Genomic DNA, 117,966 nt, shown 5'->3' on the forward strand with positions numbered 1-117,966 from the left:
TTTAAAAGTCTCTCTTTGAAAGTTCATAGTTATTCCGTAAGCATTTCATAGTAAATGATCATTAGAACACCCTAAATTTAGAAGAACTACATATTGTGATATTTTACCCAAAGTTTAGTTCAATTCACTGTTATTTGTATAGCTCCAAATCACAACTGTTTCCTCAAGCTGCTTTATATTGTAGGATAAAGATAAAACACAGAGAAAACCCCAACAATCAAACAAACCACTTTGAGCAAACACTTGGTAACAGTGGGACAAAGGAACATCCTCTTAACAGAAAGAAAAGGGGATTTAATGGGGATGAGGAGAGGGATACAGGATGAAAGACAGACTGGAAAGAGTCAATTATTAAAATTAATTACTAATGGTTAAAAGCAGAGGAGCAGCCAGGTCCCCTGATTTAGCCCTAACTGTATGCTTTATCTAAAATGTAATGTTTTTAGCACAATCTCAAAAGAAAAGGTTGATTGTCTCCCGAATCCAAACTGGGAGCTGGTTCCACAGAAAGCTGAAGGCTCTGCCTCCTGATTTTTTTATGAAATGTGAAGCGAGAGCAGAAGTCGAACCGCTACATGTTATGTGCAGTTTTTAGATAAAGAGAGGGCAGTATGTTTCTTTTTGCAGATGGACAGAAGCAGCATGTTGATTTATGACATCTTCAGACAGCTGCTACTTAGATGCAGTGTGAGTGATAAAACAGTTTAGGACATCAGTGTGAAATCTTGAGACTCTGCTGGACACTTTCCTCCTCGACCTCCTGTCTCTATTTTGTCCCCTCACCCCTCAAATACAAACACGTTCACTTTTTAAAACATACTCTCTCAAACTTGTTTGACTCCATGTTGATTAGATTAGAATCTTGCTGTATTGCTTTATTCTCTCTCTCTCTGCCTTCAGACGGTGGACATAATTCAGACCCTTGAGACATAAACTCTGTGTGCTGCCAGTTGCATGCAGCTGTGTCCGTATACTGTTTAAAATATAATTTGCAAGATGAAAAGATGGCCTAGAGGTAATGCTCACCTATAGACACTCCCTCTTCCCTGCACTCTTTCAGTGACTCTCTGAGCAGCTCTGTTACTGCATGCATGTCTTGTTTCTTCATATATACACATGAGCTGCTCATGTTGTCTCTCACCCTCTTTGAGCCTGGCTGTGTCAACACATACACAGTAGAAGGGCAGGGTTTGATTTTTAATGTACTGCCACAAACTTTGTTCCCATATGAACCTGTATCCTGAACAAGAACAAGAAGATGCAAAAATGAAGCTAAGTGTTAATCTCCATCCTGTCACTGTTACCTGTTGCAGGGACAGTTCTTCTCTGGTGCCTCTCATAGTATCAGCCTGCATTTTAACAGGTATGAAAACTGATTATATTTGGAGTCATTTCTATGGTAAGGAAATCATTGTGAGGTGAGCTGCATCTGCCGACCACTGATGAATTTCTTACAAAAGCCACTGACATCGGTGCTTCCAACTTTAGACCCAGCAGATTTGTAATGCAGGTGCTGGTGCTGGAATTTTTAGCACCAACTGAGAAAGGTAGTGTAATTTCCTTCTTTTTTGTCCACATCAGATCAGTTCAAAGGTCATCTGCAAGATATCTCAGATTCATGAAATCAATAGTAAACACTATAAACCTACAGCTTTTAATACAGTGGTATTAAACGCTGTAGGTTTGGCCTACAGGCTTGAAAATGTGCAATAAAAACTCCATTACAACTAACCAGCAAGTCAGCAATGATGTCCACGATGGAGGCAAAATTTTAATGACTGAGAGAAAAGTTCATGACCCCAAATCAGAGGAACTACAACGAGATGGAAACCAGCTGGTAAGTCTCAAGACGATAAACAAGCCAGCAGTTCAAAAACATGTGTACCAGTGGGTTTTGGAATAATAGCTCAATAAACTGATGACGAACAGCTTAAGAACCAGCACATCCTCATACAACGTCAAACACAGACATGTATGAATGGAACTGGTGTAAATGTTCAGGGTTAAGGGTGAAGAGGTGAAATACCTTTAGCAGGCCACACCAATGGCCTGAACTTAATCTGAATTCCACCTGCTGAAGAGCAGCCTAAAGGCAGAGACCCCACAGCAAGCAGGAGCTGTGTGTGGCTGGAGTTAAGCCTGTGAGATCATCAGTGGGGACGATACAGAGACGGTGACGTTTGTGTTTCGAAGAGTTCAAGCAGTGCACGCCTGCAAAGGATGATTTTTGTTATTTTTTTTTACTTTTAATGTTTTTTTCTACTGTACTGATACAAACATACTCATATTAAAACTGAAACTTGGCCCATTTTAAATCTGAATTTCCTTAAAAGTCTTAATAGCAAGAAGAAAAGTCTGTATAGTCTGGGCTGTATGTAAGAGCAGCTCTTTTAGAAATTACTGGAAATATGACTGCCTTTACCCCACCGCTGTTATAATAAATGCATGTAAACATAAAAAGTAAAGATTAATGGATATTTTTTAAACAAAGTAATACTTTTGAAGTCTGATTCCTACACGAATGTCTTCTGCTTGGTAAAAATCAGTCAACACAACACTTGGGTTTTCATCAATCCCGCTGCTGGTCTCATTAGCAAAGTAAAACAGAGCAGTTCTCACACCTCTCCATTTGGACCGATCATTTCTCAAGGAGACAGACACACACATTCAAAGAATGCGCAAAACAAATGTTGACTGTTTACACTCAACCTGTTGTTGTTTATGCACTTTCTTTCAGGTCCGCTTGTTATTTTTAGGGCTGTAAATCAGACAACAGCAACACCAATCACAGCTTCTAACTGCAGCAAGACTGCTAATTCTATTAACCATTAGAATATAAGCTTCCACTGACCACATTCATCTGCAGTTACCTTTGATTATAACACAATAATTATTCTAATTAAGATTCAAGAACTTATCTCTTTCACCTTCCCCCAATGTGAGAGGCCAGTTCATTAATAATTAGCCCTTTAAATTATTTTATCTTATATTTTCTGTGCCCAGCTAGAGTTGAAATGTTCAGCTATGAATAAGTCAGAGAAGAGATACTGGACCATCTTTAAGCAGCAGCTTCTTACCCATGACTGTGGCATCCATTAGTCCCCCCACCTCCTATTGCACAAACACCTACAAATAGCATTTGGGACTGACTTCATATATGTGCAAATGCAAAGTATTGAAATTTTTGCATTTATGTAAATCATGAAATTAAGTCACTGATCTCTGTACTTGCTGTCATAAAAATAAAACAATATTTGAATGTTTTCCTGTTGTTTGTATAAAGCTTTTATTGCTATTTTTATATTTTTGTTATTACTCTTTTTTTTTTTAAATTGAAGAAGATACTTTCATCCTTTCCCATCGGTTGATAGTCACCAAATTAAATTGTGTTGTATCTTTCTATAATGACAAATATCAAACATCTGTTACAAGCCTGTTACAGTGTGGATATTAAAAAAAAAAGTGTTGTGATTCAGGAATAAACTCATTTTTTGTTAATGGACTTGTCTCTGGACTCTGGCCTTCCAAAAGTTCCTAGAGCCAGAAAAAAGACAATTGGAGAGCGTGCTTTTTCTTTTCGTGCCCCATTTCTGTGGAACACCCTCCCTCAAGATATTCGGCAGGCATGCTCTGTGGAGGTTTTTAAAACTAAGTTGAAGACACATTTGTTCACCCTATCCTACATGTCTTAATTCTATAGCTTTTAGTTTTTAAATTTTTATTGTTTTTAACTTGTATTGTGTCTTTTACCTGTATTGCTATGTATCGCTTTTATTTTATCTCTTTAGTTGTACAGCACTTTGTTTGAAAGCGCTTTATAAATAAAGTTATTACTATTATTAATGTGAAAACTGTCAGAAAAACTTGTAGTCATTAAACACACGTAACCCCACTTTTGCATTAAATCACAGAGAGGTACTGCCCCCTACTGATTAGAAAGTATTAAGTTCTTTTTTTGCAGGGGGTGGGGAGGCTGGTTAGCAGAAAAAAATATTAATTATGAGAAACTTCTGAATTACAATACTATTGACAATACCCAAGGTGGCCCTTGGGGAGGTAGGGCGTATTCAAATTACGACACAGTTATGGGGGAAAACAATCATCACTAAAAACTCCTCAAAGACCTTCTCACAGCATAACCCACTCTCTGTTTCAGTAAACATATTATTTAAAGTGTCCCACTGAATCCTGATTAAGTGACAGAGGCTTTGAAGATAAAGCCCTTGAATGCAGTTCAAACATCAGTATACACCAGTTTTACTGCAGGTTTTATCACTGCTGCAGAACATTCAATTCAATTTAGTTTTATTTATATAAGGCCAAATCACAACAACAGGTAAAGACACCACAATAAACCAAAACAGAGATAACATATATGTTTATCTCAAGAAAAAAAAATTAGAAATGTTGAGATCAATAAATTATTGTGCATATCTTAAATGTGTTAGCATTAATGACACAAACAATTTTGTGTTTCTTTCTGTTGGTAATTTAAAAAAAAAAAAAAAACAAACCCAAGAAGCAGCTTTTACTCTGTAAACAAACATTTATTCTTTACAAGACAAGGCCAGTAATTTTTATCCTGTGCTTCCCAACACTGAATGAGCGGGTAACAAATGTTTTCATTGCTGGTGAGTAAATTTACTGTACGTTTCTTTCTCAAAACAGTTTTTTAATCTAAAATATCTGAACAATATGACAATGTCTTATGCAAGACAAAAAGTTATTCAGTTTGCCGTCATACTGTACAGAGAAATACATCAAATAATGACACGTAAGAAGCTCGGACCAGTGTATTTGTTATTTCTGCTTAAGTGAATAGTGATTCCCTGACATTAACATGCAGACAGCGCCATCTGCTGGACAGCGTTAATCTTAATCAAATGGTTAACCAGATAAAAGAGAATTGCAAATTAGTAAAATGACAAAAACAGGTAAAGACACATGTGATGAAAGAAAAACAAAGCAGTACACCATTAAGGCTGCAGTCTTCATGTTGAGGACGTAGGTATGATTATTGGACAAGCAGGGGGGGAAAAAAATATGGATTTTTCAATAATATTTGGCTGACAGGCAAAAATGACAATGATATTTGTCTCTCCTTCTGGGAGAAAAGAAAAGATATTTGGGTTGTGTCATGAAGGAAATCCAATTTAGAAATCTACAATTTGTGGGAAAAGGAAGCAACTAAATGTAGCTTTACAATTTATTTTTCTTTTCTGAACTTTTTTTTAGCTTCTGCAGGAGAGCATGGCAGTAAAACTTTGAGAACTGCTGCCATACAATACAACCCCTTTGAATATTAACTAAAAGGTTATTAAACAGACACAACTGCATATATGGGCTTTATTATTCACATTACACTTTTATGGGGAAAATATGATAAAGCTGTCTGCGCCTTCTCAGAGTTGCAGTGTCTTTTTAAGGATAACTAGTCTTTTTTTTGTGTTTTCACAATATTTCCATTTATTTATGACCAGTGGTGACCAAAATGAATTGGCAAACAATTGAAGAACTTATTAATTTGAGCGACAGACTTTAAACAAATATGAGTTCGGTTCATTGAGGAGCTGTGCTGCAGACCAGCACCGCCCTTATGGCCTCATGCAGTTTCTTTACAGATTCCATCACCAGTCGAAAACTTTCATGGAAGTTGCCGTTACCTTCCCTCACCCAGGCTTCCTGGAGCTCACCGACCCATGTCAGGATCTCGTCCAGCTGTTTCTGCACCTCCCTCTGCTCCTCTAGCTCAGCTAGCAGGGCCTGTCTGGCACAAACTTCTGCTTCATAGGCTCTCTGGAGGTCCACCAGGGAGGACTCCAGCTTCAGTACCTCCTAGACCATGCAAGATCACATTCAAAGCAAGGGGGAGAAAAATCAGTTTTAATCATGCTTTGAACAATCATGATGAATTCGATGTTAAAATGAAGTTAGAACATGTTTAATGCCATTAAAAAGTTGCTCGTATTCTTGAAATTTCACAGATATTCATAACTCGGTGTCCACTTAGTAAACCTTCCTGATTTTCCTTCCTCTTCTTTTTTCCCACAAAAGTCTGGGTTTTAGTTTTACTGCAGTTAAGTTGATTTTTAACACTTACTGCAATTAAACACAGTTAGGTCCATAGGTTTTTGATCTACACACTTTTATAATTTTGCCCTTGTACATTTCCACTATCAAATGCAGAACTGCAAAACGGATAGGACAGAACTTCAGAGTTTCTAAATTCTTCAGTGGCCACGTCAATCACCTGATCTCAACCCAAGAGAGCAAACTTTTCAATAATTGAAATTATTGGGAAATTAAAGAGAATACGGCATTTAGAAGTTATGCTGTCAATTGCTGAAACCAACTACCCAGATCTTCTCCGATTTTAGCTAGTGTTTGAAACCTGCTATAAATAAACATGCGTTGCCTAGGTCAACACCCAGATGTTTAACTTGAGGTTTTCCGACTTAAATAGAGATTAATGGAATGAAAATGTGCCAGGATTAGGGTTTTAACATTATCTTAGACATACAGAGCCCTAAAAAACGATCAACTCCATTGGCCTCCCCACCCACCTGGATGTCTTGGGGGTTGTTTTTGTGCGACTGGTCCTCGGGTAGCAGGACGTTTGGCGGCACGGAGAAACAGTGGCTAACCAGCAGCCCATCCATCCGCTTCGACAGCTGTTTGAACCGCTCTTCGAGGAACTGCTGCAGCTTTCGGCTGCACTCTCTAGCCCGGGACCGGAGCAGTTCCTCAGTCCCGTCCGGTTCCCCTTTACTCAACTGCCGCACGCAAACCTTCTCCACAACGGGCAAAATTTCGTACAAACAGTCCAGAAAAGCACTGTGAACACGGATCATGCAGGTCTGCGGGGTGAAGCCGAAAAACTGCGTCTCATACAGTTTTAGCTGAGCCGGAGAGAGACTGTCCGCCTCTGAGACGTCCTCTCCGTGGACATCCATTGCCTCTGCTTCCCGGGTTTCCCGCGCCATGTTCAATCGCTAAGCGTCCTTCTTCTTCCTGGTCATAGTTGAGATGTTTTTGGGCAGGAAATGTAGAAATGGATCTTTACCGCCACCAATCGATAGAAGGTGTTAATGACAAATAGGAAATTCTTAATCTCAATCTAGGGGTCTTTTTTATTCACACTTTTGGAAATACCACATAAAATACAAACAGTTCACTCACAGCCAAAGTATATGTTTTTACTGTAGTATCAATAAACGTAGCCTGTAGACAGTTTCATTTTTGTGTTGTTTTTTTATCATCTTAAAAAAAAATAGAGTATAATGTCTAAAAAAAATTAAATAATAAATAAAATAATTTCTTTTTAGTTAAAATTTATTTAACTTATTTTCAACTTTAGTTTTAGTTAATAACTCCGCTTGTTCAAACTTAAAAAACAAACAAAAAGTTGAAAAGATTTTCTGTTTATTGTTGATTAAACAATGCGCATGACCAAAGCGTGTGACGTGGCCCTCTGACACGCCCACCTTGTTCGAGCGAAAGGGGCATGCGCGCGCATTCACTTCCTTCGCGGCTCGTGCTTCTCTCTTCTCTGTGTGTGTTGATAGCGGCTTTTGCTTCCACACGTGCAATCATTCCTATGTGAATCTCTTTCTGTTTGGAGCCGCTTTTAAACTTTTCCTGCGCCGTCACAACAGGTAAATCAGCCGTCGGTGTTAGGCGTTTGATTTTCCCCGCAGCTGCGCAGCCGCTCGCGCGGGGGCAGAGGTTACCGCTGGAAGTTTAGCCGGGTTTAGCATGGTGGTATTAGCTAGCAGCTGCGCCTACTTTTTGTTGTGGTGTTGCTAACGTTAGCCAGCTAGCACCCGCAGCTAGAAGGGACAGGGTAATGTAAAATGTAACGTGAACCTAAAAAGATGTGACGCTTCTTTCTCCTGTTGTCTTCCCTCCAGGTGTAAAGCCATAGAAACGGACTACCATGGGGGCATATCTGTCTCAGCCTAGCACCACCAAGACCTCTTCAGATGGCGGCAACAGCAACATGAGCTACGGTTTCTCTGCCATGCAGGGCTGGCGGGTCTCCATGGAGGTGAGGCGGAAAATGAATAAGCGCATCAGAGACAGTGGTGTTGCTGCTGTGTTTGCCAAATGAAACGAAGTGAAAAACATTTTACTGGGTTATAAATGAGAAATGCAAGACATTTTTGTTTTGTTTGCTTGCTTGCGCAGAGCTCAAAACCTCTAAAATCAGTTGCTGAACATCAGCTGCGTTTGTGGTGGAAATTCACAGCATTTAATGACGGTGGTGTTTAGAAAGTATCATACTTGGTTCTCACTTCAGATCAAAAATGTAGACGGCATTCAGCTAATTTTGACACCTTCAAATCAAACAAAAAAAGAATGTAATCAGTGGGGTGGTTTAATTTTTTTTTTCTTCAGGGACACCCTCACTGCATTGTTTTCATTTTCAGCCATTTGACTTTTGCTTACATCCAGAGTAATCTAGCATTTCAGGGCCAGGAACTGGTGATCTAGTTTAGTTTTAAAACTTTTAGACTGTGTTTTAATCTAAATGGGAAAGGCACACACGTACAAACTTGCTTTCCTACTGGGTCATCCAAATTAAGCTTATACATATTTTAGCTCCACTCTCCACTTTGATTGCCCAAGAGTCCCATCTCTGCTTTTTGTGGATTATGTGGTTCTGTTAGCTTCATCAGGTGGTCGTCTCTAGGAATGGGAAATAGCTCCATTGAGTCTGAGGCCATGGTTCATAGGCAAAAATGTGTGGAGTGCTTACTCTGAGTCAGGGACAATTGCTGCCCCAGGTGGAGGAGTTTAGGTATCTCAGGATTTTGTTCACAAGTAAGAGGACAGGGGACCAGATCATCAGCAGACGGATTGGAACAGAGGCTGCAGTGATGAAACCTGAGTGTAAAAGTGAAACTGTTGATTTACTGTTTAATCGGTGTCCCCTCATGACCATTCCCTGGATAGATTGATAGATAGTATCTTATCTACCTTTTAATGATTACATTCTAGTCGGGACTTCCTATGGTGCTGTTAACATATTTGCTTTGCAACAACTCTCAGTTTCTGTAACCGCTCCACCTCATTATCAGCACGTGCAAATAAATCTTTAATTGCTTCATGGAATTTGCAGGTGAAAATGCTCATCTCAAGTGGCAGGGGGGGTTGTTTTGTTTTGGGTTTGTTTTTTTTTTTTGTTTTTTTAAAGAAAAGATAAACATTGTTGCTTAACAAATATAAAATACATTGGTCTCACCTAAATTTCATGTTCACTGTGATTTTGATTTTTATCCCCATCTTTCTTTGTCACAGGATGCTCACAACAGTATCCCAGACTTTGATGAGGATACTGCCATGTTTGCTGTGTATGATGGACACGGAGGTAACGCACTGATTTGAGTTTGTTTGTTTGTTTGCACATCAGAGTACTATGTGCACACACTTCAGTTCATTTATATTATTTATTTTCCCTTTTAGGTGAAGAGGTAGCGCTGTACTGTTCAAAGTACCTTCCTGACATCATCAAGGAGCAGAAAGCCTACAAAGATGGCAAACTTCAAAAGGTGAGATGCGTCAAGAAACGTTTGCAGGACTTAAATGAGTTTGAAGAAAAAGGCCTATGACCACATGCTGCTTGGAAGTGGTATACTTAAAGCCATATTAGAAACGGTGTATTATGAGGGCATGGTTGCCTCTTCTCTGCTCTTACAGTATCAACATGTTTGCGTGTTGTTTTCCAGGCACTGGAGGATGCCTTCTTGGCCATCGACGGCAGGATAACCACAGAGGAAGTCATCAAAGAGCTTGTCCAGATCGCTGGACGGCCCACCGAGGAGCCACCCGCTGAAAAGGTGGCAGAGGAGGACGATTGTGAGTACACCACTGCTTGTGACATTTCATGTGGATTCTAGTGTCAGTGAACACATAATAAATGCTCATCTTTGTTGAATGATAATGCAGAATTGTTAGTATATGACATAAATTACAATATAATAAACCATTACCATAGATATAATCTGTCTGAGCCTGAAGTTACACAACAGAAAAATTTATGTCTACACTCACATTTCGCGGTGTGCTCCTGCTGAGTGTATAAGGGCTTACAGCTGTCCCACAGTCACAGTTTCATACTGTAATATTTAATCTTTGACATTTGTTTTGCGCTTCTCCCATTCCCGGTGAATTCCACTATCACTCACTTCTCTATTCCAGCCCACTTGTGCAATCAATATTCAGCAATCATATACATCATAGGCATAGTCGGGGTCTTGGAGTACTGCACGGGAGCACATCTTGAGTGGGTGAAAACCCATCTCCTCCTTTGCAGGGCTGAAACTTTTAATTAATGGTATGTTCACAACAAACGCGAAGTGAAGTTTTAACTCTCACTACTTAAAACGTTTGTCTAGTTACACTTTAGACTTTGTTTATAATCACACTGAGCAAATATGTTACATTTGATGTGAACACATCATAACATATTTATCACATCTTCATAAGTAGTACATTGCTTTGCTTCAAGTGCTCACTTGAAAGTTGAGACTTGTGTGTTTCGTGTCATCAGCAGTAACTTTCCACGTCAACGCCTTAAATCGCTTAATGTCATTATCTCTGGTCACTACTGTTCACATCCTGTATGGATCCCTCTTTAGACAAAAGCACTTGAAAAAGGACAATCTGGAAATTTAGGGAAAAAAGTTTAAATAAAACCAAAGGAATGCAACATGTGCTTTGCTGCAAACCAAGATTATTCTGTGTTTTAAAAATAGGTTAATTATTTTTTGGACAGTGATTTATGGTCCCCTCTAAAAAGCACAAGTTTGAAAGACATTTGGTGCTTTAAGTTCCCCGAGTGCAAAGAAAGTTGTTTTTTGTTTGCTTATTTTGTCATTTGTCACAAAATGCTCTCCGGTTCCTGCCATGTTGTGCTTTTTTGAATTCTCACTCATGCCTACAGCTGTGCAGACAGATCACATCATTTAAGTCTTTGAGGATTTAGTGCTTATAGACCTTGAGGTGGTCATTACGATTGGGCCCATATGAAAGATGAAGGTCATGTGCAAGTGTACTTGTGCCTGGATTTGCGTTTATGCAATTATAATTTTATTGTCACTTCAACAACTTAATGTTTTAGCCGTAAACCTTTGACACAACAGCATTCATCTTGTTTTGTTTGCCCTTCTGTATTTATTCAAAGTGCGTTGACTGTAACTACTCAAACAATCACCAGCAATAAAAATCAAACCAAATTTGTGGGAATACAGCAAGTAAATTACATGCTTAGAGTGCGTGCACTATTTGTAGCTTGAATCTCTGACATCAAATGATAATACAAGTAATTCTGGGTTTTCTTTTCCTTCTCTCAGTGGACACAGAGGAGGCAGCTTTGCTCCACGAGGAGGCCACGATGACTATAGAGGAGCTGCTGGTACGATACGGCCAGAACCGCAATGCTATCAAACATGCGGCTGCCATGAGGTACATCATTAAAGTTGTTATGATTTATGCATGAAGTTTTCACCTGAAGAAAGTAGAAATTAAAAAAAAAAAAAATAGAAATGTTACTGCAAGAGGTCATGTCATGCAAGTTAATCGATACTGGTGTCAGATATCTCACAATTGTTCTCTTCTTGCCACCTTTTCAGTGGGTCAGAAATTCACTATATCCAACAGTCTGGATGGTTCAGCTACTTGTTTCATGTTGGTCGGCACAGTTAGAAGCTGCAAGAATGAATTTTGTTTTGTTTTAAATCTTAGTGTTTCAGCTAAGAAGGGCTCCAGTTCGCAGCCTGAATCCTCAGGAGATAAGGGGGAAGGTTCGGAGGAGCAGAAGAAAGAGGGGCTAAATGGAGAAGTGGAGGTGGAGGAAAGCAATGAGGAAACAAAGGAAGGCGAAGGAGCAGCGTGTGGGTCTAAGCTACGAGCCTGTCGGCGAAGAGGAGGTGGCGAAGGCAGTGGCTCAGGTACAGAGATGTTCAGTCAGTCTATTGCAGAAATTCTAGAGCTGCAGATCCAATTTTAACATGTTAATTACATATGAGTGTCTGTGTTTTCACTCAGTGTTAAGCACACATGGATTTTGCAGTAGTATCAGCCATATAAGTATATTGGACAACTTAATTGTGTTGGGTTTTTTTAAATTGTTTTTTTTCTTTTTTGTTAGCCCATCTAGCCTTATGACCATTGAGCTTATGTCATAGCGACATGTCCATCCTTTCATCTACAAATACACAAATATCACTAATTTGAGCAACTTTTTCAGAGTGTTCTTTTCTTGCTGCTTTTAGCCTTTTCTGATCTCTTCTTTCACACCCTGAGACACAGAGCCACAGTGTACCATCACCTCAGTATCCTCCATTTTTGTTTGTGTTACATACAAATTACATCACGGGACTTTCGGGCCACCTTGCTGGAACCATCCCACACACATTTAGGTGGTACTCATTGTATTCCAAAATGACAGAAACAGAGTAAAGTAGAATATCAAGCTGAGTAGATGCTGGTGGAAAACAGGCATTGGACTGTAGCTGGTGGTGGTCCTCCTTCACCAGAAATCTGCTGAGGTCATTGTAATCAGAACGTGCCGCAGACAGAGAACAGGTTCATGTGCTGCTATCCCAAGCTCACCAAAGCTGGAGAGTGAACAAGGATGTCGGTTCCCAGCTGCAGTCTAGTCTGCTCAAAAGTAGATTTATCAGTCAGCGCTCTCTCACGGTTGTGTATTTATTTTCACTCTCTTATCCGTTTTTCTTTTCTCGTTCCTACAGCTGACAGCGGAGCTGATTCAGGAAGCTCCAATGGTGAGGAAAAGGCCGGTAAAGCAGAAGGAGATGCAGGCCCTTCCTGCTCCTCTTCATCCTCAAAGGCTTCAGGAGATTCGAAGTCCAGGTTTTTTGATGATAGCGAGTCTGAAGGAGAGGAGGAGGAGGCTAGTGAGGAAGAGGTGAGACTAAGGGAGTAGAATATTGGAATTTTTTTGGGCTGTGAAACTTAACTCTGAAACGCCAGTGTAATCACTGTTTTAACTCAGGATGTCAGTGAAGATGAAGATGGTGACAGCAGTGAGCTGGAAGAAGAGGAGGATACAGAAGAAGGAGAAGAAGACTCTGAGGATGAAGAGGAGGAGGAAATGTGTCTACCTGGAATGGATGGCAAAGAAGAGGTGTGTTGTAAAGACTTAAGTTTTATTTTTGCTGTTTGATGTATTTTTTTATATTATTGGTTTTATTAAACCAAAAATGAGGTTTGTTTTCAACAAATGGTCAAGTGGGCGTTACTTTATCATAGTTATTTGTACATCTTGTTAAGTGGAAGAAATTTTGATGACTGCCTCAAGCCTTGGTTATACTCTGTTGCAGACACGGACAGCTAGAGACCCGGCAGCTTATCAGTCATTCTTGTTATACTTGTTTGAAGTCTGCCGCCTGGGGCACGTGGATAGTTGGTGCATTGTAATGTTAATTCTCTTTGAATGTTCACAGAAAACAGACAGAAAGCTGAACATCCATGTCTGATGGCAAAAATTTACGTATCACATGCCTGAGTGGACGTGACACAGACCATTTGATTTGAATCAAATCAAATAGTCTCATTCATATGAAAGACGATGGTTCGGTTACATCGTTATAAGCCCTCGTAGTTTTGGCAGCATGTCACAGCTCATGTGTTTGTGTGTTTACAGCCCGGCTCAGACAGCGGAACCACGGCCGTCGTGGCTCTGATCCGAGGGAAGCAGCTGATTGTGGCCAATGCTGGAGACTCTCGCTGCGTGGTGTCTGAACGCGGTAGGTCCAAACTATCTGATTCAAGCACTGAGTTATAAAACAGTTGTCAAAGCTGAGGGTTTCTGGCATGGTAGTCACTCTCCCCACTGGTAATGTGCAGCATACAGTATGTTTATATTGTGTGTTATGTAAGAAATTTCTCCAGTGCCACGATAAAGATTGAAAACCTCTTAGCTGAATCAGTTGTTGTGGTACCTCCTCCAGCAGCAGGAACCTTGACCTTGCTTCTCTTATTTATTCTCTGATGTTTTACTGAACAGTTTGTTGATGGATCAGACTTGCAGTAAAGGTGGATTTCTGCACAGTCTTTATCTAATTTGTGAGCACTCTGTTTCTGTGTGACTGCAGGCAAAGCTGTTGACATGTCCTACGACCACAAGCCAGAGGACGAGGTGGAGTTAGCTCGCATCAAAAACGCTGGAGGGAAGGTGACGATGGATGGGCGTGTCAATGGTGGACTGAACCTTTCCAGAGCCATTGGTAGGTGACTCTGTGAAACCTTCAGATTATTAATATTCGGGTTCTTGGAATCACTCCTATTCATTTTCTTTTGAATATTGTAGCAGTTCTTCATTGATGTCCGGTGTTTGCATGTTCTCAACTGCAGTGACCAAACTTAGTCTGAACTCTGACTCTCAGGTGACCACTTCTATAAGAGGAACAAGTCTCTGCCACCAGAGGAGCAGATGATTTCTGCAATGCCCGATGTTAAAGTTCTGACACTTAACGAGGACCACGACTTTATGGTTATTGCCTGCGACGGCATCTGGTGAGTGTAAATGGTTATTTGCCCCATTAACTAATTTCAGGGGTGTTAGTAAAATGATGTCCAAAACTGGAGCTAGTCAAATAATTTTGTAACTTGAGACAAAAAAACCCCACACCAAAGTTACCATGTTTTGATTCAGCTGTTAAATCCCGTTTGTGCTTCTGTGTGTTGGAATGTGCAGGAATGTGTTGAGCAGTCAGGAGGTGGTGGACTTCATCAGCGAGAGGATCAAACCAGACCAGAATGGCAAAACCAGAGCACTTTCCTCGATTGTGGAAGAGGTGAGCATGAAGGAAAAACTCAGATTTTATATTGAAGTACAGTGTAGTCATCAGGGATTAAACAATGCTCTACTCAGCAGCAGGGCAAAAATACTTGCTGGTTAAACTAAATGGATAAGCGATAAATATACAGTTTTTGTAAACAATTAGATCTAAGAGTAGAGCATTAGACCTAATCACATAGCATTTGCTCTTAGAACTATTAGTTCTTCTGCCACACAGAGATAAGATTGTGGAAATGTAATCCATGCAGTAGCTTAAAAACACTTGTGCAGTTCTCAGAAGCCAACATTGTGTACAGTCATGTGAAACAGTTTTCACGGGACTCGGTTCTTCACAGTTCCACAAAGTACATCCTGTGATTCAGGAAGTGTTACAAACACCTTCAGCAGCAGTAACTTGAAAGTAATTATTTTCTGAACAATTTCATCAGTCTCTCACATCATTTTAGAGCAATTTACGCTCACTCCTCTTTAAAATGCTGCTTCAGTTCATAGAGGTTTGTTCATGCACAGCTCTTTTAAGGTCCTGCCACAACATTTTAAACAGATTGGGCTCCTTTTTCGATTTGCTGCTGTGCCTTGGGTTCATTGTCCTGTCCTCACATCTGGCTCTAGAATACTTTGGTATGCAGGAAAGTTCATGGTTTTCTCAATGACTAGAAGGTGTTCAGGTCCTGTGGCTCCAAAACAAGCCCAAATCCTCACCCCTCCACCACCGTGCTTAATAGTTAATGTGAGGTGTTTGTGCTGATATTTTCACCAAATGTGGTGCTGTGCATCCCCTCCAAACATCTCTACTTATCTTGTCTGTCCAATTGATATTGTTCCAGAAATCTTGAGGTTTGTTCAGACGCACCTTTCCAAACCTAAGCCATGCTACCATAGAGAGAAGACGCTTTGTCCTGGCAGCCCAACCAAACCTGTTCCATTTCCAATTGTGCTGTCATGAACTTTAATATTTAACATGCTAAGTGAGGCCTGTAGTGTCTGAGATGTAGCTATTGGGGTTTTTATCCCTCAGCTGTAAAAGGCTGATGGGGTATTGCTGTCACCCCAGTTTGTGAATGGCTGAGGGGTAGCATTGGCCATCGCCAGTATTTCAGACTCTGTCATCATGTGACAAAGTACTGCGTATCGCCTGCCTGCTACCAACACACCATCATGCCAGCTTAATAAATTTTTTCCCACCCATCCATGTCGCGTCAGGGTTCTGTCTCGTCAGTGACAGGGAGTTGGAAATAAGTATGGCCTACGATATTCCTGTGAAAGAGCGCGCCTTTCAGGAACAAACCTATAACCACTCACCCTTGTCATTATCATCCTCATGCATGCAGGGGTTAAACTGATCTATAATGTGTCATTTGTACAATGTTCAATCTCTTCCTTTTAATTGACAATTTATTCTTAGACTAGTATTTTTCTTCACATTTAAGTGACAAGTAAATTAGTTACAAGGAAAATCACAAGTAATCACTGTTGTCTGTCTTATTGCCTTAATTGCCTCAAAAACATTGTCCAAGGTCTCAGTCTTCAATTTCAAGTTTCACATGTCCTCCTGACAGCTGTTGGACCACTGTTTGGCCCCCGACACATCTGGAGATGGGACAGGATGTGATAACATGACTTGCGTCATAGTCACCTTCCGGGCACACCCGTCTTCCACAGATTCAGACGACACAAAGAAGAGGAAGCATGCAGAGGAGGGAGAAGGGACTGAGCAGGAGGAGAATGGAAATGACAGCAAAAAGGCAAAAAGTGACTAAAGAGGAGACGAGAGAAACTGTCCCAGACGGAGCAGCTGGTCCCACGCTACCCCAGACACAACACAGAGACACATTCTGTTCAAAATTAAATCCTGACCTCACAAATGTCATTTCACCCTGAAGCAGACATTAGAAAAGCTCTGCCGAACTGAGACCATGAGAAGTTCGTTTTTTTTTTTTCTGTGCTCTGTTCTTGGTGGAGTTTCAATTAAGACACACCCTGCAGTAGTTTCTTTTGATTGATTCAACTGGAAAGAGGTTCTTAAGTTCTTAAATTCACAAAAGGCACACACAAAATACCACATCATTTTCCAACCAGTAGGATGCTGCAGGGGGGAACCAGTCTAAAGAGTCAGATGTGTAGATCCCTGCAGACAAATGCGGCAGTTTTGTTTTTTAAATCACTTTTCACGTAGCAGTTTGTTTTGGTAAAATTTTGATCAGTTTGTGAAGTTATGAGTCTAATTCATGTTCACATGTGTGTGACACATGCACTTCCATTGAGGCTTTGCAGTGTAAAACATTTGTGTTGCTGTTTTAGACTCAGATGTTGCCAACCATGAATTCTTGTTTCACATCCTCTTCAGACTAACTGAACCCAGAGTGCTGGAATGGATGCTGGTTGCTACGCTGTAACTGTATAAGAATGAATTGAACGAGAGGACTCCCAAAGTGAAGCTTCAGGATGCAGTGAGAATGGACGTGCTGGTTTAGCTCTGTCAGTTTGTGTAGCTCTGCCCATCAGGATGAGGACCACACAGACTCTTGTCCAGTTGCTCTAATTTGCCATTTATATTTTTCTCCCTTTAGCACTCTTTCACAAGTAAGGATAAAGATATATATTTTTTAATTTCAGTCTTGCTGCTGATGCAACAGCCCAACACCTCACCTTATCTTGCCTTTCTTCATTCCTGGTTTTGTGTTTTGGTTCATTTCAATTCTGTTTCCAGCCAGGGTTTTTGAGCTAGTGTGCTTTCCATCAGTAAGATTTGATAGCAGGGGAACCGAGGCCTTTAATGTCCATCCAGAGAGAAGTGGCGATTAGAGCCCGGGACCTATCTTCACCTCAGCTACTCGCACGCCGCCTGTCTCATTCCCACTATAACTAATTTTTAAGGATATCTTTAGGATGTGTTTTAAGTAAAAAGTATTTCCACTCAGCTGTTTGTTTTTCATTTATGATAATCAGTCCTCTGGCAGTTTTTCTAACAATTAAAAAAAATAAAAAAGTCCTTTTGTGAGCACACTCTGAAATCTCCTTGACGCTGGACTGGGGGAAGGATGCACAAGGTTTTTTTCCTGAGTGGAAATACAAATTGAGGTTAAGAAAACGGTGTAGACTTTTTTTTGTTTTTCCAGTCTCATTTAAGACATTGTGTGACTGTAAAGTTGTTTCCAGTGTCCTATCTCGTCACCATGCCCTTTTTTCTGTACATAGTTTTTTTTCAATACTTGTAATTGAAGAAAAGGAAAATGCTTTTTCTTTGTAATTGTGAGTCGGTGTGACATTTTGGTGCATACTCTTTTGACACCAGTATGTAAGTACATACAAATACATTTTTTTAAATAATCAACCGTATTTGTGTGTGTGCGCCTGTTATTTATTGTTAAAACCAAATTCATGTTTGTTTGTTTGGGTTTTTTTTTTTTTTTTTTTTAACATTTAAGGTGGTCAAGCTGAGGTCACTGGAAATATTTATGTTTTTTTTGGTTTTCATTAATTTCAGGTAGCCCTTTTTAGATTATCAACCCATAGTGCCATGCAGCCATCCTGCACTAAAGTATTTACTGCATGCAATGTAAAATAATTGGACCCATTGCTTCAGCCCCTGCAATCAGCATTTTAGTAAGTTCTTAAATTCACAAAAGGCACACACTAAATACCCAAATGATTTAATTCTTAAATTATCCATATAGAAGCTGAACTGAGAAAAATCTTTTTTTGCTACCAGTTAGAAATATCCAGTTGTGGAGGTACCAGTCTTAAAGGTAATTCTCAGAAGGTCCTGCAGATGGCAGCAGACAATAGACTTTTGATTTGATACATTATATTTCTCTGAACAGGGAGAGGTACCAGGACACTAATAGGAACACCTTTTTATTATTGGGTTGGCCACTCTTTTGCCTTTAATTCTTTATCACACAGAACTAACAAGGTGCTAGAAACATTCCTCAGATCTATATTGTCCTTATGGTCCATATTGATTTAACAGCATCATACACACATCACCTGTCCGTCGTGTGAATTTCCTGTTCCACCACATCCTAGAGGTGCTCTATTGTGATGTTTAAGAAACCAGTTTTTAGATGACTGGCGCTTTGTGACATCAGTAGTCATGAGAAGATGGGAACACTGTGGACATCAGGGGAAGTTAAAATGATGCTCAGTTGGTATTAAGGAGCTCGGAGTATGCCAAGAAAATATCCCACACGCTGTTAGACCACCAGCAGCCTGAACTGTTGATTAAGGCACGATGCATGTTGTTTACACCAAATCCTGACCCTCCATGTGAATGTCACAGCAGAAATTGAGACTCATCAGACCAGGCAACATTTTTTTCAACCTTATTGTCCATTTTTGTGAAGCTGTTTGAATTGTAGCCTCAGTTGTCAGGAATAGCACCTAGTGTGGGCTATTGTAGACCATCTGCTTCAAGGGTCGACGTGTTGTTACAAGTGGCTATTTGAGTTACTGTTGCCCTCCTATCAGCTCGAAGAGGTCTGACCATTCTCTGACCTCTGACATCAACAATACTTTTTCACCCAGAGAACTGCTGCTCACTGGATTTTTCTTCTCTTTTTTTCTAGACCATTCTCTGTAAACCGTAGAGATAGTTGAGTGGAAAACTCCCTGTTGGGCACCAAACACCAAGCAACGTTAAAAGTCGCTCAGTTTCTCTTTCTTCCCCATTCGGATGTTCGATTTGAACTTTAGCAGGTCGTTTACCACATCTGAACTGTGTTTCTTCCATGTGATAAAGTTAAAAGACAATGTAGTGTATATAAATCTATGTTCCATGAAGGGCAAAAAGGCAGGGGGGTTTCATGCCCTGCTGATGTTCCTGGACTTTAACCAGGTGGAACAACTAATCATGTAGATGACATCACATTCTCTGTATTGAATGAAAAACCCTTCATACAGTTTGTCCTTCGTCCATAGTACACAGTCCCAGGCCTTCTATGGAAGACAAAATGTGTTATACTTTAAACCCCCCACAGGAACAGCAAAGCAAAGGAGGACAGACTTGACTCCTCGCTAGCCTCGGGGCTTCTCTGTTCCTGCCTTGTCATTGGTCGAAGCCCTTCAGTTCTGGTGGCTGTGCAGCTCCCCGAGGATCATAGTTGCTGCAGGAACAATAGAAAGCAAGAGAGGAAACACACACTGTCCTTGGAATCTAAAAATGTTTTTGCAGACACAAATACACGTGTTTTCTCCGGGTCTTTACCAGGCAGGATGTTTTTTGTTCTGGTAGTCCAGATTAGCACTGTGTGTGGATACAGATAGTGCGTGCAAAGTTTATTAGTTTGTATGTGTGTGTGTGTGTGTGGGAAGGGGGTATCATTATTGGACTAAAGGACAGAAATACAGACCGAAACACACAAGATTTTGTGTCTCTATCAGTGTGAATGTGACTTTTGTTGTTGCTTCTGAAAACCAGTCCCATAATTTCCAGGATTTTCTGCACAAGATTTTATGTTTTGGCAGTTTCTCAAATACTCAGGCCACTGTCCAAAGCTGCTGCTAGTTTTTTCTTCCCCGCTTTAGGTGTAAAAAAGTTTCTTTAAAGGCTACAGCCATGGAGCTCAATGGTGGCCTTGTCCAGCTGTGTGCGTGCTGGGGGAGCTGTTTCTGTCTGTAGACTCTTAAACTTGACTGATGACTGTGGAAGAGAACCACAGGAGACCTGCAATTGTACATATAGAACCGTGTGTGCGTGTGTGTGTGTGTCTGTGTGTGTGTAGTCTAGCCAACAGGTCCTATATAGAAAGCTAGACCACAATAGCAGGTTGTAGCCAGACACTGTAGGCATTCATCTAGACTTGCACAGTCGTTTTCGATCTCATGCTCTAAAACTGCATTGGCCTTGTTGCCCTCACGCTGTAGAGTTTAGCTGTTTCCCAGCAAACACACACACACAGACACACACATTCCAGTGGTCACAGTAGTGCAATTAAAATATGGGCAGCGACCAAAAACGGTTAACTGCAAGGTCTTTTTAAAGGCAGACACTTCTAATCTGCATTCGTGTCCCTGTGCATTGATGCTACACATGATAGAGGATGATTAAAACTACATAATAACAGCCCCATAAGGACCCTTATTGATGGGTGTTTTAGCAGAGCCTGTGTAGCTCAGATCTTGATTGTCCGTTTGTCAATCATGCCACAAACCCTGGTATGTCTACCAGAAGATTGTGGCATGTGTACAGTGTGGGTGCATTGGTGTCTGCGCTTGTAAACTTTCATTCCAGTTTCACCACTGGCTAGCTGTGAACAGGAAGCCAAGTGCATAAGTCTTCCATGCCACGTATAGCCTCTCATGCCGTAAAACCCATGTGGCCCAGATACGGGATCCTCCACAAGCTGGTAGATGGTAAATTTCAATTTAATTTATATATCACCAAATCACAACAACTGTCACCTAAAAGCACTTTATATTGCAAGGTAAAGACCCCACAATAATGCAGAGACAACCCCACCAAGCAACAGTGGGGGGGAAAACTTCTGCAGAACCAAGCTCAGTGAGGGGCAGTCATCTGCTGAGACCGGTTAGGGGTAAGGAGTTCAATCTGTGAACTCTTCAGTTTTTACTTTGACGTCACTCTTTTGTCAGCACCTCTTTTCTGTGAAAAAGTTATTTGAAAAACCTGAACCAACAAAGCCACAGATTTCCCCAGGAAGACGGGAAACAGAGCTAAATGAGAGGGTGTTACATTCACGTACATTTTTTTTGTTTGTGTAAATTATGTAATAAATAAAGGGCACACAAAAAGTCCACAAATTGACCTCTGAAGACGTATGTCCACCACAAATCACAGGACTGTCCTATCAGCATGAGCGTAGCTGATAACGCACACACACACATATGTCACAGTCAGCTGTTCTTTTGCAGGAAGTACCAGCATGTCAGTTCCAGATACATCCTCTGTGAGTGTTTGTGTGTTTTCAGGCTGAGCACATTGAACAAACTGATAGTAAAAAAAACTCCTCACATCCTTTTTTTCCTTTTCTTTTCCTCTTGTCCCTTTCACCTCCCTTTTTTCCATTTTCTCCTCTACCCACTCCTACTTCCTGTCACCTCTTCACTCCACTTCCTCTTTTTTCCCTTCCTCCCTGTCTTCTGATCTTTCCTCTTCTCTGTGATAACTTTGTCTCATGTCCAGTTCGCTCCCTTCCTGTTCTCGTGTTCAGTTTTCACAGATTTCAACAGATTTGTAGATTTGTAGCACACCACGGGTTAATTTGTAGGTTTCATTAACCTCTAACTTATATTCCATATTCTGTATTCCCAAGGCCTTACCACAGTGGATAGCAACAGATGCCCTTACTGAAACAACCCCACAGGTGTTTGTGTAAAGCTAATTTAAATATACGAAAGATAAGAAAGATCTTTGTACTGCAACCCTCAAATAAAATCACCAACACAATGATTTCACTCTCAGTAATTTCCTTTAAGATACTTTATGTTAGATATTAAATGTTTTAAACTGTTTATCTGTAGATGATTTAAATATTAAAACCAAAAAATTAGAAGCAAAACATGATCAAGTGACACTCAAATGAAATAAAGTGATAAAGTGAAAACGTAACACATCATGTCATGATCTAAAGAAACTCGAAGGTCAGATGAGAAACAAAATCAATTATATCTACCAGTCTTACAAAGCCATTTCTGAGGCTTTGGGGCTCCACAGTGAAAGCCATTGTCCAAAAAAAGAAAAAACTTCCCAGGAGTGCCCAACCCACCAAAATTAATCCAAGAATGGATCATCATCTAAAGACCTGTAGGCCTCACTTGCCTCATTTAAGGTCAGAGTTCATGATTCAACAATAAGAAAGAGACTGGGCAAAAATAGCATCCATGAGAGAGTTCAAAGGAGAAAAACCACCGCTGACCACAAAGAAAACAATGACTTGTCTCACATTAGCCTGAAGACATTTTGATGATCAAAAAAATGTGAAAATAATTCTGTGGCTCTTTTTGAAAGGTTTGGATCCTCTTACATCTGACATATAACTAACACAGCATTTCCTAAAAAGAAAACATCATACCAACAGTTAAAGAATGGTCGCGGTAGTGTGACGGTCTGCGGCTGCTTCGCTGCTTCAAGACAACTCGGTGTAACTGATGGAACCATAAATTTTGCTCTCTACCAGAAAATCCTGAAGGAGAATGTCCAGCCATCAGTTTGTTCCCTGAAGCCCGAGTACTTGGGTTATTCAGTAGGACAATGATCCAAAACACAGTCCATTGCTGAATGGCTTTAAAACAACAACAATAACACAAAGGTTTTGGAGTGGCCTAGTCAAAGTCTGGACTTAAACCAGATTGAGATGCTTTGGCATGACCTCAAACATGTTGTTATAAGAAAAACCTCCAATGTGGCTGATTTAAAACAATTCTGAAAAGAACATTGGGCCGATATTTCTCCACAGCGATGTGAAAACCTCACTGCCATCACAAACACTTGACTGCAGTTCTTGCTACCAAAGGTGTCACAGCCAGTTTAAGAGATAATTACTTTTTCACACAGGGTCAGGTAGGTTTCGCTCATTTTTTTAAACTTAAATAAATGAACTTATTTCAAAATTGTGCATTTTGTATTTACGCAAGTTAGTTTTTGTCTAATCTGATGATCTAAAAGGTGTATGTGCAAAAAAAAACCTTTTCACAGCACTGTGCATACATGCTAGCAAATGAGTGTAAGATACAAAGACATGCTAAATATAAATAGAAAGCCCACTATATCAGGGAAGCACATACCACACAGATGATTGTTTGTCTACATAGACACACAAAGAAAAGTGCGCATGCAGGAACTACTACACATATATCAGGACATCAGTATGTACAGTAGGCAAACACTCACACACCAGAGCGGTGAGGTCAGAGATAAGAGAATGGGGAAACAAGCTGCTGTCTGATCAGCGGACATACTGCTGCCCTTACATCACCACACATTTCTATTCACTCTTTCCCAGCCACAGATTCTCCTCCTTTAACTCCATTTTTAAAAATCAGCATACCCGCCTGTTTTCCTCAAAGATATTTTTCCTTCTCTGGTTTCTTTCCTCCCGTATCTCCCATTTCTTACTCAAACTGTTTATCATCAAACAGAAAAGTAAAACTGATAATTCCTGTAAATAGATAACTGTAAGGATGATCTCACAGTAGTCAAAGTAAATCAGATATAATAGAAGCAGAACATTTTGTTCTTCTAACCTTGTCATGAGCTTGTCATTTTAATGGCTCTTTAAGCAGGCATGAAGGGCGAAGCTGTGATGAATAAGCAGCCTTTGGCTTTACAGATATTCATTTGGTGTCAATGTCAAGTTTGACTTTTATCTAAATCTTCTGAGCACTGCCAGATTCGGAACCCCCAACCTCATCATGGTTAAAAATTTGGTAGGACAACTATGAATCTCACAAAAACAGCGTTACTGTATTAGCACGGCAAGGTTACAGGAAAAAGAAGACAATGCAAAGGGATCAGTATAATGTAGCTGAGACACTTCTGAATTTAAAGGTTGAATCCAAAGATGCAAAAGCAGTGAGGTGATAACCTCTAAGCCTCAAATCTCTAACCTTTCTGTGTGGAGGTCTTCTCCGGGTACTCCAGCTTCTTCCCACCTTCCAGAAACTTGTGTGTCTTTCACCCTAGGACAGCTGGGATAGGCTCCAGCCCCACCTTGATCCTGAATTGGATACATGGTTAAGAAAAAGGATGGATGGATTTAGTAACGGGGTGCTGATGGGGAAAAAAAAGAGAAAAACATACAAAGATGGAAAAAGTCAAAGCTGCACCTTCAGTAAATAATACTCTAATAACTGGTAGTTTGGTGATAACTCAAAGACAGCCAAGGCCACCATATGTGTATACATGTTTGTATATGTGATATCACACGTGTGCAAGTCAAACGTTTAGTCTAACAAGACCTAATTTCTTCTATAAATCTGAAGCCCCCCATGAGCGAGCGTCCGCAGTGAGGACATTTAATGCCATTACGGAGAGTGTTTAATGGCCAAGAGGTCTCATTATAGTGTGGAGCAGATAAAACTTCCTGTCATCTGCGTGTTTACCAGTGAAAGAGAATTTGTTCAGCTGTCATAGACATTACAGCAAAGAAAGGCCGTTCTTCAAGTAAAACATGTTTGTGACACAGATTAAAAATAAACGCTGACATCTTAAAGGAAGAATAGATACATCTGAAGGAGGTTTGAAGATCTCGTGACTGGAGCAATCTTGATTTTCCCCACAGCTGTTTTATCTTGTGACTGGGTTGATAGCCATCTCATTGCTGCATCAGAGGCTCTGCAGTCTATATGCAGCACAACTGGATCATATGAACAATTGTCTGAGCTCATGACTGCTTAATGATGAATGCTATGCAGTTCTAGCTCAGAGAGGGCCTTTTTTTATGTTATGAGGCTATAACTTTCTAAAATAAAAGGGAGGTTTGGTTATTGATCTGTGTCTAAAACACTAGGCTCATGTGCAAGTTTTTAGCAAAAGGTTTACAACCTTAAAGCCTCTGCTGCTAACTAAACATCCCTGAGAAATCAAATTCGTAAAGGGTGTTAAAGACACGTCGATGAGTTTCTGAAACAAACAACAAACAAACCGGAAGTCCTCCACCTTCCTCCCACAGTCCAAAGACATGCATCTGACTTTAACTGGTGATTATACATTGAACATACATGTAAATGTGAGCATTAATGGTTATCTGTATCTGTGTTATCCCTATGATAGACTGGCAAACCATCGAGGGTGTACCCTGGCTCTCGGCCCCTAACAGCTGGGATCAGCTCCAGCACTGTGGCAACCCTGAATTAGGTAGGTGTAAGAAGATCGATGGAAGGATACTTCATTTAAGCTGTGTTGTTAAAGGTTGTGTTTAAAGTTTTGGCTGCCGGGATGCAAACATTTCCCAACTCTTGGGATAAATAAAGTATATCTTAGCTTATCTTCAACTATCAGGCTCCTCAGTGTGAAAACAACTCCCAGTTTTGGGTTGATCCATTCCTTAAATGTGCTGCTGCAGGCCCACGGTGCAGAGGGAGTTCCCATGAAGAACTGAGCACCTCTCCTCCACTTCAGTCTCATGTATTTACTTGCTACTATTGCTTATTTTTTTTAAACTGTATCTTCTCTCCCCTGTAGTTTATCCCTTTTCTTCTCTTTTCTCTCTGTCTCTTTACATCTTTGCTCTGATGCTGGTGGAGCTGACCGTCTCAAATCTACATTTGCTGATCAGAGCAACAGGCTCAGTGTTTACAGTCTGTTGCCTCTCCACGCTCTGCTTTTTCTTTCTGCTTATCTGCTTATCTGCCCTCAACAAACCCTGTCCACTCTGAATCCGGCATTTCTTCCTAATGAAAGGGAGGTTGTTCTCTCCACTGTCACCAAGTGCTTACTCAAGGAATTGTTGAAAGGTTGTACGATTCATGATTCGTTTGGGGATTCACCCAAAACCTTAAGAAATAGTTCAGTTTTGTGGGGGAGGAAAAGCATGGGACATTTTTTTCCTTGATAAACTAAATACTTGTTATTACAGGACATTAATAATAATAATAATAAGTCTTCTGTTGCTTTATGTATACTATTATATTGACAGGTAGGTTTTCAAAGTGGCAACCTGCTGCCAATAAATCAGAGCAGTGTGCTCCATATACGTTAAGTCCCAAAGGTCTTAAATTGTTGACAGAAGAGCTTAAAATAGGTATCATATTCAGGGTTTTGTATTAAAGCAATCTAAATTGAAATAAATAAAAGGTTTGCTATTTATAGAGTTGAGGCTTCTGTCATAATCCAGATTCAGCATAATATGTCCAGAAAAACACAAACTGTGCAAAATCATCCTCCCTTTGCTTTAAGGATCAGTCTCTCATGACTCAGTGTATTCGATGAATTCTACTCCCTTCAGTTACTGCCTCAACACCGCACACCCAGTCTCTACCCTGCTGACTGTTCTGGGTTAAACAAACAGACATGCAAGTCCTGCAAGGCGCACTTCACACATGCACTTGTGCTTCTTTCCAAAAAAAACACACACTCATCCAAGCTCATGTGCAACTTTCACTTGCCCGTGATTTTAATGTGAAGATAAAGATTAAAGCGTTTAATTAAAGCGGCAGCACGGAAAGGTAATAAAGTCCAACTGTTCCAGACCTTTGAGGAACATTTGTCCTCGATCACAAAGATTCATTTGAAGCAGCGTCTCTGAACTCTGCACAGCTGAAACTGGGCCTCCCTCTCTCCTCATTGTGTGTCAGCTCACACAGTTGAGAAAAGGACAAAAGTTCTGGCCATGAGCCTGTTGGTCACAGTGTGTGTGTGTGTGTGTGTGTGTGTGTGTGTGTGTGTGTGTGTGTGCCAGCTGGTTACATCTGGTTTCAGAGGCTACACGGGGAGGCTGATTACTCCCACCTCTCAGTATCAGTAACTAATCCCCATTTCCCAGAACAGTGTTTATGTGTGTCTGTATGTGAAAGAGAGAGACTCACAAAATGTGTTCATTTTAAAATGTTAAGATACTGTAAATCCTGAGAACTGTGACAGAGCATGAAATCCGATTACAAACTGTCAAGGTGGCAGAGGCTATATTCACCTGTCTCATTCACCTGTCGGTTTCATCAGTGTGATCAATCATTACCTCCCACTGACCGACTCAGAATCATATTTAACAAAGCTCTGTAAATATTTATTCATACTATGAATATTTTTACAACCCCACAAAGTACATAAGGGTGGGTTGAAATCTTGCATTTTAGCCTTTTATTCTTTAGCTTAAAGCCACAATCGGCATATTTTTTTAGTATAACTTGAGCACCAATATCATAGCATATATTTGCCACAGTTCACTGTGTTTACTGTACAGTTATAATCCAAGCACAATTAATGACACAAGGCACACTTTTATTGAGGCTAATGAGAAACTTGAAAATGAACAAAGTCCCAAGAAGTTTAGTGACTGCAGGAACACAAAGAGCTAGCATACAAACTAGCACAGAGGACGGAAACACAGAGCTATGTGTGCGTATGTACAGTATAATATCTCTGTGTTAGTATTGTTCCTACATCTCCATAATAATGTTGGTCCACGATCAGCACTGCAGTTAACCAATGACATTTTCTGAGCTTTCAGTCAGCATTAGCCAAAAAAGTAGCTAATGCCTTTAGCAAGCTAACATGAGCAACCTAAATTTGGCTAACAGCAAATTTTACTTAAAAATACATTTATTATATTGTATAAATTAATAAAGACAAGACTTAAAATGCTAACCATTTGTTCCAGAAGAGACTCTTAAGTAAACAAAGAAATTTTTCCTGCAAAGCTATGAGCATGAAGTCTCAAAAGCGGGAAAAGACAGGAAGTAAAAGTAGAATTAGAAAAATGTATAAACAAAGTTCAAAATAAAACTGGAAAATATTTAAAATATTCTTCCTGCTAAAAAGGAGCACTGTAATGTTTTTATTCTGTTTGTTTATTTTATTTTGTTATTCATATTATCATCTGTGTGGATATTCTGCTGCAGCAGACAGGAGGTAAAGGCCAGGTTAGTGAAAATAGGCGAAGCGGAAGAATAGAAAAAGAAAAGGAACAGAAAGAAAGAAAGAGAAGAAGAGGATGAAGCAAACAGACATGCTGAGTCTCCAACTGCTGCATCTGCAACAAAGCACGACTCTGTTACAAACTGTCAACGTGTACAGGACTAGAGAGTCTTGAATCCTGACCTTAGTCACCGTGTTATAATTTACTAAAGTGCGTGTAAAAATTTGCATGCTTCAGCTCTTAGCACTGACCTTCACCTTTAAAAGTGAGTGGTCAATGGACCTTTTTCACTTATTGCCAATTTATAGCTGGAAAGCCATTCATGTAATTAATAGTTTTAATGATGCTTCCACTTCATTCCAGCTTCCTGCTATTGCAGACTTGCTGTCATGGCTCATTGGGACACTTAATTGAGAAGTGAAGTCGTTAATATTATTAGTCACACCTGGATTTTTCCAACCATAAAAACCATGTGTAGGTGTAGCTGTGTATCACGGTTTCTTTCACTTCTTTTCTTCCACTACAGCTGAAGCCCAACAAACACAAAGCTGTCTTCTAATGTTTCTCAAACTGGGATCCTACACTTTCCTGTACTAAGAAACTGCATCAAACCTGTCAATTTAACAATGTTAAAGAGTGTTACATTAAAAAAACACCCATTAGCATTAAATCTCAGTCTTATAATACAGCTCTGCCACAGAGCCTAGTACATCTAATTACATCTAACAGGCTCGGGATCAACTGACATTTTGTTATTTGCTCCACGATAATCCAGAAATTATGAGCCATTTCCCACTTTGTTCTTGAAGGTCTTATCTACTCCATGAAATGAGCAGTTGGAAAAACCTGTCAGTATGTCCCGTTTACTGATAACATGGAAACACACCACCGATGGAAAGCATCAGCAGACTTTGCCCAGATGTTAGGCATTCTTATAATTATTAGGAATTTCTGACTCTTGCTGAGGCACTGATTTGTGAGCAATTTAAGACTGATCTGCTCTCCTCTAAATGAGATTTGTCAAAGCTCCTACTTCCAGACTTCTTCTCACGGCTCCAGTTTCACTCAATTAATGAATGAAGTGAAACAGAATAGCATCCTTGTATAAACTGTTGCATTTTGCAAATAAACTTCAGCTGAGCGAATCAAACACACGACAGGTTTTCAGAGGTGTGACAGAAAAAAGGTCATTAAATAAGGCTTTGCTCATGAGTCTATGTAAGAAAAATAGATTATTTTCTACTTAGTTTCATTGCATTTTTAGCTCAAAATTCAAGTCTATTAACTCAACATTATAGCTCGACATCTGCTTTCAGATCAGCATGTCTCCCTCAGGACTGTGTGGATATACTGTATTTAATTGAGGTCATCTGTGGCATGACAAATGAAAAATTACACCTTTATTGTTCTTAGTGGTGCATGAAGTCCACTGACCCCTGTGGAGCTTCTCAGGTGAAGTAAATTCAGCAAAAACATCTTGTACAGTTTGCTATTATATGCTTAAAGTTAATGTGTATAACATGCAAAATACTGAGGCTAGTATTTTTACTTTCATTGACGTAGTGAACCCTGACATTGTTAGAAAAAGTATGTTCTTTAAAACTGAAAAATAAGTGTAATGCTGGGCTGATTCACGCTGTTTGAGTGTCTGATTCAGAGTTTAAAGCTTCCTTGTGAATCAGCTGTGGTGTCAGCTGCAGCTGCTGCAGACTGAAACGCACCCTGCAGACTTCATTACCGAGAGCTTTTATCTTTTCCAGTAAACACACTCGAGCAGCGACTAATTAGATGAGATATATTAAGTCAGAACAAGCGATGATATGAAACCACATGCCTTTGATAACAAGAGGTTTATCTTGACAAACGAGAAGTATGCAAATACCACGTTTTATGCATACGCCAAAGAGAGACTTGGGTAATACTTGTAAGGTCCTTGTAATAGGTGTTACTTAATTGGTGGTAAAAATGGTAAAAGTCCTTATAACATGCTTATTAATAATTAGTATGTGCCAGTATAATGATTATTAATAAAACATTTATAGTTTTATTGCAAGGCATTTACATTCATATAACAGATTACTTAAGGACTTTGGATTATAAGGACTTTGAGTATTTTTGTATTTTAGAATGGTTTATTGAGTATTAAAACACCAATTGTACCATTTAGTTAAATCTTTCTTAAAGAGGACCTGTTGGGCTGCCAGTATAGCTTAGTTAGTTGAGCATGTGACCCATATAGTGAAAGAGTTTTCCAGGCACCCACATTTGAGTCCACCCCTGCCATTTCCTGTGTGTCTATCTGCTCTCATATCCTGTCAAAAATCAAGGCTAAACTGCTGCAAAAAAGTTTGTTTGTTTGTTTGTTTGTTTTTTAATTTAAAGTGGACCTGCTGTGCTCATTTCTTTCTTCACAGTTTGATTCTACACTTACACGACTCAAATTTAAAAAATAATACTCATCAATCCTGTATGGAGCATTAATATAGCCCCTCAAAGTCATCGACTCCCTGAAACGAGCTGTCTCAAACAGAAAGTTTGATGGTCAGGCAGGTGGAGCTGCTACGAGATGATCATATTAGAGATATCCTGTCCCTGATTAACTGATCATCTAGAAGCAAGAGTTAAAAAACACAAAACAAGCATTTTAAAGCTTTAGCTTTTAAGTCATAGTTATTAACAGCACATACCCCAGTCTTTGAAACTTTGTAATATGAGCATTCATTATTGTTGCAGTCTATATACAGAAAATAAGGAAAATCAGTCCCCTGCAATACTTTTTGGTTGCTGCTGTTTATGGGAAAATGTAAAACATGAAAATAATAATTTGTTTTCAAAAAAGCTGGGTGTCAATTGTGTACAGTCCTGTGAAAAAATAAATACAGGATTAATCTGTCCATGTCCTTAAACATTTATCCAGTTTAGGTCTACTGTGTCTGCAGGACTTAAGAGGGTGAGCAGCAGTCAGGGGGTGCTAATCAAATGCATCTGATTAACTGATCATCAGAGCCTCTATAAAAGCTGAACAAACCACAAGACTTTCAGTAGCAATGTATTTTAGACCAATAAGTGGAGATGTTTGGTCATAATGCATAGAACCCCGCTTGGTTAAAACCAAATACCTGACACCAACTGTAAAATAGAGTGGTGGAGGGAGGGGTGATAATTCGGATGTGTTTCACAGACACAGGATCTGGGAACCTTGAAATCATTGGGTCCTCCATGAACTCCTTTGTATGCCAGAGTATTCATTGTGAGGTCATCTGTCTGACAACTAAAGCCTAGCTGAAACTGGAATAGGACAATGAGTCCAAGTATGCCAACAAATCTAAAACAAAATGGCTAAAAAAAAGACTCAAGGTGTTGCAATGACAGTTCAGACTTCAAGCCGATTAAAATGCGGTGGTGGGACTGAGAGCTATGCATAAACAAATCCCAACAAACCTCAATGACCTACAGCCTCAATGACCTGAGCAGGCCAAAGTTCCCCAGCAAGGATGTGAGGGACTGATGAAGTCATGCAGAAAACAATTACTTCAAGCTAAAAGTGTTTCTTCAAGTTTTCACACTACTGGTGACCCCTAAGCCTTTATATCATGGCCTCCATGATATAAAGGCTTAGTGGCGTTTGAAATAACACATTTATTAAATACACAGCATTTCCAGGGCGGTTACAGGGATTTTATGGCAGTTACAGTTGTCAGCTGTTGTTAGCAGTTCACAGATGAGCTGTATTAATGTGAAGAGTTGGAAAGTGGGAGGAAAGTGTGTAAACTGAATGTGTGTCACACTGTTTCTCAACTCAAATGCTATATGGCACCTTCTCCCTCATGGGTTATCCTCGTAAACTATGTGAGCAAGAGGGCAGAGAGAGACCAAGAGAGGAGAGAGTGTATTTGACTGGAAAGTGATATGGAAAGGGAGGGAAAAAAAGAAAAGAGCATATTTGTTTGAGAGCAGGTGAATGGCCAGAGATAAAGTCCATTCAGGCAGCAGTTTCACTCGTTCAGTAAAGATTCCAGGAGTGTGTGTCAGCGTGTTTGAACAGTGGGTCTGTGCGGATCATTGTGAGGGGAAAATCCGCTCATTGTCACAATGTGTAGATTAAGTCATTGCTGTGTATTTTGTGATCTCCTCTGGCCTTTTTGTGTGACATTTGCATGTTCCCTCTGTGCCTGCAAAGGTTTCCTACCACCGTCCATTGTTGATTGGTGCTGGAGACACCTAAATGACAGATGTGTAAATGGGTGAACAGTATCACAAATAGTGCAGAAGACCAACCTTACTATGGCTATGCTTAGTTTTTCACAGTAGTGCATGGAGCTCTATGAAAATTTTCATTTTTACATTTCTGTACGTAGACGTCTTACTAATGTCTGACTAACAGCTGCTGGGTATAAGCCATAGTCATAATCTATTTTTTAGTTCCAGTAATCAGTGTAGATGGATACAACATCTGGTTCTTTTTGAGCTGTTTTCCTGTCTGATGTAGATAACAGAAGACCTTTACTTACAGAAGATATTTTGACTCGCCATGGCAGGAAAAACACAGGTGTAACTAACAATGTCATGAGTCATGGTCATGGTCATGGTCAGCAGGCCAGCATCCACCCTACCAAGAACCTGAAACAAAAACAGCAACGCTAAATGTAAATCAGCCATTCAGCCTCACTCTTGTGCTTTTCTGATTGTGACTTGCACTCTGTGGAAAAAGGTCAAAACCCTTCAGTAAAAATGATAGCCTCTCATGAAGGTAAACTATTGAGTCAGCTAGTTGCAAGATGTTTTCTTATGGATAACACCTGGATTCAGTATAAAAAATAAGTAACACTAATAGTGTTGTCAGCAAGGCAACACTATTAGTGTTACTTAACAAAGACAAGCTGAGCACTCAAAACGAAAGCAGCTGGTTGTTATCAACTTTGTTAGAAATTACATTAAAATAAAAATCATTTACAGCAGCAAAATAAGTTTTAAAGGATCGCTTAATGCAGTCCAGATTATGTCCTGTTTCTTTATTCAGTACAAAAAATGTTATCTTTGAAGATTACCCTGTCATTACTATTGTCTCCATAATACACAATCCCACTGGATGCTGTGTGAAATGCAACTAAAAACAGAATTTACTGATTTGCAAATCTCGTATACCTATATTGTTTCACAAAAGAATATAGAAAGCAAAAACATTTAAACTGCGACATTTATCATTTCATGTAAATTCTTTTGAATTTGATTACATAAACACTTAAAACAAAGAAAGCTCAGACAGGGCAATTAAAGGGTTGTAAAAGTAAGTGGTACTAAAAAAGAGACAAGCCATAGGAACATTTTGCAACTAATGTTATGCTAACTGGCAGTTGATTGGGTTTATATGATTGGGTCTAAAAATGTTGGAGAGGACGAGTATCTCAGAGAAAAAGTGTTCAGTAATCAAAAATCATGGACGCCGTGTACTCCAGACTAAAGAGAAGAGGGACAGTCCAGCTTGTTATCAAGCCTGCATCTCTGGAGATAGTTCAGTGAGTCTGATTAATGTGGCAGGAGGCGTCTCTTATTTCTTAATTTTACATAAAGTTTTCTAATGTATTAAAACTGGATTTTAAAGATCTCTAATTCTCACTCTGTCACTAACTGATCAAGTATTTATTAGTGTTTTTCTATCTACTCCTGCCCATCTGTTTTTCCCCTGAACTTCCTGTTCTGTACTTTCTCTTAACACTCTTTAGCGCATGTGCGTGCCCACACACACACACACACACACACACACACACACACACAGCAGCTGTCAGAACACACATTGATTGGGTTTATAGCTTGTTAGGAAAGTGGAGATCATATTTCAGCTCTGCTCATTAAGAGTCAGCACTGATGTCACTTTGGCTCCTTTTTTGGTTACATAACACACACACACACGCACGCACGCACACAGAGAGGGCTATAAAATTATAAAATGAATTGGAGCCGACCCTGTCAACCCATTGACTATACTGGCAGCTTTGTGAACATGTGACTGTAACGTTTATTAGCATAAATGCACTCTCATGTGTATTGCCAATTTCCATTCTTATTGCTTCTTGTGTGAATGACATCATACTGATAAAACATCTACCTAATACAGTAACATTAATGCAACTGCAGCACGATCTTATTTTGCACCTCATTAAGTTAACCAGCAGTTTTATACTAATTTCACAGTGTACAATTTTAATCATTTTAAGTCTTAAAAACACCAGCTGGACACAGGATGTGGCTATGAATGGCAAACCAAACAAATCCGAAACTTGAGCAATTCGATAAGACTAATGCAACAAAAACACGGAAAGCTTTGGGAACCTCTGAGAACTGGCATCACGAAGACTTTTAAGACCTCATCATGAGGTCAGTAGCTTTATAAAACTAGTGATGTGTCAGCCTTCATTGAATTGTGACATGTGTTTTTAGTCAGTTGTGCATTTTATCATAAGCATAGTTAATGGGGGTGTTGTATTACATTTTGACTACGATTGCAGAATTACATAATCATTTGTTACTGCTCCTACGAGGTTCGGTTGGCACATAAAAAGCATCAAAACAGAACTGACATGAAATAAGGGAATGGCATTATTGCATTTTGGAAAACAGGCTGTAATTTGTGTCAGGAGCTGATCATCCAACAGGACCTGGCACTGCTCGAGTCACAGAGCAGCTGACCTAAGGAGAACAAAGTCGGCCGCCTCTTTATTCACTAACTGTGTTGTCATGTGGAGCAAAGCTATTTGTATCTCAGTAAGAGTTACAATCACTTTCTCCTATACACACACACAGAGTCTCCAAGAGCTGAGACAGACCACTAACCAAATGTCACATGACAGCCTTCAAAATAAAGCTCTTGCATAACCATAAGGGCCTGGAAGCAGAGAGTCTGTTTACAATGATCCAGTCTGAATTTGGATGACTTTCTGTAGGCTTTCTTTGTGTGTGTGTGTATTTGTCTGTATCTGTGTTTGGTCTCTATGCCCTCAGACATTGCTCACATCTTTCATCTCACTGTCCTGATGTTCATCAGCTGAGCGTAGCATCACAAAGCAAGCTGAAACACGACATCAGCAAAAACAACATGAACAAACATGTTAGTAGGCGCTGGTTCTTTCTAACAAAGTAGTTGAGGGTCTGCTTATTTAAAAGTTAACTTAGAAAGTTAACTATAAACCTCCTTTTTGACAAAACACACAAATATAAACCACATGTTGTAAACGAACTATTTCATACTTCAGGGGTGTTAAACTCCCTTCAGTTAATGGGCCGTATGAAGCTCAGTTTGATTCCATTAAAAAATTCCATATCTTAGATTTCCTTTAATGTTAAGAAAGCTTGATATAAAGTTAAAGACACAAAAGATTGACTAAACAAGATGCCACCCATCCAGGCAATCAATTCAGGCAGCAAGTTTACTAGTTAGGCTGTGTATTGAGCATACAGTGACCTGAGTACAATACTCTATGGTAGACATTTGGGAACTTAACGTGACTTCAGGTCAAAAAGAAAAACAATACAGGCGACACGAAGTGGTAGGTCCTGAAATAAAGTTTCTTTGAAGCATCAATTGAAGCAACTACCAATGAGAGCGCAGCAAAGAGTTAAGTGACATATATTTGAGCTACCTAGGCAAGTAGAGCGTGGAAAGATAGCTAGATGACTGAAATTAAAAAGCAAGAGAATCACTCCGTGTGGATGCAGCTTCCATGGTTTTTCACTGGTTGACATTCCACATTGTGTTTGCCTAGGTAACCCTCAATCTATCAGAACTGTTGAATGGTAGAGCTGCATCATCTCCATTCATGCTAACAGACCATTTTTTTTAAAGCAATGGTGGATCATAGAGCCTCGCACTAGTTCAGAAAGTTAGCAACATATGCTAGCAGCGCTATACAGATATAGCAGCACAAAAGTTTGAGATGCATTTTTAAAAGGTAAGAAGTTAAAAAAGAAGCTGTCTGCTAAGCACTTGCAGGCACTATTTTTAAGGTTATATGACCCAGTTAACAAACGTGAATTCTGAACCCTGGCTGACACAACTGACTTAATCAAGGGCTCTGGCATTATTTACCCTGACATACGTCAATCATTGGTGTCCTGCACTCTCATTGGTAGTCCTTTCATTCAACTGCCAGTGGTTATTTCTCCCATAGTCATGCGGAGTCTTCAAATCTCATTCACTTTCTGTGTGGGTGCAGCTTTAACAATGTGTTATTACATTCACACTAAAGACCACAGTGGCTCTAAAAAGGCATATCTTGAACAGGTTTTGGAAGGAAATGTTATTTTACTATTTATGATGCAAAAAAGTTGACATACTCTAGAAATGCTTACTTTCCATGCATGTTCTCACCCAAGTGCCCACTAGGAGAAGCAGTGGATTTTATTGAAAAACCCCAAAATATTAATGACTAATGATTAATCAGTGGCAAAGCTATCCAGTGGGCTTGAGTGAATGCACGCTTGACACCACTGGCCTGTTTTCTTGACTGCTTATTTAACTCAGGGTCATAGAGAGGCTGGGATCTAACCCAGCTGGCACAAGGCGAGGGCAGGAGGGTGCCAGTCCATCATTGGGCTAACACAAAGAGACTGACCATCGCATACTCTCACCTCCACACACATGTAGCCAGTTTGGAATCACCATTTAACCTCAAAAGCATGTATTAGGACTCTGAGAGGAAGCCAAAGAAAGCAATAATAAGTCATGTGCTGTTTTACTTTGTGATTCTTTGTCTGTTTACACTGTTGTCAGTTTTATTTCCTGGCCTTGTTAGTTTGCATGTTCCATCCCGCTAAATATTTATGAAATATTTGTGAAGGATATGTGGTCCTTCACACCTGTTTACAGATAGCCATCAGTCTCCTCAGCGTATATATACCTGAATTTGTTCTTCTTACCTGCCAGAGTGTGTTGTCTCCTTCAAGCTTTCCAGTATTCCTAGGGTTTTTCATGCCTTTTTGGTGCTCGTAGTTATTTTCTGGACTTCAGGTACTTTCTGTGGAGTTTGGACTTTTGTCAAACTCAAAACCGTTCTGCATTCAAGCGATGGTGCTAAAATGCTGTATTCCCTACTGCCCTCATTTCAAACATGCATGCACCTTAAAATGAAACCTCAGTCTTGTTTACAGCCTGTGGGAGTAGAGTTTATATACACACACATTCTCAGTCTGCCACTAAGCACTCAAACACAACATATTTTTATACCAAATATTCTTTATTTCTCAGGGTATAAAACATCTGTACAAATATATCAAACACAAACCAAAGCCCTCGGTTAAACAGAGAATTGCAACAGTGTTTTTATATGCAGAGAAAATGAAAACACTGGCGCTTCACACAGGCTCAGTGGACTGGTTTCCTAAGAGAAGCTTTCAGCTGGTGTCTCATGTGAGTGAGCTCAGGTGTCCTCTAGGGGGTATCAACCTCAGTAAAACAATCGAACCTCAAAAATGAGACCTTCTGTTGGCAATGCTTCTGTTTACACTCACATAACCACGTGGTGCAGTCTTGTGCAATCAGAAATTAGGTCAACATGGGCATTTAGTGCCCAGTTAGGTCTAAATGTGCATGAAGTTGCACATTTAGACCTAAAGTAAACAGAGGATCAGTTCTTGTTGTAGTCTGACTCAAACATTTTCCTATTGGATGACTTTAACTTGCTATCAAATAGCACTATAAAGTTACTTATTGATAAGTGTCCTCAGCAGGGATAATTAGGTCACTCTGGAATCCAGTTCCAGCACCAAATCTACTGCAATAGCTAAACTCAACCACATCTCTGAAAACTCATAGCTCAATAACACCTATAAAACTCCTGACTTTGGACCTGCTCCAAACACAGAACATTTCTGTCTTAGCTTTAGAAGAATACCAGCACACCACATGTCTTCACTGACTGTCTTTAAACACTGTTCACTTCCAGAGGCCGATCTGTTCTACATTGCAAAGCCTTACATCCATCATACAGTGCAGGGTGCATGCTGCTGTTGAACATTTGGGGGAAAGGGGGGGCAGCTAAAAGAAGTAAAACTTAATCTATGCTGTTTTCTAGTGATCACGGTCATAGTCTTACACATTAAAAGTTGTATCACATGACAGCAGTTTGAATTGTAATATTCTATTAATCAGTCAGTCATGAACAGAGTGGCATAATTTGCATGCTTTATGGAGTCACATTTTAATGTATGAGGAGGAGAAAAAAAACATCAAGGAGGATTTACCCTGAAATCCAACTCAGACTTATGTAAGAATATGTTGATTTAATGTATTTCAGTAGTTATACATTTTTTAAAATTTTATATTTACTGAAAGACTGCAGTGAGCAAACATCCTGCTTTCCAGAAATTTTAAACTAGGTAAAAGCTGATAAAGGGAAACACAAGCTATGATAAAGACTCTGCATGACCTTTAGCCTACTTTACTGCACCATCAGCCAAGACTGCTCACAAACAGCAAGACAAGTAACCTATTATGCCTTTTCCCCCGCAAGAAACAATGCGTTTGCTATCAAGCCTAAAACACCGTGAAACAGTGAAACCATTCAGTCTCCACTGTAACATCTTCAATAGAAAGCTACCAAGCAGCTCAAGTAAAACCCATTCTAAAGCTGATCTGTTTAGCTTTTCCTTATTTTCTGTTATACATCAACTGTTACACTCATGGATGGTTGTATTAAACACAGCCAAATTTTAAATAATGACATCAGATATCCCTGTGAGCCCAAAGGCTGAGGCTCTTTTTTTACTCTTGGATCTTTATGATGTCACTGAGAGGTGATGACTTTAATATGGTACTTTCTGAGCACAGAAGCTCCACCCACCTGCCAACCTGTTCAGACCTTCTGTTTTCAAGAGGAATCCAAAAAAGGTTGAAAGGGCCTAAAAACAGTTTGTTTCAGACAGAAGATGACAGAAGGCCTAGTGCAAGACACATAAGGATTATTTTGAACTGTGACTCATGCAAAGCTACTCTAGAGTCCAAGAATAAATATGAAGCTGAAAATGAGCACAAGAGTGTAATTTACTAATTGGCTGAAAATATGCAACTCTGACAGAAAACACTACGTGGATTCCAAACTGTGGATATTTTAATCTAAATAAAACATTTCTTATTTTTCAAAGTCTCATTATTAAAATGAACTGAACTTCCCAGGCACAACATGGCTTCACACCAGTAAAGAATTATTATTTTTATGTCACTAACAATACAAGAAGCAAAATATGTCATTAAATCAAATCTTTTAAACAATTTTAAGACCCTGAGCTTTAAACCATTTGCCCAGGCCATCCTTTTTGGTGCCTCATTGGTGGATATGTATGCTGGCTCTTGTATATATTTTTACTGTACTCTTTACTCTGTGCTGTTTAGAATCTGGTCTGTGATATGTTTTATGAAGGCCGCAAGCTGAAATGCGTCAGTCAAATAATAAATCTGTTTTTCATAATATAATTATCTTTTTTTCTAATAAATTCTGACATTTAACTGGGAAGTGAGATAAAACTTCCAAATTTTGAAATGCAGCTATGACAGTGTTCATGTCTGATCTCTATGAATAATTGTGTTTTATGCTACAAAATGGCATAACAAACATTGCGTCCTTTCCTGTCTGCTGCAGTGACTTTAATACAACGGGCCTTTTTAGACAGAGACACTGAAAAAAATAAAACAGATCCTGCTAGTCTGTGCTCTCGGTTTAGTAACTATGGTGTACGAAGGAAGGTGTGGCAGCTGAGTGTGTGACAGCCACATGTTTTCCATCTTCACTTTTGTTTTTATTGCTGCTTTACCACACATAAAGCTACATCTATTTGAGAAAGGACAGCCTGCAAGCACTATCACAGAAGACAGGAAACACAGGGTTGGCTATAACAGTGAGGGCAGAAAAATGGATGGTTAACATTGCTAGTACAAAATTCTAACTTCACAGTCTTAACTGCATTGAAGAGAAAAGGTGAAGTCACTTTCTTTTTTTTCTTTTTCTTTTTTTGCAAACTTAGAGAAACAAGCACATGCAAAGAGCACTGGGTTGGTTTAATTACATTACGTGCTCATAGTTAAGGTTGTTTAAGTGTCTGCAAAGATAAATCAAAACCACATCAAGCAGAACAAATATCTAACATCAATCGGCTTTTATTTGCCTGCCTTGCAGCTTGTGCCTGTAGATGATTTAGATTCGAATGTCTCCGTTTTAAACTGAATTCTTCATTTCCATGTGAAAAGAGCCACTTGAGTACTGCACTGAGCAACGTTCTCGGTTGTGGAACAATGCGATCATGAATTACAAAATGTCCTCCTGCCCGATTAAGGTCAAGCACCAGTCACCAGCACAGTGCAGAGATTTATATTTAACCACGCCACACTGGTACCACTCTATTTTAACAGATTGTTCAGTCTTTCAGTAATCATGGGGGCTAGATGAAGATGATAAAATACCACAGCTACCAGTGGAAACCCAAAGTGGGTCACTGAGTCCTGGATCCAGGTTGTATCTTCTTGACTAAAGATACAACTTGCTGTTAGAGAGCAGTGGATATTCAGACATGCTTTTTAACATATTATGATTTTTTCTTCATTATCTGGCTCCTTATTCTTTGAAATCTCACTTTTGATCAAAGCGCAGGAAGAAAGACATGATTGGGACCTATCCAAAGCCTAAGCCTCACCAAACCTTTTTCTGTCAGGACACGCTGAAAGCTATGCTTAATTTCATGCCAGATCTAACAGCATAATTGTCCAGATCAGCACTACAATAAAAGGGGAAAACCTGATCCAGGTTATAGACTAAACATGTGTGTCACCAGGAAATACTTAACAGTTTAATAATGTTTTTTTTTTTCATTATGAATAACAATGGCCCCAGTTACAAAAAGCAGCTCTAAAATTAACTGAAGGTTGGACTTGTTCTGACTATAATTATAGCCACCGATCATTGTCTGGGTCAGAAACTCCAAAATGACAACGTTTGGTCTGGTCTGGTCTATTTCAGTCAGCAGTTCTTTCTAATCATGGGCATCTGAAACCAGACTAAATTTAGAAGCAAGTTAAAAAAAAAAAGGACCAGGAATTGGACGCACAGTTTTTAAGCCACCAATAATAACAATTATATTCTGAAGACAGTCCAGTTCCCCTCCAGGGTTCATAACCAGGCTGCATAAATCCATTATAGGTTGGATCTAACTCCAGAGAAAACACAGTTCCAAGTTCCTGTTCAAATCTGTACCAGTCTAATCCTGAACAATATTATCACATCTTCTGCTAGTCCCACAATAGAACTGGTTCATGCCAGTTTAATTCCAGGAGACACAGCACCACCTTCTCCTGCAGGGAGGCTCAGTAGTAAATCTCATCCAGAATCCAGAATGGGGGCTAAAAACAAAATATTTTACATCTGTGACACTTCCCAGCCGCAGTCCAGGAGAGGTCCTGTATCCGTCTCCTTTTAAAGAGAAAACCACCTTTCTGTGCTTGTCAACTAAAACCCAGCTGGATCAGACAAGAATAAAGTCTCCTCTAGGCCACACAACAGTACCTTCTCCACCACGACTTTGACAGACTTTTCATCTTGTCCGGTGTCTGTCTTTGCTTTTTTCTGCGTTTCTTTTTCCCCCTTTGGTGCTTATGGGAGCTGTAGTTCTGCAGGCTGGCCAATATGGCTGTGTCAAACACTTCCTTGAGATTTTTTTGGGTCAGCGAAGAGCACTCTAAGTAGGCTACTGCTCCAATCTCCATCGCACAGTCCTGGGCATCCACTGGGTCCACAGGTCTTTCACGGTACTTCGCCAGATCGATGAGGACCTAAAGAAAATCACAAAAATATGAAATAAATATACTTACTAGTTTAAGCAAATAGCATCACATCATCCCAACACTATTTGTCTTAGAATTGCTTTTTACATTTTAATTGAGCCTTTTAAGGTATATCTGGATCTGACTTTGTGTTATATCTCTTTCCCCCTTGGATACCTATTAGAGTCAAATCTCATCTTTATGGGGGAAAGACATACAGCATAAAAGTAGATCCAGGTGTGGCCCTTGTGGCTGTTTTAAAGTCAAGAGGGTGACTGCATGTTTACATCAGCACCGGCCTGAAGAGATCCTTCTCACAGAGTTAGTTATTGTTTTCCCTTTTCGGTCCTCTTAATCTGTATTGCCTGCTTTTAGTCTTCCTTTTTATAATTTTTTACATTTTGCCTGTTTTGTATGTTTTTCGTCTAACCTCTTGTTTGTCTCTTTTTTTAAATGAATTAGTCTTATCTTTTTGCCTGTCTGCCATGAAATGGACTGACATTTGCACTGATCATTCAAAGTGCTTTAGACTACAACAGATATATATATGTATATATATGTATATATATATATATATATATACATATATATTCCAACCCAGCATCATGGAAAAACGTGTAAGCAAAAACGTGAAATCTACGAGAGTCAAAACATGAAGTGGACATGAAAATGGACACGGTGGACCAGCGTGTTTATTACACGCTTTGATATCAGGTTGCATCTTCATGCTTTCATTAAGGGTAAATTGCATCCATGGTCAATTTTAGAATTGCCAGTTAAACTCACATATCTTTTTACTGTGGGACAAAGCCAGAAAGATTAGAATCTGACAACACTGATGTACAGCAGGAACACATTTGCAGGAACCTGCTTGCTGTAAAGTTACAGTACTGACCTCAGCACACAATCAGTTGAGGAGACAGGAAAGATGCATCTGTACAGGCTTTAGCGTTTTTATGCACTGGGTAAGTGGCACGAAAAGGTTTTATAATCCAAACAGCTACAGCCCCTGAGTATACATCCATGTACTTTTTCCTACAAACACATTATGCAATGCCAAAATTGCATTTGGTCATAATGTCGAAAGTTGCAACATTACCAACTTGTGACATTGCGACAACTCTTCTCTGTGGTCACAAAAAAACATCCAGACAGCACGGAGACTTGGACACTTACGAGGCTCCAGTTTGTGGTGCTGCTGAACGATGCTGTGTTTCTAATATTTACTCTACCCTGACTGATTTAAATGGAGCAGACAAAATGTTAAAACCTCGACAGTGGTATAACTAAAGCTGCCAAAATGACCATAAAGGTGAATAAATATTTCTCTACAAGAGAATCAACACCAGCTGAACGTCATAACCTTCAAAATGTTACAGTTTAATTCTAGATTCACAACCAAGCTGTGCAATAACTATAATAACGCTTCCATTTAGTTTGTGCATGGTGTCATTGTTTACACAATGATAAGAATGATAAGAAAGAGAAACAGGCAATAGAATTACATAAATCATGATTTATGTACAGGATAAAAATCAACACCTTGACATCCTCTCTGAGATCACACTGCGTCCCGACAAGAACCAGTGGCGCAAAGGGGGCGTGTTTCCGAATCTCTGGTACCCACTTCTCAGGAACGTTCTGAAATGAGGCAGGGCTGACGACGCTGAAGCACAGCAGGAACACATCTGCACTGGTGTAACACAGAGGGCGCAGCTTGTCGAACTCATCCTGGAAAGGTTGTGAGAGATCGAGAGTGTTCACACAGAGATACTGTGATTCATCACTGTCTACCTCTGCTTCAAGGCAGTGGTTCTTAAACTAAAGGGCGGGCCCCACTGCAGGTGGAATGATGAGGGCTAGGAGTAACACTATGTTCAATTAATGTGATTTTATTTTAAATATATAGCATTCTTAAGCTATTATGCTAGCCTTTAGTTTATTCAAATTCACCTCAGATCCCTTTTTATTGTTCATGATAGATAATAATTGGTAGAAGAGTGTGAACTTTATTTCTGCTTCTGGGTTGAAGCCTATCAGAAAAAGTGTGAGAAGCACATTTTATCAAAACCTAAAAATTGTCTTTCTGTTTTTCCTTGATCTCCAACTTTATCTTTCCTCTCTCATTCAATGTTCCACTGTTTTTGAGGGCAGCTGATCATTGTAGTGATAATCTACCATATTATCCCAACAGTGCACTTTTCTCTGGAAGTGCTGGTTTAACTTTAGTTTCTTGAGTTTCCAGAAGTAGAATGGGAGGAGCAATCAGCTATCAGGACCCTCTTCTGTTGGATTTATGAAACAAGCCCTGTCTCTAAAATTAGATTAAGCTTCAAGCTTTTATTTTTGACACGGCATGCTATAGCATCCCCCTAGTTATGCTGCTATAAGCTCTCACTGGTGGGAGACTTTCCATGAACAGAGCATTTTCATTCTCCTCTGAGATGCATTTTTTGTTTGTTTGAAACTGTCATACATGAATTCATGAAACAGTGATGTCCTCTAAGTTTCCAGGTTTTTTGTTTGTCTGTGAACACGGTTATTTATCTGTCTAGATTAACCCATTCTTTATGAAATTAGTCATTTCAATTTTTAAAGTAAAAAATTAAAAATAAGTTAAATACAAATGTCTACATTCAGAGGCTGAAGGGAATGGTAGTGAAATGAATCATTTTGCGCTCACAGAAGACCACACTTTGAGTCATACACATTATAGATATTTTGCTTTTCTTTTGTCTAATTTTAATATGTAATTAGTTGAAAATGTGTTATAAATAATCATTAGAAACCACTTGATAAGGTGTATAAAAAGATGATGGTTCGGTTTAAAATACTGCGGCTTCCTCTTCTTTTTAACATCTGTTTTCTCAGTTGCCACAGTGATGTGTTCCCACTGTAGCATCTGCACAGCAGAGACCTGAAATGTACTGTAGTGATTAGTTTAACAGTTAAAGAAAAAAGAAAATCATTTCCATCAACGTGGACAAATAAATGACCTTTTTGTGATTCTTTTGCCATTTGCTATAGAACCACGGTGACCAGGGTGTACAACTGATGATGCTACATGTCATTAATGTTTGTCTTCTCTCTCCCAGAGTTTGTATTTTCTGCTGTTTTTTGTTTGTCTGTTCCTCCTTTCTCCTTACTCTTCTCTTTCCCCTCATTCTTTATCTGGTTGTACCAGAAGGCTACCACTTTCACTGACTACTAATCAGATCTAGGTTCCATTTTTAAATTTTTGTTTTAACCTTGTTTTAACCTACATGGACAGGCCCCTCCCTATATTGCTGATTTGATTCACATATACACCTCTTCTTGTAACCTCCGGGAGACGACGGTGGTCCCCCACAATCGTTTCAGAGCTTGAGGGGACCGATCTTTCCTTGCATCCAGACTGTGGAACGCACTTCCTATATTTCTACAGCGTTTGGACTCTTTGGAGACCTTCAAAAAGCAGCTAAGGACATTTTTATTTCAAAAAGCTTTCAATTAAACCAGGGCTTTTATGATGTATTTATGATTGTATTGAGTTTTTGTTACCTCTCTTGTGAAACACTTTGTGACATATGTCTGTGAAAAGTGCTGCATAAATAAACTTTTACTTACTGATTTACTTTACTGTTTCTCTTCCTGCTAAAAATAAGTTCTTTCTCCCCATTGTCACCAAATCCTTTCTCATAGGGCATCAGCTGATGGTTGCAGTTTCCAGATACTACAAACTGTCTTACATATAAATACAGCTGAAGTGAGCTGAAAAATGGTGATTATAATGTTTTTTACATGTTACATGTCAAGGTTATTACAGCTAACTAAAACGAAACTTAAAAACTAAAACTAGATGTGAAACTAAAATAAAAATAAAAACTAGAACCAAATGAAATGATTTTGTAAACTTAAACTAACAAAAATAAAATAAAAACATAGAGGAAATGTCTATTTTTAGTTTTAATGTTTGAGTATTTGTTACTTTGGATCAAATAATGTATTACAACTTGCCTGATGAATCACTGATAGACTTGTTTTTTTGTTTTTTTTTTGAGACTATTTACAAGACTGTGAGCTGACTGTGAGTTAAAATGTTTTTTTTTTTTTTATTGTTATACCTATAGTAATTTTCCTAAATCTTGCCTCAGATTATTATTATTATGCCCTCAAAAATAATACTTAAAAAACTAACACTGAAACGAATAAAACATAAATTAAAACTAAACATTTTTGAACAATAAAAACTAAACTGAAATAAGAAAATCCACTCTGGAAACTTACTGAAACTAAACTGAATTAAAAACAAAAAGTCAAAAAGAAGTAAAAATAAAAACTTATTAGAAAAATTAAAAAAATAACTATAATAACTCTGGTGCATGATTATGTGATTATACTGCATGTGTGGGTTTGGGTTTTTTTTGTTTGTTTGTTTTTACCATATTTGTTTTATCTCTATCAGCATATACCCTCTGTTTGATGTTTAACCAGTTGTAGCTTATCACAGTGTTCTACATCTTCCACTATCTTCAAACAAACATCTACTCCTTCGCAAATGTAGACAGATTTACATCACTTCCTGTGTGCCAGAGAGTTATTCCAAGGAAAGACCTAGAGATACACAAAACACTGATTTATTTTTAGTCTGGGAGTAATCCTAATCTATGTTCCTGTCACCTATGAAACATCCCTGCAATGTAGAACCTAATGAACTTCATGTTTTAACCTGTTTACATGGTATCCCACTGACTAGGGCTAGGACGTACATTGTCCTGTTTCAATGCAGCCTTTTCAGCACGTCTTACCCCTCTTCCCTCCCATTTCCTTTGTAGCTCAGGCAAAAAAAAGGCATTTGTCTTACTGGATGCTACTCAGACAGGCAAGAAAGAAAGAATAATTTCCTTGGGAGAGGGATTGTGTCCAACATGAATTTAAAAAAGAACAACAGGAAACACTGCTCTGTGAGTGTCTAGTGTTAGTTTGTACAGAGATCACTGACCTGTCCAGCTGTGTCACAGAGTTGTAGTTTAACTGGCTGCCCGTCCACTGATACCACTGCTACATGCACACACAGACACACACACACACACACACACACACACACACACACAAATCATCTTGAGGTTAGTATCACCAATAAGGTTTACTGTTGTAATAAAATGACAAACTTTGACTTTGATGACAACACAACACAAACTGGCAAAAAAGTCAGTATGATAAAAAAAAATTAAAAGAATATGAAAAACTGAATTTTAATATATTAAATAAGTCAAGTAAACACATAAATCAATCCCTTGAAACAGCTTCTAGTAGGCAAAACTGTGACTGTGTGAAATAGGATCATTAAAGCCAAAGACATCATTTCCAACACTTGATGAACTGAAACATAGATCATTGAATTTATTGGATCCTATGAACCATGTCATTAGTTTCTCCTCTTTTTTACCTGAGAAGTTGTCAAACGCAGTCGGGACGTACTCGGTTGGATAGCCGTTGGTGGTGTAGCTGACCACCAGGCTGGTTTTCCCCACAGCCCCGTCCCCGACTAGGACGCACTTCACCCGCTTCTCCGCTGCTCCGGCTCCTACCGACCCTGCCGCGGATCGCCGCGTCCTGCCCGAGCCTCTGTCCCGGCTCCGGACCCTCCGCGGGGGCACAGGCGGAGCAGGGGACACCGGTGCCGGCTTGTAGCAGCCATCGCCCCGCTGGGGCATCTGGCACGGAGAGGAGGGTGACATGGAGCCCGAGGAAACCCGGGCGGGAGGTTCAGTCCTGTTGAGGGCCAGTTTTCACTCCGTCCATTCTTCCGTTAACGTCCGCCACAGTTTGTCAACTGACTTTATGTGGTAGCCGAAGCCCTCTTCCTTTTAGTTACCATGGTTAAATCACCAAAGTTGGACCCGAGGCTCACCCAACACAGCCCCTTTAAGCGTCATGATTTATTAAATTAGTAATGAGAGTACAATTCTAAGAGCGGAGGATGAATTAACGTTGGCCGCTGGTCTGAGTCTATGTCCGTCCAGAAGACAGACCCGCCGCTAACTCCCCTTCAGTGACATCACGGTGCCTCTGTGTGTGTGTGTGTGTGTGTGTGTGTGTGTTTGGATTACAGGTGTTGTGGGGACACAGCGGTTGCACGCACTCACACTGTATGGACTTGCCGCTCTTCGGAGGACAAGCTATATCTTACAAATCTATTAAGGTTAAGATTGATGTTGGAGTTAACTAAGTAAAAAAAGTAGTAGACGATGGTTTCATAGACTGAAATTTGATTTATTTTTTCCCTCTTTTTTCCTGTTGCTTTTGTTTTCTTTGTTTTGAAAATGCTCTGCTGCTTTCATCAAGCATTATAGTGGCGTTTTCCTTGTATGAAATATCAGCATTATTGTCTAACATCTTTATTTTCATTTTTTGAAGTGAAAACCATAGTATGTGGTTTTCTCTTCTTTTTGTCTATTCTGGAGTCCTTACTGCAAATCACATACCACATCTTATCACACCACAGGAAAGAGGAACATAGAGGAACAAAAGATCCCCAGTTCACAGAGACACAAATGCCTTGTGGTTTGCACATATGTGCAAACCACACACACACACACACACACACACACACACACACACACACACACACACACACACACACACACACACACACATATATATATATATATATATATATATATATATATATATATATATATATACACACACACACACACACACACACACACACACACACATGGATATACAGTATATGAGGGGGAAAAAGAGTTTTGCCCAATTGTAATGAGTGGAAAGTCAATATTTGGTGTGACCACCTCTATTCTTCAACACAGTCTGAACTCTCATAGCCAGCTTTCTTGTGATTTCTTTAAGTAGTCTTCAGGAATAGTTCTATAGGCTTCTAGGTTCTTTTTTGGACATTGGCTGCCTTTTGTTCCATTTTCTGTCAAGACGATCAAGTGATGCTGAACTCTCCCTTATTTACACTACAATAAGTCTAAGCTGATGGGGGCTTCCCACGATGTACTGAGCATTTCTTTTTCACTCATCTCTTTTCACTTTCTGTGTGTTGATACACCACTTTGCATTTAATCATTACTTATAATTAATCTCTGGCTTATTTCCACAGTGTGTCTTTTGTCCTGTCCCCTTCCTCTCACCCCCAAACGGTTGCCTCTCCCTGAGCCTGGTTCTGCTGGATGTTTCTTCATCTTAAAAGGGAGTTTTTCCTTCCCACTGTCACCAAGTTCTTGTCTATAGAGGGTCATCTGATTTTTGTTGTTTCCTTCTGTATTATTGTAGGGTCTTTACCTTACAATAGTTATAAAGCACCATGGGATGACTGTTGCAATTTGGCGCTATATAAATAAAATTTAACTGAACTGAATGATCCCACACTTCTTCAGTAATGTTAGGGTCCAGGTTCTGGGGAGACTATTGTGTGTTTTTCTATCCAAATATGCATATTCTGCATTTTTAGTATGTATGGGATTATTACTATGCTAAAAAAAAAAAAAAAAAAAAATTGTAGCTGCTACCAATCAGATGCTTTTCAAAACTGATGGATGCTTTTCTGCGTTCATAATTTCATCAATTTTGACAAGATCCCAACACCAAGGCTGAAATGCAGCTGTAAAACATAACAGTACCTCCACTGTGTTTTACAGTTGGCTGTAGACACTCAACTCTCTTGAACTCCTCCATTGATGATGATTCATCACTCCATCAGACCCGCTGCTACTGATTTTGAGTCCAGTTCTTGTGTAATTATTAATACCTCCGTCTTAACACCCCCCCCCCCCCTTATTTCCCCTTCTTAAGAATGAGAATGAATGAGGCATTAGTGAACAGTGTGTGGATGAAGGGCCAGACACAACATTGATTCATCCCTTGAATTCTGTTGTTTTTATGTTTGCCTGACTCATAGGGCAGTGTTAAGTAGCTTAACAAAAACTTTGAAAGACCTCCAGAAAACCCAGAGAACTGTGTCTTAAGAACATGGATGGGATTTTTTTCCCCCTCTGCCTCTTGCTTTATTAGCCTTACTTATTAGCCTTGCTATTCCAGCCTTATGACAGCTGGAATAGCCTCCTAGCATAGTCCCTCCAATTCCAATTTAAAGCAAAATATAAATATTGAGGGGAGCATCTGGAAAGAAAAATAGAGCTATATCACGTTATAACGTGAAAAGTGAAAACGTGAAAGTTATAATTATGTATATTGTAATAACGTGATATTATATTATTCAAACGTGACTTTTTGTAAAACCTTTTTAGACTACAGGTGGGACATTTGCGCCATCTGGTGGACATAACAAAATACAACTAAAGTTAAATTGCTTATTGAAACATATTAAAACTCTACTTGTAGAATAGCAGTCAAACGTGTTAATTCAAGCCACCAAGCACTATCATATATTTATTTACCAACAGAGTGACAGTTTCGAGGCCCACGGAACTAAAGTCTGGGCTGTGTTTCCTCACGGACGAGTTTCAGAACTGTAGCAGCATGTGTTCTGGTTGTGAGATGTAGAAGACCCTCCGTCAGTAAGGGTTAGAGTCTGTTCGTTAAATATTCTGTAATACCAACATGTCCTCGGCGGAGGTAGTTCTGGGTTTCCTGGAGGATGCGGAGCCGTGGCGGCTTCGGTCTCCTCAGTTCCCGAGTAAAGTCGGAGGGAAGCCGGCGTGGCTCAGCCAGAGAGGCCTGCCCTCTCTTCCCGGACTGGAGTGTGAGATATGCCGTCTGCCTATGGTTTTCCTGCTGCAGGTGAGCCTCCAGGAGCCATGTTACCCTACTTCATAAAAATATTTACTTCACTGTACTGTACTGTACTGAGGTATAGAGAGATGTGCTGACGTTATAATATAAAGACTGAAATAACTTGTAGACTACAGCTTTGGTGTCCTGTATAAAGAGTTAAACAGTAAACATATTAACACAACATTTTTAGCAGCATAAACACAGAGGAAAAAAAGTGGCACACATATCATACATTTGTATTTTATAAGCCTCCTAAAAAGGTACATACTGAAATATATCCTTAATAAATTAGAATCCCCCAAAATATATTTAATTGCATGGTTTAGGTACTAGACCTTCATTAGCCGGCTGGTTATTGATATATATTCTGATATAAGAATCGGAACATTTTACCCAGGTGGTGTACAATGTGTGAGTATTTTTCAACTTTAATTAAGTACTTTTTACAAGCCTGATCTCTCACTCACACACACACACACACACACACACACACACACACACACACACACACACAGAACCTATACCTAAGTGCACACATACTCAAATCTGGGTCAACTCCGATTTAACTTCTGCATCCCACCTCAGCCTTATTCACTATAAATAAATAAATACTATATTTACCTGAATTGTTGCAGGTGTATGCACCAATATCCGGTCAGGACAGAAGTTTTCACCGAACGCTCTTTCTCTTCTGCTGCAAAACTCCAGAGTGCTACACGCGAAACGACAGCCGCTGCATGAAAGGTAGTTCTTCACTGTTTGATGTCTGTCACTTCCCAGGGGTGGTGTTGTGAGATGTTGTCTGATTCTACTCATTTTTCTCAATAGATTTTGCAGTATTTCTTAAAAAGCTGTGTTTTCCTTCATGCCAGTTTTCAGAAACCAGTTACAGAGGAGGAACGAGTTCTACCCCTATGACCCTCCACCAGGTTTGTGAATTTTTGCTGCCTAACTCTTAATGAAGTATTCAAGATTCAATTTCTGAGTATTTGTAGAAGAAGAAGAATATGGTGGTGGTAGCATCATGCTCTGGGGCTGTTTTGTTGTTAGTGGTGCTGGTGGTTCCACAAAGTGGATGAAATAATGAAGGAATGGAATACCAGCTAAACCATTTACACTTTGTCACACTTGGATGTTCCTTCCAGCTACCAAATGTTTCTGGTTGAGGTGCAATTTGCTAAAGAACATTTAACAAAATATAAAGAGTGTGTATGTATATATTTGAACCTTATACTATACTTTTCACCCTGTGTGGAGTATAAAAAAATCCAAGAATTAATACAAACTTATGCAGCAAGTTCTTGTTTTTTACTCTCATTAAAGATGTTTGCTGTACAATCCTTCCACTGTGGAAAAAGAACAATTTAAAGAAATCATTAAAAGCCCAAAATCACCCTGACACTCATGCCCAATGTATGTGAACCTTTGACCACAACTGTATGTCTGTTTGTCAACAAATATAAAATATCATCTTCCCTTTAGAGGATGAACCACCCTGCGATGCAGAGGAGGGCCAGAGTGTGTTGCCCGTTTCGGGAGTTAAACTGTGTTGGGTGTGCGGATGCCCCGGTAACAAAGCTTGCTCTCGGTGCCACACTGTGACCTACTGTGGAAAACACCACCAGACCCTCCACTGGAAACAATCTCACAAGAAGGAGTGTTGCAGCCAAGGTGTGTGTGTGGGATATTTACTTGAGCTGCAAAAATCATAATCACATTTTTTTAGTGTTGAGTTTAATGATTGTGTTCATTAAACTTTCCAAAGAAGAAATCTGGTTCTGAAATTTTAATAAATGAATACATAAAATGAATTTAGAGTAAAAAAAAAATGAAAGGAGTGAATTTGGATTTTTATAAAGAGGCAAAAGTAAAGAAAGGTGATGAGTTCAAAATCATAAAACAGCACAATAAACCTTTTATTAATTGATGGAAGCTAAGGTTGTAATTGAAAATAATATTTGAGTAATTTCACAGCCCTCGGTACATTTAGATTAATTGGTGATTGTAAAATGGGTGTCAGCACGTGTGGTTCTCTGTGTTAGCCCTTTATTGGGCAGCCGATCTGATCCAGAGTGTATCTATATTTAGAAAAGCGATGGATAAAAAGCTAAGTGGTCCATAATCCTTTTCCCTGAGTTAAGAGAATTATGACTGTCATTTCTCATCACTAGAAAGACTAAACTTGTCCGTCTCTGTCTAGAAGGGTCTCCTGTTACACCCTCCCCGCTCCTCTTTCCTGAGACTGAGCTGGTCACTGAGCCAGAGGAGGAGAAAGATGTCAAAGAGGCTGAAGGAGAACAAGAAGAAGAGGACGATGGAGGGATCATTACTCAGAGGAGTGTGGATTGTCCCGCCTTGGCAGAATGTAAGGTTAAAGGTTAAAGTTTTTCTCAGTTTTCAATTGAAAAGTGAACTTTTATGTAGAAAAGTCCAGTCTTAGTGATTTATATATTTATTTCATTATAATTTGACCAGCACCATCCTGACCTTCTGTTCTCTATCAGCCCTGGCAGAGAGCGACCTGGAGGAGATGGCAATGCACGAGACTGAAGACAGTAAAGTGTTCCAGAGGTTTAAGAAGAAGATCGCACCTGAACCTCACCAGGTAGAAAATGGAAGAGCTAAAAAGATCCAGACAGTTGTTTTCTTCTGTCCATATCTCACAGTGTTTGTCATTTCTAGGTGATACGTTACAGTCGAGGGGGCTCTCCCTTGTGGGTCTCCTCTCAGCACATCCCTTCAGATGAGGATATCCCACCATGCACCTGTGGTGCCAAGAGGACGTTTGAGTTCCAGGTAATCGACCTGCTGATCTGTTGAAGACCTGCTCGGGTCTTTAATCTTTCACTAATGGTTGATTTATTCACAAGTTTGTGCTATTGCTATCCTGTGTGTGTGTAGGTGATGCCGCAGCTGTTAAACAGTCTAAGCGTGGACTCGACTGGAGCTAGCATTGACTGGGGGACTGCGGCTGTCTACACGTGCTCTGCCAGCTGTGAACGCAGCGACCAGTACTGCCCCGAGGTCATCTGGAAGCAGGACTTCAGCTCAGATCAACACACGCAGACTGAACGAAGATGATGGGCGTCCCTTGTTTCATGCATAGCGGGAAAAGCACAGGTGGTGCTGATTTCATTAATATGTTTAGGCGACTCCGCTTCAGTGTGTTCGTTCACCCACGTGGCTTGGTGGGACACCTGATGTTGACATATCCAAATGTTTCACCTGAACTTGTCATTCAGTCAAAAAGCTGCGTGGTGCTGCAGGTAAGAGCTGACTACTTATGCTGACTGAGCTAATCACATGGGAGTAATGCTGCCTCTCCCTATTAAATGGACTGGAGATTTAACTAATCATAAACTTTGTGCAAATATAAACATCAGTGTAAAATGCCATCTCCAAATGTATTAAAGACGTGTACAAAAAGACGTGTGTGTTGCATCATTAAAAACAGATTTAGCAAAACAATGTTTAAAGAAACATCTGGATTTTTCCACTAATCACCTCACAGCAGCTCACCAGCGTCCACCCCCACAGTTTAATAACCACAGCAATAAGTCACCAATTGGGACAAATTTTATTAACACAGCAAATTCTGACATTTAGCAGCAAGACTCACCTCAAGTTACTGACCACCAAAAAATCTTATTTTCCCCATCTTTCAGACTCTACATATTCATAGTTCAGGTTAAGTATCTTAGCCAGAACATTTAAGTAATTAAAACGTATTCAGATACAGAAAACTGAATGTTTTAATGAACGGGTCTGATAAAGGGCTGCACAGGAAAAATACATCAAATACTTGATACCAGCTACAGTATGCTATGATGCATGCTCCTTTACTGCTATATAATATGAAACAAGGATGAAGCCACTTCCAAACCTGTTTACACCTGTGGATTTAACCTAAAATTAGTACCATATTATCCTAGTAAGAGCTCTTCCCTCTCAAACTGCTGGCTCATTTGTGGTTCCTAGAATTTCCAAAAGTAAAATGGGAGGCAGGGCCTTCAGTTATCAGACCCCTCTGTGGTACCAGCTCCCAGGTTGGGAATCAGGAAACCCTCTCTACTTTTAAATCTAGGATTAAAACTTCAAGTTTACAATTATGGCTGAATTGAGTGACCCTGAACAACACTACGCAGTTACGCTGCTATAGTCCGAGGCCCCTCCCTGAGCCTGGTTCTGCCAGAGGTTTCTTCCTGTTAAAAGGAAGTTTTCCTTTCCCACCATCACCAAGTGCTTCCTCATAGTAAGTCACGATTGTTGCTTTTGTATTTTTAATATTGTAGGGTGCTTAGCTTGCAATATTAAAGCACTTTGAGGTGACATATAAATAACATTGAATTCAAAACACAGGGGGTTAACCAAACAAAAATGGTGCTTAATCCAACAGAAGACCCAGATCCAACAAAGGAGTCCGTATGTACATGTTTATTAACGCACTGAGAAGTACATTAACAGTTTAAGAAGCATGTAGATGCGACAGGTTCCTGATTGATTTCCATACATACAGTCGATAAAAGTGGCTTAACTGAACATGTGAACCAAACGATCTGCAAATCAAATATTCTGAACTGGTTAAGAACTACATGTTAACACTGGTGTGAAGGATGTGCCCAGCTGAACCTGCATGAGATACACAAGCACATCAAAACGTGACCAGAATTAAAACACATTTAAACGGCTTTTTCCCCCCAGCTGTGTCTGAGCACAGTTCACTGGTAACCAGGACAGAGTCATATTTTCTATGTTTGTAAAACGTACCTAAAAAAAAACTTTTAAATATAGGTTTGATTAGCCAAAAACAAATGATTAAAATTAAAAATAATAAATATGCAGCAACGTGATGCATATTTTACCTGCCATCAATCACTAGATGTAAATTCAGGATTAGGTTGGCAGCCGCTTCTTGTACTCAAAGCTAATAGCGTCTTTCTTGCAGGTCACATTTCAATCCTGGCTAAACTTAAATGCCAGTGATTTTACAAACACGCTGTCCAGTTAGTCAAAGAAACAAAAAGAATATCTGCAGAGCAGCATCCCCTTCAAGGTCGGAATCACTTATTTACAGTAGAAAAAATATTTCTATATGTACATACACATGAAAGTTTGAGCATTAAAACACTTCTTTCAAAAATTACAACATGTTATCTGCTCCAGAGAAAATTTTAGACCGACTCCAAACTATCAAAGAATTAAGCAGGATTGCAACAGGAAACCAAACTGATGAACTACTCAACTTCAGCCGTAAGATTTGGATCAGTTTAGTTCAACTTGAAGTGTTTCAAACTTTAAGAGAATTCACTGTCAATAACTGCTGAACTTACCGGCCTTAAATTTAGAAAGAAATCTACCTTTGCAAAGTAGGCGAATTCGGTTTTGAAGTCTCTCTCTCTCTGATTTGGGGCTTACAGAGCTGATTATGTCAAAATAAAATATGAGCAATTAATAAAAACCAGAAGTAGAAAACTAACTGCAAAAAAACTAAAAATAAAACAAAACAGTCCAGGACTGCCCCTTTTCTAATTAGCAGTTTTTACACTTTCTTACAATCTTATGTACAATCGAAAGAGGACTTAAAATGTGTATGAAATAAACTGACTTTTAAATATAGAAACTTGTGGGATCATAACACAGAAAAGACAATCCTTAAAACCCTGCTTTTAAGACAACTGGAAATACTGTAGGGACAAAAAGTAAAAGTGAGCACATTGTAGCACATCTCTTACAGATGTCCACATGAAGAGGTCAGTGTAAGGCTGATGCTTGATGTGAAGTTTAAAAAAGAAAAAAACAATGTTAGAAACAGGGTTGTGGGGATGATAAAAGAAGAGATGCAGGGTCTACGTTGTCTTCCGAAAGCCTTTGAGGATGGGGTATATGTTTTCAAAAGCTTCGTAGATCTCTCCTCTCACTTTGGCACCTTAAACAAAAACAGGGAGTATAGTAAGTTACAAAAGTTAATTCACAACAATCATTAACAGAGTTTAAAAACTAAACAAACTGCCCCATCATGGACATCCCATCTCGCCTGTCCAAGTGCTTCAAGAAATGCAATTTACTTGATTTCAGTCTTACTTTTTACTCATCTTTAACTAAAACTTTAAAATGTTTGCACCCTCACAGAATAACGTCCTCACTATGCACTGCGGCACTTTAACTGTTGTTTGTTTATTATAGATTTATTGTATTATTTTTATCCTGATCCCCTTTAAAACAATTTCCTGTTACGGAATCAAAAAAAGCATCTATCCATCAATGTTTAGTACTATTATAGTTTTATATAGTTTTATTATAGATTAATTGGATCATGGGTTCAAGGAGGTTATTTAAAGATATTTTGTTAATTTGATTTTCCCCAACTACACAAATCAACTGACTGGAACTCCCTCAAACTTTATCATTTACGACTGGAGAAGCTATTAAATCATATCCTTTCCGTCACTCCGGCAGTCAGTATATCATTCGACTGTGCAGAGATTCTGTGTGAAACATTTTCCCCATCTACAAAATGTCCATCAACTTTAAATGTATTATCAACAATTCTTGGACTCGCGATTTCTTTTGTATGGCTCATATATCATAATAATCTATCTTATTTACGATGAGTGGCAAGGACACGAGGACATTTAGAAAAGAAGGGTCTAAACAATGTGAAAATCAGATTAACACACTTTAACTTCTCCCCGTGTTTAATACACACAAAAAGAAAAATGTTTTGTTTTTTAAGCAGACAGGATGGGATCTTACCTGTGAGTACAACTTTCCCAGACACAAAGATGAGCAGGACAATTCGGGGTTTGATCATTCTGTAAATGAGTCCTGGAAACAGCTCCGGCTCGTAGCTGCAAAACACAAGTCGGTTAATTTTGTTCTTAAAAAGCAAAGAGTACAAAATCATTAACAATCATTTTTAATTTTGCAATTCACATGCTTTCAGTCATTCTAAAACAAACAAAAACTACCTGCTAAACTGCTGATGTGTGAGGACCAATCCCTCCAGCCGAATGGGGAACTTCACATCACAGCTGCCCACCATGTTCTGAATCTTGAAGTCCAGGAACTTGGCGGGAAAACCGAGCTTCTGCACAACACGCGCATATTTTCTGGCTGCTAACCTCGACTGCTCCTCACTAGAAAGATAAATGTCATTGAGAGCCCAGGGGAGCGGTCAAATATTAGTAAAGTAAAGCAGAAAGACTTTTTTCCCCCTTTTTTGTAAAAAAAATTTTTTTTAACTGTAATCTGACCTCTTGGCTCCTGTGCAGACCATCTTTCCAGAGCTGAAGATCAGAGCAGTGGTCCTGGGCTCTCGTATTCTCATGATGACAGCAGCAAAACGCTAATGAACGGAGACAGTGAGGCTGACCATTATTACACACATTACTTTTAAAATACAGTCATTTCTGCTTGAATTTGATCCAAGCTGGGATTTTAATTCTATATAGATATTTGAGTTCAGTAGAGGAGACATGTTTAAATATTTATTTTTTAAAAGTGAGTTAAACAGGGGGCTGAAGAAGGAAAGATGTTGAGACTAGAGCTGTGTGCAACTAGTCGACTACAAGAATAAACAAGAACACAAGTCTGTTAACTAGTTTTTCAGTTTCAAAAGCAGTTTAACTCTCCTCCCACCAGCCATCTCTTACAGCTCTTCTAGAGGTGGTGGCTGACTCAGAAGAGGGCATCCCTGCTTAGACTGCAGCCCCTGAGTCCCACACCCAGATCAAAGGCAGAAAATGAACGCTATGGACAGCTGGATGGATTTACAACACCAGATAACCGTTAGTTGTAATATGTAATGACATCACTTTCTGCAATATCTCTATGTGATGAGAAGTTGTAAACAGGGTGGAAATTAGATAGCTGACAGCTGTGTGTGCAAATCTACACGACCAATCATCTGAAGCATTGTGCAACAAAATGTACCTAACTGTTTCAGCTGGCTCTTAAAAACCCACAGAAATATATATATATATATATATATATATATATATATATATATATATATATATATATATATATATATATATATATATATATGAAGACAGCACACCCTGTGTCTTTTGACCATTTTAGACTAATCAGCTGATGAGTTTCTCTCTCTGGTTTATTATCTAGTACAGTGGATTCCAGAGTGTGGGTCGAAGTAATAACAGAAATTCAGTTTGAAATCACTCAAGTACTTATAGTTACATATTTGTATTAATGAATTTAATTATATAAAAATGAATTAAAAACTGGAAATATGAGGTTTGTTATATTAATCATTACACTGACCTTAATTTACTCCTCTTGTACTGAAGTTTGTGTCACTTTGCATGTGATTGGGTAGCATTAGCAATTTATAGCCAACAGCCTGTGTTGTTTAAGTTTTTGAATACAATTATCAAGGAAATGTCATTGTATTTTGATTAGAGTGGAGATTTAAGATTTGGTGGGCCCTGTCAGAATTCCTGGTTTTCAAGTGGGCAACAGCACTCTTGACTTTAGGATGGCCTTTCTAGTAAATTAATTACCAGGAACATCCAGAGTTTGTAATTTGTAGCCTGCGGCTAGTAAAGTCACATCAGTAAGCTGTAGAGCAATAAAAAGCCAAGAGCCTCACCTTTGGGTTGTACTCTGCATTTCTGGCTCTCAGAGCAATGGTCTTCAAATCCAGTTTGCAGCCTAAGTTTACAGTAGATACTATATTTCTAAAAGTGAAGAGGAGAAAAGAACAAGAGAAAACAACTGAGTGAAGGACATACAAACAATTAAAATTTTAATTCCCTTAAAGTACAATTTGGTTCAATATCCATCCATTCGTTTCCGCTTATCCTTTTCAGGGTCGTGGGAGGCGCTGGAGCCTATCCCAGCTGTCATAGGGCGAGAGGCAGGGTACACCCTGGACAGGTCGCCAGTCTGTCGCAGGGCCAACACACAGGGACAGACAACCATTCGCACTCACATTCATTCGCACATTCACACCTAGTGACAATTTGGATTATCCAATTAACCTATCCCCACAAGCTGCATGTCTTTGGACGGTGGGAGGAAGCCGGAGTACCCGGAGGGAACCCACGCAAACACGGGGAGAACATGCAAACTCCACACAGAAAGACCCCGGCCTGATGTTGGAATTGAACTCAGGACCTTCTTGCTGTGCGGCAACAGTGCTAACCACCGTGCCACCGTGCTGCCTACAATTTGGTTCAATATATGTGCAGGAATTTCTTTCCTTTTAAAGCAGTTATCACCAAAAATGGGGGTGGGTGGGATGAGATGTGAAACATACTGTAGCTGCGGTACTATGCCAGAGGTTTCTGAAGCAGGGGTGGCCGGCGTGATGGGGGTCATGGGGGTTAGCGGGGTGGTAAAGAGGGGGGTGTTTCCTGGCAGTGCAGTTGTGGTCGAGCCTCCCACTGCCTGGGAGTGGAAAAGTTGAGGGGTCTGCCCCGACATCCCTGCGAAGGAAAAAAAAAAGTGGTTATTTATGTGTAACCGGAGATTAACTTCCACCACGGCTAAATAAAACCAAGATTTCTCATAATAAATGTGGAAGATGAAAAAATGACAGCTTGTGGAGTACCTGAGCTGGCCTGTTGTTGTGCCTGTTGCTGCTGTTGCTGAGCCTGCTGTTGCCTCTGCTGTTCCTCCAGTATTGACAAACTGTTGGTGTTCTGCACTGGCTGGGGTGTCAGACCAGAGCCATATGGCATCATGGGGCTGAAAAGCGGCATCCCTGGGGTCATGGCTCCCTGCATGGGGGTAAAGCAAAAAGAAGGGCGTAATGAAGCAGTGTTAGTATTCTTGTTTTTAGGTCTGACTCTTCTCTTTACACAAATAAAACGAAAAATCTAAATGACAGCAGTCTCTCCACTGACTTTAAACCCATGAAGAATATGTCGGTTCTGTTGGAAGTACAGCCATTTCCGACCAGTGAAAGAACAGAAAAGATCACAACTGTGACAGCTCAAGGTGTCTTTTTTTTTCATGAAATAAAGACGTAACTTAAGAAATAAATCATATTTAGTAAGGTTGGATATGCAAAAATTTTCCAAACGACAATCGTCGGCCCGATAAATAACGATATGCAATATATTCACGCAGGTGCAGGCTTTTTGATGGACGGAGCAATGTAATATAATCTGATTTGTGCGTTTAGAATTCATATGTTTTGTTTGGCGGGAATAGTTCACCTTCTTTTCTTGTTTGTTTCAGTATTATTATAGCTACTTTTTGGATTACATTCTTCGCCGTCTCGAAGAATGGAAAGAGACGGCGAGGAAGACCTAAAATAACATGGAGGAGGACTTTCCTTGAAGATTTACGTTCAGTCAAACTGTCATGGGATGAAGCAACAACTGCCGCGATAGACCGAGTTCGATGGCGTTCTCTTGTCGCCCGATGCGCCGATCGGTGCGGGAGGATCTAAGTCTAACTAAGTTTGGATTATTAGCCAGTATCTCTGTTTCCCTTCCCACAATTGTGTGTGGGTTTTTTTTTAAACTTTAAATATGTTTGTTTGTTTTTTCTTCTGAACATAGGCTACTGCCTTACTTTCTTTCTATTATGGAGTTTGAGTAAATGAATCGCTGCATTTGGCCGCACTCTGAGGAGGGTGCCGTTAAAATATTTTTTCCGTTGACTGCTTGTCTTAGCTTTAACCAACATCATTAGCAAACTTACTCATAGGCAAATAAATAAATCATTCTTGTAAAAATGATCGGTGAAAGGCTCAGTCTATCGTCAATAGTCAATATATTCATCCAATCACCCAGCCTTAATATTTAGTAACACATAAGATGATTTAAGGGATGTTGACACAGGGAGGAAATTACTCATCATCCATCACTTTGTTGCTAATGGTTCATCACTGGAAAGCAGGCTCCAGTTGCATAAGTAACATACATTCATCAGCAGTATCCCTCATTCTCATTGGGAGTCACTTCAAACAGTCACCTCAAATTTGAGAAACGTAAAACTTTGTGTCCACCCACTTTGCATCACCAACACCTATTTTACACTGTATCGATTTAAGCCTTTGAATATCCCTGATTTTATATGGTCTTAGGTAGGGATGGGTATCGTTTAGGTTTTATCTGATACCGGTGCCAAACCGGTACTTTTGAAACGGTGCCGGTGCTTAAACGGTGCTCGAACCGGTGCTTAAAGAATGGAGAACACAAAATTGGTCCAAAAACCTCTTATGTTCAGCTGTTTTTTTAGTAAAAAGATAACAATGTTAGCCTTTTCTGCAGCTATAGGGCATATATGGTATCACTCTTGGCTGGAAGCAGTGCTTTAACAATGGAAAAAACAAAAACTTTATCCAAAAACCTCTCATGTTTAACTGTTTCCCACTTTTTATTTGGTCATTTTTGCCTTTTTGGCCAGGGTGAAGGGAGTATCTGCCATCAAACAAGAAGACAGCCGCATGTAGCTATGATGGTGTTTGCTAGTTCACCTTACATACATTAATGTAATAACGTGGTTAGCCTACTCAACGTAAATTATACACGAACAACATTAAGCTACTCACGCAGAGAAGAACGGCTGCTGCTGCATCATCATCCTCATCATTTCTGCTACACTGGCAGGGCTAGGGGCCAGGACTCTACTCTTCAGCTTTTTGGGGGATGTTGCTAACTCTTCGTCCGATAACAGGCACCACACCTGCAGTAGATGCGCTCGGTGTGAGGTCTCGCAGCAAGCTATCAAATACGGCGCATTTTTCGGCTTTTAAAAAAAAACGCTATGCGTCGCCAGGTGTTTCATCGGATTTCAGGTGTTACCTCCTTTCCACAGTATCACCTTAAAGCACTTGTTGCAGGCTGCTGAGTTTGCATCTTTTGCTGTGAAGTACAGCAAGACTTTTGACCGCTTCGCCTTGGGCATTTTTAATCTGTAGCTCTGCTCTAAAAGAACGTACGTACCTGGACCCGCCTACTATCCCCGGAAACGTAAAATGATTGGCTAGAATTCAAAGTGTATCACATCTCAGGAAAAAAAAGCACCGAAATAAAGCACCGAAATGTGCGCTGCTTTTCGGTCTGGTTACTACCGTTTATGTCAGAACCGGTGCCATCATGGCACCGGATACCGGTACCCATCCCTAGTCTTAGGTCATCACAGTTATTCACTTCTTGCAGGGAATGGCTCCAGACCTTTTCCCTTCACCAGTGATTTTCAATCCAGTTCTTGTGTAATTTGTTGTAGCATTTCCCCCTCCAATTTCCCTTTCTTAAGAAAGGCTTCTTGACCATAATTGTTCCACTGAGACCATTTCTGATGAGGCTTCAGTATACAGCAGATGTATGAATGAAGTGAAGCACCAGACACAACACTGGTACATGCCTTGAATTAGGTACCTTTTTAATGCTTTAATGACTCATGCGTCATTTTAAGTGGTTTAACAAACAAAAAGATTCCTATGAAAACAGGGACTGAACTGAAAATGTGGAGAAAAGCACCCATTTTTAAAAACTTTAGAAAGCCTGAAGAACTATTGTTTAAGACCACTTCAAAAAAATAGAAGAAAACTTGGCTCCTTGGATGCATAAATATAAAGAAACAACAGATGGCTAAATCTGTGACTTAATTTCCAAAAAGCCTTAATGATGAAACACAAAGCCCATGTTACCTGAGGGGAAGCCACCAACCCTTGGAAGGCTGGTATGCTGTTGTTCTGGTCCATCCCTTTAGATTCCCACGTTACTTCACTGCCACCCAGTAGAAGGCAGTAAAAGCGTGATAACTAACCCAGCAGGGCTCTTTAAACCTCCAGCCTACAATGTCAAACACCAGACGCAAACACTGCAGACTCTTCTTTTTAACCCCCGGCAGTAGCGTCTTGGCTGAAAAGATGACAAGAAGCACACTTTACTCAGATAAAACTCAAACAAAGTGGTGTAAACAACATGCAAATGAATGAAACCAAAATCGTGCAGCAGCAAGCGGTGGCGCGAACTCATTTAAATAACTTTAACCTTTTCTAACATTACTTTAACACTCTCGTTCATATCTTGCCCAGTACATGAGGTGTCCTTTAACCAGTTAAGCGTGCAAAATGCCGCTAATAAAGTTACCAAACATTCCTCGCACAAAATGAAACGTGTAAGCACACGGGCTAGCTGAAGTTAGCGGCAGTTAGCATTAGCAAATTTAGCAATCATGAATCTGCAAGCTAAACGTTTAAAAACTTCGGATTTATGCTGTAAAAACAACTGCAAATAACTCGGAAATCTGTCAGCATGAACCAGAAAATCATTCTTTAGCTTACAATCAAGGTGTCGCTGTTAAAATCAACACACGAACAGCATAAATTCAGCTCTAGCTCCGTAATTACCCCGGACTTGTTCTTGGGCGCTCACGACCTACTTCCGGAAGCTTCTTCTTCTTCCGTCGTGTCATAGTTCACCGCAGACACAGCAAAGATGGCGTCGCTGAGTGACAAATCAGTTTGGGACGAAGTGGAGGATGGGATCGGCGAAGAAGTGTTAAAAATGTCCACAGAGGAGATAGTTCAGCGCACTCGTCTCCTCGACAGTGAGATAAAGATAATGAAGAGCGAAGTGCTGAGAGTAACTCACGAGCTTCAGGCTATGAAGGATAAAATTAAAGAAAACACGGAGAAGATAAAGGTGAACAAAACGCTGCCCTACCTGGTGTCTAACGTGATCGAGCTGCTGGATGTGGACCCCAACGACCAGGAGGAGGACGGGGCTAACGTGGACCTGGACTCCCAAAGAAAAGGAAAGTGCGCAGTTATCAAAACTTCAACCCGGCAGACCTACTTCCTGCCGGTGATCGGGCTGGTGGACGCCGAGAAGTTAAAACCGGGAGACCTTGTAGGTGTTAACAAAGACTCCTACCTGATCCTGGAGACCTTACCAACCGAGTATGACTCCAGAGTCAAGGCCATGGAGGTGGATGAGCGCCCCACAGAGCAGTACAGCGACATTGGAGGTCTGGATAAGCAGATCCAGGAGCTGGTGGAGGCGATAGTGCTGCCGATGAACCACAAGGAGAAGTTTGAAAACCTGGGCATCCAGCCCCCAAAGGGAGTCCTCATGTATGGACCCCCTGGCACCGGGAAGACCCTACTGGCCAGGGCATGTGCCGCTCAAACCAAAGCCACATTCCTGAAGCTTGCAGGTCCACAGCTGGTGCAGATGTTCATTGGAGATGGTGCCAAGCTGGTGAGAGATGCCTTCGCCCTGGCTAAAGAGAAAGCCCCATCCATCATCTTCATAGATGAGTTGGATGCCATTGGAACCAAGAGGTTTGACAGTGAGAAGGCTGGAGACAGAGAGGTGCAGAGGACCATGCTGGAGCTGCTCAACCAGCTGGATGGATTTCAGCCAAACATGCTGGTCAAGGTAAATTTGCCTGTTTACTCTTGAATACAGCAAAAGTGCACCACAATTCTGCTACCACTTCACTGTTATTTAATGTTCAATACTGATAAAACATTTTAAACTGCATCTGAGTAGATCTGAGGCACCTAAAGTGAATTTGTACAACAATTCATTAAGAAAAACCTTAAAATTTCATCAATATCCAAACCCCCACATTAATACTTTATGATGACTGGAGTTTATTGCAATGATACTGTCTTTATTATTTAGGTGATTGCTGCCACCAACAGAGTGGACATCCTGGATCCTGCCCTGCTCCGTTCAGGTCGTCTGGACAGGAAGATTGAGTTCCCCATGCCAAACGAAGAGGCCAGGGCTCGCATCATGCAAATTCACTCTCGTAAGATGAATGTCAGCCCCGACGTCAACTATGAGGAGCTGGCCCGCTGCACTGACGACTTCAACGGTGCCCAGTGCAAAGCTGTGTGCGTGGAGGCCGGTATGATCGCGCTGCGCCGCGGAGCCACAGAGCTGAACCATGAGGATTACATGGAGGGAATCCTGGAGGTCCAAGCTAAGAAGAAGGCTAACCTTCAGTACTATGCCTGAGGACACTACCTGTGTCTGTGTATTTGTGTGTGAGAGTCTTTGATTACTATTAAAAGCTGTTGAGAAAACACATGTTATGATTTCTGATTATCTTGAGTCAATAAAATAAATAAAATGCCTCGAGTATCTTTTGTTATTTCCTCTAACAATCTTAAAAAACAATGTAAGGGTACCTGGTGCTATTTAGAAGCTGCACATCTGGAATTGCATAGTAGTCATAAATTTATTCTTAACTTAAAGCAGTAAAAGAAAGTTAAGAATAGATGGCAGGGTTCAACATACAGTTGTGGTCAAAACACACACACACTAGTATTTTGTTTAATGTTCTTTAGTATAAATTCTGGGGGAATGGTAGAGTTCATTTATATTGGTTTCCGGTCAATTGACTTGGCTGTTAAGCATAGTCCAGAAATTTTCAAAAGGGTTGAGACTGGAGTTTTGGAAAGGCCATTTCAGAAGCTTAGCATTAGCCTGTTTTATCCTTTCCTGAATCCGTTTTAACACGTTTGGGATCATTGTCCAACTGTCTCCAAGTTTCAACTATTTTGCTGTTAATCTAAGGTGAAGTGGAAGAATTTGGAGGTAGTCCTTCATTATTCCAACAATTTTGTACAGTCAACCCCTGTATTCCCCGGGGTTAGGGACCACAACTCCCTATGAATATCTGAAATCCACAAATACTCAGTACCCCCTCTAAAGATGCAAACTACCTATTTCAATCTTTTCGGGATCTTTGTGTTTGGAATTTGCGCATCTTTTGTTAAGAAAAAAAAAAAATCAATTTTAATGCTCTTTTGCTGTGTTTACATTAATATTAAAATTTGAAAAGTACATTTTTTTATCATAAAAAATGTATTTAGTTAGAAAAATTACATAAAAAATCCATGAAATAATCTGCAAGTATTTTGGAGTTGCTTTCCACAGAAAAATCCATGAATACCGAACCCTGGATCGACGGGGATTGACTGTATACCATAAGTGGAAGAAAATGGATGGATCAATGAATACATGCTGACTTCACATTTTAGATTTTCTTATTTTCTTTTCCTATACACACACTTGTTCTGATCACGACATGAGTCATGCTTTGAATTCGACAACCATATAGACACACACTGAGCGCTCCAACTGTTCTACAGCCACACAACCCTTTTATACATCAACCTACGATGATGATGTCATACATTTCCTTGAAATACTTTAAGTACTTAATGTGACAAGCTCAGTTTTTACAATTTGGCCCTTGTCAAAGTTGACCTAACTCCTTTTACTAGTTTCAAGCACATCAGTTTCAATAGCTGACTGTTGACTGGGTGCCTCATTTATTTTAATATTATACAGTCACATGAGATCACTTGGGTTGTACATAGCCAACAAACTAAAATGATTTTAATCCACTGATGATGTGTATGAATTATTTATGCCTACTATGCTAACCGATGGTTCTAAATGGAAAAAGCGAAACAAAACAAAACCAAACCAAAAAAAACAATTTTATTATTTAACAAGATATTGTATTAAGATACTGTTTTCCTTTGTATTCTTTTGGTCATAAAAGACATGCACAGAGGTCTATCTGAGGTGGAATGTGCAATGAACAAGCAGAGCAGACTTTTAAATTCTTTACATTTATTAAGAATGTAAAAAGAATAGCAGAGAGGATCTCCTTTGAAAACATAATGAAAAATCATAACAGAGGCAGGGTCTAGGTATGGGCGAGTGAAGAACTTACTTCTCAGAATAGGAGTGCTGATCCAGGATCAGCCTGCCAGACCACATAAAAGAGCATGTGAATAGGAGAACTGGAGTATCTGGGAAACAGGGGGAAGGAAACTAGCTCCCCAGTTAGCCACTAAGCTGGCTACTTGAATCAACACTCCTGTTTTGAAAAACCTGACGTAAAGGTGCCAAAGCCATAAAATGAATGTGCACCAAACAGAAAAACTAGAGGCAGATGGAAACAATACATTTCCTCCTCAGTCTTTCCTCAGAGGTATATTCTCCTCATTAATGCCCTCCTTAGTGATGACACAGATCCGAAGAGCATCTCCGGTGTAGACGTCTCTCTCTGCGGCTGAGATGAAGACGTCTTTGACCAGCTGAACTGCCTTATCCTTAGTCAGAGGAACATGCTCGACACCCTCCATGTTCTTGAAACCAATCTGTGGAGAGAGAGAGAAGACCGAGTCCTGTATTTGTCTGTTCTCAGTAAAATTTGTTTAGTTTAGTTTAGCACTTTGTTTAGAAAGGACCCAAGCACAAAAAAAATCTTGAGCGAGCGAGCGAGAGAGAAACGGGTCCACCCTTACCATCCACCAGGTCACCAGCACCCTGTTTAGAGTTAAGTTCAGGTTTGCCTTTATACAGAATTTTTATTTTTTCCATATGGCATACCTCAATGCAGGTCTTATAACAATAACTGGAAGGTCGAGATTCTGAAACGTAATATGTGGCTACGAAGTGGTTTGTCATAACCTGGTGGATGCTGGGAGGCTAAATAAGCTTAAAAATACACACCCAAGATACAAGCACGTGAATATAGTAATGTTAATATGGAAACATCAGGTTAGTACACGCGCGTTTTAAAAAACCTGGTTATCTAGTAGTGGCTGTAGCATGGCGCTGGCTGATCCTCCGGCCTTGTAGGTGTCTCTCTGGTAGGAACCCACTGGGTCAAAGCTGTACACTGCTCCCTTACCTGTATTACAATTACACAATATTACAAACAGAAACAGGCTTTTACATACAGTAACACAGTAAAATCTTAATAGTTTTAAACATAACACAAACTAACACAAGAATAACATTAAAAATAACACCTCAAGCACCCAGCACTACACTACACATGAATTATTTTATGTTTTGTAGACTGTCACCTCTTTGGGATCACTGTCATTTTTTTAAATTTTTTTTGTTTTTTTTTTTTTTTTTGGGGGGGGGGGGGGGGGTTTTGCCCGTTTGTTCTTATTATTTTGTGCATGTTGTCATTATATTATAGTGGTGGATTAGAGAGAATAATAATAAGGTTGTTAAATACGAACACTAAAGTAAGTAAACCTTAAAGTTTTGGTTAAAAAAAGTGTGATCAGACCTCCCTCCTTCTTTGTCTATCCTGCAAGACATTTTCATTTATCAGCTTAACTGAGAGAGTAAAAACTTATGTAACTGTATCCTGTACCTTTTACCCAGTTCATTAGCACAAATTCAGAGTTCAACACATGCTGTTAAAATCCAGTAAGCCTGCCAAACAGTGGACTTCTCCGAAAATGCCTTTAGAATAAAAGTATGTTGTTTTCTCTGTGATCCTTCCTGACATTTTTACCGGACTAAAAATTCTGAGTGTTAGACTATGTGCCAGGTAAGTTCACACACAAGTGGATGAAGGCTCCCAAGTTCTTGTTCTTGTAACCCATCTTTCATGGCTATGTATGCTAAGAGAGGTCTGATATCCAACTGACTTGATAGCTACAATAATTGTTTGTTTTTATATATATATATATATATATATATATATATATATATATATATATATATATATATATGTGACACATTACAGTGGAAATGCTTATCATAGCTTGTCCACTCAAGCTTTAGCTCAATCATTTTACTGTGTTAATAAAAGTTGTTTAATGAAGTCTCTTGGCAACTTTTAGTTTGTTTCCCAAAGTTGTTATACAAACTAATGTAGTCTCACAAACTTTATTCACTTAAATTTGTCTTCTGCACAAAAAAATAATCTATACCCATAGCAAGAAAAAAAGATCTGCAGCCCAAACACAGTTTAAAAAAAATGTAGTCATCATAATACCAGCACCCACCCTCTTCATCCAATCCTCCAATGATGTTGTAAACGTAGTAAGGAAAGAATCTTCTGCTGTACAGGATGGTGGACAACATGGCTGCAATGGCTCCGCTTGTCATTGTCTTGTTGTTCGAGTGTTTGTACATCTGAAAGGAGAGAAAGCATTAGAACAGCTGAGTTTTAGCACGACGTGGGTGTGGATGACAGCCTGTTATATTATCCATCATGCAATGTGAAGTCTTTCTGCACCACTTCACCTTTAGTCTGGCATCAATTATTTTTGTCAGAGTCAGGCAGTCGCCATGGAAACCGCTGCAGCCAAGTACAGTTGTGTCTGTCCTGTAAGAGGAGAACATTCTTATCAATATATTATTTATCTGGTAGCTTTATCCCCAGAAAACAACAGCTCCTTTGTGGGACAAAAAAGAAAAAAATTACACACTATTAAAGGCCTCACAGGGCTCTACCCATAATTCATAACCTGTTGTTTCCCAGTAGCTTCACAGAGAGATGACAGTGCACTTACAGCTTATAGCATTTTGGGGAGTCCCGGCTGTGGATTGAGTAGCCTTCACTCAGCCTGGTGTCTGAGGCTACAATGGCAAAGTCTTCTCCGGCAACAGCCAGTACAGTTCTGAGGAAATACACCACAGAGGTCAGCCTGTTCACCTCACAAGAGCGGAAAAAAGTCTGCTGCACCAGGAAACTGCTAATGGCAGCTACAGGCTACTGATCCGAAACTGAAACTGTAGGTTTAACTCATCTCTAACAAAAGTCTCTGGCTCATAATATAACTTTTTTCCACTAAGGTTAGATAAATATATAGGTATACAGTTATATCGCAGACAGGATCAGAAACGTTTCATTAACTCAACAACTGCTTTGTTGACAATTCCTTTTCGGAGCGGGTTAGCTTGAGTCCAATGTAATAGGATGTAAACGTTAGCAAAGAAGCAAGCTAACTACACAGGAATTGAAAATAAGCTCTCACCCTCCGTTGTAGGCGTATGGAGAGAACTTGTGCTCTACTGGACCAGTATAGTGATAATCTTTCATCTTCCCAGGATCCCCGAAATGCTGAGAAGAAAGCATATTTGAAGGAAAAAGCCGACGGTGCTGAAGCTTCTTTCAGATAAACTCGCTGTATCACTGCAATATGGCAGCCTCTTCTTTTACGGTCGTCACAACCGAGTCTTCAAAGCGCCTCCGTGTAACAGCGCCTCCACAGGCCGCTCGAAGTAATGCACACCACACGTTTAATGCGTTCACTAGCCCAGCGGTCCCCAAACCCCCCGCCTCTGACCGGTACCGGGCCGCGAGAGTTGAGGCTCAGGTGTGAAATGTATAGTTTTCAGGGGTTTTTTTTTATCGGTTTTCAGCGTTATTTTATTATCGTTTTTATCGTTTACTCGGTTTTTCTTGGTCTTTTCACGTGTGTTATGAATAATTTTTTCTTTTTTTCGGTACCGGCACTAGTTTTATTTTGTTGTATTTATCCGCGACACCTTAAAGGCCGGTCCATGAAAATATTGTTGGGCATAAACCGGTCCGTGGCGCAAAAAAGTTTGGGGACCGCTGCACTAGCCGAAAAAATATCTCCGAAATTGAAGAAAGAAAGATAAATTGTAATCGAAAGATTAAATTTGCTCCGTTTTTTTTCCTGAAATAACATACTTTAGAATCCTAAGAATCTCAATTGACTTGAAGCGCAATTTTTTGAGCAATTACACGGTTTTAGTTTATTTTAGGCTTGAAATACTGGGGATACTGGCTTCTTGGAACTTTTGTGCATCACTTGCATATTAATGTAAAGAAACAGGAAGAAATTAATAAGAATCTAAAATCAGTTGGAGATTTGACCCATATTAATATAAATGGTAATGCCATTAGACAGCTTCTAATGTATAAATACTTAGGGGTGCAAATTCATAATGCACTTACCTGGAACATACATGTGAAAAGCATATGTGTCAGAGTTTATCAGCAGCTTCATTTTCACTGGAAACTGAGTTTTTGGGGTCTGCTGCAACACTGTGTCAATTTTTTATAGAACTACTACAAAGTTTGTCTTAAATTTATGGCATCAGCAACTGGTTTGGAAATTTACCACTCAAGATCAAATTTTAATTTGATTAAAACGGCAGGAGAAAATAAAATCACAGCAAGAACACTCCTCAGTCACCAAGATATTTTTGTACAGTCTGCTGTTGAGCAGGCTACCAGGATTTTATCCGACCCCTCACAAGTCCTGTTCTAAGAGTTGATGAACTCTGGCAGAAGGAACCGTGTCCCCAGTGTAAATATAACTGTTGTAAGCATTATTTGTTCAACTGTCAATTAAACTGGTAAATGAGCAGGTCATGAGTGAATGACAGAGAAGTGTCGAGGTTTTTGAAGTTAGTTATTTTTTAATTATCACCTATTCTTAAGTCTGTGTGTGACTTTTTAGTGCAGCAGTTGCCTGATCCAGGATGATTTTCTCTTATGGGAGAGTTTTTAAAAAAAAAAGTTATCCTGTATGGTGCTGTGGCAGGCCACTTTCTCCAACATGGCTCAGTGGCTGAATCAGATTACTTCAGCCTCATCACACTGCTGAACTGCTGTGAGCATGCGTCTCAAATTTATAGTTTCTGCACAAAATACCTAAATTAAAATCCCGCTTAGCAATAAAAGCACACCTGTTGGTACATACTGAAACTTTTATTAGTAATATATGAACTATGGATGTACTTCTCTATAAATAATGGAATGTACTTAATGTAACCTTACAGTATTAACTAAATTGCCATCTGTCTATGCAGTGGTAAAGCCGTTTGGCTCTGATATTTAAGAGATAAAATAATGCAATGCTGAACTGAGACAGTTTTTTTCTGCTCAGCCTGTGAAAAAGATAAATGGAAAGGTAAAGCAGTAGGACACATGACTGACAGGGGCTCCTTTTAACATCATAAAATACGGATAGAAAAAAAGACAAACTGTTCTTTTTTTTTTAAAAAAAAGCTTTTATTTAAAACAAAAAAAACAAAAAACACATTTAACTTCAATAACCAAAGCATTATATTCAACAACAAATATCCCATTAACAACCTGCTTATTGCAGGACAGCAGAAAAACATTTTAAGTTGATTGCAGAAACATCAATTAACCATCGAGGTGATGGACGCTAACTTCAGTGTAATCACAATTCAATGTAATTACGAGTGGTTCCATTTTTCTGAGACTTTGTTTTGTTAATAAAGACTCACTCCCAAAACTTGAAAACTCCTGCAGCTATGAGGTCTGACAGCCAGTGTCTTTTACATAAGCACCATGTCATTATTCACTTGAATAAGATTTTACTGGCCCGCATCTGTGAATCACACATTATCAACATACAAACTGTAATTCAAAAGATATAAAAAACAAAAAAAACAAAAGACAAAGACAAAGACAAAGACAGAATTTTGAGAGAAAAAAAAGATCAGCTGTTTCAGTAGTAAAACGACCAAAAGCACCATTTTTCTTTAACTGAAACAATTTCCCAGCAAACAAGTTATCACTGCAGCAACATGACGAGGCACAAACTGCACGATTTAACAATGAACAGGCGACACTGTTAGTGGTTTGGTCAAAGGATTCAGTGCAGCAAATCTGGATGGATCCGAGTTCCAGTTTAGCTTCTACATTATTTATGTATGTGGAGGTCATTCTCCCGAGCTGCTCTGTTGAGGGTAATCCCTAATGTGACACATACATAGTTAATAAAACCGTAATGCACTGATCTTGTTTATTGGTGGGAATTAATTATGTTTTAAATTATAGGCCTGCAGCAGAAAAGTCTTAGTCTGTATATTAAAGACACACCAAACAGCAACAGCAGGTTAAACATTCAGTTTGGATTTTTTAATATTTGGAAGGAAGCTTCACTACTGTGTTTGCTTTTTTTTCTTTTTAAATGGATCACAAACTGTGCATTTATCTTTTTCTGTCAAAGCTGTTTGGCCAAACACTTATCTGTCATTTTCCAGTTCCACAGCTTCTAATGGCAGTGCACGTGTCTAGAATGTGATAACAGGATTGTTATGATTAATGGAACCGCTGATCATTTCTGAGCTGACTTGTTCTTTTTGGGTGTTTTAGCTCCTCCTTTCTTCTTGGGCGTGGTGAAATTTTTGTCGCAAACTTCACATATCCAAAGACCTGAGGAGACAGAGAGAATTAATCAAAAACATGAAAAAAACTACACTCAGCTCAAGACGTGAACTTCCGTTGCAAACCTAAAAACCTGGGATTAAACCTGAAGGTTACTTGGCTAAACCCCAAATCGTGTTTCGCAGTACAAGCCTCAGGTATTTGTTGGTCTAAAAATCGCCTTTGTATGTCCATCTACTCACCTGTAGGTATGGAATCCATGCCCACGCAGAAGGTGTGATATCCTCGATCGCACATGTCGCAGAACATCATCTCGTCCTCGTGGTGGGGCTGCTGGCACACGGTGCAGGTCTTACACTCCATGCACTGCCAGCGGTACGTCTGGATCATGCTCACCAGCTCCTCGCTCATGTCCAAGCAGGATGGGTGGCCTGAAGTTCATGGCCATGCGCAAAGAAGCAGAAGAGCCGGAGAGACACGCACAAACCCAGATAAATACATGACACATGGAAAAGACAGGCAAAATACCGGCCTAATATTTTACTGACCCTAGCATTTATCCACCGACATACTAAAGCCCATCATCTAAAACAGTAATATTTGTGACATTAGAACATTTTCAGGTATACTAAATAAGATGCTGAATTTTTCTACCAATGAAACAGCCTTCATCCGAATACCTGCTAATTCAATTGACAGATGACTTTGAACCACACAAGCTAAACTCTCTTACATACAGTATCATAAACAGTACAAATACTTTAAATCATGCTTACACACAGGTATATAAAGTTATCCAGCTGTTTAACACTTAACTAAAGGTTTCCTTTGACTAAATATGGAGGTGGCTTAATACATGTTAACTGCTGATGACTAACTAGACAATTTGTAGCAAAATACAAACAGATGTGATTAAACTGCCCTCTGGAGTTGAGTGTGTGAACTTACCGCTGTTTTCACACTCGGAGCAGTGAATGAGAGCCTCTGGCTTGCCTTTCTTGTTGGCCTCTTTACCCTTCTGGCAAATGCCACATATATCACTGGGAATGACCTTAGGCTGCAAGGGCAGAATAATGCTATAAAAATCACACACGAGCATCCTGCAGTCATGGGTGTAATTAGAAACAAAACTTTCAATATTTGGTGTCAAAGCTGCATTTAAGGTTTTGGTGAACATAGATTTTATTATGTTTCTTATTTAACTATAAATGTGATCTTTAAATAAAAGTGAGCCCAAGATGGCCCTAAAATATCATCTGATCAATCAGCTGCAGCACCACACAAAGTTACCCTTTATGATGTTAAAATGTTCAATAAATTTGAAAAACATTTATACACTCTGACTAATGAATGTTTTGACCCTAACATAACTTCTGTCCTCCCCACGAGTGTGCAAACTCTCTCATGATGACTTATGAATGTGGAAATATGAAGTGCCTGGCTCATTCCATAGAAAATCAGTGAGTGACTCCCACCTGGCCCCTGAGAATCACCTGATTTTTAATGTAGGAACTTCTAGTAACTTTAGCATATCTAATGACACCATGCAAACTATAAAAATACTGGTGGCTGGCAGTGCTACCCATCAGCCTCCTAGAAGATTTGAGAATCCTATTTGATCTTGTTTTCGAGTTACCGTGTTCGCAAAGTTGTTTGTCCGTGACCCCAGCCTGCCCACCAGGGTGACAACAATACCCCCAGCCTTTCAGAGTGAGGGGTAAAAACTCCCCAAACTACAGGCTTTGGACATACACAGGAGTGGGTTAAAAGGGTTTTAGCCAGTTGTCAAAATGTAAGCAAATATGGGACCTTTCATATGTTGTAACTTGTTTAGATAAAGTTGACCCCAAAATGCACTTTTTAAAGTTTTTCTCCAGTGTACTATTAGACATCAAATCAAGCATCCAGGGTACTAATGCTTGTTTCTGTTACTTTTTACTCTACATCACAGACAGGCTGAAACTGACATCCCATTATATTATAAGCTTTAGATTTTGACTCCTGTAGTGTTATATTGATTGGGTTGCAGTTCTGGAAGGATCTTAAAGGTCGTTTGAACTCCTGTGGATATCTCCTTTACTGAGGAAGCTAAAAGGACTCAAAATAGATGACAAATGGCGGCAAATTTCAACCCATAACAATGTACTTTCTGAGGGCATGTAACTGACAGTTTTCACAGTATGAGGATAAAGTTCACCTGACCTTATTAGATATGCTTAAGTTATTGTATAAATACAAACAAACAAACAAACATCAAACCAGCCAATTCTGGGGAGTCAGGTCTTTTCCTGAACTGACTGATTTTACATGGAACGACCATCCTGTGAATTTACCGTCTAGTTCAAAAGATGGCAGAGAGTAAAGAAACAGAAAGAGCAGAAGAAAAGTGGCTCGGGGACATTTAAGTTCAGACATCACACAAATGGACAACCATTTAAAACTTATGAATCTTGATGTAACTGTACAGGAAGCTGAAGAAATAAACATCTGAGGATAGAGCCACAGCTCTAAAAACTAAAAGTTGAGTAAAAGTCAACTCAGCAAGTATCTAAAGAGGATGAAATTCTTATAAAGATGAACTGAGCTAATGGAAACATCCCATTAATCACATGTAGCCCTTTATTACTATTATTATATTTATTTATCCTTATAAATTTATAGCATTATGTCCAATTACTTCAAATGCCTGAAGATACAGCGTGACATCCATCATTAAAAATATCCCCTGACAGATTAGATTAGATTAGACTATACAAAAGGCGTGGCTTACTAATGGTGGAAATCAAAAACTAGAAACAGAGCAGAGAAGAAAACTAAGAGCAAAACAGCAGCAGGAGAAGGAAACGAGAAAAAACTAAGAGTAGTCTCCTGAACTGAGCCCCACTGATTATGTGTTTGGTCTGGCTGGATTACTGATGTCACCAGTAACATTTATACTGCTATTTAAAACGGACTCTTTAAACGTATTTATTGGTTGTAGATAAGTCATGCCTGCATTTTGCTTAGGTGGGAAATCTGGGTGGAAACTTACGACACAAAAGGAAACCCCTCTTACCCCTACGCCGTAACTTTAATATTAAGTCATCTGCCTGACAGGTAGTTACATTTCCCAGGAGATCGGGTTACGTCAGGTTACGTAGAAGATTACAGCGTGGAGTTAAGAGGGGTTTCTGGTTACGTCATATGTTACGGTGAAGCATAATTTTTTAACTTTCACACAGCAAAAATGAATAAGAGCAATCATGACACTTAATCTACTTTCGTTTTTTATTCCATTATAACTGCTGGATTCACTGTTAATACAATCTACTGATTGATTGTTATGTTAATGTAATTAATGCCAATACAAGTGAACCAGCACAGCGGTGCCTTACATGTACCTTGATGTGCAGGCACATTTTTAATCCCAATCTCAAAAGAGTTTTTTTTTTTTTAAAGCTCAAGAGTTAATTTTTTTCCTGGTTAAATAACGGTTAATAATAATAATTTACTATCATCCTTATTAACCTGTTGACTCATGACTGATTGGCTTGCAGAAAGTCACCTGCATGCATAAGAAGCCAGAGAAGGGAAGGCGTGGGGCTCGACTCGCACTATTAATTATTAGTTTGGTTTGGATTTATAGGCAGTCTTGTTTTTAATGTTAGTTTTATCATTTTTGTTTATTAAATGAGGAGAAATACTGAATCTAACTATTGTGGGGTTGGTTTGCATTGTTACTCTTTTGTTTGCTTTTGCCGTGGCTCCAGTCTCACTTATTTGTGTTTGTTTGCATCTTTAAAATGCAGCAGTGTAGTGCGTCACATATTTTAGGTTCCTCTGAGCCACGTATTTAAGGACTGAAACAACGTGTAAGCTACCGAAAGGCTCTAGAGCCAAAGCTTCAGTAGGATTTTTCTCTTTTACTCACTACACTTACTTTGTTTATATTACGCTAAATATTAAATGTGCAAAACCTGAACAAAAGTCTGCTGTAGAGCCAGGTATTCAACAATCTAATTCCATCTTTGGTGTTCATAATTAGCTTTTATTTGTGAGTTGCTTATAAAACAGCTTTCAAGTGAAGTCACCATTAAGCACTGCATGTCCAGTAGATGGTAGCCAAACCAGAGCGAAGTAACGTTAATCAGCTAGCAGCCTTTCACATGTGGTGACATTTGAAAAACAGTAACAGTCATTAAAAAAAATCACTCAAACTTTTCATCCACTGGGGAAAAAAATTAATTTTTCATCACTTAACAGGAAGCAGGCATATTTTTACTTAACAAAATGATAGGTCATACTATATATCATATACTTTTATTAGCTGACTACCTGTAGTTGATTCTGGCTACCAACATGCCATGCCACATTTGGAGGCTCTTATGCAGAAAGTTGTGATGATAAAAATGTCAATTAAAGCAAACTTTAAAAAACAAACAAACACTGAAAGTCTTAACAGGTCTTACACTATCAAAAGGACCATGCCCACACCACAAAGCTGAGCTGAACTCAACTGGACATACCCAGGTCCATTTTAACATCTGAATAGTCCTATAAAGTTGGATTGGAAAACTACAGACAAATGGAAAGTGCACAATGAGCTGTGGGGAAGCAAAGTGGTGCATTTGCATCAAGTTCAAAGACTTTTAGTTTAAAATGAGGATATTCCACGATTGTGTGTCATTTTACTTCTAGCTCAGCTCAGCGACAGTGTGAATAAGGTCAGCAAGGCCTCGTCACGCCATGATGACATCACAGGGGCGGGTAATGCCCTTGTCAAAACAGCTGTCTGATACTTATTAACAGTACATCACAGAGTGTATAAACAAAGTATGTTACTTTACCGATACACACTTAAAACAGTAGGGTTAAGTGCCTTCTAGACTTAAGGAGATAAATGTTAAAATTCTTTAGTGTTAACATTAACTACTTTTTAAAAGCAACTACAAACTGTATGTGGTTTATATTTTCTATATTAGATTAACAAAATCATTTTATCATTTTTGACCAAAAAGGAAGAAACTAGCAGCCAAAAACATCCACTTACTTGTCTTGGAAGTATTTTTTCTGACAAGTGAGGACAGACAAGAGGTATACTGAAGACGATCAAAAAGCAAAACTTTGTCTTCACCGAAAAAACATAAAATCATCAAAAAAGTGAAAGTGCGGTGAAAGAAACGTGAACTGTTCCTTTAAAAGTTCTTATTGCTCACAGTCTTGTACAAAGAGGAACAAAAAAGGGGGGGGGGGGGGGGGGGGGGGGAAGCCACGTGGCAATCCTAAAAACAACAACAACAAAAAACCTGAAGATGGGACTCCCATTGTGTGTTTGTGTGTGTGTTTGTGTGTCTGTGTGGACCAGGCTGTCCCAGCTGAAAACTGACAAACTGTAGAAGTTGGAGAAAAAAGTGAAGAAAGCTGGGGAGGGGTGGCGGGATGGATGGAGTAAGGGAGTGGTAGTAGTAGAAAGAGGAGGAGGGGGTAGAAAAGTGCTGCTGCTGTTGTTGGAGAAGAGTTCAGGTGGTTTTGTCCTCTACCTTGTACCCTGCGGTGGCTTTCTGGGACGCAGAGTGACGCTGGCTGCCGTCTTTTCCCGTTGTTGATGTCCTGTCTTTGGCCTTGGACTTGTGGCTCTGTCTCCCCACGCCCTCCTGGCTCTCCACATCAGATGTGTTGCCAGAAGAACTGTCCTATAGATTAAAAGAATTAAACAGGTGGAGGATCAGTGAAGGACAAATGATATAGCACTGCTGTGCGAGAGAGCATATCCATGACGAGGTAACTGTGATGGAGGTTAGTGACTTTGACATGAGACCTAGGATCAGTCGCACAGTTGGGCATTTCATGTTACCAAACTGTAATGTGGATCCATTGCTTCACTTTCCTTGCACTGTTTGTGTTAAAAATCTTAGAAAGGTTTAACTTCTCCCTTCTCAGCCAATCAAATCACTCTGTGAAAATACCCAATAGAGCGAGGTAAAATGAAGAGTGAGTAATCACATGCAAACATGAGTAAGAGGCAACTAGATTGGCTCATTTATGACTAATGAAAGCTTGGGTAGTTTGCCTTGTGATTAATCAAAATATTCATGGACAGCAGTGACACCTACAATAGAAGTCACTCTTTGTTTTAGTTAACTTTTTGGTTAAAGTAGCATCCAATTACTCTACACTTCTGGTTTTCTTTTTGTGAATATCTGGTTAAATAGAAAATCTATACAATAAACTAAACCTCTTTCATCGGATTAATATTACTCACATAACAAATTCATATATATACATGTATATGCACAAAATACTGTCTTACAGATGAGTTCTTGATCTTCTTGTCATCCTTGCCCTCCTCAGCGTCGTCAGAGTCAGGCTCTGAGTCTGGCGCAGGAAGCTCTGGATCCAGTGGAGGTTCGAACAGAGCTGTGTTCAGCGGCAAGTACCGCAGCTCATTGGGAGAGTATCTGTCATACATCAAAATAACAGAAGATCAGGGCAAAACCTTTGATACATTGCACCGAACAGTAATTAGAAGTGAAAGTACTTATTTTAGTGGGTGCCATACTTTTTGTAATAGTCTTGGAACTGTCCTGGTATAAGAGCCACAGGGTAGGGCCCTGTCCTGGTTAGCTCTGGAGCCAGCACCTTAAACCTGCCCTGGGGCACCTGGATGATCTGGGACAACAAAACACAACACATATAAGATATTTTTAAAAAAAACCCTCAACTACAAAAAAGACAGTTTGTTGTGGCATTCATAAGCCTCTAATCAGCTATAACCACATATGCAATTATGTCATTCAATTTTACTTTTTTGACACTTGTGCACCATCTAACAAATTTTGATCTAACCAATGTGAATATATCAGTGTATCACGAGTCATTTTAAACTACATACTGCTATACACGGATTTTGTCTTTATAGAGAAACATCACAGAGAAAGCAGTAATGATGTTTTAGGAGAAAAACCTGCACCACTAGGGCATAAAACTGGAGAATTTCCAGTTGAAGTAAGTGAAACAAAAGCCTCCAAAGAGGAAGCCAAAAAAAGCTTTGCAAGCCGTTTTTGGTTTTGGGAGACAGACATCCACTCTGCTTTCTTTTTTTGATAAATGCCTGAAATTTAAATTAAGTCATCTATTGGGCTATTACTAAAACACTGAAAGAAACAACAAGTTCAGTTTGGATTTACATGTGTCTGGAGGTCAAAGTAAGCTCTCCTCTCTTCCATGCGCTCCCTGTTGAAGTTACTGTTGAACTCGGCAGCTTTTTTTGCTGCCTTCTTTATGTACTCGGGGACTTTGCTGGCCTCCACCTTCTGAGGGTTCTGCTGTTGCATTTGCTATGAAAGAATAAAGAATGTTAGAAATATATTTGGAGATGTATGCAGAAGATTTTCATTACACTTTAGATGAAAACAATGTGGCCCTACTTCTACAGGATCTTTTTTTGTTGCTTGTGAACTTACGGAGTACTCTTTTGCTATTCTCTGTCGCTCCCTCTCCTGCAGTATGACAGAATACTCTGAATGTTTAGTGGGATATTCCTTTATCATCAGATCAATCACCTCATCACTCCTCAGAGCTGTCAAACCTGAAGAACAAGAAAGAAAAGGAAAGATGTTACCTTCTGATATCACAACTGGAACAGCAGTCGAGTCTGAGTTTGAAGGACTGGTTTCTACCCAGAGTGCATTGTGTCTCAGTGATGACATTCTGTTCACGAAGGTAGAGCTTCTCTTTGTGGGACAAGTCTCTCCTCTCCATATCTAAAAAGAAACAGAAAAGCACAAACCAACAACACCAGTTAATAGAGTAACTCTTTACAACAAAAAACAGGTAAACACAAAGAAAATCTCACTTCTTACCAGGATACTTCCTCTTGAACGACGTGACTCCCAGATACTCGCTGACCTGCTCCTGCAGCATATAGTACTCTCCTGTATCGTCTGGTGGCCATTTGTATTCCGTCAGGTTTTCTGCTGGGAAATACGTCGGACTGGAAAGGAAGGTTGGAGGGACAACAGAGTTTGATGATTGGACAAGATTTTGTGAGATTAATCTTTGCTGATATAGACAAGAAAGCCATTGGAAGAACTAAATAGACATCAATACTGACAGTTACAGCTTTTAGGGTTTATCATATGATTTGTTATCATATATTTTGGGGATATATATTAAAATAAAAAGAATGTGACATATGGTAACAACAGATTTTCTGTCCTACTTGGTTGTCAAGAATGCTTGAAAATTATGCCAGTGGATGTTTCTTGCCGAATGCCAAACCAGCTTACCCAAGATCTTGACTTGAGGTATCACAGCTTCGAGAGCTGTCCCCTGAACCCATTCTCCTTCTCTTGGGAGGTTGGCTGCCATCATTGGACACTTCTTCTATGACATCCTCCTACAGAGGAAAAGAAAAATCAGAATTAATTTTTAACATTACATAATGTGACGTTTGAAAACTCCTGAGCATGAAGTATATCCACAAAGCTTTTAAGAGATTTCTGATTTTGTATTGGACACTTTTATGACACAGAAATGAATAGAGCCCAAATTCATTTTTGCTTGGTAAACCTGAACCCTAGGACTCATAATTGCAGGATTCGTCTTCCTGTTGCTACAACAAATTTTAACATGTGATTCTGCAAGTGGGGGGCCCATCTGACCCACTTGGTTTCTGACAGAGTTTCCATTCTATCATCGCTTAAGACCAATTTGCCTTGAGAGACCCCACTAGAGGCTCCCAGGATCACTTGGTTGACACCATGTTAATGTGACAATTCATGGAGGGACTACGACACCTCCTAGATGAGTTGTTTCATATTCTATGACAGGGGTCCCCAATCCCAGTCCACGAGAGCTGGTGTCCCTGCAGGTTTTAGATGTGTCCTTGATCCACCACAGCTGATTTAAATGGATAAATAACCGTCTTGAAGATCTCCAGAGGCCTGGTAATGTACTAATCATGTGATTCAGGTGTGTTGACCCAGGGCGAGATTTAAAACCTGCAGGGACACCGGCCCTCGTGGACTGGGATTGAGGACCCCTGTTCTAAGATAAGACCCAGGATGTGCTGGAAAGATTACTTCTCTCAGCTGGCCTGGTAACAGCTTAGTATCCCACCACGAAAAGATAGAAGAGGGGGCCAGGGAGAGAGAGGTCTGGGCATCTCTCCTCAGCCAGCTGTATCCACAAATCAGGCCCAATTAATGACTGAGCAGTGCATACTTTTACTTTAAATTAATCACAGAGTGTATTTAAACTGAGTGTGATTTTCTGTACATGCTCCACAGGCATGAGATAAAAATCACACACAGTGCACACTACTGCTATTTTAGACATGATAGCATTTCCCGGCCTGATGAAAACTTTTTAAACAACTGCAAAAGTTAACATTCAGAGATTTAGCCAGTTTAATACAGAGGGTTCATTTTGAAAAACACTAAAAAATGATTTCAGATAAGGATATTTCCCCTCTTACATCAACACGAAGCTTTATTCAATATTATTGACGGTTAGATTATAGAGTTAGATTATAATTATTTTTTATGCTAAATACAGACCAAAACAAATGTATGAGTTTACACGCCAGAGCTGGCTGACAGAAGGAGCACAAATTGTCAAATCACTTATAATATTACGACATTAAACGTCGCGTTTTTACTTAGATCATTCAAAACGTACACAGACCAGATCACTGCAGATACATAAAACGAGGAAATTCAAACCGAACGAGCTAACTAACCAATTATTACACAGCTGAAAACAAAGGAGGGACGCTAATGTGGCTACTGATCATCAATCATGGACTAAAGTGTCCCATACATGGCCAGTTACCTATTAGCTCAGGCTATAGCCGTGCAGAGCCGAGGGAACTGAGCTAACAGTGACTCGTGTTTTCCTTATTAGTATTATTAATATTGTTATGGCGTACAAATGTCACCTTTATGGATTGTGCTCCGGGGGTAGCGGGGTTGCTATCGCAGGGCGGCCTGACGGGGAGCACAGCAGCCATATTTTTTGCTAAATGATTTCTGCAGCTAGGCTAGCATACTAGCTCGTTACTTCTTCGTTGGTGAAGTGTCGCGGCTGTTGGCGAGCGTTGAAACATGGCCGACACCTGCTGGATTGGACGGGTGACTTCAGGACAGGACTGGGACTGTGTGGTATAATCTCGATTTATCTTAATTATTATAGACAGTTAAAGTGAATTCATGGTCGTTACAGGCTGCATAAATTAAAACTACGTTTGATGAGAAATTTGAACAAGTTTGAGTTATATTAACCCTTACATGCTGTTCACGTGTCATGCTTTGACAACGTGGTTTAGGCCAGTTTTGACATAGGCCAAGAATTCCCTCATAAAAAGTGCCTACAACGAATTTTAATCCACACAGTAGGCGACATGGGCGGTTGCCCAGGGCAACATCGTGATCGGGGCGGCATCACGGGCATCGGCAAAAAAAACGTTACTCGTCGTACCCATGCTTCCCCGACATCATGCCAGCGAATTTTGGGGATAGCATAGGGACCGATTGGTGCTCTTACGGCCATTTGCTGGGATTAAGGGGCGCTCTCCGTTTGCGACTGCTGCTTGCGGCGGGGGATTCTTTAACTAGTGCGGCACCTAATAACCAACTCGCAAAATAAAACAAAATTACGGTGGCCCTGAGAGGCCAAACGGACTGCAACTTCGGAAAACACTTGCAAAAAGAAAAATGCTGCAAAAAGAAAAACGCTGCAAAAGCACACAAAGCACAACGGAAATAGGAAAAAAGACAACGGAAATGTTTCTGGGGAGACAATAACCCGACGGACCAGTTGCACGAACCAAAACATGTATGTATGACTGTATCCCAATTCAGGGACTGTTTCCCAATTCAGGGTCTGCAGCCTTAAAGTACGCAGCCTTAACGGTCCTCAAGGGCCGCGTAGTCAAAGACCGCTGGGACGGTCTAGCCTCCGTCGCGCTGCCCAGGTTGCCTAGCAACCATGATACTAACAGCTGGAAACGTTTTATACAGCTTTGTTTGACAGAAATGAAGGAGAACATATTTTGTACATTTGTTTCTACATGAGCTTTGTGTGATTTGATAAGTATCTGAGGCTGAGACCACAGGACTGTAAAACATGATTGTTGGGCTTCATTTCTGTACTGAACATTCATTTAAGATTAGCTAGTAAATAACAATTAGCTAATGTTGTTCATGAGACTAAAGTCATGTGACTTTGGTAATGTAAATATAATATGGCCAATATTATATTAATCATTATTAGTTATTACAGCAGTGAACATGAACTCTGTGCCAAATACTGAGATTCAGTAAAGATTCAAGTTGCATTTATTTATATTTCCTATCACCTTAAATCTTCACTTAAAGATAAGTATCTGTGACAGTGTATATATAGATGTATTATATATAAGAGAAATATTGTTCTTTTAATATGTTGGCATTACTAAATTTGGCTCAATGCTTATATATGGGTGGAAGAAGCAAATGTACGAGCTGTGATAACTGTTTCTGATAGAATGAAGAGTAGACTGATATATGAAATATTCCTTTATTGGGTGAGAAAATCAGACCATGTCATAACTGCTTTAAGTCATACAGAATAGATATCAGAGCCTTAAACAGGCTGACTTCTGTTAAATGGGTCAAACTGGGCAGAAAGTATCCAAACACATAACATCATTATAGAATATGATGTAACACTATAGATCAACTTACCTCAGAATATATAAAGCATATAAACAATTACAGCAATATGATGCAACAAACACAGCAGTGCTACTAATCCAAAATACTCAAATCTTCATAGAACTGAAACAAACATTTATTTTTAGCTCCATTCTGCTGCTGATATATACTTTAGGTTTCTGAATATTAAACTTGTTGCTGCCTTTCATAGTGTGTAACTTGAAGGCCCTGAGTACTTTCTCCCACACTGAAAACACTAAAATGATCAAATTATTTGAACATTACCTAATAAGACTGATTGAGGACAGAAAATTAGTTATTCTAAGCTTTCCTAGCAGTCCTTCACAAACAGGGAACAGTCTGTCTATTCTCTCCATCTGTCAGCTGCTGCTGGCTCTTCCTCCCCCTCTTCCTCACACACTGCTGAGTTTGTCCTGGTGGATCATCAGGGGTGCAAAGCCTCACAGATGATGTGCAGCAGTGGGTCCCTCAGTCTGTCCTCACTCTGGACACTTGCAGTTGTGACACATGGAAAACAAAAAATGTGTGATAAGCTGCAGGATTCAAACACAAGTGTAACTTATAAATAAATGTTCATACTTTTATTCCACAATCAGAGAGAAAGAAACAGAGAGAGAGTGCAGGACAGACAGACAGGTGACAGTCTCAGGTGTATACACTGCTACAAAACAGCACAAGAGAAGGAGGATTTAGTGTTTGTGTTATTACGAGTGCTAAACAAGAAGAGTTCCCAGATAGTACAGTGGACACATGTGTGACTCCTGTGATTAAAGCATCTTTCTTTCAGCTTAACGAGTGAACCGTCAGCTCATTCAAACACACGTTAAAGTCCGTTTGGCTCGACACCACCGAACAGAGGCAGCAATATAATATAGCTAACATTAACAGTGCAGTGAATCCTGCTTGTGCCGTGATATTCAGGACTGCAAACCGAGCAGCATCACTGACTTTAATTATCCACAAAATCATCACATTCTCTGTAAGATTAAGGTCGACTATCTAACAGCGTATAAAGTAAAGGCTTTAAAACAAAGTAAACCCTGAAAGTACAAACATCGTTAATGTCACATAACTTTGCCGGCATGTGGCCAACAGTAATGTTTTAATGTTCCTCATTATTAAACATTTGCACATAAATAAGTGACATAATATTCAGAACTTACTTTTGAAAATTTATTCTTTGGCCGCTCTGCTTCCACTTCTTTGAAGTGTCTCCCAGTCCCAGTGCACTTGTTAGCATGTTCTGGTTCGTGCAACTGGTCCGTCCGGTTATTGTCTCCCCAGAAACATTTCCGGTGTCTTTTTTCCTATTTCCTTGTGCTTTGTGTGCTTTTGCAGTGTTTTTCTTTTTGCAGCATTTTTCTTTTTGCAGCGTTTTTCTTTTTGCAGCATTTTTTTTTTTTTGCAGCATTTATCTTTTTGCAGCATTTTTCTTTTTGCAAGTGTTTCTCTTTTTGCGGCATTTTTCTTTTTGCAAGTGTTTTCTGAAGTTGCAGTCCGTTTGGCCTCTCAAGGCCACCGTACAAAATAATAAAAAAAAAAACCACAACAAACACAAAAACACCAGACATTATAATACATACTTATAATTTGCACCGATGTTTTTTTTCGAAATTCTATGCGCGAAAAGTGGACAAACATTTCTTATCTATGATTTAATTCGTTATTATTAAAAGCAAACTCTGATCAAAATTTATCTAAAGAACAATACCAGGTAAGATCATTGAATTGAACTGAATTAAACTACTTTGACAATTTAGTATAAACAAGTTACAGTGTTTTATAACTATATGAATGGAATGATAGAAGATCAAAGGAACCTGCCTCATGACATCACGGTGTATGTGGCTTTTGTCATAGAATGTTGAAGATAAGATAAAAGGAACATGCCTCATGACATCACAGTGCACGTGGCTTTGATCATAGAATGCGGAAAGGCTTAAATACAAGCTAAACCTTATAAAGAGGTCCTTCATTATACAGACATATTACTTTGTTCTACACAGAGCATATGTACTAAAGCAAAATTTAGCACAAGAGAATAACCACTTAAAAAACAAAAAAACAAAAGAAAAACACCCAGCCAAAACATGCCTAAAATGCCTGAAAGTGAGGAAAAAAACAACTTTGAAAAATCCAGTGCATATGGTGAAACCAGTAAAACATCTACCATTTGCCTGGCTTATGCCACATATGAGATACATCATTTCTCAACTGTGAGAAGGCATGAAGAAACACGCCTGCCTAAAATCACACCAAACCCTGGCCAAAAAAAAGAAGAAATGAGGAATAAATCTACTAGAGTAGGACGCTACAGTCTCTGTGCAGTTCCTACTGTTTCTTTGCCTGAGTTACCACAGAACCCAGCCTGCCCTACTGGACCAAAACCAGCCACTGTGACTGTTAAAACTAGGATGGTGCCAGACAGGAAATGGACCCCAAATCACCCAAACCAACAAAACTTGAGCAATCTATCTAAAAGACCAGGAAGCAAATGTCCAGTTGTAATTTCTACTGGTTTGTCGCCCATGTTAGCACAGAGGCCACTCCCCGATATTCCATCAAAGGCACCCACCGTGAGTGCTAACACTAGGAAAAATATACCAGTTAATCTCATGGTGCCAGACAGGAAACAGACCCAAAATCACCCAAACCAACAAAACTTGAGCAATCTATCTAAAAGACCAGGAAGCAAATGTCCAGCTGTAATTCCTACTGCTTTGTCGCCCATGTTAGCACAGAGGCCACTCCCCAATATTCCATCAAAGGCACCCACCGTGAGTGCTAACACTAGGAAAAATATACCAGTTAATCTCATGGTGCCAGACAGGAAACAGACCCAAAATCACCCAAACCAACAAAACTTGAGCAATCTATCTAAAAGACCAGGAAGCAAATGTCCAGCTGTAATTCCTACTGCTTTGTCGCCCATGTTAGCACAGAGGCCACTGCCCCCAATATCATCAAAGGCACCCACTGTGAACGTTAACACTAGGAAAAATTTACCAGTTAAACATCACATGGTACAAGACAAGAAAGTAAGCTCACCCAGTAAATCTCTATCCAACTCAGCCAAAGACACTGTGAATGAATCATTTACTGACAATGAGGTTGTGCAGACTGCTGCTATTATGAAAGAGGAGTTGTCAGTACCAGTACTGTCAGAGAGCCCCTTTGATATGACAAAGAAAGCATGCAGTCAGACGATATCGGATCATACAGTTCAAGACTTGCCAATAGAAAACAACGAACTTGACAGGACAAATGCTGGTGAACCGATCACTGATGGCTCTTTGTCAACAAATATCTGTAAGGACAATGCAGAGGTTGGCAGTGCTGGAAGTGAACTCGAATCCACGGATTCTGAGAGTCACGATGAAAAACCGAAAGGAAAAATCGGTTTCCAAAAGTTCAGAAAAGCAGTGAAAAAACGATTTCACAAAAAGAAAATAGCCACTTCAGAGGTGTCTGACGAGGAAAGTGCCTCTCCTGAGTCAATGTTGACTAATGATGAGGTTGTGCAGGGTGCTGCCTTTATGAAAGAGCAGTTGTCAGAGAGCCCCCTTGACATGACAAAGAAAACATCCAGTCAGACGATATTGGATCAAACAGTACAAGACTTGCCAACAGAAAATGATGAACTTGACAACACAAAGGCTGGTCAACCGTTCACTGATGGCTCTTTGTCAACAAATATCTGTGAGGAAAGTACAACTGGTAAATCCCTACTCAAATCGGGCAAGGACAACAAAAAGTATATTGATGAATCACAAAACACAGTTGACTCAGAGGTATTTCAGAAGGTATCAGGAGATCTCTATTCGCTAGAAATGCATATAGACTCTTGGAAAGCCAAATATGCCTCTTCTGTGAATGCTGATGAGTTTGTTGAAAAAGAAACCCAACACTACTTGCAAACGGTTTTTGAAAGACGCCTGGCGGAGAGCTCTTGTGACATATTAAAGAAAAAATCTACTCAGACAACACCCAGCACCACCTCTTCAGAGACACCTGACGATGAAACTGCACGTCAGTCAAGTGGCTCTCCTGAGTTGACCTTGAATGATGATGAGACTATGCAGGCTGCTGCCACTATGAAAGACCAGTTGTCAGTACCAGTACTGTCAGAGAATACCCTTGAGACGACAAAGAAAACATCCACTCAGACATTATCGGATCAGAGAGTTCAAGACTTGCCAATAGAAAACAACGAACTTGACAGGACAAATGCTGGTGAACCGATCACTGATGGCTCTTTGTCAACAAATATCTGTAAGGGCAATGCAGAAGTTGTCAGTGCTGGACGTGAACTGGAATCTATGGCTTCTGAGAGTCATGATGAAAACCCGAAAGGCAAAACACATTTGCAAAAGTGGAAAGGAGCGGTGAAAAAACTATTTCACAAAAAGAAAACCAGCTCTTCAGAGGCACCTGACGATGAAAGTGCACGTCAATCAAGTGGCTCTCCTGAGTTGACCTTGAATGATGATAACACTATGCAGGCTGCTACCACTATGACAGACCAGTTGTCAGTACCAGTACTGTCAGAGAATGCCCTTGACATGACAAAGAAAACATCCACTCAGACATTATCAGATCAGACAGTTCAAGACTTGCCAACAGAACATGACAAACTTGACAATACCAAGGCTTGTCAACCACTCACTGACAGTTCTTTGTCAACAGACAGCTGTGAGGAGCACTCAGAGGATGTCAGTGCTGGAAGTGAACTGGAATCTATAGCTTCTGAGAGTCATGATGAAAACCGGAAAGGGAAAACACGTTTGCGAAAGTTGAAAAGAGCGGTGAAAAAACTATTTCACAAAAAGAAAACCAGCTCTTCAGAGGCAGCCGATGATGAAAGTGCACGTCAATCAAGTGCTTCTCCTGAGTCGACTTTGACTGATGATGAAACAATGCAGGCTGCTACCACTATAAAAGAGCAGTTGTCACAACCAGTGATGTCAGAGAACTCCCCTGACATGACAAAGAAAACATCCACTGAAACATTATCAGATCAGACAGTTCAAGACTTGCCAACAGAACATGACAAACTTGACAATACCAAGGCTGGTCAACCAATCACTGACAGTTCTTTGTCAAAAGACAGTTGTGAGGAGCACTCAGAGAATGTCAGTGCAGGAAGTGAACTGGAATCTATGGCTTCTGAGAGTCATGATGAAAACCCGAAAGGGAAAACACATTTGCAAAAGTGGAAAGGAGCAGTGAAAAAACTATTTTACAAAAGGAAAACCAGCTCTTCAGAAGCACCTGATGATGAAAGTGCAGGTCAATCAAGTGGCTCTCCTGAGTCAACGATGACTGATAATGAAACTATGCAGGCTGCTACCACTATGACAGACCAGTTGTCAGTACCAGTACTGTCAGAGAACGCCCTCGACATGACAAAGAAAACATCCACTGAAACATTATCAGATCAGACAGTTCAAGACTTGCCAACAGAACATGACAAACTTGACAATACCAAGGCTGGTCAACCAATCACTGACAGTTCTTTGTCAAAAGACAGTTGTGAGGAGCACTCAGAGAATGTCAGTGCAGGAAGTGAACTGGAATCTATGGCTTCTGAGAGTCATGATGAAAACCCGAAAGGGAAAACACATTTGCAAAAGTGGAAAGGAGCAGTGAAAAAACTATTTTACAAAAGGAAAACCAGCACTTCAGAAGCACCTGATGATGAAAGTGCAGGTCAATCAAGTGGCTCTCCTGAGTCAACGATGACTGATAATGAAACTATGCAGGCTGCTACCACTATGACAGACCAGTTGTCAGTACCAGTACTGTCAGAGAACGCCCTCGACATGACAAAGAAAACATCCACTCAGACATTATCAGATCAGACAGTTCAAGACTTGCCAACAGAACATGACAAACTTGACAATACAAAGGCTGGTCAACCAATCACTGACAGTTCTTTGTCAACAGACAGCTGTGAGGAGCACCCAGAGGATGTCAGTGCTGGACGTGAACTGGAATCTATGGCTTCTGAGAGTCATGATGAAAACCCGAAAGGGAAAACACATTTGCAAAAGTGGAAAGGAGCGGTGAAAAAACTATTTCACGAAAAGAAAACCAGCTCTTCAGAGGCACCTGACGATGAAAGTGCACGTCAATCAAGTGGCTCTCCTGAGTCAACGAAGACTGATGATGAGACTATGCAGGCTGCTACCACTATGACAGACCAGTTGTCACAACCAGTGATGTCAGAGAACTCCCCTGACATGACAAAGAAAACATCCATTCAGACATTATCAGATCAGACAGTTCAAGACTTGCCAACGGAACATGACAAACTTGACAATACCAAGGCTGGTCAACCAATCACTGACAGTTCTTTGTCAGCAGACAGCTGTGAGGAGCACCCAGAGGATGTCAGTGCTGGACGTGAACTGGAATCTATGGCTTCTGAGAGTCATGATGAAAAAACAAAAAGGAAAACACCTTTCCAAAAGTTCAAGAGAGCGGTGAAAAAACTATTTCACAAAAAGAAAACCAACTCTTCAGAAGCACCTGACGATGAATGTGCACGTCAATCAAGTGGCTCTCCGGAGTCAACGAAAACTGATGATGAGACTATGCAGGCTGCTACCACTATGACAGACCAGTTGTCAGTACCAGTACTGTCAGAGAACGCCCTTAACATGACAAAGAAAACATCCACTCAGACATTATCAGATCAGACAGTTCAAGACTTGCCAACAGAACATGACAAACTTGCCAATACAAAGGCTGGTCAACCACTCACTGACAGTTCTTTGTCAACAGACAGCTGTGAGGAGCACTCAGAGGATGTCAGTGCTGGAAGTGAACTGGAATCTATGGCTTCTGAGAGTCATGATGAAAACCGGAAAGGGAAAACACGTTTGCGAAAGTTGAAAAGAGCGGTGAAAAAAGTATTTCACAAAAAGAAAACCAACTCTTCAGAGGCAGCCGATGATGAAAGTGCACGTCAATCAAGTGCTTCTCCTGAGTCGACTTTGACTGATGATGAGACTATGCAGGCTGCTACCACTATGACAGAGCAGTTGTCACAACCATTGATGTCAGAGAACTCCCCTGACATGACAAAGAAAACATCCACTCAGACATTATCAGATCAGACAGTTCAAGACTCGCCAACAGAACATGACAAACTTGACAATACCAAGGCTGGTCAACCAATCACTGACAGTTCTTTGTCAGCAGACAGCTGTGAGGAGCACCCAGAGGATGTCAGTGCTGGACGTGAACTGGAATCTATGGCTTCTGAGAGTCATGATGAAAAAACAAAAAGGAAAACACCTTTCCAAAAGTTCAAGAGAGCGGTGAAAAAACTATTTCACAAAAAGAAAACCAGCTCTTCAGAAGCACCTGATGATGAATGTGCACGTCAATCAAGTGGCACTCCTGAGTCAACGAAGACTGATGATGAGACTATGCAGGCTGCTTCCACTATGACAGACCAGTTGTCAGTACCAGTACTGTCAGAGAACGCCCTTGACATGACGAAGAAAACATCCACTCAGAAATTATCAGATCAGACAGTTCAAGACTTGCCAACAGAACATGACAAACTTGACAATACAAAGGCTGGTCAACCAATCACTGACAGTTCTTTGTCAACAGACAGCTGTGAGGAGCACTCAGAGGATGTCAGTGCTGGAAGTGAACTGGAATCTATGGCTTCTGAGAGTCATGATGAAAACCTGAAAGGGAAAACACCTTTCCAAAAGTTCAAGAGAGCGGTGAAAAAACGATTTCACAAAAAGAAAACAGCAATTGGAAGAGAAGTGCAACCGACGGATTCTGAGAGTCAAGATGAAACACCAAAACGGAAAACACGTTTGCAAAAGTTGAAAAGAACGGTGAAAAAACTATTTCACAAAAAGAAAACCAGCTCTTCAGAAGCACCTGACGATGAATGTGCACGTCAATCAAGTGGTTCTCCTGAGTCAACGAAGACTGATGATGAGACTATTCAGGCTGCTACCACTATGACAGACCAGTTGTCAGTACCAGTACTGTCAGAGAACGCCCTCGACATGACAAAGAAAACATCCAATCAGACATTATTAGATCAGACAGTTCAAGACTTGCCAACAGAACATGACAAACTTGACAATACCAAGGCTGGTCAACCAATCACTGACATTTCTTTGTCAACAGACAGCTGTGAGGACCCGTCAGAGAATGTCAGTGCTGGAAGTGAACTGGAATTTATAGCTTCTGAGAGTCATGATGAAAAACCAAAAGGGAAAACACCTTTCCAAAAGTTCAAGAGAGCACTGATAAAACAAGTTCACAAAAAGAAAATAGCCACTTCAGATGCACCTGATGACACACCTTTGACATCAAATACCTTTAAGACACAGGCAGAAGGACTTGCTGAGGATGCCAAATGCAGTCTGAATGAAGAAATAGACATTGAAGTTATAAAGAAACAATTCACGGAAGTATGCATTGATGTGCTGCAGTACATCCGTGATTCTTCCGTAACCTTAAGCTCCCAGTCAAACTAACATCTGCCACATTAACGAAATACTTTTCTCCTTACACCTTTCTATAGCAACATAAACAAAACACAAAGCACTCTGCTCAAAAAATTTCAAGAACACTTAAATCACCAATTGGATCTTGATGAACAAAATTGTAAATTTAAAATCTTGACTGGCATGCATTGTGTGTTTGTCAAGAGTTTAATGACATAACAACATTCAGATTAAACTAAATTAGTGCTGTCAGCATTAATCTCGTTAAAATGACCTTAACGCCATAACCGCGTTAACGCGGCAAATCTCTATGAGTTACCACGGATCGCCCCGTGCATGGGGCTGCACAGTATCAACGTGTTAACGAGTTCACTATGGTAGCGCGTTGACGTCGTGCAACCCCACGCACGGGGCGATTGCATTAACGTAATTTTAACAAGATTAATGCTGACAGCACTAAATAAAATACCCCAACCAGTCATGGCAGATGGCTGTCCCTCAATGAGCCTGGTCTGCCGGAGGTTTCTTACTATTAAAAGTGAGTTTTTCCTCCCCACTGTCGCCTAGTGCTTGCTCATAGGGAATCATGTGATTGTTGGGGTTCTCTTTATATTGTAGGGTAAACGCCCTACAATATTAAAGTGCCTTTAAGGCAACTACTTTTCTAATTTGGCCTAAATTGAATTGATTTTGAATATTAATAAAAATCTCCAAAAAAAGAAATGTGTGTTATATGCTTCTGATTGTGATGGATTATACATCCTTGAACCTTTAGCAATAATGAGTAGCAATACGTGGTTCAAAACCGTTACGCTATGCTATAGTGATACAAGACTTCAATGAAAATTTCACCATTACTGAATATGGTGGGGCACCACTCAAGTGGCCTCTACACACACCAGCAACATGGAGCCCTATCTTCAGCTTGTGCCAGGATGGGCAGCCTATGGCTAGGTCACCCATAATGGAATAAATGTAAATGTAAGTTAAGTTTATTATTTTTGCATTCCGTCATTACTCCCTGGTGTATTTGAGCCCTGTGTTTTCCTCTGTTGTCGCATTGCTACCCCACATGCTGTGTGAGTATCTTCTTGAGTCTGGTTTCCATTGCTCCCAGTTCCTGGCTCCTAGTGTCCCAGTGTTTAACCCTGGAGAACCCATGGGGTCAAATTTGACCCCATGGGTTCTCCAGGGTTTAGTTCTTAGTTTCTAGCTTAGGTTATTTCTTCGTGAGTTTTTGAGTATCTGCACAGTGCAATACAGCTGCCACTTTAAGTTCATCCTTCTGTGTCTGTGAGTCCTGTGTTGAGGTCCTCATCCTTGGTGGCGCTGTCACTTGGTTTTCGCTCTCTCTGCAGTAGAGTGTCACTTCCTGTTCCTGCTCAAACACGGTGGTGTTTTTAAATAGCTTATGTGATTAGCGATTTATTTAAAAAGTTTTAGATACATTCTCTGTTCATAGCATAATATTCACGTGCTTCATCCGAAGGACACTTTCTGTGTACTCACTCCCTAAAGTATTCACTCAGTGTCTTCACCGTTTCACTAGCTTAGCTTAGCTTGTAGCCAACTCGCTAGCAGCATGGCCTCTTCACCTGTCCCTCCTGCACTTTCCTGCTCATTGTGTCAGATGTTTAGTTACTCCTGGGCCTCCTTTAGCAGTAGTGATACTTGTAACAAATGTAGTGTATTTGCAGGTCTGGAGGCCAGGATTACTGAATTGGAGACTCGGCTTCGCACCCTTCATTCACCCATAGCTAGCCAGGCCCCTGTAGCTGGTGCAGCCGAACATAGCATAGGCCCCGCTAGCTGTACCCCGGCAGACTCCAAGCAGCTGGGGAAAGAGGGCGGCTGGGTGACGGTGAGGAGGAAGCATAGTCTTAAACAGAAGCCCCAGGTACACCACCAACTTGTTCATGTGTCTAACTATTTTTCCCCACTCGGCGACACACCCGTCTGGGGTCAAACTCTCGTAATTAGTAATTCTGTTCTCAGACATGTGAAGCTAGACACGGCAACCATAGTCAATTGTCTTCCAGGGGCCAGAGCAGGCGACATTGAGGGAAATTTAAAACTGCTGGCTAAGGGTAAACATACATTCAGTAAAATCATAATTCACGTCGACAGCAATGACACCCGGTTACGCCAATCGGAGGTCACTGAAATCAATATTGAATCGGTGTGTAACTTTGCCAAAACAATGTCGGACTCTGTAGTTTTCTCTGGTCCCCTCCCCAATCAGACCAGGAGTGACATGTTTAGCCGTATGTTCTCCTTAAATTGCTGGCTGTCAGAGCGGCGTCCAAAAAATGATGTGGGCTTCATAGATAATTGGCAAACCTTCTGGAGGAAACCTGGTCTTGTTAGGAGAGACGGCATCCATCCCACTTTGGATGGAGCAGCTCTCATTTCTAGAAATATGGACAAATTTATTAAACCCCCCAAAATATGACTATCCAGAGTTGGGACCAGGAAGAAGAGTTGCAGTCTTACACGCCTCTCTGCAGCTTCACTCCTCCTATTACCCCACCAAAACCTCATCTCCACTGAGGCTGTGTCAGCTCCCAAACAGACAAAATCACAAAGAAAGAACAATACAGTATCCACATCTGAACCAAAGAGTAAAACAGTGAAATGTGGATTATTAAATATTAGGTCTCTCTCCTCCAAGTCTCTGTTAGTACATGACTTAATAATTGATCAACAAATCGATTTACTTTACCTTACAGAAACCTGGTTGCAGCAGGATGATTATGTTTAAATGAATCAACACCCCCGAGTCACCAGAAATCTCGAAGCACAGGCAGAGGGGGTGGTGTGGCAGCAATTTTTCACACCAGCCTATTAATCAACGAAAGACCAAGACAGATTTTTAATTCATTTAAAAGCCTGATGCTTAGCCTTGTCCACCCTAGCTGTAAAACTAAGAAACCAGTCTTACTTGTTACCATAGATCATCCACCTGGGCCTAATCCACTGTTACGAAATCAGTTTTACCCCTGTTCTTTTATTCGTCGAAACTTCCAGAGACGGCACCGGAACTCAGTAGTCATTTTCACAAAACTTTTATTTATCTTTATTCATCTTCATTTAAGCATGCACTTCTAGAAGGGAAGACGAGGCCGGTGTGTCCCTCTGCAAAATCTTCACCCCTTTGTTAGTTACAGCCAGCTTTATAGAGGTGTCCCCATCATAAAACCCCCCTACGGTGTGCTGCAAACTCTGTGTCTATGTGAGTGCTCGTGTGTGACTGTGTACGCATACCTGTGTGTATGTGTGTGCACGTAAGTGAGTGTGCGTGACAGTTAAAACACTGTGGGTGTAGGTGACTCCCTAGAGGTCATAAAAAACCCATTTCCCTTCCAGACCACCGTTATCCAGGTCAAATGTTGAGACCCCCACCCAAACATTCTCTGGGTAATTTCCTCTCAGGATTAACTCCTCTCTGTTTTACTTTCACAGTTCAACTGGGGAGGGTCTCCTATACTCTGCTCCTAAATCCAGGACACCATCAGGCCTTTATTACATTGAGGGCAGTGTCAATGTCTCTACAATAATTCTAGATTCTATGTTAACACATTTCTAAACTCTAAATCAGCTAAACATTTCTACACCACCCACTGTTAGCATCTTCAATGCCCTGTACCAACACAGAGTAGAGCAGCTACCTGAACACTGCTCCAACAGAGGTCAATTATCTTGTTAATAATTTTACCTTCTCACTACATATGACTCTGGATACTGTAGCTCCTGTGAAAAATAAGGTCTCAAATCAGAGGTACTTGACTCCGTGGTATAATTCTCAAACTAGTAGCCTAAAGCAGATAACTCATAAGCTGGGAGGGAAATGGCGTGTCACAAATTTAGAAGATCATCATTTAGCCTGGAAAAATAGTTTGTTGCTTTATAAGAAAGCCCTCCGCAAAGCCAGAACATGTTCTATTCATCACTGATTGAAGAAAATAAGAACAACTCTAGGTTTCTCTTCAGCACAGTAGCCAGGCTGACAAAAAGTCAGACCACTGTTGAGCCAACCATCCTGTAACGTTTGACCCGTTATGCATATGCTGGACACGAGTGAGATGACAGCAGAACTTTTATTTATAACAGTGGTTTTCATTTTGCACTGGGACACAGACTCTCCCGCTCTATGCTGTCACGTCCGCTCTCCTCCTCCTCCGACTGTCACTGTGAACATATAAAGAGTCACAATCACCTTCAGATCCCAGCACACCTGTTCACCCCGCCCCTGCACCGCCCCAGGAGCTCACTGCATCACCCCTCCTCTGCAGCTGGCCGGAGACCACGCCACATATCCCTTTAACGTTAACTAGTAATGACTTCATGAATTTCTTCAGTTAACTTCAATAATTACTTCCTCCAAACCTTCCTTTCATATCAAAAATCCTTGAAAGAGTAGTTGTCAAACAGCTAACAGATCATGTGCGGAGGAATGGCTTATTTGAAGAATTTCTGTCAGGTTTCAGAGCTCATCACAGCACAGAAACAGCCTTAGTGAAGGTTACAAATGGTCTTCTTATGGCCTCTGACAGTGGACTCATCTCTGTGCTTGTCCTGCTTTACCTCAGTGCAGCGTTCGATACTGTTGACCATAATATTCTATTAGAGCGATAAGAACATGCTGTAGGTATTACAGGTACTCCGCTGCAGTGGTTTGTATCATATCTATTTAATAGACTCCAATTTGTTCATGTAAATGCAGAATCTTCTTCATACACTGAGGTTAATTATGGAGTTCCACAGGGTTCAGTGCTAGGACCAATTGTGTTTACATTATACATGCTTCCCTCAGGCAGTATCATCAGAAGACAGTATACATTTTCACTGCTATGCTGATGACACCCAGCTCTATCTATCTATGAAGCCAGATAACACACACCAATTAGTTAAACTGCACGAATGTCTTAAAAGACATAAAGACCTGGATGGCTGCTAACTTCCTGCTTCTTAATTCAGATAAAACTGAGGTTATTGTACTCGGCCCTGAAAATCTTAGAAATATGGTATCTAACCAGATTCTTACTCTGGATGGCATTACCTTGGCCTCCAGTAACGCTGTGAGGAACCTTGGAGTCATTTTTGACCAAGACATGTCCTTCATTGCACATATTAAACAAATATGTAGGACTGCCTTCTTCCATTTGCGCAAGATCTCTAAAATTAGAAATGTCCTGTCTCAGAGTGACGCTGAAAAACTAGTTCATGCATTTATTACTTCTAGGCTGGACTACTGTAATTCATTACTATCAGGAAGTCCTAAAAAGTCCATGAAAGCCTTCAATTAATCCAGCAAGAGTACTGACAGGGACTAGAAGGAGAGAGCATATTTCTCCTGTATTGGCTCCCCTTCATTGGCTTCCAGTTAAATCCAGAATTGAATTCAAAATCCTGCTCCTCACATACAAGGGCTTAAATAATCAGGCCCCATCTTATCTTAATGACCTTGTAGTACCATATCACCCTGTTAGAGCACTTCACTCTCACACTGCAGGCTTACTTGTTGTTCCTAGAGTATTTAAAAGTAGAATGGGAGGGAGAGCCTTCAGTTTTCAGGCCCCTTTTCTGTGGAACCAGCTTCCAGTTTGGATTCAAGAGACAGACACTATCTCTACTTTTAAGATTAGGCTTTCCTTTTTGCTAAAGCATATAGTTAGGGTTGGACCAGGTGACCCTGAATCCTCCCTTAGTTATGCTGCAATAGGCATAGGCTGCTGGGGGACTCCCATGATGCATTGAGTTTGTCCTTTTCAGCCACCTTTTTCACTCACTATGTGTTAATAGACCTCTTTGCATTGAATCATACTTGTTATTAATCTCTGTCTCTCTTCCACAGCATGTCTTCTATTCTGTTTTCCTTCTCTCACCCCAACCGGTCGCAGCAGATGGCCGCCCCTCCCTGAGCCTGGTTCTGCCGGAGGTTTCTTCCTGTTAAAAGGGAGTTTTTCCTTCCCACCGTTGCCAAAGTGCTTGCTCATAGGGGGTCATTTGATTGTTGGGTTTTTCTCTGTATGTATTATTGTAGGGTCTACCTTACAATATAAAGCCCCTTGAGGAGACTGTTGTTGTGATTTGGCGCTGTATAATTAAAATTGAATTGAATTCATTATCAAGGCTTCAGAATCTTGAGTCCAGAAACTCTTTTGTCAAGAATAGGAATATAGCAAGCAGGATTTCAATTCAATTTTATTTATATAGCGCCAAATCACAACAGTAGTCGCCTCAAGGCACTTTATATTGCACAGTAGATCGTACATACATAGCCGATTGAAGCATTAATTAAAGAGTCTAAAAATGAATATCAATGGTACTAAAGGTAGCTGTAGATAATATTGCATCTGTGAGATGATTATGGGTAATTTTTTCTCTAATGATTAACATTTTATTTGTGAAGAAGTTCAAGAATTCATTACTAGTTAATGCTAAAGGAATAGTTGGCGCAACAGTGCTCTGACTTTTTGTCAGCCTGGCTACAATGCTGAAGAGAAACCTGGGGTTGTTCTTATTTTCTTCAATCAGTGACGAATAGAACATGTTATAGCTTTACGGAGGGGTTTCTTATAAAGCAACAAACTATTTCTCCAGGCTAAATGATTATCTTCTAAATTTGTAACACGCCATTTCCTCTCCAGCTTACGAGTCATCTGCTTTAGGCTACGTGTTTGAGAATTATACCACGGAATCAAGTACTTCTGATTTGAGACCTTAGTTTTCACAGGAGCTACAGTATCCAGAGTCGTACGTAGTGAGGAGGTAAAATTATTAACAAGATAATCGACCTCTGTTGGAGCAGCGTTCAGGTAGCTGTTCTACAACCTGGATTTAAATCCAGGTTGAAGACTCACCTATTCTCAGCTGCATTTGAATAAAACACCAAATCCACACTTTTAAGCTAAAATTTCAAAACTTAAATTTTAACTACTGATTTTATCTACTGTTCTGATTTTATCTGTTTTTTTTAATCAATTTTAAATCATGCTTGATATTTGTTTTTGTTTTTAATGTCTCTGTAAAGCACTTTGAATCACCTTGTTGTTGAATTGTGCAATATAAATAAACTTGCCTTGCATCTCCTTGCCTTACTCTGTGTTGGTACAGGGCATTGAAGATGCTAACAGTGGGTGGATTATATTCTTAAACTTAGTTACAGCGCTTTCAGAAAGACATCTACTGTGATGAAGTCTACTCCCCACTGCTGTGTAATCAATTATCGTAAATGTAAATGTTATCAGGAAATGATCAGACAGGAGAGGGTTTTCAGGAAACACTGTTAAATGTTCAGTTTCTATGCCATATGTTCAAACAAGATCTAGAGTGTGATTATAGTGGTGGGTGTGTTCTTTTACATTTTGAGAGAAGCCAATTGAGTCTAATAACAGACTAAATGCTATGTTGAGGCTGTCATTTTTTGCATCTACATGGATGTTAAAATCACCCACAATAATTATTTTATCTGAGCCGGTGAACGATAGATGATAACAAATAAGACTGGTTTCTGAGTTTTACAACTGGGGTGGACAAGGCTAAGCATCAGGCTTTCAATTGAATTAAAAGTCTGTCTTGGTCTTTTGTTGATTAATAGGCTGGTGTGAAAAATTGCTGCCACACCGCCCCCTCGGTCTGTGCTTCAAGATTTCTGGTAGTTAGAATGACTGGGGGGTGTTGATTCATTTAAACTAACATAATCATCCTGCTGAAACCAGGTTTCTGTAAGGCAGAGTAAGTCAATTTAATGATAAATTTGTTGTGAGAAGAAAACATGGTATTTATACAGACAATACTTGCTTTTAAGTGTGTGCATACAAGCAAGAATTCTGAGAAATCCCAAGATGAAACTAAAACTAGAGGTGAGCAGATCAATCAAAAATATTGATGGTATTTATACTAATGCTGGTGTTAGTATTGGCTCTATACTAGCTTGATAGAATTGGTACTTTGCTTTTATCCTCTATGTTCAGCATGTAGCCCAGTGTGTTCAATCAGTTGTAGGACTTTGAGGGCTCAATAGGTTTACAGTAGCAAAAACCCTAGTGTAGTCCATCTGGTTCAGATCACTTATGTGGCCTGAATTGATTTCCTGTGCTACTAACAACATTTAATCTTAAAAACCAAACAGGTTATGTTGCTTCCTATTGACCTGCAGGGTGCAAGGCAGACTGTGCTTCCTGCTTCAGTGAGAACTTCTGCATACGTTGTGATCCAGGTAACTTCCTGTTCAGAGGCAAATGTTAACGTGCCTATCCGAAGGGGCAGAAAACAATTCTGTGCGTATATAAAACAGGTCCGCGGCTCCAAACACTAGTAAAAGGACCTCTGGCCAATACGTTGGGTTCTGTGTCTGGCTCGTAGCCGAAAACTAGCTTTACTTTGTTGTCTAGGTCAACTTTGCTAGCGAGAGACAGAGAGAGGCATTGAAAGGCTGCTCCGATAGAACTTATTGTTTCGGAGGAAAACACAAACACACAGTGTACAGTCGAGTCTTAATATCTTACTTCAAACTGGGCTCCCAGGCACTCTTTTTGGCTGCAGTGGTTATTATTATATTTACATGCGTCCATCTCCCGTTTCTTTGAATATTTCTTTAAAAATGTTCAGTTTTCTAGAGTACGGGTTGCGCCAAGCAAAACACACAGTAACTACAATGTCTAATTAAAAGTGGAAATTTTATACCTGAGCTGGACAAATCTATTTTTTTCAAGGTTTACTATTTGTTTTAACCAAAACTTTGTACAGGTTTAATGAAGCCCTCTTTTACTGTGAAACACTCCTTTCATGCGCACGGTGTGCAGCCACACCAGATCTGCCTCATTTGCACATAATGCAGAACATTTAAAAAGGAAATACATGGTGTCTTGTAATTGTTTGTTTGTTTCCTTGCTTCTTTAATGGAAATGTATGCACATTTGTGTATTTTTACACTGAAGAAACCTCATTTGTAGAGGTAAAAAAAAAAAGAAAGGAAAGAAAATTAGTTAAAATTTAAAAAACAAACTAACAGAAAAACTCTTATACAAAATACAAATAAACAAAATAGGGTTTTTTTGTGACAGGTGAACACACCCATCAGGACATAATTTTCTACACACATTTACAAATGTATTTATGTATCTTCTTGCTGCTGTTTCCTGTACTGTACATATTATTTTTATGTCAATCTACCAGAGACGTGATAAGATAACAGCAATATAATTTTATTATTATATAAACATGTATAAAATTACTACTGTTAAACATTGTCTTCACTTCTGTGTCACCCCCCCCCCCCCCCCCCGCCCATGAGTACTATTTTTATTTATGTATAATAATTTCATGTAAATAACACTTAGAGCACAAACTACTCTGTGCATTCAGAGCAGTGAGGGGAAACCCTGCCCTTCGAAAGCTTTGAAGAGTTCTGACACTTTGCAAGGTAAGAAGGTTTAGTTTCTTAATAAACATTCTGTTAGACAAAAGATCTTGTTAAATATCCTGAATTCGTCTGACATTGAAGCTGTAACTAATGGCTGTGAGAGGTTTCGGAAGTTTTTCCATGTTAAGATTGCTCAAATTAGATCTATTGTTTTCCTTTTCCTACTTCGTTAAGCAGTCCAATGGTCAGGAACACTCCTGAGGGACTTCATATGGTTTCTGTTGCTAGACTAGGTGAAATTGTAAATCATATGAAACCCTCAGTTAGTTTTGTGGTCTAATTTCTGCTTTTTTCTGCTTAACCATTTTGCTCTTAGTCTCAAGTAGAGCTTCCACAGATTGATTTTCATTTTTTTTTGTGTGTGTGTTGTTGCATTGTTAACTTACGTTGTGTACTAGGCTTGCAGGTGCAAAGCACTTTCAGATAATACACTTGCATTTATATAATGCTTTTCTAGTCTTATTGATGATTCAAAACACTTTCAACTACACATTTATGCAGGACTTTATTCTATAAACTTCAACTACCTTACATCTGTGATCTGTTTAGAATCACCAGTGCACGAACATGCATGTCTTCAGAGTAAGGGAAGAAGCTGGAGTACCCAAAGAAAAATATGTGAACTCCACACAGCTAAGCCCAAACCAGGATTTAAGCCAGCTGTGAGGCAACAGTGCCTCTTCACTTGGGAGTGAAGAGATTTGAGACAGGAGTGATGGGAACACATATAGTTTAGAGATGGACCGATCCGATATTACGTATCGGTATCGGTCCGATACTGACCCAAATTACTGGATCGGATATCGGCGAGAAATAAAAAATGTAATCCGATCCATTAAATATCCAAAAAGCACCTCACAAAACTTGCTACGCGGCATAACTCGGCTCATAACCGTAGCACGTAGCAGCAGTGTGCATCACGTGATAGAGCGGCTGTGTGTATTTGTAGCCTTGCTAGCAAACCAGCATTTCATCTATGAGGACGTTTTCCCAGAGAGAAGTAAAGCAAGTGTGTAAGTTCATCTCTGAATGTCTGTAAAGCATTCCCACGTTAAGCTTAACAACCATACCTGGAGAGACTGCCTCTCTCTTTCTCTCTCTCTCTCTCTCCTGCTGCTTCAATCGTGAAACTGCTTAATGATCAGCTGATCGGCTTTTCTGTCGCGAGTCCGTCTCTCTTCTTAGTTTTTGGCCCACTTCTCACCAGAAAGAGGAAACCAGCGGCTGAACAACAGCTGCACGTTTAAGCTTGATAAGCTGTTGTTAGAATTTATTTAATATTACTTTCTACACCAGGATCTTTTTCTACGTAGCTGACGGCTGGTAATTGTGCAGGGGCGGATCTAGCAAAGTTTAGCCAGGGGGGCCGATAGGGCATGAACAGGGAAAAGGGGGCACAAAGACATACTTTTCTTTCTTATTCTCATTTAAAATGTCTAGTTTTTAATAAATAATTATCTGACTCTTACACCCAAAGTTTTAATCTTGTGTAAAATATATAGAAGTCCATTACTGTATATAGTAACTGTTAAGTCTAATATACCCTAGTAAGCTATAGTACTTTTTCCTTTGGGAAGATACCATCTGTGCAGTCTGCAATTCTGTTGAAGAAAGATGTTGAATCTATTTAATTATTCTTGAAAAATAATTTATTTTTGTGCATTTTCCCCCTGCATCAAATTAAATTTGATTACATCGATTAAGCATCATGAGGTGGAGGGTGGTTCCCTATTTTTTTTTTTTTTTTGCTGGGAGTTTGCAACCCTATTATTTAGGTTGCTTAAAATTTCTTCTAAGTACTCTTTAAAATACCAGAATAGGGAGGATGGAGCAGGTTTAACTTTATTAGATTGATCAGTGTTGCTGAACTATGACATATTTTGGACGCAGTGTATTTTTTACATACAGGTATAACAGAATAGCTTTAGTGTTGTTATTTATTTAAACTTGAGTATAAACTTATACAAAAAGCAGCAAGATATTAAAAAAACGTTTTGTTGATTAAAAAACACACTATATCGGATTCATATCGGTATCGGCAGATATCCAAATTTATGATATCGGTATCGGTATCGGACATAAAAAAGTGGTATCGTGCCATCTCTAATATAGTTTTACCTTTATTACCACTGTCCCATTAATAATGCACACAGATATGACATTTTCCTTGATTTGACCTACACTGGTGGATTTAAAGTTAATTTCAGTCGGGACAGGTCAAATTTGATTGGAGCAGTCCAAGGGCGTAGATTTGGCATGGACGGAAGGGACATGTCCCCATCAATATTCAGCGATTATTGAATTGTCCCCACCAATAATTTGATCTATTCCAGTAAAGAAAATCAAATGAAAAAGAAATTTAAAAAAAAGGATCTGTCAACGTCTCATTCACCCAGCGGTGCAGAAAGAGTTAAATTACGTCCTCTACTGGAGTCCTACCTCATGTGACAAAAATGGCCAATGTGATTGGCTGTGCTGTTCAGGGAGCTCTGTTTAGTTTTAGCAGCGGCAAGCCTGCGCTGCGAGGAGGAGAGGAGGATGGCAGCAAAAAGGAAGAACCTGGATATAAGTATTTTTCAAAGAAATCTGCAAGTCACTTAAAGCCAAATTAACTCATAAAATGTGTCCGTCATAATAACGTTACAGGCTATGCTAGGCTTTGGCCCACATCAGTCTAAAATTGTATGTAACCATGAATAACGTGTTTTGGAAACTAACTGCACAACAGGCAGCACTATTAGTTATCTCAGTCTCCCAGAATAGCATTTCTAATTTTGATTGAAACTGTCAGAGAAAACGGCAGCTTTGAGCAAGCCAGGATATTAGTTTACAGAGGCTGTTAAAATTATATGTCTAACATTAAAATGTTGGTGACACAATAATTTCTTCCTAATGGTACTGACATATTCATAGGGTTAATTTTTGAGACAAAATGTCATGAGGTAGTCATGATTTTGCAAATATCCACCTTGTAGTGCAGTTTGCACAAATTGTTTTAAAAATGCACTCACCCTACAAACATTACTGATGAGTCAAGATCTGCACAAATTGACAGAAACACTGAAGCAGCTACACATTTTATTCTTATTGTCATGTATGTCCTATTTGTCAGGTGACAGAAGAACCAACACAAAGCTCAGAGAGCAATGGTGATACAAAATCACAGGTGAAATTGGATGATGACTTGTTGGTTCATTATTGTATTTGAAGCACATGTGTGACTGCATGTATTTGGAATGTCTCACTGTTATTTATCAGGTGACAGAGGCAGCTCTGCCATGTTGTAGCTCGGACAGAGGTGAAGATGCGAGGTCACAGGTGACTGACTGATAATTTGGTGCTGTAGATTAAATAGTATTTATTATCATGACAATTGTTAGGCTGCTGATGTAAATTGTTTCATTAGTGTATATTTGACAAAGAATCTGAATTGACATGTCTCACTTTTTATATGGCACGAATCAATGTGTTATTTTATCAGGTGGCAGGCAATATGTCCTAGTGCAGTTAGAGGGGAAGAGCCAGGGCCAAAGGTGAGGCACATCAAGCACAGAATAATAATTGTAATCTGAGGATAAAACGCATGTACTGAGGCTGAAAGAAGCTTCAGTGCTCTCAGAAGACTAAAAAGATGGCTATGGTTAACAATGACTCAAATTAGATTAAACAATGCTGCTGTATGCCATGTCCACCAGGAGAGACTGGACAATATAGATGTAAAACAAATATGCTAGCAGTTTATCTCAGTTAATGAGAGGAGAAGGCATGTGTTTGGCTCCTTCACATAGTGGACATTGAGTTGTTGTGTGGGACACCAGTAGTATTAATGTCTGTTGCTGTAACAGTAGTTCATGTTTAGAATAGAAAATCTCAGCTCACTGATTTGATAGGGGCAATTGTGTGCCTAAAATGTTGCATAATTTTGCTGAGAGATCTTTTACTCTGTGGTAATCTTAGATGAGTAGTTTTATGGATAAAAACCACCAGGTCATTCAGTGTTCCCTTAGTGCCAAAATATAACAGATGTTGGTGTACTATAACTGAAGTAATGATGTTAAGTCCTTAAAGTCATATTCTTTTATTGCCATTACTGTATTTGAAGCTATTTTTATTTTTGTATGATACCTAATTTATATGGATTATGGCTGAAGTAAACTAAAGCCTAAAATACTTAGTCAGTCATTTGTTTAATAGTAATTTAACATTATATAATTCACATATAAAACTATGAATTGTGATTTTAAATGGTTTAAAAGCACGTAGAATAGCATATGTAGGCAAGTATATTTCTCCTCTTTTTATTAAGAAGCAAAAAGGAAACGGAAAAGAAAAGAAACAGGGCAGAGTTCGGTGAACAATAAGAACAATACCAGGTAAGATCATTGAATTGAACTGAATTAAACTACTTTGACAATTTAGTATAAACAAGTTACAGTGTTTTATAACTATGTGAATGGAATGATAGAAGATCAAAGGAACCTGCCTCATGACATCACGGTGTATGTGGCTTTTGTCATAGAATGTTGAAGATAAGATAAAAGGAACATGCCTCATGACATCACAGTGCACGTGGCTTTGATCATAGAATGCGGAAAGGCTTAAATACAAGCTAAACCTTATAAAGAGGTCCTTCATTATACAGACATATTACTTTGTTCTACACAGAGCATATGTACTAAAGCAAAATTTAGCACAAGAGAATAACCACTTAAAAAACAAAAAAACAAAAGAAAAACACCCAGCCAAAACATGCCTAAAATGCCTGAAAGTGAGGAAAAAAACAAATTTGAAAAATCCAGTGCATCTGGTGAAACCAGTAAAACATCTACCATTTGCCTGGCTTATGCCACATATGAAATACATCATTTCTCAAATGTGGGAAGGCATGAAGAAACACGCCTGCCTAAAATCACACCAAACCCTGGCCAAAAAAAAGAAGAAATGAGGAATAAATCTACTAGAGTAGGACGCTACAGTCTCTGTGCAGTTCCTACTGTTTCTTTGCCTGAGTTACCACAGAACCCAGCCTGCCCTACTGGACGAAAGCCAGCCACTGTGACTGTTAAAACTAGGATGGTGCCAGACAGGAAATGGACCCCAAATCACCCAAACCAACAAAACTTGAGCAATCTATCTAAAAGACCAGGAAGCAAATGTCCAGTTGTAATTTCTACTGGTTTGTCGCCCATGTTAGCACAGAGGCCACTCCCCGATATTCCATCAAAGGCACCCACTGTGAGTGCTAACACTAGGAAAAATATACCAGTTAATCTCATGGTGCCAGATAGGAAACGGACCCAAAATCACCCAAACCAACAAAACTTGAGCAATCTATCTAAAAGACCAGGAAGCAAATGTCCAGCTGTAATTCCTACTGTTTTGTCGCCCATGTTAGCACAGAGGCCACTCCCCGATATTCCATCAAAGGCACCCACTGTGAGTGCTAACACTAGGAAAAATATACCAGTTAATCTCATGGTGCCAGACGGGAAACGGACCCAAAATCACCCAAACCAACAAAACTTGAGCAATCTATCTAAAAGACCAGGAAGCAAATGTCCAGCTGTAATTCCTACTGCTTTGTCGCCCATGTTAGCACAGAGGCCACTCCCCCCAATATCATCAAAGGCACCCACTGTGAACGTTAACACTAGGAAAAATTTACCAGTTAAACATCACATGGTACAAGACAAGAAAGTAAGCTCACCCAGTAAATCTCTACCCAACTCAGCCAAAGACACCGTGAACCGTGGTAAGCCTCAAAATGTGTTTACTGACAATGAGGTTGTGCAGACTGCTGCTATTATGAAAGAGGAGTTGTCAGTACCAGTACTGTCAGAGAGCCCCTTTGATATGACAAAGAAAACATGCAGTCAGACGATATCGGATCATACAGTTCAAGACTTGCCAATAGAAAACAACGAACTTGACAGGACAAATGCTGGTGAACCGATCACTGATGGCTCTTTGTCAACAAATATCTGTAAGGACAATGCAGAGGTTGGCAGTGCTGGAAATGAACTCGAATCCACGGATTCTGAGAGTCACGATGAAAAACCGAAAGGAAAAATCGGTTTCCAAAAGTTCAAAAAAGCAGTGAAAAAACGATTTTACAAAAAGAAAATAGCCACTTCAGAGGTGTCTGACGAGGAAAGTGCCTCTCCTGAGTCAATGTTGACTAATGATGAGGTTGTGCAGGGTGTTGCCTTTATGAAAGATCAGTTGTCAGAGAGCCCCCTTGACATGACAAAGAAAACATCCAGTCAGACGATATTGGATCAGACAGTTCAAGACTTGCCAATAGAAAACAACGAACTTGACAGGACAAATGCTGGTGAACCGATCACTGATGGCTCTTTGTCAACAAATATCTGTAAGGGCAATGCAGAAGTTGTCAGTGCTGGACGTGAACTGGAATCTATGGCTTTTGAGAGTCATGATGAAAACTCGAAAGGGAAAACACATTTGCAAAAGTGGAAAGGAGCGGTGAAAAAACTATTTCACAAAAAGAAAACCAGCTCTTCAGAAGCACCTGACGATGAATGTGCACGTCAATCAAGTGGCTCTCCTGAGTCAACGAAGACTGATGATGAGACTATGCAGGCTGCTACCACTATGACAGACCAGTTGTCAGTACCAGTACTGTCAGAGAACGCCCTCGACATGACAAAGAAAACATCCACTCAGACATTATCAGATCAGAGAGTTCAAGACTTGCCAACAGAACATGACAAACTTGACAATACAAAGGCTGGTCAACCAATCACTGACAGTTCTTTGTCAACAGACAGCTGTGAAGAGCACTCAGAGGATGTCAGTGCTGGAAGTGAACTGGAATCTATGGCTTCTGAGAGTCATGATGAAAACCCGAAAGGGAAAACACCTCTCCAAAAGTTCAAGAGAGCGGTGAAAAAAACTATTTCACAAAAAGAAAACCAGCTCTTCAGAAGCATCTGACGATGAATGTGCACATCAATCAAGTGGCACTCCTGAATCAACGAAGACTGATGATGAGACTATGCAGGCTGCTACCACTATGACAGACCAGTTGTCACAACCAGTGATGTCAGAGAACTCCCCTGACATGACAAAGAAAACATCCACTGAAACATTATCAGATCAGACAGTTCAAGACTTGCCAACAGAACATGACAAACTTGACAATACCAAGGCTGGTCAACCAATCACTGACAGTTCTTTGTCAAAAGACAGTTGTGAGGAGCACTCAGAGAATGTCAGTGCAGGAAGTGAACTGGAATCTATGGCTTCTGAGAGTCATGATGAAAACCCGAAACGGAAAACACATTTGCAAAAGTGGAAAGGAGCAGTGAAAAAACTATTTTACAAAAGGAAAACCAGCTCTTCAGAAGCACCTGATGATGAAAGTGCAGGTCAATCAAGTGGCTCTCCTGAGTCAACGATGACTGATAATGAAACTATGCAGGCTGCTACCACTATGACAGACCAGTTGTCAGTACCAGTACTGTCAGAGAACGCCCTCGACATGACAAAGAAAACATCCACTCAGACATTATCAGATCAGACAGTTCAAGACTTGCCAACAGAACATGACAAACTTGACAATACCAAGGCTGGTCAACCAATCACTGACAGTTCTTTGTCAACAGACAGCTGTGAGGAGCACCCAGAGGATGTCAGTGCTGGACGTGAACTGGAATCTATGGCTTTTGAGAGTCATGATGAAAACTCGAAAGGGAAAACACATTTGCAAAAGTGGAAAGGAGCGGTGAAAAAACTATTTCACAAAAAGAAAACCAGCTCTTCAGAAGCACCTGACGATGAATGTGCACGTCAATCAAGTGGCTCTCCTGAGTCAACGAAGACTGATGATGAGACTATGCAGGCTGCTACCACTATGACAGACCAGTTGTCAGTACCAGTACTGTCAGAGAACGCCCTCGACATGACAAAGAAAACATCCACTCAGACATTATCAGATCAGAGAGTTCAAGACTTGCCAACAGAACATGACAAACTTGACAATACAAAGGCTGGTCAACCAATCACTGACAGTTCTTTGTCAACAGACAGCTGTGAAGAGCACTCAGAGGATGTCAGTGCTGGAAGTGAACTGGAATCTATGGCTTCTGAGAGTCATGATGAAAACCCGAAAGGGAAAACACCTCTCCAAAAGTTCAAGAGAGCGGTGAAAAAACTATTTCACAAAAAGAAAACCAGCTCTTCAGAAGCATCTGACGATGAATGTGCACATCAATCAAGTGGCTCTCCTGAGTCAACGAAGACTGATGATGAGACTATGCAGGCTGCTACCACTATGACAGACCAGTTGTCAGTACCAATACTGTCAGAGAACGCCCTTGAAATGACAAAGAAAAAATCCACTCAGAGATTATCAGATCAGACAGTTCAAGACTTGCCAACAGAACATGACAAACTTGACAATACAAAGGCGGGTCAACCAATCACTGACAGTTTTTTGAGAACAGAAAGCTATGAGGAGCACTCAGAGGATGTCAGTGCTGGAAGTGAACTGGAATCTATGGCTTCTGAGAGTCATGATGAAAAACCAAAAGGGAAAACACCTTTTCAAAAGTTCAAGAGAGCGGTGAGAAAACAATTTCACAAAAAGAAAACCAGCTCTTCAGAAGCACCTGACGATGAATGTGCACGTCAATCAAGTGGCACTCCTGAATCAACGAAGACTGATGATGAGACTATGCAGGTTGCTACCACTATGACAGACCAGTTGTCACAACCAGTGATGTCAGAGAACGCCCTTGACATGACAAAGAAAACATCCACTCAGAAATTATCAGATCAGACAGTTCAAGACTTGCCAACAGAACATGACAAACTTGACAATACAAAGGTTGGTCAACCAATCACTGACAGTTCTTTGTCAACAGACAGCTGTGAGGAGCACTCAGAGGATGTCAGTGCTGGAAGTGAACTGGAATCGATGGCTTCTGAGAGTCATGATGAAAAACCAAAAGGGAAAACACCTTTCCAAAAGTTCAAGAGAGCGATGAAAAAACGATTTCACAAAAAGAAAACAGCCACTGGAAGAGAAGTGCAATCGACGGATTCTGAGAGTCAAGATGAAACACCAAAACGGAAAACACGTTTGCAAAAGTTGAAAAGAGCGGTGAAAAAACAATTTCACAAAAAGAAAACCAGCTCTTCAGAGGCACCCGATGATGAAAGTGCACGTCAATCAAGTGCTTCTCCTGAGTCGACTATAACTGATGATGAGACTATGCAGGCTGCTACCACTATAAAAGAGCAGTTGTCACAACAAGAGATGTCGGAGAACTCCCCTGACATGACAAAGAAAACATCCACTCAGACATTATCAGATCAGACAGTTCAAGACTTGCCAACAGAACATGACAAACTTGACAATACCAAGGCTGGTCAACCAATCACTGACAGTTCTTTGTCAACAGACAGCTTTGAGGAGCACCCAGAGGATGTCAGTGCTGGACGTGAACTGGAATCTATGGCTTCTGAGAGTCATGATGAAAAACAAAAAAGGAAAACACCTTTCCAAAAGTTCAAGAGAGCGGTGAAAAAACTATTTCACAAAAAGAAAACCAGCTCTTCAGAAGCACCTGACGATGAATGTGCACGTCAATCAAGTGCTTCTCCTGAGTTGACATTTACTGATGATGAGGCTATGCAGGCTGCTACCACTATAAAAGAGCAGTTGTCACAACCAGTGATGTCAGAGAACTCCCCTGACATGACAAAGAAAACATCCACTCAGACATTATCAGATCAGAGAGTTCGAGACTTGCCAACAGAACATGACAAACTTGACAATACCAAGGCTGGTCAGCCAATCACTGACAGTTCTTTGTCAACAGACAGCTGTGAGGACCCGTCAGAGAATGTCAGTGCTGGACGTGAACTGGAATCTATGGCTTCTGAGAGTCATGATGAAAAACCAAAAGGGAAAACACCTTTCCAAAAGTTCAAGAGAGCGGTGAAAAAACTATTTCACAAAAAGAAGACCAGCTCTTCAGAAGCACCTGCCGATGAATGTGCACGTCAATCAAGTGGTTCTCCTGAGTCAACGAAGACTGATGATGAGACTATGCAGGCTGCTACCACTATGACAGACCAGTTGTCAGTACCTGTACTGTCAGAGAACGCCCTCGACATGACAAAGAAAACATCCACTCAGACATTATCAGATCAGACAGTTCAAGACTTGCCAACAGAACATGACAAACTTGACAATACAAAGGCTGGTCAACCAATCACTGACAGTTCTTTGTCAACAGACAGCTGTGAGGAGCACTCAGAGGATGTCAGTGCTGGACGTGAACTGGAATCTATGGCTTCTGAGAGTCATGATGAAAACCCGAAAGGGAAAACACCTTTCCAAAAGTTCAAGAGAGCGGTGAAAAAACGATTTCACAAAAAGAAAACCAGCTCTTCAGAGGCACCTGACAATGAAAGTGTACGTCAATCAAGTGGCTCTCCTGAGTCAACGATGACTGATGATGAGACTATGCAGGCTGCTACCACTATAAAAGAGCAGTTTTTACAACCAGTGATGTCAGAGAACTCCCTTGACATGACAAAGAAAACACCCACTCAGACATTATTAGATCAGACAGTTCAAGACTTGCCAACAGAACATGACAAACTTGACAATACCAAGGCTGGTCAACCAATCACTGACATTTCTTTGTCAACAAACAGCTGTGAGGACCCGTCAGAGAATGTCAGTGCTGGAAGTGAACTGGAATTTATAGCTTCTGAGAGTCATGATGAAAAACCAAAAGGGAAAACACCTTTCCAAAAGTTCAAGAGAGCACTGATAAAACAAGTTCACAAAAAGAAAATAGCCACTTCAGATGCACCTGATGACACACCTTTGACATCAAATACCTTTAAGACAGAGGCAGAAGGACTTGCTGAGGATGCTAAATGCAGACTGAATGAAGAAATAGACATTGAAGTTATAAAGAAACAATTCACGGAAGTATGCATTGATGTGCTGCAGTACATCCGTGATTCTTCCGTAACCTTAAGCTCCCAGTCAAACTAACATCTGCCACATTAACGAAATACTTTTCTCCTTACACCTTTCTATAGCAACATAAACAAAACACAAAGCACTCTGCTCAAAAAAATTCAAGAACACTTAAATCACCAATTGGATCTTGATGAACAAAATTGTAAATTTAAAATCTTGACTGGCATGCATTGTGTGTTTGTCAAGAGTTTAATGACATAACAACAGTCAGATTAAACTAAATTAGTGCTGTCAGCATTAATCTCGTTAAAATAACGTTAACGCCATAACCGCGTTAACGCGGCAAATCTCTGAGTTACCACGGATCGCCCTGTGCATGGGGCTGCACGGCATCAACGTGTTAACGAGTTCACTATGGTAGCGCTTTGACGTCGTGCAACCCCGCGCACGGGGCGATTGCATTAACGTAATTTTAACAAGATTAATGCTGACAGCACTAAATAAAATACCCCAGCCAGTCATGGCAGATGGCTGTCCCTCAATGAGCCTGGTCTGCCGGAGGTTTCTTACTATTAAAAGTGAGTTTTTCCTCCCCACTGTCGCCTAGTGCTTGCTCATAGGGAATCATGTGATTGTTGGGGTTCTCTTTATATTGTAGGGTAAACGCCCTACAATATTAAAGTGCCTTTAAGGCAACTACTTTTCTAATTTGGCCTAAATTGAATTGATTTTGAATATTAATAAAAATCTCCAAAAAAAGAAATGTGTGTTATATGCTTCTGATTGTGATGGATTATACATCCTTGAACCTTTAGCAATAATGAGTAGCAATAAGTGGTTCAAAACCGTTACGCTATGCTATAGTGATACAAGACTTCAATGAGAATTTCACCATTACTGAATATGGTGGGGCACCACTCAAGTGGCCTCTACACACACCAGCAACATGGAGCCCTATCTTCAGCTTGTGCCAGGATGGGCAGCCTATGGCTAGGTCACCCATAATGGAATAAATGTAAATGTAAGTTAAGTTTATTATTTTTGCATTCCGTCATTACTCCCTGGTGTATTTGAGCCCTGTGTTTTCCTCTGTTGTCGCATTGCTACCCCACGTGCTGTGTGAGTATCTTCTTGAGTCTGGTTTCCATTGCTCCCAGTTCCTGGCTCCTAGTGTCCCAGTGTTTAACCCTGGAGAACCCATGGGGTCAAATTTGACCCCATGGGTTCTCCAGGGTTTAGTTCTTAGTTTCTAGCTTAGGTTATTTCTTCGTGAGTTTTTGAGTATCTGCACAGTGCAATACAGCTGCCACTTTAAGTTCATCCTTCTGTGTCTGAGTCCTTGGTGGCGCTGTCACTTGGTGTTCGCTCTCTCTGCAGTAGAGTGTCACTTCCTGTTCCTGCTCACCCATACGGTAAAAAAATACATTTTTCCTGGCCAAAATATATTTTAAATATATGGTAAATATATGTTGTATTTGTGATGCTCAAAAAAATTTATTTTTAAAATTGAAAATATATATTTTTCAAACCAAAATACATTTCAAAAGATATTTCAGGGTGAAGAAAATACATTTCCAACCTAACAGTAGAATGTATATCACAGTATCCTTTATTTAAAATGTATTTAGTGCAATAATGATGATAATAATAATACTAAAAATAACAACATGTTTTATTTACATCTGCAAAAAACAGTTGGATTCAAACAAAGCAGAGTCAAAGGTTTAGCAAGAATCAGGTTGTTTATTCATTTGCTTACAGTATTTCACATTACACAATATCTCATTATAATGTAACGTTCACTTGACTTTGAAATTATCTGTCAGTGATACAGTAAACAAGATACAACAACTGCTATGTACACTTTAGTTTTTGACAATATATACAATACAGTACTTAAAGGAACACACTCCACTTTTTTTGGAAATAGGCTCATTCTCCATCTCCCTCAGAGTTAAAAATGCAGTGTCTTCTTTCTAGATCTGTATGTTAGTAGGGCTCTGGAGCATGATCTTACCGGATGGGGCGTAGCCAGGATTTTTGGTTGAGGCGCCATATTAGCAGGCCAAACAAATGCTTGCTGTGTGGTCGGTTGTAATGATTGCACTACTGGCAAAGGAATAAGCTTGAAAACGGGCTCTCTTTTCATTGTTTCCTCACCTGGAAGCATCATGAGGTGTTGGATGTTACCAAAAGAAGGCGTCTAGCCTGGATAGCAGCTGTGAAACGAGGTGATATTCAGTTCTCTACCAGCCACAGATATCTGTTGGTGTGCTTCAGTATTTTCATTCTGGTAAGTTCTAAATAAGTTCATATTACTCTTTTTATTTTCAATGCGCTCTCAGGTCATAGCAAATTAGAACAAACATGCAGAACTACTTTTATTTATAGAGTTGCTAATTATTTGGCATTAATGCAGGCAAACCAGCCTATGAAATGAATGAAACAAATCCTGACTGGGTTCCAACACTACACATGGGGCACTATGAAATCCCTGCTTCAAACTACATGCTACATACCACCATGCCAATCAGATTACTTCTTCCATGTGAGGGTGAAAAGGTAACCCTCCTGGATAAGATGGCAAAGGTTTGCTGCGTTTTGGTGAACATGTACCCCAGTGTGGTAGTAAAACCAGGGGAAAATACTCTTGTTGAATACTCTTAAAAGTCTTGTGCTGTATATGTAGTGATACATTTTCAAAAGAGAAAAATTACAGAATGCTAGTAGTGGGTGATATTATTTAAATGCTGTCATGATTTTATGTAAACATTTTGTCATTTGTAAACTATACATGACATTGATTCTACATTATAACTGATGTGATGTTCTATAAAGTGGTTTAATTAAAAATAGGCAAACATTTGTTTGTTTCTTTATTCAACTTTTGAACAGTGGTAATTAGTAAGTACATATTCAGTAAATGCAAATTATTTACATGCGCCCCTAAATTAAAACATTATGGGTTATTCAGAACAGAACTATGCTTGGAAAAATATTTTCCCATCAGTTGATCCAACTCCTCCACAGTAGCAGGTGGAATCTTTCTGTTTTGAGGACGGCTTCTTTTCCCTGTCACTACAGATGGTCTGTTTATGTTTTGATTGGGAGCCTTTTTTTGGGCAGCTGAAGAGAAGAAGTCTCTCTTATGGTCAACCTCTGGCTGTATCTTGGTCACATTACCCAGCAAAACCCAGTATGCAGGTTCATCTGTAATAGTCCTTGTGCCACAGATCCTCACTGTTGCTTCTACTTTAAACAGAAGAGCAGGGACATGGGTGCAGGTCTCCACGACTCCGGCCATACAGCTGCAGTGGGCGGCTTCAACCTTCCCTGTGATGCTCACAGTGACCCATGGCTGCAATTCTGGTTGATTCAGTCTTTGAGAGTGCAGGACCTGAAACACACACAGACAAAGTTCAAGACACAAACTTTAATAAGCCAAGGCCGACACAAATGTGTTGTATCTATGTTTAAATACATTAATCATAAATATAACAAATAAAGTGTTTTTATGTAACCATCTATAGAAAGCTGGATGTTATATTTTAAATCTGCATGTTTTTTTTTAGAAGCCTATCAGCAAA

General features: G+C 39.9%; 8 protein-coding genes across 10 annotated transcripts; 3 read left to right on the forward strand and 5 right to left on the reverse strand.

Annotated features, from left to right (window-relative positions):
• Positions 1–4,743: 4,743 nt before the first annotated feature.
• mis12 (MIS12 kinetochore complex component) lies at positions 4,744–7,032 on the reverse strand. The gene is made up of 2 exons (XM_085159129.1): positions 6,564–7,032; positions 4,744–5,835 (listed from the first exon to the last, which is right to left on the reverse strand). The coding sequence occupies exons 1-2, from the start codon at positions 6,981–6,983 to the stop codon at positions 5,560–5,562; spliced, it is 696 nt and encodes a 231-aa protein (XP_085015255.1). The 5' UTR covers positions 6,984–7,032; the 3' UTR covers positions 4,744–5,559.
• A 466-nt stretch (positions 7,033–7,498) lies between these two features.
• On the forward strand, positions 7,499–18,166 carry ppm1g (protein phosphatase, Mg2+/Mn2+ dependent, 1G). The gene is made up of 14 exons (XM_085158247.1): positions 7,499–7,655; positions 7,911–8,047; positions 9,301–9,370; positions 9,466–9,551; positions 9,729–9,858; positions 11,355–11,466; positions 11,746–11,951; positions 12,756–12,931; positions 13,019–13,150; positions 13,670–13,772; positions 14,121–14,252; positions 14,412–14,541; positions 14,723–14,822; positions 16,387–18,166. The coding sequence occupies exons 2-14, from the start codon at positions 7,937–7,939 to the stop codon at positions 16,585–16,587; spliced, it is 1,689 nt and encodes a 562-aa protein (XP_085014373.1). The 5' UTR covers positions 7,499–7,655; positions 7,911–7,936; the 3' UTR covers positions 16,588–18,166.
• Positions 18,167–37,571: 19,405 nt separating this feature from the next.
• On the reverse strand, positions 37,572–48,194 carry rhoua (ras homolog family member Ua). The gene is made up of 4 exons (XM_085158259.1): positions 47,592–48,194; positions 47,145–47,203; positions 43,706–43,894; positions 37,572–42,172 (listed from the first exon to the last, which is right to left on the reverse strand). Exons 1-4 carry the CDS (start codon positions 47,881–47,883, stop codon positions 41,888–41,890), a joined length of 825 nt encoding a protein of 274 aa, XP_085014385.1. The 5' UTR covers positions 47,884–48,194; the 3' UTR covers positions 37,572–41,887.
• A 2,422-nt stretch (positions 48,195–50,616) lies between these two features.
• pdcd2 (programmed cell death 2) lies at positions 50,617–55,692 on the forward strand. Of its 2 annotated transcripts, none has more exons than XM_085166987.1 (8): positions 50,617–50,917; positions 51,547–51,655; positions 51,784–51,840; positions 52,394–52,582; positions 53,115–53,276; positions 53,416–53,516; positions 53,594–53,707; positions 53,813–55,692. In XM_085166987.1, exons 1-8 carry the CDS (start codon positions 50,738–50,740, stop codon positions 53,990–53,992), a joined length of 1,092 nt encoding a protein of 363 aa, XP_085023113.1. In that variant the 5' UTR covers positions 50,617–50,737; the 3' UTR covers positions 53,993–55,692. The 2 variants fall into 2 exon arrangements, with proteins under 2 accessions (XP_085023113.1, XP_085023105.1); XM_085166979.1 differs by having other exon boundaries at positions 50,618–50,917; positions 53,112–53,276.
• Positions 55,331–64,331, reverse strand: tbp (TATA box binding protein). Of its 2 annotated transcripts, none has more exons than XM_085167003.1 (9): positions 64,245–64,331; positions 63,540–63,753; positions 60,486–60,654; positions 60,192–60,360; positions 59,523–59,610; positions 58,165–58,256; positions 57,880–58,047; positions 57,665–57,759; positions 55,331–56,837 (listed from the first exon to the last, which is right to left on the reverse strand). In XM_085167003.1, exons 2-9 carry the CDS (start codon positions 63,591–63,593, stop codon positions 56,758–56,760), a joined length of 915 nt encoding a protein of 304 aa, XP_085023129.1. In that variant the 5' UTR covers positions 63,594–63,753; positions 64,245–64,331; the 3' UTR covers positions 55,331–56,757. The 2 variants fall into 2 exon arrangements, with proteins under 2 accessions (XP_085023129.1, XP_085023125.1); XM_085166999.1 differs by having other exon boundaries at positions 64,179–64,296.
• A 1-nt stretch (position 64,332) lies between these two features.
• On the forward strand, positions 64,333–65,983 carry psmc3 (proteasome 26S subunit, ATPase 3). Its single transcript, XM_085166968.1, has 2 exons — positions 64,333–65,277; positions 65,527–65,983. The coding sequence occupies exons 1-2, from the start codon at positions 64,333–64,335 to the stop codon at positions 65,863–65,865; spliced, it is 1,284 nt and encodes a 427-aa protein (XP_085023094.1). The 3' UTR covers positions 65,866–65,983.
• A 1,491-nt stretch (positions 65,984–67,474) lies between these two features.
• On the reverse strand, positions 67,475–70,793 carry psmb1 (proteasome 20S subunit beta 1). The gene is made up of 6 exons (XM_085167011.1): positions 70,659–70,793; positions 70,194–70,301; positions 69,925–70,006; positions 69,684–69,813; positions 68,457–68,563; positions 67,475–68,027 (listed from the first exon to the last, which is right to left on the reverse strand). Exons 1-6 carry the CDS (start codon positions 70,757–70,759, stop codon positions 67,842–67,844), a joined length of 714 nt encoding a protein of 237 aa, XP_085023137.1. The 5' UTR covers positions 70,760–70,793; the 3' UTR covers positions 67,475–67,841.
• On the reverse strand, positions 70,661–84,684 carry phf10 (PHD finger protein 10). Its single transcript, XM_085166941.1, has 12 exons — positions 83,718–84,684; positions 82,066–82,175; positions 81,640–81,770; positions 81,457–81,540; positions 81,241–81,365; positions 80,965–81,114; positions 80,337–80,446; positions 80,088–80,235; positions 79,318–79,470; positions 74,747–74,855; positions 74,041–74,229; positions 70,661–73,846 (listed from the first exon to the last, which is right to left on the reverse strand). Exons 1-12 carry the CDS (start codon positions 83,787–83,789, stop codon positions 73,749–73,751), a joined length of 1,479 nt encoding a protein of 492 aa, XP_085023067.1. The 5' UTR covers positions 83,790–84,684; the 3' UTR covers positions 70,661–73,748.
• Between the last annotated feature and the right edge of the window lie 33,282 nt (positions 84,685–117,966).

This window comes from Neolamprologus multifasciatus, chromosome 1, assembly GCF_963576455.1.
Source record: "Neolamprologus multifasciatus chromosome 1, fNeoMul1.2, whole genome shotgun sequence".
Taxonomy (NCBI): Eukaryota; Metazoa; Chordata; class Actinopteri; order Cichliformes; family Cichlidae; genus Neolamprologus; species Neolamprologus multifasciatus.

Bases quoted from the DNA above. Each gene is read 5' to 3' on its own strand.
- psmc3 (XM_085166968.1), top strand. From the start codon at position 64,333: ATGGCGTCGCTGAGTGACAAATCAGTTTGGGACGAAGTGGAGGATGGG. The intron at 65,278-65,526 runs GTAAATTTGCCT...TTTATTATTTAG, and splicing joins AGCCAAACATGCTGGTCAAG to GTGATTGCTGCCACCAACAG.
- psmb1 (XM_085167011.1), bottom strand. From the start codon at position 70,759: ATGCTTTCTTCTCAGCATTTCGGGGATCCTGGGAAGATGAAAGATTAT. The intron at 68,564-69,683 runs GTGGGTGCTGGT...ATTGTAATACAG, and splicing joins TGGAGGATTGGATGAAGAGG to GTAAGGGAGCAGTGTACAGC. The intron at 68,028-68,456 runs GTTTTTTAAAAC...CTCTCTCCACAG, and splicing joins AGCCACTACTAGATAACCAG to ATTGGTTTCAAGAACATGGA.
- tbp (XM_085167003.1), bottom strand. From the start codon at position 63,593: ATGGACCAGAACAACAGCATACCAGCCTTCCAAGGGTTGGTGGCTTCC. The intron at 60,361-60,485 runs GTACTCCACAAG...TTTCCTTCGCAG, and splicing joins ACAACAACAGGCCAGCTCAG to GGATGTCGGGGCAGACCCCT. The intron at 59,611-60,191 runs GTATGTTTCACA...CTTCACTTTTAG, and splicing joins GGCATAGTACCGCAGCTACA to AAATATAGTATCTACTGTAA.
- rhoua (XM_085158259.1), bottom strand. From the start codon at position 47,883: ATGTCACCCTCCTCTCCGTGCCAGATGCCCCAGCGGGGCGATGGCTGC. The intron at 43,895-47,144 runs GTCAGTGATCTC...CAACCTTTCCAG, and splicing joins TCTGTGACACAGCTGGACAG to GATGAGTTCGACAAGCTGCG. The intron at 42,173-43,705 runs GTGTTGATTTTT...GATTTTCTTTAG, and splicing joins ATCTCAGAGAGGATGTCAAG to GTCCTCATCGATCTGGCGAA.
- mis12 (XM_085159129.1), bottom strand. From the start codon at position 6,983: ATGGCGCGGGAAACCCGGGAAGCAGAGGCAATGGATGTCCACGGAGAG. The intron at 5,836-6,563 runs GTGGGTGGGGAG...TGCATGGTCTAG, and splicing joins ACAACCCCCAAGACATCCAG to GAGGTACTGAAGCTGGAGTC.
- pdcd2 (XM_085166979.1), top strand. From the start codon at position 50,738: ATGTCCTCGGCGGAGGTAGTTCTGGGTTTCCTGGAGGATGCGGAGCCG. The intron at 50,918-51,546 runs GTGAGCCTCCAG...GAATTGTTGCAG, and splicing joins CTATGGTTTTCCTGCTGCAG to GTGTATGCACCAATATCCGG. The intron at 51,841-52,393 runs GTTTGTGAATTT...TCTTCCCTTTAG, and splicing joins CCCCTATGACCCTCCACCAG to AGGATGAACCACCCTGCGAT.
- ppm1g (XM_085158247.1), top strand. From the start codon at position 7,937: ATGGGGGCATATCTGTCTCAGCCTAGCACCACCAAGACCTCTTCAGAT. The intron at 13,151-13,669 runs GTGTGTTGTAAA...GTGTGTTTACAG, and splicing joins GAATGGATGGCAAAGAAGAG to CCCGGCTCAGACAGCGGAAC. The intron at 14,253-14,411 runs GTAGGTGACTCT...TCTGACTCTCAG, and splicing joins GAACCTTTCCAGAGCCATTG to GTGACCACTTCTATAAGAGG.
- phf10 (XM_085166941.1), bottom strand. From the start codon at position 83,789: ATGGCTGCTGTGCTCCCCGTCAGGCCGCCCTGCGATAGCAACCCCGCT. The intron at 81,771-82,065 runs GTAAGCTGGTTT...CTTCCTTTCCAG, and splicing joins ACCTCAAGTCAAGATCTTGG to TCCGACGTATTTCCCAGCAG. The intron at 81,541-81,639 runs GTAAGAAGTGAG...GTTTCTTTTTAG, and splicing joins GTTCAAGAGGAAGTATCCTG to ATATGGAGAGGAGAGACTTG.